Below are 144,179 nucleotides of genomic sequence, written 5' to 3' on the forward strand. Positions count from 1 at the left end.
CAGTATTAGGACCACTGATCTTTTTAATATATATTAATGACTTGGACTTAGAAACATAGAAAATTTAAGCCACAGAAGGAGGTCATTCGGCCCATCGTGTCTGTGCCGGTCAAAATAGAGCTATCCAGCTCTTGGTCCGTAACCTTGTAGGTTATGGTACTTTAGGTGCATATCCAAGTACCTTTTAAATGTGATGATGGTTTCTGCCTCTACCACTCTTTCAGGCAGCGAGTTCCAGGCCCCCACCACTCTGGGTGAAAAAAATCTTTCCTCAGCTCCCCTCTAATCCTTCTACCAATTACTTTAAAGTAATTGATCCCCTGGTTATTGACCTCTCTGCTAAGGGAAATAGATCCTTCCTGTCCACTCTATCTAGGGCCCTCTTAATTTTATGCACCTCAATTAAATCACCCCTCAGCTTCCACTGTTTCAAAGAAAACATCTCCAGCCTATCCAATCTTTCCTCATAGCTAAGGGTGTACAGGACTTGGGTATGCGGGGTATAATTTCAAAGTTTGCAAATGACATGAAACCTGGAAGTGTAGTAAGCAGAGGAGGGCAGTAATAGACTTCAGGAGGGCATAGAATGGTGAAGTGGGCAGACACATGGCAGATGAGATTTAACACAAAGAAGTGTGATGTGATACATTTTGGTAGGAAGAATGAGGAGAGGCAATATAAGCTAAATGGTATAATTTTAAAGGGGGTGCAGCAACAGAGAGACCTGGGGGTGTATGTACACAAATCTTTGAAGGTGGCAGGACAAATTGAGAAGACTGTAAAAAAAGCACATGGGATCCTGGACTCTATTAATAGAGGCATAGAGTACAAAAGCAGGGAAGTTATGCTAAACCTTTATAAAACACTGGTTAGGCCTCAGCTGGAGCATTGTGGTCAATTCTGGGCACCGCACTTTAGGAAAGATGTCAAGGTCTTAGAGAGGGTGCAGAGGAGATTTACTACAATGGTTCCAGGGATGAAAGACTTCAGTTACGTGGAGAGACTAGAGCATCTTGGGTTGTGCTCCTTAGAGCAGAGAAAATTAAGAGGAGATTTGATAGAGGTGTTCAAAATCTTGAAGGGTTTTGATAGAGTAAATGAGGAGAAACTGATTCCAGTAACTGAAGGGTCGGTAACCAGAGGACACAGATTTAAGGTGATAGGCAAAAGAACCAGAGGTGTCATGAGGAAAATGTTTTTTACACAGCGAGTTGTAATGATCTGGAATGCATTGCCTGAAAGGGTGGTGGAAGCAGATTCAGTACTAACTTTCAAAAGGGAATTGAATAAATACTTGAAGTTGAACAATTTGTAGGGCTATAGGGAAAGAGCAGGGGAGTGGGACTAATTGGATAGCTCTTCGAAAGAGGCATGACGGGCCGAATGGCCTCTTTCTGTGCTGTATCATTCTTTGATTCTATTATTCTATGCACCATTTAGGTCACTAAAATGGTGCTTTGTGGGTCATACACAAAGTTTTAATTAATGTTCCAATTAATTTGCCTTATAAATGCAAGCTCTATCATTCGCTCTTTATCCCAGCACGTGTTGCTCTTCTATCTGCTTGCAGGAGAAGGCTACACCTAATCGGTATTTTGTGGACCTAAGCTGTGACCCATGACTCCTTATGAGGAGAATGGTCTAAACATCTCTGCCTCTCTCTCCTCCTTTAAGGCGCTCTTTAAAACCTACCTCTTTGACCAAGCTTTTGGTCATCTGTCCTAATATCTCTTCGACCAAGCTTTAGGTAACCTGTCCTAATATCTCTTTATGTGGCTTGGTGTCAAATTTTGTTTGATAATCCCTCCATTTGAAGCCTTGGGGCGTTTCACTACTTTTTTTGTTTCAAGGGGTGCCTCACTGCCAGCAGGTTAACATTCTTCTCCTCTAAGTTTCCAGGAGGAGGAGGTGGGTGAGCCCAGTGTCTTGCCTTAACCTGGCTCCTCACAGCACCTTGCATCATCTGCTGCTGCAGTGCCAACCCACCAGAGGAGATACATCCACTATACACTGCTGGAGTGAATAAAACTTGGGTTAGCCAGAATTCCAATGTGTTGAGAATTCACTAAGAAATAAAGACTTGCATTTATATAACGCCTTTCACAACCCCTGGATTTCCCAAAGCGCTTTACAGCCAATGACTTACTTTTGAAGTGTAGTCATTGTTTTAATCTATAAAACGCAGCAACCAATTTGCGCACAGCAAGATCCCACAAACAGCAATGAAATAAATGACCAGATAATCTGTTTTAGGTGTTGGTTGAGAGATGACTATTGGCCAGGACACCAGGGAGAACTTCCTTGCTCTTCTTTCAATAGTGTTAGGGGTTCTTTATTTCTATCTGAGAGGGCAGACGGGACCTCAGTTTCTGTCTCATCTGAAAGACATCACCTCCGACAGTGCAGCACTCCCTCAGTACTGCACTGGAATGTCAGCCTGGATTTTGTGCTCAAATCTCTGGGGTGGGACTTGAACCCACAACCTTTTGACTTAAGAGGTGGGAGTGCTACCCACTGAGCCACGGCTGACAATAACATTGAATCGCAGGTCATGTCAAACTTGATCATGTTGCAACCGCTATCACCAGGGCTGCGATAACTTCCATTCCCTTTGTGCCGTCTGAGCAGCGAAATCATGGCTGATTTCCCCCTCCTTTATTTGCTGGTGTGAAAGTGTGTAGATTAAATTGTGTTACTTTGGTGTCACCCTGTGGTAGAAATACACAAGTACATCAAAGGGCACAAGAGGCAATCTTGACCGTCAGTCCTACACATAGTGTAGGTTCATGCCGATGGGCATGCTACAGAAGGTCCAACACGATCAAGGAACTCCAATGACATGAGAATTAGGCATAAGTAAAGTCAGTTTTTATTGCTAATTTTAAAACTGAGTTTTTGTGGCTGTTTTTCAGGTTTTATTTTTAGCATCAAATATCAGGGAAAAATTGGACTCCAAAAACTCCGGTAAATTTGGAAAAATATCTGTAAAAATCCGATTTTATTTGGGATGTTAGTGGAACTGCTCCCAGGTATTTAAATGGAGTTAAAGCTTTCCTGTCAGCAAATTAAAACAGCTCTATCAGTGACACATAACGCAGGTACTGCCCCTCTGCCCCTCACTGTCACTAGCACCATGTTTGAGGTAAAGACCGAGGTAGTGCAACAGATTCAGGGGAAGAAAAAGTAACAGGTTTTCAATGTTTTGATTGGCTAATTTTTTTAAAAAACCATTTAAGGCAGGCACTAAAGTGGGGGGGAGGGGTGGGAACAGAAGTGTCCCAAAATCCCGGGGGCCCTGCTCCACCAAAAAACATGGACCCCACCTTTTGTTGGGTAAGGATTTCAAGGGATATGGAGCTAAGGTAAATGGAGTTGAGGTGCAGGTCAGCCATAACCTAATAGAATGGTGGAACAGGCTCGAGGGGCTGAATGGCCTCCTCCTGTGTCCTGTCTGAAATCACAGGGGCCGGCGGCCTGTGCTTGTATAGGCACAACTGCGGTGCCCGTTCAAACCGTCAACTGGAACATGGGCACGGCTCCTTGCCACTTTGAAGGTGAGATAAGAGCCCCTTATAGGGCTGAGGAGAAGGTGCCAATGCCTTTTTTGAGCAGGTCCACTGTGGAGCTTATGCTAACTCTCAGCTGGGCCTACACCGGGGTGGGGGCTGGCGGGGGGGGGGGCGGTTGTTGGCCAGAATTCTTTGAGCAGCCTGGGTACACCCCCAGACAAAGCTGTCTGCTGATGTAGGGGGCAGATGGACGATTTTCTTCTCCATCCCCCAGATCAGAATTCAGATTGTTCTTTAGGTGGGGCACAATCCCAGCAGATCCAGGTTCTGCCCAAAATTGCACCCCTCCCCCCCCCCCACAAAAGATACACCCACTCTGCACCCTTATAACACACCAGAGTTTCAGGGCTAAGGTCTTTGCAGGGCCATTAGTCTAATTCTCACTGCTGCATAACTCAGAAGCCTGAACTCACCTCAAGATGGTTCTCCATCGACAGAATTTGATGCAGAAAATTGGGTCCTAAGAGGCACACACATCAGAATTGGGTCGTCAATGTACCATAGCGTTCTTTGTCAGCCTTAAGGTGTCAGCTGTGGCTCAGTGGTCGTACTCTCGCCCCTGAATCAGGAAGTCGTGGGTTCAAGTCCCACTTCAGAGACTTGTGCAGATAATCCAGGCTGACACTTCTGTGCAGTATCGAGGGAGTGCCGCACTGTCGGTGGTGCTATCTTTCAGATGAAACATTCAACCAAGGCCCGGTCTGCCCTCTCAGGTGGATGTTAAAGATCCCATGGCACTATTTGAAGAAGAGCAGGGGAGTTCAACTGTTTTGGGCACATCTTGCGAGAGGAGGGGGCATGAGGAAATGTGGCACTAGCTAGCTGTTAGCCTCCAAGCAAATATTGAGCGTGGAGTTGACATTTTGTTTGGGAGCCCAGTTGGGCCCCACATCTGTGCTCAGAGTGTCTGTATATTGTGTTCATCCCAACATACAGGGCGCTTAACAGAAATGAGGCTGGGGACAAGGAAATCCCCAGCATGGGCCATTTTTGGGCCCCAAACAGAAACTGTCAGCGAAGACTGGTGAGCATACTAACAGAAAATCCTGGGCATAATTTTGCTGACTACGTAGTAAGAATTTCAGGCAGAAGACCTTCTGTCCAACGATCCACAGTGCTCTCTTGGAGCATTTCTACTAATCCCCGAATCCTATTTGTTGACAAGAACTCTGTCTAATTCCTTCATGCAGCCCATCATTTCGTTGATGTCAAAGTAATTTCTTTGAAGATCGTAACAGAAGCAGAACGTTAACAGTCTAACGTCATAGTGAACAATGGGAAGAATGTGCTCACCATCTCATTTTCACACAATTCAGTTAAACTTTTTCACCAGATAACAATCAGAAGATTCATTTTAGACGGCATTGTATCTGAATCAAGGCATTCACAATATGCAGAGACTTGAAAAATTGGCCCTTTTGTTTCTTAGAACATCACAGATTACAGGGTAAATTTAAAATTATGAATGGATGGAACAGGATAGCTAGAAGCAAACTGTTTCGAGTAGTTGGGTCTGGAACCTTTGCATTATTAAAGTGCAAAGGAGGAACTCTGTACAAATTTTTTTGTTTCACTCAGCTTTCTCCTGAAGGCAGTGAGTTTTGTCAAGGCTCAGTTCCGGTCGAACTCACCCAGAAGGCAATTCTTCATGTGCAGGGTTAAACAGTGAGTGCCATGGGAGGGGATTCATAAACGCGCCTGGTTTATTTCCACCTGATATCAACACAGGTGCACTTTACAGCTGAAGCCACTGGATAGCAGTAAGGAACGGTTGATGTTTCTGCTGGCCAGCCCCCGGGTTATTGAAGCTGACCGTAGTGACCCTGCACTGTCGTGACTGAGAACAGACCTGGATCTTTCTGTTCTGTAGGACTCAGTACGTTCCATTAATAACAGAGCCATTGTGTAATATCTTGAATGTGACCGGCCAGCTCTGGTTGGACGTATTCTTAGAGGGTTCATCATGTGACCTCCTGCCACCAACCCCGCCTCCATGCTCCCGCCATTGGTCGCTCGCTATGTCCATCCTCACAGCACACCGCCTTCCCCCGCCAACCGGAAAGTGAACAGATTCTTTGTTACCTGATTAGATGATTCTTGTCAAACAGTCTTTGTCCAATTTTTTTTATAATTAATAAGCAAGTGTTCAAAGAAAATGAAAATTATACACAAATTCTTTTTTAATAGCTCTATGATTTTTCTCCCGCGTTGCTGGCAGAATGTCCAGGAGATTAATCATTCATTCCTGGAAACTCCGGGAGAATCTTGGAGGGATGGCGACCCTAGTGACTGTGCATTTTTTGCTTGTGTGTCTGTAAGGGAGTGCGTTTGTGTCTGTACACACAAGCGCGTGTACGAGTGCGCTTTTTAGGTGACAAGGCTGCATAGCAAGTGATGTGATTTTCAGCTTGTAAAATCGTAGTCAGTCATAATGGAAGCATGTTAATAATGTACGGAGTGATTTGTAAATAACTCGCTCTGCACCCTTGGTTAAATGTTTGGCATCATAAACATGTGCAGATTCCCGATCTGAATTCTGGCTACTCAGTGAGCGCTCTGCATCTGTCGCGCCCTATTTAACAACTAGCCATTGAATCAGCACATAACACCAACACTGTACAAACATGATTTGCTGCAGATTTCTCGGTTATACTAAATGCAGACTGCAAAGTAAAGTAAGGGATATAAAAACAGAAAATGCTGGAAACACTCAGCAGGTCAGGCAGCATCTGCGGAGAGAGAAGCAGAGTTAATGGGCAGCATTTTAGCACCCGCTATCGGGGGCGTTCCTGGCTGGGAGTCCCGAAAATCGGGAAATCCCAGAGCGGGACCGGAGCCCACCTCGAACCCGCGCACTTCCAGGTTCCCCACTGATGCGCCGGCGTGCGCGCGCAGCCCCCGCTGGTGGGAATCCCGCAGGCAATTAAAGCCAGCGGGATGCCACTTGAACGTATTTATTTTGCTTGTTCAGGTCATTAACTGACCTGATTAAGGGATTATGTGAGGAGGGGTGGGATTTTAAAACAAACTGGGACTGTTTCCCACACTGGGGGAAACACTCCCAGTTCAAATGGACCTGTTGCAGCTGTCAGCCTGTGGCAGCTGCAAAGGTCCATTTGACAGGTGGGGGGAGACCCTCACTCATTGCAGGAGGCCACTCTGTCACTTGGGACAAAGTTTGGCCTCCACCACCCTCCTCCTGACAATCAAAGTCACAACTTGCACACTTACCCCGGGGTCCAGAGATACGTACCTACCTTGTGGACCCCCTCAGATGTACATCTTCCGGATGGGGGCCGCCGTAGCTGCAGTCATGACCTCCTCGGAGGGCGAACAGCATCACCAGCCTCGCCATCCACCTCTGACACGTGGAGCTCCACAACAGTGCTGTGACACATCCACCTGTACAGCAGGAGGGAGGGCTACCGCAGAGGGAGGTGCGTCGCAGAGGGCACTACCCTCGACACAGGGTCCACAGACGGAGGCTCAGCTTCCTGGACCTCTCTGAGCAGCAGTGCACACGGAGGCTCAGAGTCACTCGACATGTAGTCGTGGACATCTGCAGCCTCCTTCATGCCTAGCTGCTCCCGGCTGGCCCAAGCACCATCTTCTTACCTGTCGCTGTCAAAGTCACCACTGCCCTCAACAACTTCTCCTCCATATCCTTCCAGGGTACAACCGGGGACATCGCCGACGTCTCTCAGCCGTCTGCACAAAAGAGCCCTGCAAATACACCTACACCCACTCTGCAGTGACACAATGGGTGTCCTCAGTTGTGGGTCTTCATAGTGATCCTCAGGAAAGGGCATTATTGCACAAACCAGACAAGATTCGCAAAGACATGGCAGTAGTGGTGCCAATATATGTGATATGAGTTGCTCAGAAATTCAATATAAGTAACAACCGTGACAAACCCTCAAACACCCTTGTGCATCCCCTTCATGCTCACGACACGTTTGCCTTACGCTGCCTGCTGCACATATGTGATGCATGCCCTGTGGCTGCAGCACGGGTAGTGGCAGGTTGAGTGAGGCTGACCGTGAAAGAGATGCGCGAGAGGGTGAGTATGAGATAGAGCCATGAGATTGTATGAGGATTGGGTTGAGTGGTAGTGGCGGGATGAGTACTGGCGAGGTGAGTGGGTGCAGGTACGATGAGGATGAGGTTTGAGTGGGTATGAGGGGTGATGTGACAGAGTAGTGTTGGCAGTGCAGAAGGAGATGTGGGGTGGGGGCGGTGATGTGGCAGACAGAGTGTAGGGGAATGAGTACTGACCTACTGAGGTCATTGGAGCGCCTCCTGCATTGTATGCAGGTGGGCGATATGTTGGTGGTGCAGGTGACCTTCACTGCCACCTCGAGCCAGGCCTTCCTGGTGGCAGAGGCAGGCCGCTTCCTCCCGCCCGCCGGGGGGGGAAGATCTCTGTCCTCCCCCTCCTCCTCACCCCATCTAATGATACCTGGAGTGAGGCATCATTAAACTGGGAGCAGCCTTCCCCCTGGGCTGCTCCATGCTGTAATTTTTTCTATTTGTTGCAGCATCTGTCAGTGGAGGACTGCCCCTTTAAATAGAGCTCCTCCAGCTGACAGATCTTACTGTGCATGCGCAGCCCGCCCGACTCGCAGATCAGCAGTGGGGAACCCGGAGGAGCAGGTAAGTGGATCCAATTGGGCTACGATCGCGCGGGGAGCTGACTGATTTCGCCGGGCGCATTACCCACGCGCCTGATAGCCCCCCCCCCCGCCGAGAACCCGCAGCCCTGGTAACATCGGGCACAATGTTTCAGGTCGACGACTTTTCATTAGAACTGGAAGAAGTTAGAGATTAAACAGTTTTAAACCATGATGTGGAGATGCCGGTGATGGACTGGGGTTGACAAATGTAAGGAATCTTACAACACCAGGTTATAGTCCAACACTTTTATTTGAAAATCACAAGCTTTCGGAGGCTTTCTCCTTCATCAGGTGAAGGAGGAAGGCTCCGAAAGCTTGTGATTTTCAAATAAAACTGTTGGACTATAACCTGGTGTTGTAAGTTTTAAACCAAGTAGAGAGCCAGGTAAAAAAGGGCAAGGGGGGGGCGGGGATAAGAACAAAGGGAGATGGTCTGTGATAGGGTGGAGGGCAGGAGTGATTAAATGACAAAAGGGATGATGGTGCAAGGCAAAAGGGGGTGGTAATGGGACAAGTTCAGTATAGAGACAAAAGATGGGTCCAGAGGAGGTGTAAATGGTTACAGCAGAATAGGAACACACAGGGCTCATGAATCTGTTTAAAGGGGCCATCACTATGATAAGGAGTGGGAGTATTTTCAAGGTGAAGTACTCTTCTGCTCCATCTTCTCCCTCAAAATTTCAATGTGGTACCAAAGCAGTTTAAAAGCCTCCCTTCTTGGTAGAATAACTACCTTTTCAGTATTCTGCTGTACCTTTATGGAAACCTGACATCTCGGGTCAGCCAGAAAGCAGTTTGGCTGCTAAACGTGGAGAGTCTATCAGCAAGAGGTTTCATGGAACCAGGAGAGAGCTTTATAACACCAGGGTGAAGTGCTGGTGGGAGCAATTTGAGGTGTTGAATTCAGAGCACTGCACAATAAACATACTGGGACAGTATTCAAGTGTGACTGAAGTGCACCTTTCCTACTGTGCTGTAACTCATTCTTAAAAAGAACCGAACTGCCAGCTTTTGGGTACGTACTTACAGCCCCTCTTTAATTGACTGCAAAATGCTAGTGATCCAACGGGATTTGGCACCACCAGGTGGTGAATGGCTGAAAAGTGTAAAAAACCTGACCACACTACTGCTGAATTAAAGCTCGAAGGACACTGGACCAGGGCGGTCACCCATAGATTTTTGGTGTTTATTAAGCGGGTTGTTCAGGAATTTCTAAAACAAATGGATCTCCTATGGCGTTGATCGGGGTGGGGGGGGGGGGGCGGGGGGAGCTGGAACGTGGCCATGATATCTCAATGCTAACCTGCACTGTGCCGTTAAGCTCTATAGAACTAAATTCAGTTCATTGTAGCTGTGTATAAACCACTGAGGTCAGGAATGTCATACGATACATTTCCCTCACTCACTGCTCACTTTTTTTTTTACTCAGCCAGTTGTTATGATCTGAAAGGGTGGTGGAAGCAGATTCAATAGTAATTTTCAAGAGGAATTGAATAAATACTCGAAGGGGAAAATTTTGCAGGGCTATGGGGAAAGAGCAGGAGTAGGCTAATTGGATAGCTCTTTCAAAGAGCTGGCACAGACACGATGGGTCGAATGGCCTCCTTCTGTGATGTATGATTCCAAGCTGCTAGATAACCAATAACTAGCACAGCGGCATGAATATATCTGCAAACAACTATTTATAAATTGCGTTTTAGCATTTCCTTTCATAGGCTAACCTTATCTTGGATGTATTGCCGTTATTTTGACCAGATATCCTTCACAGACTTGCTTCTCTTATTACAAACTCCAATGCTGTAGATGTCAAACCAGCAGAACCATTCCTGGCCCATACTCTGACCCTATTTATAAAGTGCGGTTAATATTTCCTTCCCTCAGTTCCCTGGTAAAGCCCTGTGCATCATTCAATCCGCTTTGTAAACTTCTCCCACAGTCTCTCTCCTACTTCTCAGGACCCCCAGCATATGATTCTTTATCAGCTCAAAACTCATCACTTTTTATTTACCAACTAGTTCGTTCTCCACCAGTTTTCTCCATGAACTCAAAATGCACCCAAATTAGTGTGAACACCCACAACATCTGCTGCACAAAGAATTACTGAGACAAAAAATATACGGTTCTGAAAATCTCTTTCATGCCTCTCAATCCTGATAGGCCCCATCATTTTAAATACTTCCCTGGCAACAAACCCAGAGATCCTTTCAATTATCTCATGCCCACTGCTTTTCTAACTCTTTTTACTCCATTATCATTGTTTTCTTATTATTTTGTATATTATCCCATCTCCCCCATTACCTTAAATAATTTAAAATATCTTTTTGCTTATTAACTTGATTTATCCATGTTGGTCCAGGATTTCAGGTTATTCTGCCCCCGGCACAGGTCTCAACCAAACTATATTATCCTTCAAGACAAACTTTTTGTTGTTTGCTGCTTCCATTTACACAGAACCATACCCCAGCAGGAGTGGCCCGACTGTCTCCCAGCAGGAGTGACCACTGAACCATGTCCCAGCAGGAGTGACCACTGAACCATGTCCCAGCAGGAGTGACCACTGAACCATGTCCCAGCAGGAGTGACCGTCTTTAGGAGGGGAAGAGAAAACAATTGATGCATGTTGGTGTTGAGCTGAAAGTACACACAGTGACTGTTTCACACTACATTAAAGTGTGCAGGCACAGGTGTGATCCTCCTGCAGTGTACTGGTACCAGTGACGACACTGGGATGAGTGCCAAGTTGAGTGAGCACTCTGCTGCCATTCATTCTATTTAACAAGCACTGATTGGAGAGGAGACTGTCAACACCCGGTGACTGTACTCACTGTCACCACCTGCTATTGTCAGTGATTGATTCACACGCACCCAGGATCCTGAGGATCCAGGCAATTTCAATAGAGAGATGGAAACAGTGTGTATGATAGCAGTGACTAACTTTCAGAAGATCTGACACATACTTATTCCAATCATTTATCAGGAGTCAGTACATATAAACACAGTGGCAGTGTGAGAGAAAGAACTTGCATTTATACATCATCCTGTCACATCTCAGAGATATCTCAAAATACTTCACATAAGGTGAATTACTTTGAAGATGTGATCACTGTTAAGGAGCTGAATGGAGCAGCTATTCTGCACAGAGCAAGATCCCACAGTGAAATTGATGTTTTGAGGTGCTGCTGGTTAAGAAGAGTGTTGTCCAGGACACCAGTACTCCCCGCTCTTCGAATAGTGCCAGGGGACTTGTTTTGGTGGTCCGGATGGACAATACAAGCAAATGGGATTGTGGTTTAATGGCTCATTCAAAGAATGGCACCTCCAACAATGCAGCACTCCCTCGGGACTGCTCTGGAGTGCTGGCCCACGTTAGGAGCAGTGGAGAATGAACTTACAACTTTCTGACTCAGAGGTGAGGATGCTGCCAACTGAGCCAAGCTGGCAATGTCCCCATCAGTGCCCCTGTACACCAGGCAGTCCCGATTCCACACACACCAGCCGGTGCTGATACTCCCCCTGTACCCACACACCAGGCAGTGCTGATTATCCCCTATACCCACACACACCAGGCTGTGCTGACGCCCTCCCCTATACCCACACACACCAGGCAGTGCTGATGTCCTCCCCCTGTACCCACACACACCAGGCAGTGCTGATGTCCTCCCCCTGTACCCACACACACCAGGCAGTGCTGATGTCCTCCCCCTGTACCCACACACACCAGGCAGTGCTGATGTCCTCCCCCTGTACCCACACACACCAGGCAGTGCTGATGTCCTCCCCCTGTACCCACACACACCAGGCAGTGCTGATGCCCTCCCCCTGTACCCACACACACCAGGCAGTGCTGATGCCCTCCCCCTGTACCCACACACACCAGGCAGTGCTGATGCCCTCCCCTATACCCACACACACCACGCAGTCCTGATGTCCTCCCCCTGTACCCACACACACCAGGCTGTGCTGACGCCCTCCCCTATACCCACACACACCACGCAGTTCTGATGTCCTCCCCCTGTACCCACACACACCAGGCAGTCCTGATGCTTCTTCTCCGGGATCAGTACATTGTTATTTTCTTGAAGGGAATTCTTTTCTCCCTCGATCTTTCCCCCCGAAGTTACGCACTCGGTGGATTTTCTGGAGTTGGCTATGGATGGTCTCGATGATGTTGATCTCCTCTGGGATGTGAACGTAACGCACGCTTCTGCCGGTCACGAAGAAGTTGTCCAGGTGCGAGACTCTGCCCCGCCTGTCAGTATACGTCACCTCAGAAAGCCGGACATTCATAAACGCGTCCACGTTTACGACGCGCCCAATCACTGAGCTCTCGTCTCTCAGGTCCACGGTGGTGATGTGGCCGTGAACTCCCTGGAGCAGGATGATGAGGCTATTCTCAGCAATCGTCCGCTCTTTAATGGAGTGGCTCACCGCCATGATGCTCACTCGCAGCTCCGTGCAATCAGCTGAAAGGAAGAGGACAATCTACCCCCTGCTCACACACTTCTCCTATAGAACTGCACCTGAATCTGAATGGAAAAGAGAAACAGATCATGAGAAACAGACTGAACTTGAAGATAATGGTGTTAAGCAAAACTAGCAAAAGGGCTGCTGGTTTGGTCCCGTCAACATTTTTCTACCCTCCTCAATCAAGGTACTGCCTCCTGACTTGGGTAGCGTTTCAGAGGCAGGTGGCACCTGTTCCAAATGGTCATTCTTTGTGTGTGTGTCAGCAAACTACTCGACCACACGGAGGGAGCATTGTGACTCGACAAGTATTGCCCCGCGGGATGGGTGTGACCGGTCACTCGCCCCCCCCCGCACGAAGGGCGCCGACCGGTCACTCGCCCCCCGTACGAAGGGCGCCGACCGGTCACTCGCCCCCGACCTGTACGAAGGGCACCGACTGGTCACTCGCTCCCCGTACGAAGGGCACCGACCGGTCACTCGCTCCCTGTACGAAGGGCACTGACCGGTCACTCGCTCCCTGTACGAAGGGCACTGACCGGTCACTCCTGTCCTGTACGAAGGGCACTGACCGGTCACTCCTGTCCTGTACGAAGGGCACTGACCGGTCACTCACTCCCTGTACAAAGGGCACTGACTGGTCACTCACTCCCCCTGTATGAGGGCCACTGACCGGTCACTCACTCCCCCAGTATGAAGGGCACTGACCGGTCACTCACTCCCCCTGTAAGAGGGGCACTGACCCATCACTCACTCCCCCTGTAAGAGGGGCACTGACCGGTCACTCACTCCCCCTGTAAGAGGGGCACTGACCGGTCACTCACTCCCCCTGTAAGAGGGGCACTGACCGGTCACTCACTCCCCCTGTAAGAGGGGCACTGACCGGTCACCCACTCCCCCCGTATGAAGGGCACTGACCGGTCACTCTCTCCATGTACGAAGGGCACTGACCGGTCACCCACTCCCCCCGTATGAAGGGCACTGACCGGTCACTCACTCCATGTACGAAGGGCACTGACCGGTCACTCACTCCCTGTACGAAGGGCACTGACCGGTCACTCGCCCCCGACCTGTACGAAGGGCACCGACCGGTCACTCACTCCCTGTACGAAGGGCACTGACAGGTCACTCACTCCCTGTACGAAGGGCACTGACTGGTCACTCACTCCCCCTGTATGAGGGCCACTGACCGGTCACTCCTGTCCTGTACGAAGGGCACTGATCGGTCACTCACTCCATGTACGAAGGGCACTGACCGGTCACTCACTCCCTGTACGAAGGGCACTGACCGGTCACTCACTCCCTGTACGAAGGGCACTGACCGGTCACTCACTCCCTGTACGAAGGGCACTGACCGGTCACTCACTCCCTGTACGAAGGGCACTGACCGGTCACTCACTCCCTGTACGAAGGGCACTGACCGGTCACTCACACCCTGTACGAAGGGCACTGACAGGTCACTCACTCCCTGTACGAAGGGCACTGACAGGTCACTCACTCCCTGTACGAAGGGCACTGACAGGTCACTCACTCCCCCTGCAAGAGGGCCACTGACCGGTCACTCACTCCCCCAGTATGAAGGGCACTGACCGGTCACTCACTCCCTGTACAAAGGGCATTGACCGGTCACTCACTCCCTGTACAAAGGGCACTGACCGGTCACTCACTCCCACTGTATGAAGGGCACTGACAGGTCACTCACTCCCCGTACGAAGGGCACTGACCGGTCACTCCTGTCCTGTACGAAGGGCACTGACAGGTCACTCCTGTCCTGTACGAAGGGCACTGACAGGTCACTCCTGTCCTGTACGAAGGGCACTGACAGGTCACTCACTCCCCCTGCAAGAGGGCCACTGACCGGTCACTCACTCCCTGTACAAAGGGCACTGACCAGTCACTCACTCCCTGTACAAAGGGCACTGACCGGTCACTCACTCCCTGTACAAAGGGCACTGACCGGTCACTCACTCCCTGTACAAAGGGCACTGACCGGTCACTCACTCCCTGTACAAAGGGCACTGACCGGTCACTCACTCCCACTGTATGAAGGGCACTGACAGGTCACTCACTCCCCGTACGAAGGGCACTGACCGGTCACTCCTGTCCTGTACGAAGGGCACTGACAGGTCACTCCTGTCCTGTACGAAGGGCACTGACAGGTCACTCCTGTCCTGTACGAAGGGCACTGACAGGTCACTCACTCCCCCTGCAAGAGGGCCACTGACCGGTCACTCACTCCCTGTACAAAGGGCACTGACCAGTCACTCACTCCCTGTACAAAGGGCACTGACCGGTCACTCACTCCCTGTACAAAGGGCACTGACCGGTCACTCACTCCCTGTACAAAGGGCACTGACCGGTCACTCACTCCCCCTGTATGAAGGGCACTGACCGGTCACTCACTCCCTGTACAAAGGGCACTGACCGGTCACTCACTCCCCCTGTATGAAGGGCACTGACCGGTCACTCACTCCCCCTGTATGAAGGGCACTGACCGGTCACTCACTCCCCCTGTACAAAGGGCACTGACCGGTCACTCACTCCCTGTACAAAGGGCACTGACCGGTCACTCACTCCCTGTACAAAGGGCACTGACCGGTCACTCACTCCCCCTGTATGAAGGGCACTGACAGGTCACTCATTCCCCGTACGAAGGGCACTGACCGGTCACTCCTGTCCTGTACGAAGGGCACTGATCGGTCACTCACTCCCTGTACGAAGGGCACTGACCGGTCACTCCTGTCCTGTACGAAGGGCACTGACAGGTCACTCCTGTCCTGTACGAAGGGCACTGACAGGTCACTCACTCCCCCTGCAAGAGGGCCACTGACCGGTCACTCACTCCCTGTACAAAGGGCACTGACCAGTCACTCACTCCCTGTACAAAGGGCACTGACCGGTCACTCACTCCCTGTACAAAGGGCACTGACCGGTCACTCACTCCCTGTACAAAGGGCACTGACCGGTCACTCACTCCCCCTGTATGAAGGGCACTGACCGGTCACTCACTCCCTGTACAAAGGGCACTGACCGGTCACTCACTCCCCCTGTATGAAGGGCACTGACCGGTCACTCACTCCCCCTGTATGAAGGGCACTGACCGGTCACTCACTCCCCCTGTACAAAGGGCACTGACCGGTCACTCACTCCCTGTACAAAGGGCACTGACCGGTCACTCACTCCCCCTGTATGAAGGGCACTGACAGGTCACTCATTCCCCGTACGAAGGGCACTGACCGGTCACTCCTGTCCTGTACGAAGGGCACTGATCGGTCACTCACTCCCTGTACGAAGGGCACTGACCGGTCACTCCTGTCCTGTACGAAGGGCACTGACAGGTCACTCACTCCCTGTACGAAGGGCACTGACAGGTCACTCACTCCCCCTGCAAGAGGGCCACTGACCGGTCACTCACTCCCCCAGTATGAAGGGCCCTGACCGGTCACTCACTCCCCCTCTAAGAGGGGCACTGACTGGTCACTCACTCCCCCTCTAAGAGGGGCACTGACCGGTCACCCACTCCCCCCGTATGAAGGGCACTGACCGGTCACCCACTCCCCCCATATGAAGGGCACTGACCGGTCACCCACTCCCCCCATATGAAGGGCACTGACAGGTCACTCCTGTCCTGTACGAAGGGCACTGACCGGTCACTCACCCCCCCCCCCGTACGAAGGGCACTGACCGGTCACTCCTGTCCTGTACGAAGGGCACTGATGGGTCACTCACTCCCTGTACGAAGGGCACTGACCGGTCACTCCTGTCCTGTACGAAGGGCACTGACCGGTCACTCACTCCCTGTAAGAAGGGCACTGACCGGTCACTCCTGTCCTGTACGAAGGGCACTGACCGGTCACTCACTCCCTGTACGAAGGGCACTGACAGGTCACTCACTCCCTGTACGAAGGGCACTGACAGGTCACTCACTCCCTGTACGAAGGGCACTGACAGGTCACTCACTCCCCCTGCAAGAGGGCCACTGACCGGTCACTCACTCCCCCAGTATGAAGGGCACTGACCGGTCACTCACTCCCCCTGTAAAAGGGGCACTGACCGGTCACTCACTCCCCCTGTAAAAGGGGCACTGACCGGTCACTCACTCCCCCTGTAAAAGGGGCACTGACCAGTCACTCACTCCCCCTGTAAGAGGGGCACTGACCGGTCACTTGCTCCCCCCGTAAGAGGGGCACTGACCGGTCACTCGCTCCCCCCGTAAGAGGGGCACTGACCGGTCACTCGCTCCCCCCGTAAGAGGGGCACTGACCGGTCACTCGCTCCCCCGGTAAGAGGGGCACTGACCGGTCACTCGCTCCCCCGGTAAGAGGGGCACTGACCGGTCACTCGCTCCCCCTGTAAGAGGGGCACTGACCGGTCCCTCGCTCCCCCTGTAAGAGGGGCACTGACCGGTCCCTCGCTCCCCCTGTAAGAGGGGCACTGACCGGTCACTCACCCCCACCCTTCTAGCTCAGTCAGCGAGAACTTCAATCCCAATGAAACTGGTGGTTTAACAGGGCAGAATGGGGCCGCCCCGTGGGGTGGGTGGTCGGTGGAGGCCGTGCCCAACTCCCAGGGACTAGGCCTCACCCCCGATCTCGAGTTCACGTCCACCCCAATAAACAAGCGGCAGGCCCCGGCCTACATTCCTAACTGGACACCGATTACCCAACTGCACTCCGCTGAGTAACTCACCGACAATTTAAACAGCGCCCAACACCATGCTCAGAAGGCCCCGTCTCCCTAGTAACGGCAACTTCCGTCTTGGCGGGAGGGCGGGGCCTAACTGCCACGTGATCCCCGAGGGGAGCCCCCCCCCCCCCTGTGACGTATCTGGGGTTCTGGATACCAGGAAGTGAGTGCCGCCATGTGCTGGTTGTGGGAGTTTTGCTCCTTTGCCTCACCGGGGGCAGATTCAGCCTCTGATCCTCTCCTACTTATTTGATCTTATTTGATTGGGGGCAGGGGCTGAAAGCAGGTGTGAGTTCAGGCACATTGAAGGACTCTGCTAATTCAGCATGGGGAAATGACCCATATGAAGGAAGGCTGGAATGTCTAGATTAGGTAGACCATGGGTTGATGAAGAGCAAAGCTTTCTCTACTCTGCCTGGCCTCTATAGGACACTCCATACCGGTTCTGTGTAACATTTCTATTCTTTACACACCCCATGCAGTGCTAATTAGTCGCTAATTCATAGAATCATGGAAAGGTTACAGCATAGAAGGAGGCCATTCGGCCCATTGAGTCCACGCCGGCTCTTTGCAAGAGCAATCCAGCTCGTCCCACTTCCCTGCCCTATTCCCATAGCCCTGCAATTTTTTTACTTTCAAGTACTTATCCAGTTCCCTTTTGAAGGCCATGATTGAATCTGCCTCCACCACCTTGGGCAGTGCATTCCAGATCATAACCACTCGATGCGTTAAAAAGTTTATCCTCATGTCACCTTTGGTTCTTTTGCCAATCATCTTAAATCTATGTCCTCTTGACCCTTCCGCCAATGGGAACAGTTTCTCTCTATCTAGACCCTTCATGATTTTGAATACCTCTATCAAATCTCCTCACAACCGTCTCTGTTCCAAGGAGAACAACCCCAGCTTCTCCAGTCTATCCACGTAACTAAAGTCCCTCATCCCTGGAATCATTCTAGTAAATCTCTTCTGTCCCCTCACTAAGGCCTTCACATCTTTCCTAAAGTGCGGCGCCCAGAACTGGACACAATACTCCAGTTGTGGACGAACCAGTGTTTTATAAAGGTTCATCATGACTTCCATACTTTTGTACTCGATGCCTCTATTTATAAAGCCCAGGATCTCATATGCTTTTTTAACCACTTTCTCAACCTGCCCTGCCACCTTCAATGATTCGTGCACATATACCCCCAGATCTCTCTGTTCCTGTACCCCTTTTAGAGTTGTGCCCTCTAGTTTATATTGCCTCTCCTCGTTCTTCCTACCAAAATGGATGACTTCGCATTTTTCTGCGTTAAATATCATCTGCCACATGTCCGCCCATGCCATCAGCCTGTCTATATCCTCTTGAAGTCTATCACTATCCTCCTCACTGTTTACTACCCTTCCAAGTTTAGTGTCATCTGCAAATTTTGAAATTGTGCCCTGTGCACCCAAGTCCAAGCCAATAATATATATTAAGAAAAGCAGTGGTCCCAGCACTGATCTCTGGGGAACACCATTGTAGTCCGAAAAACAACCGTTCACCACTACTCTCTGTTTCCTATACCTTAGCCAATTCTGTATCCATATTGCTATTGTCCCCTTTATTCCATGGGCCACAATCTTTTTGATAAGCCTACTGTGCGGCACTTTATCAAATGCATTTTGAAAAGTCCATATACACCACATCAACCGCATTGCCCTCATCTACCCTCTCTGTTACCTCATCAAAAAACTCTATCAGGTTAGTTAAACACGATTTGCCTTTAACAAATCTGTGCTGGCTTTCCCTAATCAATCCACACTCGTCCAAGTGACTGTTAATTCTGTCCTGGATTATCGTTTCTAAAAGTTTCCCCACCACTGAGATTAAACTGACTGGTCTATATTACTGCGTTTATCCGTACACCCTTTTTTGAACAAGGGTGTAACATTTGCAATTATCCAGTCCTCTGGCACTACCCCAGTATCTACGGATGTTTGGAAGATTATGGCTAGTACCTCCGCAATTTCCACCCTTACTTCCCTCAGCAAATAAGGATGCATCCCATTTGGACCAGGTGACTTATCTACTTTAAGTACAGCTAGCCTTTCAAGTACCTCTATCATTTTTTAGCCCATCCAGTATCTCAACTATATCTTCCTTTACTGAGACTGTGGCAGCATCTTCTTCCTTGGTAAAGACTGATGCAAAGTACTCATTTAGTACCTCGGCCATCCCCTCTGCTTCCATGAGTAGATCTCCTTTATGGTCTCTAATCGGCCCCACCCCTCCTCTTACTATCCTTTTACTGTTTACATGCCTGTAGAAGACTTTTAGATTCCCTTTTATGTTGGCCGCCAGTCTATTCTCATACTCTCTCTTTGCCCCACTTATTTCCTTTTTCACTTCCCCTCTGAACTTTCTATATTCTGCCTGGTTCTCACTTGTGTTAACAATCTGACATCTGTCATACGCCCTTTTTTTTCGGGGATTCACGGGCTTTTTGATTCTCTCCATGAAAAGGCCCGGATCAGCAGGTAAGTGCCTTTAATATACTGCTTGTGGGCCAGAAAGATCAGGAGTGTTTCCTTCAGGACCAACAAACTTACCTCTCGCGATCTCACACACAGGATCGCCTGATCCCCTCCCCCCGGTGACCAACCCTCCCTGATGTCCACTGACCCTGACCACTACCCCCCCACCCCCCACCCGATCTAAGACTTACCTGCTGGCATCCGTTCCCTGGCTGCTCTCCTGCCTGACCTACAGCCAGCCTGTCAATCTGGCTTGCCTGTCAAGCGGGAAACCTAAGGAAAAAAAATGAAAGGCGATCTTACGTCAAAATCTTAAGGACGTCCAGGAAACCTGTACTATCAGGTTTCCCATCAGGAAATCCCCCCCCCCCCCCCCGAACCCTCGCCTTCTTCCCGGCTCCCCATTAAAATTTACCTCATTGAGTCTACAGCACAGAAACTGACCATTCAGCCCAACTGGTCTATACCGGCATTTATGTTCCACATGAGCCTCCTCCCACCCCTCTTCATCTCACCCTATCAGCATATCCTTCTATTCCTTTCTCCCTCATGTGCTTATCTAGCTTCCCCTTAAATACATCAGTTTCCCTTTAAATGTATCTAACTTCTCCTTAAATACAGTGAACTAATAAGCTGCACTCAATTGAAATCTGGGCCCCAGAGGCAAAAGAATAGACCTTAAAGCCCACTGTTAATGCAACTCCTTTATATCTATCCACAGTATATAAAAATCTGGTGCACGCACACATTTCCTGTTTGGTTTTTATGTTGACATTTAACGTCGAAAATCATTATGTAATCAGTGATAATTAGCTTCCAATCCCCTATGCTCGCCATCACAAAGAATGTGTACTTCCATCTCCCTAACATCGCCCTTCTCCACCCCTGCCTCAGCCCATCTGCTGCTGAAACCCTCATCTGTGCTTTTATCACCTCCAGACTCAACTATTCCAATGCTCTCCTGGCCAGCCTCCCGTTGGCCACCGTCTGTAAACTTCAGCCTATCCGTCCCTTTGCTGCCCATATGCTATCCCGCACTAAGTCCTGCTCACCCACCACCCCTGTCATTGTTGACCTACATTGGCTCCTGGATGTCCAACTTTAAAATTCTCATCCTAAAAGGTTTGTGTCATTTAAATCCTGGATGTTCGCTAAATGTGGGCAGAAATCATTCATAAACAGCATGCTCCAGTACCGTTTCCTCATGCTTTCTGCAAATACAATTAATTGCAAACAATATCCTTTTACTATCAACTATTTATTGAATGTAAAACACAAACAATGATACTGTTCTGAGAATCTGCCCACAAACAACGAAAAGACTTAAAACATAAATATAATACATATTTTGCATCAATTGACAGTAACTTAAAACATTAAATAATCTTCAGATGCTTCTAATCCACTGTAGTTTCAATAAAACAATGGTTAACATTTTAAAACATAGATATTTCAGACTTTGATTTTCAATGGAAAATATAATACATATGTTGAGAAGTCTTATTTTGTGAGCTCCTCTCCATTGCTTCTCCATCCTTTATAGGAGGGGGAGGGACAAGTATCCCGCCTATCTGCTCAGGAATTCCTCAAAATACATGCCTGCAGGAAAGCAGTGCCTTTACATACATCAATCATGTGGAATGTGGAAAACTCTCGAGTATAGTGAGTGGTTTTTACCTGCATTTCTAGGCTCCCAGGAGACCGCAATAAACCTCATCACAGCTTAGAATAGTTACCAACTGTCCTGTTTTTGAGAGGGCAATCTGTTATTTTCTAAATTGTAAATGATATAGCAAGTCTGATTTTTAATAGAAACTCACGTTGTGCTTGGTTTTGGATTTGACGAGATAACGACCCATGTCCCAGACCAGATTCGAATTCAGATCAAGTGTGAGGGAATTTTATTTTTGGCCAATTTAAAGAATTTATATTTTACTCCTCTCCCCACCATCCACTTCTTGGGGAACAATGACTCCTTGCGTCACTAGCCCATCCGTTTATTCAACGAGCATTCACTGATTATTAATAAGATTCTGGGAGGGAGAAATGAGACAGGGATGCTCTTGTTCAGCTCTGGTGCAGGAAGTTAGTGTGTGTGGTATTAGCTGGTAGCAGCTTCGTCACACCAGAGTTTACAGGGAAAAGAAAACTTGGCTGAAATACTCAGCTTTTGGATATTCAGATAAAGAGCATTTGGAATCGAAAGAATCTCCCAGAGCACACATGGTCCTTCACTCTGCCAAACCCGTATCTTACAAGCCTTGATGGGAAACGTCAACCTGCCGTCTCTCTTCCAGGTGCCAGTCAACTTGTAACTTAAATCAAGTTTAAATCGGGATATGGTGATTTTTCAGATTCGCCACAAATTTTCCAACATAAGATGTCTCTGACGATGGAAAAAGGCACAGGGAGGGGGGGTGGGGGGGGGTCTACTGAAGAATGTGGCTGTGGAAGAATTCATGTTTCTGATTGGAAAGGTGTCTGAGAAGTGCAGCTGTACAGGTATATAAGCTTGTTAAGGATATAGAAAAAGTTAACCCAGAATATCACTTGAAATGAAATTGCAGGAGTATAACTAGGAGACATTGGTTCAAACTAGTGAAAGGTAATTTTAGGATAGATATCAGGAAATTCTTCTTCACGCAAAGAGTGATCAACATGTGGAATAAACATCTAGATCGAGTAGTGAAGGCAAAAACCCTGGAATCATTTAGCAAACAATTGGATGCTACAATGGGGGAAACATTAAGGTATCTCTGGATGGGCTGAACGGCCTTTGTCATCTGTAATTATCTTGTGATAGAGGAGAAATGGTGCCACCTTCAGGATACTCTGACATCGATATCACCCTGACCCAGCAGCCCATTTGTCAGAGTACCTGCATTAGTAAATCACCGACTCCAGAGACGGTATGTGACTGTTTCTCTTCAATACGTATCACAAATACAGCATTGACAGACACCGACCGAAACACTGGACTATACCGACCTTCGACAAACAACATTTTCATAGAATCATACAGCGCAGGAGGCCATTTGGCCCACCATGCTTCTGCCAGCTCTTTGAAAGAGCTATCTAAAGATCTTTCTTGGAACATATCTGATATTGTGTGGTTAGGTATTCAAATGGGACCAAAAACTGAAGGAGGAGCTTTTTACATATTAAATAATAACTTTTACTACTGACTTCCTTTTTTCCCAGAACTACTTTTGTCAAAGTAACTGAACTGCGCTTTGAGTTCACAGTGCCGCTCTCAAGCTATAGCTCCAGCAGCATGAACAGAGTGTGCTTTCCACCCTCAGAAAGAACATCTACAGCCAGTGGTGTACCAGAGTGCAAGCTGGGCCTTTACCACCACCAGTGATCTGCTTTCTGATTGAAGTGAATGGTACACTGGATTAAACCTGCCAAGGGATCAGGTTAATCTGAAGGGCTTCCAGTGAAAAGTATTAGCTCACAGAATTCCCAGCGGATAACAGGGCTCCTGGAGGCATTCAGTTCACATCTGTACAGGATTGCCTTGGCAAATCAGCCGGCGAGAAAGGCCTGCTCTGCTTTTCGTCAGTGCACCAACTGGATTAAACATCTGCTGCAGCACCTCGGGCAATCTGTGATGTGTAAGCAGGCACAGTAAATAGAAAATAACCATATCCTGCAATAGCTTCACTTGGCAGTGAAGAATCTTCCTGTCACACAGCCAGCTGTAGGCCTCCTCAAAGCCTGTGGCTACTGGGGGAGGGGGTGGGTGGTGGGAGAGGGTCCCCAGTCCGCTGGAGTCACCACAAGTCTGGAGGCAAAGGATGCAAGAGCTCTCAAGAAAGAGGTGGAAAGGAATCTGACAGATCAACAGAAGGCCAGATTAGTAAGAATACAAATAAGGAAACACGAAGGGTGGAAGGAGGACGTGCTATAGGACAGCGAATGTCAAGGGAAATATAGGAAAGACTATCAAGGCATTAAAACAGATCATTTCAGCAAGTGAATTAATTACAAAGTTGATAATTGCCAGTCCAAAGTCCAAAACCGGAAGTAAGAAAATTGTGTGGGATGAAGATATCGTACATCAGAGAATTTTAAAGTAATAAAGAATAACAGACTGAAAATGTACAGGGAACACAAATGCTAAACACAAATTAATACTGGCATTCAAATTGAATATAATATATCAATGACGCTGTCAGTGTTTAAGCTTATTTAAGAACATTTAACGGCAGCAATTAACAGTTGAGCTTTAGGAATTCCAGGTGCGTTGGCCCAAAATGTTGAGGCCAGCTCTGCCCTTTAACATTCACAGCAGAACCAAAGCTTTGCGTCTGTTTGATTGGATGTACAAATCTGAACTGTCCAAGTAGATTGCCAGATTATCACGCAACTGCTGGCAGGGTTTTACAGCATGACCCCGTGACCCCGCCGTCACACACCGTGACCCCGCTGTCACACACACAACCTCTATTCCACAGCATAACACAGTGACCCCAGGCTCACCCACACAACCACTGTTCCACAGCAAGACACATCATGACCCCACTGTCACACTATGGCCCCACCATAACCCACACTGCTTGCTTTTAATGACATGGCATATTTGCCAACCATCCATATCCCCTCTCACCCTAATGGCTTCCTAACCAGGCACAGGCCCAGTTTTGCCTGGGTGTGATTTGATTTTCACAGATGTACACTCAAACAAAAACATTAAAAAAGACACTTGCATCCCACACAAATCTGTCCTCAGCTCACTGATCTGCAAAAATTTACAGCTGAACCAAATCATTTCCCTCTGTCACCCCCACTTCACGTTGTGACCCTGCCCCATTGCTTTTCCAATCCCCCATCCAGGCTTTGAGGGTCACAAACGTTGGTGAATATGATCACAGTCCGGCTCATTTAATATTTACTATATGTTGTGAATTTAACTGGATTATACTGTGAGTAGGTGCACAAAACTGTACAGAGCAAGGGTTCAGCTCTTGGTACAGGAACTGGGTGAGTCGTTAACAGAAATGACTCGTTCAGAGGGTTGAAACCCAGCGACCCTGCAATGGGCGTTTTGCCAAGGTCGGTCACGTGGAAAAGACGATGACACCACAACTGCTCACTGGTAGGAGGTCACAGGTCGTCCATCATGGCCAGGAGGTCATCCCCTTTACTGCGGCTGTGCCCGGGCTGCTCCTGGACACGGAACTCTCCCATTATTCGAGTTAACTCTTCGTGCTGCTGCTGGTCCTGCAGAGGGGGACAACACACAAAATGTGACCAGCTGTCTGCTGTTTGTAATAAGAAATAAAGGAAGATCCTCGATGGCTGAGTGCGTAAATGCACTGTGCGCGGTGCGGTGTGGTTTGGAGATGGTGGGGGGGGGCGGCGGGGGGAGTTATAACCCCCAAGAGTGGGTGGTTGGGTGGCGGGTGGGTAGTTAAGATAGTTGATCTTTCAAGTGCGACCACAGGCCGGCTCCAACATGCGCACGTCCAGGTATAACAGAGACGCGTTTGGGTACGTGCGAGTAACCTACTCGCCGCAGTCGGGACCTTGATTAATTCAGGCAGGCGGCTAGTTATCGCAGCAATTATGAGACGTTAATTAGGTCTTTTTAAATTGAATTTTACTGACCTTTAAATTTAACTTCTCCAGCCTGGGTTTCCTGGTGCTTGCAAATCTCGTCAGTGAAAAGGAGGCAGGAAGGGCCGGATCCATGAGGTGAGTGCCTTTATTGCCCTGCTTGTGGGCCCGGAGGAGCAGGAGTGCTTCCTCCAGGCCCGACAAGCTCACCTGCCGCGATCGGCCGATCCCCTCCACCGATGTACGAGACGGTCCCACGGTGTCCGAGGCACCCCCCACGGTGTCCGAGGCACCCCCCACCCAGGGTTTCAGGCCCTCCCGGTAGCCGATTCCTCATCTGCCCAACGATCTCCGACTGCTTACCAACTTCCCCCCTCCCCCCCGATTCCAACCCCCAAAGATCCCAGTCTCTCCCCGACCTCCCCCATACAAACCCCAAAGACACTGATCTCTCCCCAGCTGCTTTCCCGCCTGACAGGCAGCTCGCCTGTCAAATCTGACTGGTGCTGGGTGCGAAACTCGGAAGTAAAGTTTTCTCCTTCAATTAAGTTGCAATCGCAGATTCCGACCCGCCAGCTCCACTTCCGGGTTTCATATCCAATAAACTCCCCCCCACCCCCACTCTCTTCCCGTCTCCAAGTTAAAATCCAGGCCCAGTTCGGAGGCTAGATCCCTAGACCTGTTGCTGAGCAGACCGTTCTCAGCCGGGTTGGCAGCGGGGAAGCTACACAACTGCCTTCACTGTCGGGATATGTCACAATCCAGCTGGGACCGGTGTTCCTGAGTTCCACCTAGTGTCCCCTGCTGGACAGTGAGCACGTCTGGGTGCAGCACAAGGCAGGATTGGGCTTGACTGCGAATCCCCCCATGGTCGAATAGGCTCACCTACCCACTTAGCTGAATTAGCGAAGGGCTCCTGGTGCCCACGGGCAATAAACCCTTCGATGAGTTAGCGCCTCCAGGTGAGAAAGCTGGGGAGGGAGGGAGGGGAATCTCAGATGCACACATTCTTTAATTAAAAAAATGCAGTGGCGCTGCTGCAAATAGCGAACTGACATCCTGCTCACCTTAGTGGCCTGTATGTTGATGACGTCCTCAGAAAGTTCTGGAGGCCTTATGGTTGTTGCATTGCTATAACACAGAAAAATAGGTCAAAATAACACGGCAGATTACTTGCCGTGGCTAAAAGCCTGCCTCATTCTTTAGAGGGAGTTAAACTTCCACAAACATTTCTTCCCCACTCGCCCGAGGTGAGCTCCTGTTCTCACTGTACTTGTTTAATTTTGTTGTTTTACGGTAGTGTTTCAGTACCTTACTGGCAATGTTTTACGGTAATATTGAAGCTCGGTCCTTTTTGTGTTACTGCTGCCTCCATGGGACAAAGACCTGAAGGCCTGCCTCAGATTGAGGTTGTGACGCAGCATCATGGGGAACACCTCAGACTGCCTTTTCTTAGAGACACTGTCCGTGGTGACCTTCTTGCATGGTGCAGCACCAACACAACAATTGTGTGTGTGTGTGTGTGTGTGTGTGTGTGTGTGTGTGTGTGTGTGTGTGTGTGTGGAGGGTTAAATCACTCTACGTTTTATTGTCCACATCCTCCCTCCCCCCTCCTGCCCAAGTTTTGGGTTACCCCTCACAATACATCATTTCCCAGTTGAGGAAGCAAACAGGTACGCTGCTTCTGGGCCTCTGCAGTGCTACCCTTAAGGCAGCCACTAGGAGGTGTAAGACACCAGTCCAAGCTGACTCTCAATTCCAATTTCCTTTCCTCCTGTAAGGGTGCACTGGGCCTCCCAACACCCAAAGGCATAGATGACATCTGAAAAATACATTTTGTGGGGTATTGGGTAAGGAGAAGTGGAATCCAAGCTCCAGCAATCATTTTCACCCTCCTTCCCCAGCATGCTGCCAGTCAAAACATCGGAGTGATCTAGGCTTGTCAAGAGCATTTAGTCTCACAATGGTTCAATTTGAGACTAGCAGACAGAGTAGCCACTGTTAGCAAACAGGGCAGCATAAACATTTTAACAGTTCAACATGTTGTGCTGTCCATAATTTATGTGGAACTCAAAGCTGATCTGAAAAGTGGTTAGCCACATCTATCAATGGAGCCCTGGACAATGTGGATAGCATGTGTGGTGTGTGGAAAGGAGTGCCTGTGGCTATGGTGTGTGTGGGCAGGAACGTGCGGTGTGTGGGCAGGGGTGTTTGTGTGCGCACAGATATGCATGGATATGGGTTATGTGTAGGGGTGTGCACCTGTGTGTGGTCTGGTGTACATGGATGTTGGTGTCTGCAGGGGTGTGGGTTGGTGCACTTGGATGTGTGTTTGTGGGAAGGAGTGCGCGGATGTGGGTGTGAGCGCAGGGGTGTGCGTGTGTGCGGGCTGATGCACAGGGGTGCGCGTGGGGAGTGGGAAGGAGCGCGTGGGGACGGGAGTGCGTACAGGTGTGTGTCTGTGTGTGCAGGGGGGCGCATGGACGGGGGCGCGCATGCAGGGGAGCGCGTGGACGCGCCTGCAGGGGAGCGCGTGGACGCGCCTGCAGGGGAGCGCGTGGACGTGGGCGCGCCTGCAGGGGAGCGCGTGGACGTGGGCGCGCCTGCATGGGAGCGCGTGGACGTGGGCGCGCCTGCATGGGAGCGCGTGGACGTGGGCGCGCCTGCAGGGTGAGCGCGTGGATGTGTGTGCGCCTGCAGGGGAGCGCGTGGATGTGTGTGTGTGTGTGTGTGAATCTTGTTCCTGTGAAAGAAACACAACTAGAAAAATGACGGTGTCAACTTACTCTTCCTCCTCGTCTGTGCCAAACAGATTCAGCCGAAATCCTAGCTCATTGCCGACAGCCTTCTTGACCTCTGGACCTCCCATTAACTGTGCCAGCAGGTTCAGCTCCTCCTTTGCCAGTGGGTTGGGGGCTGCATTCTCCTGCAGCAAAGGAGAGGGGGCAATGAAATGCCAAAGACACCAGAGTAAAACTGAACTGTTATGACAGCACATGTTGTGACTGTCGGGCAGAAGAGGCAATGTTAAATGGAGGAAAGGAAAGAAGGAAGGAAGGAAAAGGAAAGAGAAAAGAGACAAAGAGAAAAAGAGAGAAAAAAGGGAAGCTGTGTTCTAGCTTACTCCTGAATGTTATAAGGAGCTTTTCTGCCTCTCTCATTTACTCTTTTGCTACCTTCTTTTACATTGTAAAACTGTTTCATTCTGGTCACAGGTGTGGCCACAGGAGCAGGAAGTGGGCAGCATTCCCCATTTATGACATCACAACAGAGGCTATGCCCCACAAAATGGATGTTCCCAGCATGCCTCCAGCAGTTCAAAAGCTCAAGAGGCAATAGAGAGAAACCAGCAAGCGCAGGGATCTCTCCATTTATAGCACTTAGGATTACAAGGTCATTGAGTAAAATACACTTTCCCAATAGACAGATACAAAAGTCCTCCCTTTCTGTGGAATGAAAAAGCCTAGGCTGACACTTCAATTCAGTTCAGAGGGAGTGCTGCATTGTTGGAGGTGCCGTCTTTTGGATTTAAGGGCACCACATAACACACAAGGGTTGGGGTTCCAATTACATTCACACAAGATGCACTATCCCCTTCAACGATCTTACCTACGTCTGAATGGAACACTACCTCAATCCTGTTCTTATGGGGTTAACAGAAGCATGTGTATTAAGGGTAAATCCACTAGTCCCATACTTCCAGGCGAAGTCACACACCTAAAGAGAGCATGGGTTGGAGACAGAGTTGCAACATTGTACTGCCAATTCTCTCATCCTCGCTCCCTTTGACCATGGCTCCCTAGTGGGAGCATGTGATTCGTGAATTTACCATATAGTCTCTCCCTGTGTCTGTTACTCTCCCTCTTTCTATCGCTCTCCCCCTCCGTCCATGTCCATGTTACTTTTCCGTATCTCTCTATCTGTCGCGCCATTGTTGTTACTCTCTCCCAATCTCTGTTTCTCCCTCATAGTCTGCATTACTCATCCCCTTTCTCTCTTACTTTCTCTATGTCTCTAACTCCACTTTATGTCTTTGTTATTTTTCCTTTTCTCTGTTTCTGCTTTCCGCGTCTGTACTCTCTCCCTTTTCTGTTCCTCTCCCTGTATCGGTTACTTTCCCCTTTCTCTCACCATGTCATTACTTTCCGTTTTCTGTGTTTGTTAATCTCTCCTATGTCCCCTATTTCTACTACTCTCCCCTTTTCCAGTATCCTTGTCACTCATACCTTTCTTGGTCCTTCTCCCCTTTCTTTCTGTTAGTCACTCCCCATCTGTTACTTGCCCTCTTTCTCTGTGTCTCTTTCCCACAGGAGCTGGAATTGTGATTTTCACTGATATTAGGAAGATAGTACGGGGAGGATTAAGTGGTGCATCCTCCAGCAAAGACACAAAATCTCAGTCCTCCCCTTCTCTTGGCTGTTACTCTCTCCGTGTCTCTGTTACATCACTGTCCTGAATTCCTCTTTCTCTGTGTTTCTCTCTGCTTATTTCTGTGTTGTTGTTACTCTCTCTCTTTTTCTGTTATTCTATTACTCTCCTGATTGCTCTCTGAGCAGACAGTTATTTACACCCTTATCAGCAATGCAGTTACGACTGAACCACAGAACTTACTGGCACGATAGTAGTACAGCATACCGGTACTCCAGCGTACCGCACCTCCGAGTGGTAGGATATGGGCGTGCGCATGCAAATTCCCCATGCAGTGAACGTTTCTGATTTCAGCAACTAATAGTGCTGTCCCGAGCCCACCCGCCCGACGCTGCTGTCCCGAGCCCACCCGCCCGACGCTGCTGTCCCGAGCCCACCCACTTAACGATAGGTTGAACGGAAAACACAAGAAAAAATGGGCCAGATTTTGCTATCAGAATAATGGTGAGGCTATTGTTATTTATGCACAAATTCTACAACAGCTTCAGGTGAGAGCAGATGCGCGGTTAAACTTGGAAATCCAAAAGTTGCCGTCCAAGATGCGGCACTCCGCCGTTAGCATCGCAAAAACGGCATCTCGCTGTCTGCCTCACCAGTGAAATGCATTGAATGGCGTGAAGTTGCTGTATTTTCGCAGTAGATACGAACTAAACTTGCCACAGAAAGTTAAGTCAGTATAAACACCCTTTCAGTGTTAGTTACTCCCAGTCAACCTCTCCTGCACTGAAAATTAACTATTACCTGTGTGGAGTCGTATTTCTTCAGGTTTTAATTGTTGTTGGAGATTTTAAAAATGTAAAATTTAAAATTTAAAACTTTTTTTTACTTTTCCTTTCTGTCACTTTTTTTTAATCTCTCTCTTTATTTCTATTTCTGTACCTGATTTGACATTGAATTCACTCACTCTAATTTACACTTACTTCTCAATCCTTGCACTGTTAATTTCACAATCCTTCAATCTGATTGATTGAGGAGATACCCAGTTGCTTGCCCTGTTCACTCAGCTCCCAGATGCCCTGTGTCCCTCGATATGGCGTTATCAGCTCGCACTTTCAGCAACTTGCCACACAAAAAATTTTACAACCTAAATGTGCAAGAGCAAGTCTAACTAATGGCAGACGCCGCTAGATGCCCTGCCACAGAAACATATGGACCGATTAGTCCGTCCAGGGTACTCCCATACACTTCTGGCAGAGGACTAGGAGCAGGTGACCTTTTAAAAATATAGTTGAAGGTTAAAATAACGTTGAGATAAAAAGAAAAAAACATGAATGCTGGAAACGCACAAAAGGGTGAGTCAGCATCGGAAAGAGTAGAAATCAACATTCCAAAGGACACTGTCTGAAGCTCCTCGCCTGAAACTGTAACCCATCTTTACCTTTAAACTGCTGACTCACCTGCTGGGTGTTTGCAACATTTTCTCCTTTTATATAAAATATATATGAGACAGAAATAAAAGTTTAGTATTGGGTGAGTGGGAGTTAAAGGAAAATGGGAATAGCCAATAAAATCAAGAGGAAGCTGGAAGCAGCGCTGACCGCGGTGCGCCGGAAGCAGCGCTGACCCTTGAGCGTGAGAAACAGCACTGACCTTAGTGCGTGCAGCTGAGCTCTTCAACGTCCCCGACATGTGCGTCTCCACGGGCCGAGAAATGCTGTACCTGTGACCATTCAGACAACGCATGAGCGTCAGTAAAAATGCACACAGCGCAACATCAGCAATAATAAAAACAGTCTGGTGTCTTGGATTCAAGTCTTCAGAAGCACAACATATATAGTGAGCAGGAACCACTTGCAGCTCCATGGAGCAATGATTGCACAAGTACCATCCCCCCGCACATACAGACTGTGTAATGTGAAGGTAGGGCATTGTTCATTCTGTCTTTGTTGTTTTCTTGAATGTGTAGGAATCAATAACAAATAATATGAAATAATCAGTGTGTTTATAGCACAAAATAGATCCTGTTATTAGCTACACTAATAGTAACAGATGTGGGAGTCTGCCATCAATTTCATCCCATTTTTTCCATTAACGCACAAATAACATTTTCAGAGATGATTGTTTTTTGGTTAGAAGAACGACCCAATTTCTTATGAATAAGTCATAAACTGACTCGTGTTGCTAAATAGAACAGCGGTGACATTAGAACCTGCTCCATATATAACTTAAGCACATTTCTGGTTCCATCTAACTGCTCCCTGTGATCTGCCTCTCTACTATCATCTTACTCCTACTTCAACTAATTTTAACTGTGCTCAATTGACTTGACCAGTCCTCATAACAGTTTGATTATTCCTCTCATCGGTTATGGTTCAATGGGACCAAATACCCTCAAAGTCCCCTCTCTTCATGTATAAGACTAAACAGCGAGAGTGTTGGCAGGATATTCGCCAGTGGGAGGGCATCACAGCTAAGCCTGTGCTCACTCAACATACGCACGCACACACATACATATCATTGGATAGCAACTATGCTTGATTTTAATGTTCCTAGCCCATGGACTCTGAGGCTGATTGTAGTGCCGAGAGCGATTAGTTAATTGGTGGATATAGGCATCACCCAGTGTAGCACTGAGCCATACAGCCCAGGAATCAAACCTCGGACCCTCTGGTCTGCGTAGCTTAGAGCTACACTGCCTTTACCCACCAGGCAATCGAGAACGGCCAATGGATCATTTTCAAATAACCCTTCTTTGTTCTTTGTTCATTCCAGAGAGTTTTTAATAAGGTAGATGGAGAGAGTTGGTTCAGCTTGCACCCTGTGGGACTGGTGCCTAAAAGATCCCGAGAGGGGGGATCTGGGCTACTTACATATTGGTGCCAAGCTTAATGACTCTGTCACCAAAGAGGTCGAAGGATCCTTCTGTCAGTGCGCTTGTGTAACTGCCACAGGGTGGGAACTCTGCTCGCTTCACCTCTTCTCCATTACAGTTAAACATTCTGTGACAAGCGGAGAAAGACCAGAAGTCAGTATTTTCCTTACGTAAAAAATTACAATTAGATAGTTTCCAAACATTAAAATTCCTATTGATTTTCATTATTGAACTTTGATAGGTGTTTATATTTTTCAGATTATGCAGGAGGAGCTTTGTGTAAAGTATGATGTACCATAAAACCTGGATTTATAAATCATAAATTTTACAGCTCATGCCCGTCCACACATTCAGTGCAGCCACAATGTTATCGCAGTGGGTTGAGGGGGTAAGTTTTTTTTTTAAACACTGCGGAGATAAAAAGGAAAAGTTGCAAATGCTGGAACCACACTGCAGGTCAGTCAGCATCTGAAAAAAAACAGGCTAATGTTTTGGGTGGACAGTCTTCATTGAGACGATTCTCACAAAGGCATCTCAGCCTGGAACGTTTACCTATTTTCCTTTCAGGTACTGACGCACCTGCTGTATATTTCCAGCAATTTCAGTATTGTTAATTTGTGTGATCTGAATATCTCTCAGGGGGATTTCTTGTACATGTAGAATTACAATGTACATGTGCAAGAGTCACGTAAGCTGCGCCAACGTGGGTAAACAACTCCCTTTTACCCAGTGTGTACTGTACACTGAGACAGACCGGAGTTGTTCAGTGCCAGTGAGAAGGAATCATTCCCTTTTACCCAGTGTGTACTGTACAGGAGCTGGTAGTGACACATGGGCTGTACAGTACCCGCCTGGTTCTTCCCGTTCTCCAGGAGCTGGTACTGAGTGACACGCAGAAAGTTTGGTGAAACTGGCCTTGAAGCTGATTGGTCCCACATCATTTGTTAAAGTTCTTATTTTAAATATCATTGTATCTTAAGTTATTTAAAAATAATGTGGAGTACATCCTAATGTTTGGATGTTTTCATTTAATAGATATTTTAATAGCTGTTAGTACTGGGAATGGAACACTTTCCTATTTGGTTACACAGGGGGTGTTTTCTATGTTTACGATATATATGAAAATTGCCCCCTCCCCCCACTCCCAGACTCCCAAATCAGGTATAGCATTGATAGATACAGAGTAAAGCCCCAACAATGCAACTTCACCCCACCTCATCAGGGTGGATTTTTTCCTTTCCCAAACTAGCCCTCTTTATGGCCTTTTTAAATGAGGCTACCAAATTGTTTTCGGTAATATAATTTTTATTTTACAGGGCGGTTTTGCCCTGTGGCCTCAGACCGACAAGGAACTGGGTTAAGTCTGGCCAGATTAAATGCACGTGGGCCCCCACCAGCCATGTGAAAAAAGAGCCCTTTATCCCATCAGTGGATTCAAAGCCAGGCCATAGGAATAGAACACTTTCCCATTTCAGTGTCAGCATCAAACACTCCTAGGTCATGTACTGCATAGGATAGATATGAACAAAGCTTTTGCTGCATTGTCCCATCAAACACTTCTGGATCAATTACAGCGCAGATTAGATGCAGAGTAAAGTTCTCTCTACAGTACCTCAACAGTGAACCACATCCCAACCTCAGAAGGATGACATTTTTCCATTTCCTAAACTAACACCTCTCCGGGTGAGATTTCCAATTCAGTGTGAATTACGGGTAGTTTTGCACTATGGGCACACACCCACTAGGGACTGGAGTGAGGCAGCCCAAATTCACGTGACTCTTTGAATAACCGTTATTCACAAGGATCCACAAAGGAGACCTGCAAACATGCATCTCCTTCCACATCTCATACACTAGAAGTGCTGGAGTTTCATCAGAAGAAGGAGGAGGCAATCCACATCGACAAACCCAGTGGAAAGATGTTTTAGTCTCTTCTAGGCTGAGTATGAGCATCTTTGTTTTGCTGCTTCACAATCCTACCTGATTTTTAAAACAACTTTTGTAATGAGGATTGTGTTCGTGATATCATTTCAACTGCTATCTCATTGTTCCTATCTAGACCAGGAGTAATTATATTAAAAAATGTATAACTGCTGTGGAGAATATTGTGGCCTGCTCTTTTCCAGCTGTTATGAAGGATTTCTAAAAGGGGTCACCTTTTGGAGAACATGCCTGGCAGAGGGGATAGTTTGATGATTTTTACACACTTCCAGTACATCTATTATTTGGCCTCCAAAGCTACTTTGCCATAAAATCGGAGCTATAATAGTTGCCGATGCAGTCTGTTTGGAAGAGATTTAAAAAAACCAAGAGTGGCTACAGAGTCTTATTCTATGTACCATAACTCGGGTTCGGACATTAATAACATCAAGCACTGCTTGTTGTTGTAATGTGCCTGCTCGCATCTGGTCCTTAGCAATAAAGATCTTGGAAAAGGGCACTCTGAATTAACAGTTGTCTGAGAAGAGAATTTCCATTCGATACTCAAAACCCAGTCTTAATGACTGGCTGTGCAAATCTGATTGGAGCTTTGAGCATACAATCATTTGCCAAATGTCTAAGTATTTGACCTTTTCAGAAGATCTAGGTTAGAGTCATGAACAGAACATTTTCTGAAGGCTTGGAGTTGGTTTTTGAAGTAATAAAGAACACTTTGGTGGCAATTTTTTTTTTTGCTTTGAGCTTCAGAACCTTGGAGAACATTGATGCCTGATGAAAAGTCACAATTTTAAGATGATTAAATTTGCATCTGTCAATGGGTATCAGAGTATCAATGGGGAAATTATAGATACTTAACCATAAGGTTTAAAATTTGTTTTTACTGCCACTTAGTGATTTTGAGGTAATAAGAGAATAGTAGGTGCAACAGAGTGTATGGAGATGATTTTGGGGGGGTGGGGAGAGAGGTGGAAGAGTATGAAGAATTAAAGTGTTCCAATCCCCATTGATAACATCCCTCACCTGGATGAGTGGAAAAACTCAACATAAAGTAGAAATGTTATAAGTGTCGGTCTTTTGTTTGAACCTATATAGTTTTTGAGCTTGTACATAATAAGTTTTGGGTGTTACTGAGACACTTTTTTTAAACTTAGGAAAAGCACGGTGTCAGTTATAAAATATTAAGATTTCAGCGTTGGCATTATAGTGGAACACTCTAGGAGTACACCATATAATATACATTTCAGTTGATAGCAAGTTCCAGGATTTAACTGTTTAGGTATGATATGTTTGACAGAGATGTTTATGAACAGGGTGAGGCAGGTTCATGGAGAATTATAAACAGCTGTCATAAATTTGCCTTGTTCATTGACTTGGAACTGCTAGTATAGTTTGGCGTCATATACTCTCAAGACATTATGCAAAGATTGGTTACCACAATTTTTGCTACTGTCAGTCCAAAAATGGATTATTTGAAAATCACGGGAAAATAACAAGTCTGTTTTCTAATTATATATCTATTAAATTATTTTTGACCAAAATCTTATTGGTGCTTTTATTTATAAATTCCCATGCATATTTGGGGGATTTTAGAAGATTGAGATTTTTTTTTATTGCTCTCTTATGGAAAGCTACAGCATCTGGAGCTGGGGATAGGTGGGGTGGGGGTCTGGGCTGCACAGAAAATTGTATGTATTGTTTGTGGTTCTGCCCAATATGATAACCGTGCTGGGCAAATTATTACAGCACACAGGCAAAAAGGTTGATAAGAACATAAGAAATAGGAGCAGGAGTAGGCCATATGGCCCATTGAGCCTGCTGCGCCATTCAATCAGGTCACGGCTGATCTTCAACCTCAACTCCACTTTCCCGCTTGATCCCCATACCCCTTAATTCTCCTAGAGTCCAAAAATCTATCCATCTCAGCCTTGATTATATTCAATGACTCAGCATCCACAGCCCTCTGGGGTAGAGAATTCCAAAGATTCACAATCCTCTGCATTAAGAAAGGGGACATATCTCATCCAGGAAACTAGAGAAGTCTGACATCAGTCTAACATGAGTACCTGGTAAAATAATAGGAGCGATCAGGAGTAAACTACCTATATACAAATAATCCAATAATTAATAGTCAATGGGAACATTCTGTCTGCAAAACCTCGTTCACCAATTGGCGTTGAGTTTCTGAATCCAAGTCGCTGATGTAAATTAGAAACAGCAGGAGCAGCCTAATTACCCTTCATCCTGACATAACTCCTTTGACTAGTATTCACTGCTTCCCAAGTTTCAGCAAAATTCTTATCCATTCCCAAGGTTGACCCCGAATCCACAATGCTTATCGAAAAAAACCTTTGTGAGGAATTTTATCAAGTGGTTAAGAAGGCATATGGAATACTTTCCTTTATTAGCCGAGGCATAGAATATAAGAGCGGGGGGGTTATGCTGGAACTGTATAAAACACTGGTTAGGCCACAGCTTGAGTATTAGGTACAGTTCTGGTCACAACATTACAGGAAGGATGTAAGTGCACTAGAGAGGGTACAGAGGAGATTTACGAGGATGGTGTCCGGCCTGGAGAATTTTAACTATGAGGAAAGATTGGATAGGCTGGGGTTGTTCTCAGAGCAGGTTGAGGGGTGATTTAATTGAGGTGTACAAAATTATGAAGGGCATAGATAGAGTGGATAGGAAGGACCTTAGCAGAGAGATCAATAACCAGGGGGCATAGATTTAAAGTGATTGGTAGAAGGATTAGAGGGGAGCTGAGGAAAAAAATTTTCACCCAGAGGGTGGTGGGAGTCTGGAACTCACTGCCTGAAAGGGTGGTAGAGGCAGAAACCATCAATCATTTAAAAAAATACCTGGATGTGCACCTGAAGTGCCGTAACCGACATGGCTATGGACCAAGTGCTGGAAAGTGGAATTAGGCTGGGTGGCTCATTTTCGGCTGGCGCGGACACGATGGGCCGAATGGCCTCCTTAAATTTTTGTGCCTTAAATCTTCTATGATTCTATGAAGTCTAGGTACATCACATCGTAGGATGTGCCATAATCTACTTGGGGTCACTTCCTCAAGGAAGTCCAGGCATTTGGTGAGGCAGGATCTTCCCCCTTCTGAATCCATTTTGGCCGCTGTTTACCAAGCTATTATTGTACAGATAATCCTCAAGTTTACTCTTCTCTTCCTAACTGATTCTATTATTTTACCCAGAATTTCTTTACACAAAGAGTGATCAAAACTTGAAATGGTTTTTGGGGTAGGGTAGTGGAAACAAAAACCTTAGATTCATTTAAGAAACAATTTAGACGATATGGATGGATGGATGAGCTGAGATGGACCAGATGGCCTCTCATCTAATTTATTCGTTCATGGGATGTGGGCGTCGCTGGCGAGGCCGGCATTTAGTGCCCATCCCTAATTGCCCTTGAGAAGGTGGTGGTGAGCCGCCTTCTTGAACCGCTGCAGTCCGTGTGGTGAAGGTTCTCCCACAGTGCTGTTAGGAAGGGAGTTCCAGGATTTTGACCCAGCGACGATGAAGGAATGGCGATATATTTCCAAGTCAGGATGGTGTGTGACTTGGAGGGGGAATGTGCAGGTAGTGTTGTTCCCATGTGCCTGCTGCTCTTGTCCTTCTAGGTAGTAGTGGTCGCGGGTTTGGGAGGTGCTGTCGAAGAAGCCTTGGCGAGTTGCTGCAGTGCATCCTGTGGATGGTACACACTGCAGCCACTGTGCACCGGTAGTGAAGGGAGTGAATGTTTAGGGTGATGGATGGGGTGCTAATGAAGCGGGCTGTGTTGTCCTGGATGGTGTCGAGCTTCTTGAGTATTGTTGGAGCTGCACTCATCCAGGCAAGTGGAGAGTATTCCATCACACTCCTGACTTGTGCCTTGTAGATGGTGGAAAGGCTTTGGGGAGTCAGGAGGTGAGTCACTCGCCGCAGAATACCCAGCCTCTGACCTGCTCTTGTAGCCACAGTATTTATATGGCTGGTCCAGTTAAGTTTCTGGTCAATGGTGACCCCCAGGATGTCGATGGTGGGGGATTCGGCGATGGTAATGCCGTTGAATGTCAAGGGGAGGTGGTTAGACCCTCTCTTGTTGGAGATGGTCATTGCCTGGCACTTGTCTGGCACAAACGTTACTTGTCACTTATCAGCCCAAGCCTGGATGTTGTCCAGGTCTTGCTGCATGCGGGCTCGGACTGCTTCATTATCTGAAGGGTTGTGAATGGAACTGAACACTGTGCAATCATCAGCGAACATCCCCGTTTCTGACCTTAAGATGGAGGGAAGGTCATTGATGAAGCAGCTGAAGAGGGTTGGGCCTAGGACACTGCCCTGAGGAACTCCTGCAGCAATGCCCTGGGGCTGAGATAATTGGCCTCCAACAACCACTACCATCTTCCTTTGTGCTAGGTATGACTCCAGCCACTGGAGAGTTTTCCCCCTGATTCCCATTGACTTCAATTATACTAGGGCTCCTTGGTGCCACACTCGGTCAAATGCTGCCTTGATGTCAAGGGCAGTCACTCTCACCTCACCTCTGGAATTCAGCTCTTTTGTCCATGTTTGGACCAAGTCTGTAATGAGGTCTGGAGCCGAATGGTCCTGGCGGAACCCAAACTGAGCATTGGTGAGCAGGTTATTGGTGAGTAAGTGCTGCTTGATAGCACTGTCGACGACACCTTCTATCACTTTGCTGATGATTGAGAGTAGACTGATGGGGCGGTAATTGGCCGGATTGGATTTATCCTGCTTTTTGTGGACAGGACATACCTGGGCAATTTTCCACATTGTCGGGTAGATGCCAGTGTTGTAGCCATACTGGAACAGCTTGGCTAGAGGCGCAGCTAGTTCTGGAGCACAAGTCTTCAGCACTACAGCCGGGATGTTGTTGGGGCCCATAGCCTTTGCTGTATCCAGTGCACTCAGCCGTTTCTTGATATCACATGGAGTGAATCGAAATGGCTGAAGACTGGCTTCTGTGATGGTGGGATATCGGGAGGAGGCCGAGATGGATCATCCACTTGGCACTTCTGGCTGAAGATGGTTGCGAACGCTTCAGCCTTGTCTTTTGCACTCACGTGCTGGACTCTGCCATCATTGCGGATGGGGATGTTTGCAGAGCCTCCTCCTCCCGTTAGTTGTTTAATTGTCCACCACCATTCATGACTGGATGTGGCAGGACTGCAGAGCTTAGATCTGATCCGTTGGTTGTGGAATCGCTTAGCTCTGTCTATAGCATGTTGCTTCCGCTGTTTAGCATGCATGTAGTCCTGAGTTGTGGCTTCACCAGGTTGGCACCTCATTTTTAGGTATGCCAGGTGCTGCTCCTGGCATGCTCTTCTACACTCCTCATTGAACCAGGGTTGATCTCCTGGCTTGTTGGTAGTGGTAGAGTGAGGAATATGCCAGGCCATGAGGTTACAGATTGTGCTGGAATACAATTCTGCTGCTGCTGATGGATGCCCAGTTTGGAGCTGCTAGATCTGTTCTGAATCTATCCCACTTAGCACGGTGGTAGTGCCACACAACACGTTGGATGGCGCCCTCAGTGCGAAGACGGGACTTCATCTCCACGAGGACTGTGCGGTGGTCACTCCTACCAATACTGTCATGGACAGATGCATCTGCGACAGGTCGATTGGTGAGGACGAGGTCAAGTACGTTTTTCCCTCGTGTTGGTTCGCTCACCACCTGCCGCAGGCCCAGTCTGGCAGCTATGTCCTTCAGGACTCGGCCAGCTCGGTCAGTCGTGGTGCTACCGAGCCACACTTGGTGATGGACATTGAAGTCCCCCGCCCAGAGTACATTCTGAGCCCTTGCTACCCTCAGTGCTTCCTCCAAGTGGTGCTCAACATGGAGGAGGACTGATTCATCAGCTGAGGGAAGGCGGTAGGTGGTAATCAGCAAGAGGTTTCCTTGCCCACGTTTGACCTGATGCCATGAGAGTTCATGGGGTCCAGAGTCAATGTTGAGGACTCCCAGGGTCACTCCCTCCTGGCTGTGTATCACTGTACCGCCACCTCTGGTCGGTCTGTTCTGCCGGTGGGACAGGACATACCCAGGGATGGTGATGGATCTGTACCTGTCTTGTGATTTTGTGTCTGTTCCACAGATAGATGATTAAATAACATTCAACAAAGACTTATAGCGGGAAAATGCCATAAAACTAAATAGATCACGTGCTCATCTATAACCAGGGAAAGATGTGCGAGTACCCAAAACAGTGGAATTTGGAGAAGCAAGGAACAAGAGAACATAAACAATTAAAGCAAATAGTTTTCCTTCTTCCACAATGAAGGGAGTGTGTACAGGGAATCATGAATGGTAGAGTCACAATGGGCAGACACTTGTGGGAGCGAGACCATTTAACTTACCTGATCAGTCCAGGGACCTCTGTTCCCCAAGGAACTGGCCCAGAAATTGGCAGCACGAATCGGCCATTAGAATTCTGAACTTTATCCTTCAGAAAGATGGACACCTGCGGAGATAAATTATAACACGTTAAATAATGATAAATGATAACATGTTAAATAGTGATAAAATAACATCTGCAAGTGTACAGTGCCATCATTAGATTTCTTTCATTCTTCCTCTCCTTCGGTTGCTGATTCTTGCTGGCGTACAGTAACCACTGCCCTGAAGTACCCGACCCTCGCTCTGTCTTGCCTCACACATGAAGAATGAGTGTCAGAAGGCTATCCTACCATAGGTGCATCAATAAAAAAAGTTAGGTTAGCTGTCAAGGAGTATTTCTTTTCAGAGTGTCAACCTCTGGAACAGATCACCAAAACATGCACTAACTATGGATTCACCACAGCCCTTCAAAAGGGAGCTGGATGAGTTCCTGAGAGTCGAGCGCGTCTTAAGTTGTAGAAGGTAGGTGGTTCTAGTAATGATTGGTATTGTCAGTCACTGTGGTCTCCTGGAGCTTGTTTGATTGCCTTTGATGGGGTCGGAGAGGAATTTCCCAGAGTTTTCCCTAAATTGGTTATGGTATTTTCCTCTGTTTTTTTACCTCTCCCAAGTGATTGCGTGACTGGGGCTGGGTTGATGGTGCATGTAGGCTATAACATGTCTGGATGGAACAGGCTGGATGAACTTGCTTGTCTTTCCCTATCCTTTTTCAATATACAGTCCCCACCACTTACACTGTCCAAGCTTGTCATGGGCAGCCGCTTATATTGAGAAAATGGCACTAACCATTTGCCATTTCCACTGAAGTTAAATACAAAGGCGGTGTTTATAATACATTAAGCATGCCGGCTATAAGTGGTGGGGACTGTATATTGAAGCATGACGGGCGAAGACAAACTAGTAAACTAGTTCATGTTCCCCCTCCCCCACCACCTATCATTACTGGCAATTGCATTCAGGCATTCTACAATTCTCTTCCTAAATCTCTCCACTCTGCTATATTTTGCCCACCTTTAAAAGCCCTCTCAACACCTAACTCTTCGATTATCCCTTCGGACACTTCCCCTAACTTCTCCCGAGTCCTGCTCATTGATTGATCCCCCATGTGAAGTGGCTTGGGACGTCTCGCCATACTGAAGGTATAAACCCAAACTCAAGCTGATGTAAATTGAGTCAAAGGGACCACAAATATGGAAATGTTACATCTGTTCAGGGAAGAGGGGGGTTTTGGTGGAGAAGGATGGGCAGGTGGGTGCTCTTCAGAGGATGTGATTTAAGGCATGTCATTAGTACAGAATACATAGGAATAGGAGTAGGCCATTCAGCCCCTTGAGTTATTCTATCATGGCTAATCTGTACCTCAACTCCATTTACCCGCCTTTGTTCCATATCCCTTGATACCCTTACCTAGCAAAAATCTATCAATCTCAGTCTTGAAAATTTCAATTGACCCCCAGCATCCACAGCTGTTTGTGGGGGTATTCCAGATTTCCACTACCCTTAGTGGAAAAAGTGCTTCATGATTTCGCTCCTGAGTGGTTTGGCTCTAATTTTAAGATTATGCCCCCTTGTTCTGAATTCCCCCACCAGATTAAATAGTTCCTCTGTATCTACACTATCGAATCCTTTTGTCATTTAAAACACCTTGATTAGATCACCCCTCAACCATCTAAACTGAAGGAAATACAAGCCAAATTTATGCAACCTATCCTCATAATTTAACCCTTTAAGCCCTGGTATCATTCGGATGAATCTGCGTTGTGTCCCTTCCAGGGTAAATATATCCTTCCTGAGGGGTGGTGCTCAAAACTGAATACAGTACTCCAGATGGGGTCTGACCGAGGCTCTGGACATGGAACTTTACTCTCCATCTAACTGGAGGTATATTTGACAGTCGTGATTTGTGCTGGCAAAAGGGCAAAAAATTGAATGGTTATATTTCCTTCACTTCAAAAGAGAAACATATTTTAACTTGAACCAAAAGTAGACTCTCTGGGGTAATTTTATTTTTGGGCGATATTGAATGAGCTGTTCATTATACAAGCCCGCCTGATCTTCATTTCTATTGACTCAATCAAAAGGAAAATCAAGCGTAGTGTATAATGGGTGGCCAATTCGATATCGTCCATTTTATACCATCGCCCAAAGCTAAAATGACTCCCTTTTTCTCCTTATGGACATTGTTCCCTTATACTTGCAAGGACCCAAAAAACAGACAAGAAGTTGTCACCTACACATTGTTTAGACAGTAAACCCTTTTGCAATACAACTGTGAAGCTGCAGTCTCAGAAGATTCCATCTGGCTGTGTACATGGTGTATCTCGTGAGCAGCATAGAACACACTGACCCAAGAGCGATTCAGGGTACACTTACTCGGATATGGAGGTCCTGAAAGAAAACGAGTAGGGTTTGCCTGATCAGCTGGAACTCCCCCGCAGGTAGGCAGCTGTACGTCTGTCAATCAGAGAAAGGCAAGATGTCATTCATTAAATTCCAACTTAACAAATCACAAACACACAATCTGTGTCAGGTGAAGACACAATTGGACTTGACTGTGACGCCTTTCACACGGCCAACACTTAGTTTGGGTTCACACATCGAAGAGCAAGTTGTGGAGTGCAGCCAACGCCAATGGACCTGTACCCAAGTCTTCAAGGAAGGGGAGAGCAAAAAATTATAATTTTTGTTTTTAAAACATCAGCAGTTTATCTTTAAATTTATAGATTTGCACACAGACATCTCACAATGTAAAGGAAAGCACGGCCCGGCCATCTCCTCATCTCCACCCCCTCCCCCACTTAAGATTGCAATTCATATAAAATAAAGGCTTCTTCCCTTTTCAAACCACTATATATTCTTGTCTTATAAATTTGAGATCAGTTCAGCTGACAATAACCTCAAATTGTCATAGGTGACAATTCACACTATGAGGAGGGTCAACGTGTCACCATCAGTATCAATCTCAGTAACTCCTCCCAATCAGACTCTCACACTGTCAGGTTTAGTAACTCCTCCCAGTCAGACTCTCACACTGTCAGGTTCAAGTACCTTGTTCCAGCCATATTCTCTTGCAGTGTCTGACCATCTCTGATCAATTCTCTCCCACCATCTGCCTCAGTAACTCCTGCTAGTTAGTTCACTGAATGATGCCTGCAGCCCACTGTTACATGCCTTTCTTGTTCAAGACTGAATTGCCCTGTCCAACATTTGCCTTAGTTATACCGAGACTTAGCACCGAGTGAAGAAAACACCCACCTCGATCAGCTGTCGGAATGTCTCATCTACCTGGTTAAGAATGCTCGGAGAGTCACGTATAAATTCCTTGACTGCGTCCATATGATTGAATGTGACCAATAAAATGTCTTTAGGCCGTGGACAGAGCAACACTTGGTACTTGAATGCCATCGTCATCAGGTCATAGAGCTGGGAGATATATGGAAACAAAGTATAGATACCTAATGGGTTAAATAAACAATATTCTTTTCCGCAACCAAGAATCACCTTAGAATTTTTCCCTCTCTTCTCTCTCTCTCTGCCCCCTCACTTCAAGACTTCCTCTCTTCACTTTTCTCTTCCCTTGAGAGAGTCGCCCTAGGACTTTGATTCCTCCCCCATACCTAGCTTGGTGAGAGGAAGTAACCTGCTCCAAGTGCTCTGCCCGTTCACTCTGAACCAGCTGCCGAGAGATGCCCAAACGTATGCAAGCAGTGACGGTCCTCCCGATGGTTTTTGCTTGTTCTTTGTGGGAAACCAGCTAGCTTTGGCTATAAGTGGCTGTTCCCACTTTAGCACTTTAAATCTGTGTCCTCTGGTTACCGACCCTTCTGCCACAGTTGAGAAGAATGGCTGTTCTCAGATCAGGGATAGTAGTTGTGACCACAAACTACATTTGTATTCATATTATTTTCTGAATAAAACTAGAATGTGTATTTACGTTTTTTGTAATCAAAATGCTCAAACAATTAAACAGTACAATTACACTGGAGTGATTCATTCACCTTGTCCATGCTAGCCTGATTCAGTCTCATAATGGAGGCATGAGCCAGTCGATCGAACACGGTTCTTAGGGCTTTCTTGGAATACAGTTCCTGAGATTTGAACAGCTCCTCCATGAACTTCTTATTAAACATGGTACTGATGATGTCATTCATTACTGAGAAAAAGTAGAGAGATATAATTTAATTAATAATTCATAAGTAATTATGGGTAAAGATACTGCCAAACGTTGAAACCGAACAACATGGACCATAACATCCCAGGTTCAAATCCTAGTCTGTCCTGATGCTAGCTGATCTAGGCTGGGGTGACAGTAGGGAGTGTGCCAATTATAATTAACCTGATTACTATCCTTTGACTTGATGGAAAGTGTGTGTGCATGCGTGTGTATAGGATCAAGTTCAGCTATGATGCTCACATAATCAAAAAGCCTGCCAAGGCTCAAAGTCTAAGCTCATACTGGAGGGGAACTATGCATCTACTTGAGAGTCAGTGCCTTTAGCAAAGGAGAGGAATAAATTAGAGGAACTAATTAAAAAAACAACAGAACATGGTGCGGAGGTGCAGCGTGGTGGTACTGTGTGTTGGAGCTCCAATGAGTTGTGCCGCGGTGAGACAGGACACAGATTCATGCTCATCATTCCTCGCCTGTCAACAATGGGCTGAGCTGTTAACCTTGCAGGTCATGGAGAGTGAGAGGAGATAAAAAGGAAAGTGCTATGTCCATGGGTTGTACACCTCGTACCAACCATGTTAGGGAACAGGCCAAGCAGAGGGTTGAGAGTAGGTTACCTGCCCAGGGAATATGAGCAACATAAGGAGTAACAGATAAAAAGAAACCAGCAAATCTGCTTTCAAACACGTGAAGCACCAGGGTTCTGTGTTTATACACATACGCCGATGGCTTTTCTGTGATAACACAAGACAGACAAAGGTGAATTTTCCTCACAGTCAACACTTGTTTCAGGAGATTTCCAAACGTTTATCATGAGTTCCACACTTTGTTTCAGTTTCTTTAGCCCCACACAACGCACCATTTTATTGGGTAGTACACACGAGTTTTCAAATTCATCTGTGTGCACACAGATTCTTTGGGCCATGCTACATTTAAGTCACTTATAGCGACTGCTGTGCTGTGTTCAACCTTGGGGAGGCACCTGTGGGACCTGGGGGTCAAGTGGACACAACCACGTGCATGAATTCAAAAAACGCATCTGCTTAGCCTTTTTGTCCCTACCATTATGGGGAGGAGAAGTGAAACAGTTTGGCAACAAAAGCAAAATACTGCGAGTGCTAAAAATCTGAAATTAAAATAGAAAAAACAAACTCAGCAGATCAGGCAGCATCTGTGGCGAGAGAAACAGAGTTAATGTTTCAGGTCGATGACCTTTCATCAGATCTGGAAGATGTTAGAGATGTAGAGATGAACAGTTTTTAAGCAAGTACACAGGCACGGAAAAGAGGGCCAGGAAAAGAAAGGAGAGGTCTTTTCTTTTAATTCATTCATGGGATGTGGGCATCGTTGGCGAGGCCGGCATTTATTGCCCATCCCTAATTGCCGTTGAGAAGGTGGCGGTGAGCCGCCTTCTTGAACCGCTGCAGTCCGTGTGGTGAAGGTACTCCTGCAGTGTTGTTAGGTAGGGAGTTCCAGGATTTTGACCCAGCGACGATGAAGGAATGGCGATATATTTCCAAGTCAGGGTGGTGTGTGACTTGGAGGGGAACCTGCAGGTGCTGGTGTTCTCATGTGCCTGCTGCCCTTGTCCTTCTCGGTGGTAGAGGTCACGGGTTTGGGAGGTGCTGTCGAAGAAGCCTTGGCGAGTTGCTGCAGTGCATCTTGTAGATGCAGCCACGGTGCGCCAGTGGCAGAGAGTGTGAACGTTTAAGGTGGTGGATGGGGTGCCAATCAAGCAGGCTGCTTTGTCCTGGATGGTGTTGAGTTTCTTGAGTGTTGTTGGAGCTGCACTCATCCAGGCAAGTGGAGAGTATTCCATCACACTCCTGACTTATGCCTTCTAGATGGTGGAAATACTTTAGGGAGTCAGGAGGTGAATCACTCGCCGCAGAATACCCAGCCTCTGACCTGCTCTTGTAGCCACAGTATGTGTGTGGCTGGTCCAGTTAAGTTTCTGGTCAATGGTGATCCCCAGGATGTTGATGGTGGGGGATTCAGCGATGGTAATACCGTTGAATGTCAAGGGGAGGTGGTTAGACTCTCTCTTGTTGGAGATGGTCATTACCTGGTACTTGTCCAGCACGAATGTTACTTGCCACTTATCAGCCCAAGCCCGGGTGTTGTCTAAGTCTTGCTGCATACGGGCATGGACTGCTTCATTATCTGAGGGGTTGCAAATGGAACTGAACATTGTGCAATCATCAGCGAACATCCCCACTTCTGACCTTATGATGGAGGGGAGGTCATTAATAAAGCAGCTGAAGATGGTTGGGTCAAGGACACTGCCCTGAGGAACTCCTGCAGCAATGTCCTGGGGCTGAGATGATTGGCCTCCAACAACCACTACCATCTTCCTTTGTGCTAGGTATGACTCCAGCCACTGGAGAGTTTTCCCCCTGATTCCCATTGACTTCAATTTTACTAGGGCTCCTTGATGCCACACTCGGTCAAATGCTGCTTTGATATCAAGGGCATCAAGGGTTATAGGGTGGAGGGCAGCAGTGATTAGATGACAAAAGTGATGATGGTGCAAGGCAAAAGGAGCTCATGATAAAAGTATAGAGACTAAAGATGGGTCTGGAGGATCCTGCAGCCATCCTACAATGCCAGCACCTGCTGTCCAAGAGAAAATGGGAGCAGTAATTAAGCACTAAAATTGTTAAACTCAATGTTAAGACCAGAAGACTGTAAAGTGCCTAGTAGAAAGAAGATATGTTGTTCCTCGAGCATCATTGGAACAGTGCACACAGAGAGGTCAGAGCGGGATGAAGAATTAAAGTGGCAAGTCACCAGAAGCCAGCGTCACACTTGCGGACTGCACGGAGATGTTCAGCAAAGCGATCACCCAATCTGCATTTTGTCTCCTCAATGTGGAGACCGCATTGTGAGCAGCGATGGATACGGAAAAACTGGGAGAAGGAACCAGGACAGCTCTGAAATAAAGTAAGTCTATGCTGCTGAAGAGGAAGACATGTGTTTGGGTGGCGCTTGGCGCATTGAACGTGGATCTCAGGAAGCGGCAAGAGCAGTGGTTAGAGGGACGCTGACTATCACGGAAATATCTGTGATCGTAGGTGGATCTGAAACATGATGCATGGAACTTAAATTGGAATTCACGTGGAATAAGTCAGAACCAAAGACAATTGGTGAGAAAAGAGATGTGGCTGTGAAAATGAATCTGCCGGAACTTATTCTCACATTGAATAACTTCTCTTTTAACGCTGCTTACTTCCTTCAAATAAAAGGTGTCACCATGGGAGCCCGTAAAGGTCATAGCTATGCCTGCCATATTGTGGGATACATGAAACGTTTTTTTCTAGTCCTACTCAGATTCTCTCTCTGGCCTCTTTTTCCGGTACAATGTGTCGGTGTCACTTCCTGCTCGCGACCTGCACTGGAAAATTTCATCAACTTTGCTTCTAACTTCCAAACTTCCACCCCCTCCCAGACCTTCATGTGGTCCATCTCCGATTCTTCCATTCCCTTCCTTGACTTCTCTATCTCCATTTGTGGGGATAGGCTGTCCACCAATGTCTACTACAAGCCCACTGACACCCACAACCACCTTGATTATACTTTCTCCCATCTCGCCTCTTGTAAGAACTCTATTCCATTGTGCCAGTTTCTCCAACTCCATTGCATCTGTTCCACACCAGAGCTTCCGAAGTATCTTCCTTTTTCCTCAGCCGAGGATTCCCCTCTACCATGGTTGACAGGTCCCTCCACTTGTCTGTCCCAGTTCCTGCACTTCCACCCTCACCCCTTCCCCTCCCTCCCAGAACCATGATAGGGTCCCCTTTTCCTCACCTTCCACCCCGCTAGCCTCCACATTCAACAGATCACCATACGCCATTTTGTTGTGTTATGCCACCACCAAATACATCTCCCTCTACACTCCCCTTTCAGCATTCTGAAGGGACGTTCCTTCCATGACACCCTGGTCCACACTTCCAGCACACCCCCCCCCACCCCCGCAACACCTGCCCCACTTCTCCCGGCACCTTCCAATGCAAGCGCTGGAGATACAGCGCCTGCTGTTTCACATCCTGCATTCCCACCATCCAGGGCCCAGACAAGTGCCAGGCAATGACCATCTCCAACAAGAGAGAGTCTAACCACCTCCCCTTGAGATTCAATGGCATTACCATCACCAAATCCCCCACCATCAACCTCCTGGGGGTTACCATTGACCAGAAACTTAACTGGACCAGTCACATAAATACTGTGGCTACAAGAGCAGGTCAGAGGCTGGGTATTCTGCAGCGAGTGACTCACCTCCTGACTCCCCAAAGCCTTTCCACCATCTACAAGGCACAAGTCAGGAGTGTGTTGGAATACTCTCCACTTGCCTGGATGAGTGCAGCTCCAACAACACTCAAGAAGCTCAACACCATTCAGGACAAAGCAGCCACTTGATTGGCACCCCATCCACCACCCAAAACATTCACTCCCTTCACCACCGGCGCACTGTGGCTGCAGTGTGCACCATCCACAGGATGCACTGCAGCAACTCGCCAAGGCTTCTTCGACAGCACCTCCCAAACCTGCGACCTCTACCGCCTACAAGGACAAAGGCAGCAGGCACATGGGAACAACACCACCTGCACGTTCCCCTCCAAGTCACACACCATCCTGACTTGGAAATATATCGCTGTTCCTTTATTGTCGCTGGGTCAAAATCCTGGAACTCCCTTCCTAACAGCACTGTGGGAGAACCTTCACCACACAGACTGCAGCGGTTCAAGAAGGCAGCTCACCACACCTTCTCAAGGGCAATTAGGGATGGGCAATAAATGCTGGCCTCGCCAGCGACACCCACATCCCATGAACGAGTAAATAAAAAACGCTCCTTCCAGATGAAACAGCGCTTTACTTGTACTTCTCCCAAATTAGTATACTGTATTCGCTGTTCACAATGCGGTCTCCTCTACACTGAGGAGACCAAACAGAGATTGGGTGATCGCTTTGCTGAACACCTCTATTCAGTCTGCAAGTGTGACCATGAACTTCCAGTCGCTTGCCACTTTAATTCTCCGTCCCACTCCCACTCTGACCTCTCTGTCCTCAGTCTCCTACACTGTTCCAATAAAGATCGACGCAAGTTCGAGGAACAGCACCTCATCTTTTCACTAGGCACTTCACATCCTTCCGGTCTTAACACTGGGTTTAACGACTTTAGGTCTTAACTGCTGCTCCCATTTTCTCGGACAGCAGGTGCTGGTAATGGAGGACGGCAGCACCAGAGCCACTGGGGGTGGAGGTGGTGTTGGCTAGCGCTTGGGGTGGGGAACCCCTATCGGTACACAACCGGTGGGGTGATCCGCAACCCTGGGGTCTACATGCCTTTCTTCTGCCAAATTCCCGGGTCATGGGAGCCTTCTCCTATTTTCCAAGCTTCCCTTCCCCTCTGCTATTCTGCTGTAACCATTTACACCTGCTCTGGACCCATCTTTTGTCTCTATACCTTTCTCATTATCACCTCCTTTTGCTTTGCACCATCATCACTTTTATCATCTAACCACTCCTGCCTCCACCCTATCACAGGCCTCTCCCCTTAGTTCTTTTCTTGTAGGGGAAGCTATACTATGGTTGGGACTAAAACACAGTTGATTTTTCTCCCTTTTCTGCTGAAGGCATCGACAGTGGTACGGTTACATAGACAGCGCACACCTTGCAGTACCATGCCCAAGTAATCACTATTGATAGGGAATGTCATCAGGCTATTCCAGCATAATAGGCATTGCAGTCGAGAATAATCTTGTTGCCATCAAACAACCACACACGCACACTTCACATCAGGACTCATTGGATGAATGATTTTCCCCTCTCTACCAGACCAACTGCCATCAGTGACTGAGATCAGTGAACTCCACACAGATTGGGGAATGAACCTGGGACCTTCTCAGTGGATTAACTCAATGAGCCATTGGGGAGAGAAAGTAGGAGAGAGAGAGCAGGCAGGAGCTTTACTCTGCATCTAACTGTGCAATAACCTGACCTGCAAGTGCTCGTTTATGACACTAGGTCCAAAAGATAAAAAGCTCCATATCCTGAAAATAAGAAAACCAAAGGAAGAATAAGTATACAGTTAGAACAGTGCACTGTGCAACTCATAGCTCAAGATGAGCACACCAGAGTACAATAAGTTTAAAAAAAACAAATTGTTAAATGGAGTTGGACTCTCACACCTCAAGTGTTTTGTTAGGGTGTTCAGTGGTCAGTGGGAATGCATGATTCAGATGACCTCATGTTTCAGTGCCTGTGACGATGCGCCGTATTAACAACAGCCAAGACTGATCCCATAGCAGCAAAACGCATTCTGACTTTTAAATTAACAAAAAATCATTCTTGTGATATGGGCATCGCTGGCAAGGCCGGCATTTATTGCTCATCCCTAGTTTCCCTTGAGAAGGTGGTGGTGGGCTGCCTTCTTGAACCGCTGCAGTTTGTATGGTGAAGTTACTCGCACGGCGCTGTTAGGGAGCTCCAGGATTTTAAGCCAGCAACAATGAAGGAACGGCAATATATATCCAGGTCAGGATCGTGTGCGACTTGGAGGGGAATGTGCAGGTGGTGTTGTTCCCGTGCATCCACTGCCCTTGTCCTTCTAGGTGGTAGAGGTCGCGGGTTTGGGAGATTCTGTTGAAGAAGCCTTGGCGAGTTGCTGCAGTGTATTCTGTGGGTTGGATACACTGCGGACCCAGTGCGCCGGTGGTGGAGGGAGTGGATGTTTAAGATGGTGGATGGGTTACCAATCAAGCAGACCATTTTGTCCTGGATGGTGTCGAGCTTCTTGTGTGTCGTTGCAGCTGTACCCATCCAGGCAAGTGGAGAGTATTCCATCACACTCCTGACTTGTTCATTGTAGATGGTGGAGAGGCTTTGGGGAGTCAGGGAGTGAGCCACTCGCCGCAGAATACCCAGCCTCGGACCTGGTCTAGTAGCCACAGCAAGTATATGGCTGGTCCAGTTGACTTTCTGGTTAATGGTGACCCCCCAGGATGTTGATGGTGGAAGATTCGGCGACTGTAATGTCAAGGGGAGGTGGTGAGACTCTCTCTTTCCAGTATGTCTTTGGGGTATCCTCAAATTATTGGGTTGGTTCTTTCAATCAAGGCACAAAGTGTGAGATAATACAAAAGGAATTTCTTTTCCATGGTTTTATAGTTGACAACATTGTGCAAGTCCTGGAAAAGAAATTATCAGTAAAATGTCATTCCACTAATGTTCCCTCACCAACAAATGTGCAGATGCATAGAGCTTTATAAAGAACAAATTAACTTGTTGCTTACTGCTTGTATAGTTAAGATGGTACCTTTTAAAATGATTACCATGATTGGATTGTTTGTAGGATCAGTGATGTTAACTTTGGTATTTTAATGCATCAAGGACTGGGGCACAGAAGCGTGTGCCGATATAATGAGAGCCATGCAGCAACAAGGATTCTGATTGAGCACACCATTAGTGAAACAACGGTTCTGCTGTCTGGATAGCTTGGGAGGAGTCCTTCAGTACAGCCCAGAGCGAGTGTCAAGATTCATAATCGTTTGCTGCATGCTCCACAATCTTGCTCTACAAAGAGGAGTTGACTTGGAGCTGCCTGAGGAGGAAGATATGGAGCAAGAAGATGAAGAAGGGGATGAGGATCCAGAGGATGCAGACGAAGAGCATGGCCCAGCAGTACCGCAAGTTGCCAGAACTGTAAGGCAGGAAATTATTGAGGAGAGATTCTCCTGAACCATCTCTCCCCTGCCCAGAATACTAACACTCTCCCTCTTTCCAGTTGACCCAGACGTGACACCCAACATATCAATGCCCTCAAACAGAACAGCCTCATGGGTGTTCCTGGTACATCACGAAGGTTATGAAGACCAGCAGCTATACCAAAACATTTTACTTCACTACTCCTAAAGACTCCAGTCTTGATTTGTCAAATGATTACATGACTGATGCCTATCTACAAATCACCCTTGTGCAAAGCCCTACTGCCTGTCTTGTGTGCTCGATTACCAACTCTAGTGCTTCTATGAGGTGGCTCCTCCATGGCTACAGCTTAGGAGGTGAAAGGCTGCTGAACTTCCGCTGAGGGCACTTGAGATGGCCATGGTGGGCAATCTCAAGGAGCTCTGGCCTTGAGGACCTGGCTGCAGACTCCTGGGACTCTGCTTTGGAACTGACAGTCTGGCCCAGCTGGCTGTCTGGCATCATCAAGGGCACTGGTTGAAAGACTGATGGGGGAGCAGGCATGCTGTCATCCTGAGAGAGGACAGCAGGTGCCTCCCCCATGGAGCCAGGACCACTCTCAGGGGGCTGAGCCTCAGCACTCCCACTGCCCTGCGCGGGAACAGGGTGCAGGTGTGCTGGAAGGTTCTCGAAGCCCTGATCCATGCACTCCTTCAGGCTTTGTAAGCCAGAGGAGATGCTGGAGCTCAAAGCCAAAATAGCAGCAATCTGAGCTTCTATCGAAGCTATGAGAGTGGTCACCACTGTAGTGTCCATAGAGCTGACCCACTCCCTCCATTTTGACTGCATGGTCTCGATGCCATGCACGAAGACAGCACAAAGGTTGGAGCTGGACTCCTCCATGCTCTTAGACGTTGTGTGCATGCAATCTGGCAGGCAGCCCATGGCACTTAGAAGGTCCCTGTGGATTGCCCTCAGTCGTCTTATGTATGGTGGGCCCTTGATGTCTTCATCTTTACCCTGTGCAGCAAGGCTAGGATGTGAGCTCTCCCTCCGCCAAGCTGCTTCCTGGGTGCATCTCCATGTGTAGACCCCTCTATCCTACCCTCTGAACTACGAGCGAGTCTCTGAGCAAGTGTAAGGTCAAGTGATGCTTCCTGTTCTGCAGTGCTGCCCTCTTCTTCTTCTTCTTCTGCTCCCCGAGCGCTATGTGGAGCTTCTGGGCCTGAAATGGAAGAAAGGGACAAGAGTTAGCATTTAGTGGTAGGGATAAGCACAGACAGATGAGTGGCTTCTGAAAGCAGCAGCAATTTATCGTGCATTGTGTGTGAGGGTCAGATTTAAGCGAGAAGGGAAGGAGGGGAAGGTGGTTTAAAAACCTGCAGGACTTGTCCTCTAGCTTCGCCAGACGCCATGCTCCTGACACACCCCCTGCCCACGATGTCCTGCTCTTCAAGTGGGGACAACACATGGATGAACAATGGCCCTCCTCCTGTGGCTGCCTGCTCCCTGTTATTGTGTGCGATCTCGCCCTGCAAGAAAGAAGCAAGTGTGTCAGTGTTGGAGTAGCGAGAAGTTTTTAAGGATGTGAATGTCAGGGTAGAATAGTTTTGCTGGTGTGTGAAAGATGGCAGAGGTGTGAGGAGATGAAGGAAGTAATAGCGAGGAGATTGGTAGGTACAGAGTGCTGTAGTAGGAGCAGAAGGAGGTGGAGTGAAGTGTGCTGCACTGATTGGAGGAAAGTGCTGTTAATCTGAGGAGGGAAGGGTTTTGAGTGCTGGGGCAAGAGGTAGCGCAAGGCTAAGCAGAAAGAGGTATGAGTGAGGAGACTTACCTAAGCTATCTATGTGAGGTCATTGAATTTCTTTCTGCAATTCCTTGGTGGGGGAGGGGGGCGGGGGTGACATTTCTGGCACTGACCCATTCCGCCACCTCTGCCCACTCATGCTAGGCAGCATATCTTGGTGTCTTCCTGCAGGCCTAGTGGAAAGAAGATGTCCCTTCACTTGCCAACCTCCTCCACCAAAAGCTCTAACGCAGTGTCAGAAAAACGGCGGGTTCTTGCAGCTTCTATTGTCCACAATCGTCAGTTATAGTTGCCTGCAGCCAAAATGCACCTCCTCTTTAAGAGGTCCAGGCTGCCTTTAAATGGTGTCAACAACACGCAACATTGATGCCGTCCATTAGGCGAGCTGTCAATGAAGAGTCAGAGTAGCGCTGGTAGCCCACCTATTTTATTTTAATTAATCAGGGGGACAAATTTGGAGCCTCAGTTGAGTCCATATGATCAGTATTTCTACTTGGCCTTTGTTATTTTTGACCTCCTCATTCAGTCACTGTGGTCTTAGGTAATACGATGTTTCTCCTTGTCCTCAAATGTTTAGGTTCTTTCCACATTCATTGCCTAAATTATTTTTTCAATGTTACTTTCTAGTCTGTGTCTCACTGAATCCATCCTGGAGTTCCACTCACGACTGTAAAGTTTCCCATGTTAAGGGCTGATCTTGGTTGTTTTTTCAGGATTTAGCCTTTAATGCAATGTCAAGTCTAACTGTGCATCTGAGCCCAAATGTTTGCCCACTGACCAGTTCTGGCAAAACATCAAACACAAATGCCACTATTACACTGAGGGTGTGGCACTGATAGTGGGCACGCAAGTCCTGATCTTCGGAGAACTGACGGCATTGGAGACCAAAATTATTGTGGGCCTTGCAAGCTGCCATTAGATCTCCACTTAAAAGTCGACCCTCCAAAGTCCTCCTCACTAACATCTGGGGACTTGTGCCAAAATTGGGAGAGGTGTCCCACAGACTAGTCAAGCAACAGCCTGACATAGCCATACTCACAGAATCATACCTTTCAGCCAATGTCCAAGACTCTTCCATCACCATCCCTGGGTATGTCCTGTCCCACCGGCAGGACAGACCGACCAGAGGTGGCGATACGGTGATATACAGTCAGGAGGGAGTGGCCCTGGGAGTCCTCAACATTGACTCTGGACCCCATGACATCTTATGGCATCAAGTCAAACATGGGCAAGGAAACCTCCTGCTGATTACAACCTACCGCCTCCCTCAGCTGATGAATCAGTCCTCCTCCATGTTGAGCACCACTTGGAGGAAGCACTGAGGTTAGCAAGGGCACAGAATGTACTCTGGGTGGGGGACTTCAATGTTCATCACCAAGAGTGGCTCGGTAGCACCATAACTGACCGAGCTGGCCGAGTCCTGAAGGACATAGCTGCCAGACTGGGCCTGCGGCAGGTGGCGAATGAACCAACACAAGGGAAAAACTTACTTGACCTCATCCTCACCAATCTACCTGTTGCAGATGCATCTGTCCATGACAGTATTGGTAGGAGTGACCACCGCACAGTCCTTGTGGAGACCAAGTCCCATCTTCGCACCGAGGACACCATCCAACATGTTGTGTGGCACTACCACAGTGCTAAATGGGATAGATTCGGAACAGATCTAGCAGCTCAAAACTGGGCATCCATGAGGTGCTGTGGGCCATCAGCAGATTTGTATTCCAGCACAATCTGTAACCTCATGGCCCGGCATATTCCTCACTCTACCATTACCAACAAGCCGGGGATCAACCTTGGTTCAATGAGGACTGTAGAACAGCATGCCAGGAGCAGCACCAGGCATACCTAAAAATGAGGTATCAACCTGGTTAAGCTACAACACAGGACTACATGCATGCTAAACAGCAGAAGCAACGTGCTATAGACAGAGCTAAGCGATTCCACAACCAATGGATCAGATCGAAGATCTGCAGTCCCTCCAAATCCAGTCATGAATGGTGGTGGACAGTTAAACAACTAACAGGAGGAGGAGGCTCTGTAAACATTCCCATCCTCAATGATGGCGGAGTCCAGCACGAGTGCAAAAGACAAGGCTGAAGCATTTGCAACCATCTTCAGCCAGAAGTGCCGAGTGGATGATCAATCTCGGCCTCCTCCCGATATCCCCACCATCACAGAAGCCAGTCTTCAGCCAATGCGATTCACTCCACGTGATATCATGAAATGGCTGAGTGCACTGGATACAACAAAGGCTAGGGCCCCGACAACATCCCGGTTGTAGTGCTGATGACTTGTGCTCCAGAACTAGCCCCTCCTCTAGCCAAACTGTTCCAGTACAGCTACAACACTGGCATCTACCGGATAATGTGGAAAATTGCCCAGGTATGTCCTGTCCATAAAAAACAGAACAAATCCAATCCGGCCAATTACCGCCCCATCAGTCTACTTTCAATCATCAGCAAGGTGATGGAAGGTGTCGTCGACAGTGCTATCAAGCGGCACCTACTCACCAATAACTTGCTCACCGATGTTCAGTTTGGGTTCCGCCAGGACCACTCGGCTCCAGACCTCATTACAGACTTGGTCCAAACATGGACAAAAGAGCTGAATTCCAGAGGTGAGGTGAGAGTGACTGCCCTTGACATCAAGGCAGCATTTGACCGAGTGTGGCACCAAGGAGCTCTAGTAAAATTGAAGTCAATGGGAATCAGGGGGGAAACTCTCCAGTGGCTGGAATCATACCTAGCACAAAGGAAGATGGTAGTAGTTGTTGGAGGCCAATCATCTCAGCCCCAGGACACTGCTGCAGGAGTTCCTCAGGGCAGTGTCCTGGGCCCAACCATCTTCAGCTGCTTCAACAATGACCTTCCCTCCATCATAAAGTCAGAAATGGGGATGTTTGCTGATGATTGCACAGTGTTCAGTTCCATTCGCAACCCCTCAGATAATGAAGCAGTCCGTGCCCGCATGCAGCAAGACCTGGACAACATCTAGGCTTGGGCTGTTAAGTGGCAAGTCACATTCGCGCCGGACAAGTGCCAGGCAATGACATCTCCAACAAGAGAGAATCTAACCGCCTCCCCTTGACATGCAACGGCATTACCATCGCCGAATCCCCCACCATCAACATCCTGGGGGTTACCATTGACCAGAAACTTAACTGGACCAGTCACATAAATACTGTGGCTACAAGAGCAGGTCAGAGGCTGGGTATTCTGCGGTGAGTGACTCACCTCCTGACTCCCCAAAGCCTTTCCACCATCTACAAGGCACAAGTCAGGACTGTGATGGAATACTCTTCACTTGCCTGGATGAGTGCAGCTCCAACAACACTCAAGAAGCTCGACACCATCCAGGATAAAGCAGACGGCTTGATTGGTACCCCATCCACCACCCGAAACATTCACTCCCTTCACCACTGGCGCACTGTGGCTGCAGTGTGTACCATCCACAGGATGCACTGCAGCAACTCGCCAAGGCTTCTTCGACAGCACCTCACAAACCCGCGACCTCTACCACCTAGAAGGACAAGGGCAGCAAGCATATGGGAACAACACCACCTGCACGTTCCCCTCCAAGTCACACACCATCCCGACTTGGAAATATATCGCCGTTCCTTCATCGTCGCTGGGTCAAAATCCTGGAACTCCCTACCTAACAGCACTGTGGGAGAAACTTCACCACACGGACTGCAGCAGTTCAAGAAGGCGGCTCACCACTACCTTCTCAAGGGCAATTAGGGATGGGCAATAAATGTTGGCCTTGCCAGCGACGCCCACATCCCATGAACGAATAATTAAAAAAAAACCTGTGCAGCTGAATGTGACAAAAGTAGCAATGTTGTTTTGTTAGCTTGGTACCTAAATATATTTACTGTGATCCACATTAGAAATGGATTCTGTTCTCTTAATTTTGAAGTGGCAAACCAATGCAAATTTGTCAACGGCAGCCAAAAGGCTTTCTTTGATCCAGTATCTGACTGGCGACAATGTGCTTGAAATGCAAATGAAGATTGCAGGATTTCAGGCACAGATAAAAATTCTGATAAAGTTATTGTATGCTGCCCCTAAGCATTATATAGCAGCGTTTAACAGCACTGAATTCAAAAAAATCAATTTTAGGAATCGGAATGTGCTTGGCAAAAGAGGTCTTTTCCATTCAGTGTATGTACAATATTGACTTGTATTTAAGTGTTGCCTAGTTCCTATACATCTACGTATTCTTTAATGTGTAAATACGATGGTGTTTTTGCCTGCAACAGATTTTGCCCTGGGTATGACTTTTTTCTGCTTGCACAGACATGTTGCAGTAGACAGCTTATTCCACTGGTATTAATTGTTGGTTCTTAGATCTGAACCATTTTAGCTTCTGCAAGAACTGGTAAAAGGGCCACCTCTGGTTTGTGAGGGACCAGGTCTACTCAACGGAAATGCTACAAAACTGTGCATTACCAGTCTCCAGCCTCCAAAAGGCCTTGAACAGAAGTGATGGCACCAGCTAAAGTAGACATGAGAAAGCAGTGCAGCAAATTTGCTGATCTGTTTCAAGGCTAAGGAGATCCAATATAGTGCCTATTCATGTATTCTGCTTCACCTGTTGTGTTAAGATGCAGTCACTGATTACCTTTACAAAGTTGTGTGTATTGTCACACCTCCCTTCTATTTGGAATCATGGAATCTTACAGCACAAAAGCAGGTAATTCGGCCCATCGTGCCTGTGCCAACTCTTTGAAAGTTATTCAATTGGTCCCACTCTCCCACTCCTTCCCCATAGCCCTGCAAATTTTTCCTTTTCAAATATATATCCCATTCCCTTTTGAAGATGTTGCCTAGTTCCAATATATTTACATATTATTTAATATGTAAATATTATTTGTTTAGCCTGCAACATATTTTGCATTTGTCCCATGTTTGACCACTATCTCTGATACTCCCTCCCAGGATTGTCACACATCACAAATTCCTGCAACATCTCTTTCCCAGCCGGCACAACTCTCTATCTGCTCACTTTGAACTCCTTGTTGAAAGCAGTGGGCAATAACTGCTGTGTTATTCCTATCATTACTGATTTCTAACATTTCCCCTTACATCCATGCTTTTGATTGCTGTTCTATATTTCAACAGTGCTACTCCTTCTTCCAGATTTATAGCTGTGCAATGTGCTCCAGTCTACTTCTGTTAATTCTGTAAATTTGTTTTCTGCTTGAAAAATATCCCAAGAATGAATTTTTAAAAAGGCAATTGGAGGCAGCAGCACCTGGTAGCTCAAGGAAAAAGTGGTCTTCTATTCTGGGATGGGCAGGCCAAGTGCCCAGTCCACTGGTACAGGCCCGACCACTCAGTCCCCCTACATACAGATCGGCAAAAGAATTATCTATTTTCCGGCCTGTATAGATGTTCGCCATCCATTGAGAAAGGTCTGGCATCCAGAAAGCGAATCATGATCACAAACAACTTTAGAAAGAATGTCAAGGCGTTGGAGAGGGTGCAGGGGAGATTTACTAGAATGGTGCCAGGGATAAGGGACTTCAGTGACGTGGAGAGACTGGAGAATCTAGGATTGTTCTCCTTACAGCAGAGAAGGGGATTTAATAGGAGTGTTCAAAATTATAAGGGGTTTTGGTGGAGTAAATAGGGAGAAACTGTTTCCACTGGCAGGAGGGTCGGTAACCAGAGGACACAGATTTAAGATAATTGGCAAAACAGTCAGGGGGGAGATGAGAAGAAATGTTTTTACTCAATGAGCTGTTATAATCTGAATTCACTGCCTGAAAGGGCAGTGGAAGCAGATTCAATAGTGACTTTCAAAAGGGAATTGGATAAATACTTAAAAAGGAAAAATTTGCAGGGCTATGGGGAAAGAGCAGGGGAGTGGGACTAATTGGAAAGCTCTTTCAAAGAGCCGGTACAGGCACAGTGGGCTGAACGGTCTTGTGTGCTGTAAGATTCGATGATTCTAACTTCAGGCGCAAAAGTTTCAAATGCACAGATGTCTGTGCTCAAATGTCTGGTAATAGAAATGACAGCATCAGTAGCTTTGACTATACTACAGAGAGCCTTACTGTTGACCCAAACCACTACTGTGAACAAGCTATTTGACCATAGTGAGCATCACAGCAGAGGTTATCATGTCCCCACCAAAAACCCACACACATGCACCTCCACGTGCTCGACAGAACAGTCAGGGTCAGCCATCCAGGCTGATTTTTCCCATTCCTACCTCAAATGGCACGGAGGCCAATTGGAGCACTCATGAAGCCGTCCTGGCTGAGATCAACTGGCTCAGTGCAAACCAGAGACTAGGCGGTATGCACACCAACTGCGCTAACAAAGGGAAACTCCATTACAAGAAGATTTTAAAGGGTACTGTGAATAAAATAATACTTTCAATGAGGGTGTGAAAATGTCACCATTTTCCATTGACAGAAGCAGTTTACTCCTAGTTAAGCTATAATAGCTGTTACTCTTGCACGGACAGAGACACCGCAAAAGGAATTGCTATCTTCTGACAAATCAGTGCAGCCCTCTTGCCTTATGTGCTTGCAAGGAAAATTATTGGGGCAACAAGTTAAATTATTACAGCATTTATATTAGACAATGGCTCCAGGCAGAGAAGCAGCCTCCTCAGTGTCTGTAAATTGGCCAGAATCTCTTGGGGATGTGGATTGTGCCCCAGCAGTGTGAAATTGAAACCTGAAAATGAAATGATCTTGACCTGAACTCATCACATTTGGACTACGTTACACTTGTCACAATACATCACTCAGCCATGATTAAGATAAGATGTTTCACTAGGTTACTAATTCCTTGCATGAAGTCTGTCCATAATGCGGATAATTATGGACAGCATGAGGCTGTCCATAATTATCCGCATTTTCACAAAGCTAAATGTGTCCCTGCAGAGGAGGGAAAAATGACTAGTCTATTTAGACATAAATTATATCAGTTTTACAATATTTTTACAGTACGCTTTTGGGGAGGGAGAAGAAAGGAAAAGATTCTATAAAGACAACCATTATAGGTTTCATTCCACAAACTGTTATTTGCCCACTGAAGGAAGCCACCTTCACATGGGAACGGGACAGAGAGCAGCACGATCTGAAAGTACCGAAATACTACCAGGCATCCGCAACATGCTTTGTAAAGAAGTACACGAGGGGCATCTAGCAGTGGCACTTCAGTAGTGCAAACTCCACTCTTTAAATTTAGGCTTGAAGCTTTGGTGAGGGGTTGCAGGAGCTCAAAAATGGAAGTTTAAAAGTAATTTTTCCCTCCCACTCTCATCTCTGATGAGACTAGATGGATCAGAAATCCCACCGGTTTATAATCCATTCCCTCGAATTTTGCATTTATAATTTCAGTGTACAGGTGTACACAAACAGCAGGACTGGCTCCTTATCTAAAGGATCTAATGCACATTTTCACTGGGCTAGCATCACATATTCTGGTTTTCTTCATGAATCTCCAAGCACCAGGAAGTCTGCCTTTCTCCGAAAGATGCACCTTCACCAATCGGATGAGCATGATACTGTGTTTCAGGAGCCCATTTCTCGATGACGAAGTGCTGTTGTTACATGAAACCACTGTGAGTCTCAGCATTGCATCTCAGAGACCAGTGGACCTCACCAAAATGTAACTGCACCCATCTCACAACTGATGAGGGACAGACAGATGACCATGGACTCCCCTGTGCAGTAGCTCACTGGCGTGATTAGTGCATTAGTTCTATTCTACTTTCAAAGCCGAACGATAAAGGGATTTGCTTTCTCATGACCATCAGCCTTGTCCTCTCGCACTGAAACAAAGAGAAAGTCCAGGGCTGAGGCGGGGGTGGGGTAATATTTTTTCTGTGATGCTATGTGCCTATTTGTAAGGACACGTGAGGTAGAGCAGCACAGTGTGCAACTACACAGCTAAATGGAACAAAGTACAATACCTCGTTTTCGGTCTGCCTCTGGCCAATCATCTACAAGATGCACAAGAAAAGAAAGTGACAATGCTTTTTTAAAAAGTAATTACAATTATTTACAACCTACAGTATCCTGGTGATTTATATTTCACAGATTATTAGGGCAGGAAGCAATGTGCAACGAGATATTTTTGCAATATAGATTAGTACTCGTTTTCTCTACCCACCCCAAAATCCCTTTTTGCTAAATTTTGTCCCCTCTCCTTCGGCCTCACTGAGTCCATGCATTGCTCTTTGGCTCATGGCATCACCAATACCTTCTATAACCAGCCGTTAGGACAAGGGCAAGAGTACTGGGGTAAATTGAGCAATGCAGGATAATGCAGTGCTGCAACTAAAATTTCAGTAGCTTTAGGCATCATCCAGTGTTCCTTCTTGGCTACTCCTGACTGCACCTTGTCCTCCAGCTTTAAGTACCATCCACCGTTCCTTCATGGAACTGCTCCGACCGGTTTTGCCGCCGTTGCGGCTCCTCAGGGAGTTGCAGACAAGCAGGTAACGTTCGCAACCCCTCAGATTACGAAGCAGTCCGTGCCCGTATGCAGCAAGACCTGGACAACATCCAGGCTTGGACTGATAAGTGGCAAATAATATTCGTGCCAGACAAGTGCCAGGCAATGACCATCTCCCCATGATATTCAACGGCATTACCATCGCCGAATCCCCCACCATCAACATCCTGGGGGGTCACCATTGACCAAAAACTTAACTGGACCAGTCACACAAATACTGTGGCCACAAGAGCAGGTCAGAGGCTGGGTATTCTGCGACAAGTGACTCACCTCCTGACTCCTCAAAGCCTTTCCACTATCTACAAGGCGCAAGTCAGGAGTGTGATGGAATACTCTCCACTTGCCTGGATGAGTGCAGCTCCAACAACACTCAAGAAGCTCGACACCATTCAGGACAAAGCAGCCCGCTTGATTGGCATCCCATCCACCACCCTAAACATTGACTCCCTTCACCACCGGTGCACCATGGCTGCAGTGTGTACCATCCACAGGATGCACTGCAGCAACTCACCAAGGCTTCTTTGACAACACCTCCCAAACCCGCGACCTGTACCACCTAGAAGGACAAGGGCAGCAGGCACAAGTGAACAACACCACCTGCACGTTCCCCTCCAAGTCACACACCATCCCGACTTGGAAATATATCGCCGTTCCTTCATCGTCACTGGGTCAAAATCCTGGAACTCCCTACCTAACAGCACTGTGGCAGAACCTTCACCACATGGACTGCAGTGGTTCAAGAAGGTGGCTCACCGCCACCTTCTCAAGGGCAATTAGGGATGGGCAATAAATGCTGGCCTTGCCAACGACACCCACATCCCATGAACGAATAATAAAAAAAATCAGTAAAAGCACATGAAATTGTCACAGTTAAGTCAATTTGAACTGTGAAAAACACAAGCAGTACAATTCTAGATTTTGTCCTTGCAAATTTGTATTGTGTTTGGAGAATATGAACTGTGTAATACAAAGGTGAAGTATTGGTGTTCCAATCCTATCCTGCACAAAGTCCCAATCGTCCATTACGCCTATCCTCACCAACCTCCCTTGGCTCCCTAACCCCAATACATTGAATTCAAAAATCCTCATCCTTATTTATAAATCCCCCCACCTTTTCTCTGCAGTTTCCTCCAATCATATGTCTTAAATTGCACCCTCCTTTCTTTGAGGTGAATTAAAATGTATTAAATGTATTGGCTGATCTCTTGCCCCATAGGTACTGGTGCAAATACATCCAGTGACAACATTGCCTGAAAAACAAAGGAAGGATTGTGGTTTCTGGATAATCAATTTTTAAAAGTGCTTAATAAAGATAGAAAAAGTCAAGTGAATGTGCTTTAAAGGGTAAAAAGCAACCAAATGGGTACCAAGAAGAAGCAGGTAAAACCAGAGCAAATGGGAGGTTGTTCGTCAGCTTGTGTTGTGGCTAACAGGAAAAAAGGGGACCCATTTAACTGGGAAACTTTAAGCAAAGAGTGGCGACACCACCTTTATTTAGTGTTATGTTAGTCTCAATATGCTTTAGAAGGAGTGACTCTGAAGGCTTTACACATTAATGTAGTTTGTACAAAAAACAAAATACAGCAGGTGCGCGAAATCTGAAACAGAAAATGCTGGGGACACTTGACAGGTCAGGCAGCATCCATCAAGAAAACAGGAGTCAGGTGACGTTTCAGGTGTAAACCCTTCCTCAGAACTGGAACATATTCCAGAAGAACAGCATTTAAGAAGGAACAGAACAAGGGAAAGTGGAGGGAAAAAAAGAGGAAATACATAGAATGACTTGTAAAGTACGGTGTGGATCAGGAAATGGTAAAAAGGCAGAAGTGATAATGCGCAGGAGAGATAACGAGAGCAATAAAAGACATATATGGGACACGGCGTGCGAGATGAGCTAAAGGGGGAACAGTAAGTGGAATGGGAAGCATTTAAAACTGGCAAAGTGGAGCAGGCTCCAGTGGCCCAGGAGTCTAGTGAAAGAAAAGTAATAGGTTGACACCGAGGGTACAGAAGGTGCAAGGGGTATTTTCTCGACAGATGCTGCCTGACCTGCTGAGTATCTCCAGCGTTTCCTGTTTTGTTTTTAATGTTGTTTGAAATGCTGAATTTGTCACCTCAATTGCTCCCACCCACGACGACAGACCTGTAATGACCAGTACTTCACCCCGATGTTACACACAAATTGCGGGGGGGGGGGGGGGGCGGGGGAAAGAGAGGGGAAGAAAGAGCAAAATATAGATATTGCTTCACTGGAAGCAAGACTTTGTTTAATAAAGACAGGAGGTTTTACAGTTATTGATTGTTGAAGTTCAAAATGTTCTCACAATTAAACCCACGCTTGAAAAGGCAGAATCTGTAATTGTGCTTTGAGGTTTTCACAGTTCAAATGGACAGAGTGCCAACATTTCACATGCTTATCATTATCCTAGTGACAGCCCTGAGGAATTCACAGTTCTTCATGCCCAACTTGCCCTCCTCCCCCACCCCACTGCATGCCCTTTCGTTCTCCACTCGGGTTTTTCAGCTTTTGCTCAGGACTGTGGTGCACCTCTCCACTTTTCCATGGAGAGTTCATTCCTACAGGCCTACAATATTTAACTGCTAGGCCTTCATCAACCAACTCTGGGTTTGTGCAAGCCCCGCTCGCTTTTGAAAGGTCAATCTGATTGCCAACACCGCTTAAGCAGACAACTGCCGAGGGACTGTGGAACAGCGGGATCTAGCTATTCATTTACCTCTTGTTGCTGTAAGGTTCTCCTGTTGCCTCTCCTGTCCTGAAGGCAGGACCTTGTACCGTGTACACCTCCACAGCCAGTGGATCGCTTGTGCCTCACCCAAGTGGCGTTCATAACGTGAGCCAGGTATTTGACCAGGAGAGGGCAGAGGATGCAGCCAAGCTTGATCCTGTCTTTAAGGCATTCGCACCCATAACACTTCCAAGTAGGGTCAGTGACTAGCTCAGCTGTGATGTCCCAATGAACCACATGTGATGACTTGGGCCACTGGCACCAGCACAACCATTTCCCCAACACAAGTCTGAAGCCTGGAGGAGGAGCAAGAGGAGAAAACCAGCAGGGGAAAACCCAACTAAAATAACACTGTAGCCTGACTGTTCCAGGATCGGTTTTAGAGGTGAAATCAGGTGGCTCGTTTGACACTTTTGGCACATTGAACTATTCTGATGTTGCTGTCATAGTTTCTCAGGCCACTATGGATAGAAATGGCAACTAAAGTGCAATGGAAAATGATGCTGTACAAGGTATGGTAAACAGAGGTTACTTTCATCAACAGACTGACTCGTGTTTGCTTGTGATTGTATCATCTGGTGTATCTCAGTCACAAGTGAATGTATATCACATCCTTTAAAATTGTATCCTCTGCTTAATAATTTTTTGTTTAATAGTTGCCTTCTTTTAGCTTTAAAAACACGTTGCTTTAACGGGGTGGAATAAGCCTTTGGCTTAGTGGTAGCATTTCCACAGCTGAGACAGAAGGTGCAGGGTTTGAAGTTTGCTCCAGACAGTTGATATTCACGTGCGGATACAACCCCCGCCCCACCCAAACCCACCACTCCATCCCACCCCTACAGTTAATCAGCCTGCGAATCGTTCCATTACTTCACATTGCTCTCCAAGGAGAAGAGTACGAAGATATGTATTGATGGTGACTTTATTGGGATTAATTCTAAAACCTACAGCCAAGAGGGTCCGGGTCAGCTTCTAGGCTGCTACCAGTGCTGTTAGGAGGCAGCCACCAAGAGATGCCAGTGTCCGACCAGATCCAAGTTATTCTTCTCATCGCCCCCACTCCCCCCACTCACTGGGGGATGCTTCTGCAGTGTCTGTTCCCACTCAGTGCTGCTGTGCTACCCCTTTGGAACGCCTTCCATCTCATTTCCACTCTCAGGGTCAGCCGCACCGAGACTGCAAGCTACAACTGGAAATGCCGGAAGTCATAAATAAAAACAGAACATGCTGGGAACACACATCTGAGCCCTCCCATCCCCTCGCCCAGCGCCCACAGACATGCACTCTCCACCACAAGCTAATGGATAGCAATCAGGAGCAGGAGCCTGGGATGATTTTCTTCCCCCTAACTCAGGGGCACTGAAGCCAATTGGAGCAGTCCTACCAGCTAACACCAGGATCAAACATACAGCCTTTACCAAATAAACCACTGGGAAAGGCATGCAAATCCATTTCCAAATGGCACCATGCTGGGTAAACCTGGAGTCCATAGATACAGCAACAGGAACCGTTACAGACATTTTCCCAATGCAGAAACTGATGCAATCTGAGATGCATTAACTCCATTGCACATATCAGTGTAATGTTTTGGAGTACCTTTACACAGCAATACTTGTCCTTTAAAAAAAGAGAAAGACCCCCCCCCCACCATATTCGTATTGATTTAACCTACTTTGGTGCATTTTACTCAGATAAATTCAGCTCCATTTGTTCAATGGGCTGCAATCTGTTTGGCTCTTTCAGATCATAAATACCGGCCCTGACACTTCCACAACTGCTAACAGCACCAAAGACAGACAGATTGCAAATTCAGTGCAATAGTGGGAGCTGGGTGGATACTGTGGATGGGGAAGGGGGTGAGGCGAGTGGGCACATACTGCAGACCCGGGGGAGGATGTCCATCTCAGAGCCCCCGGTCCCACCTACTGCCCCAGCCCGCGGGCCCGGTACCTTTCTTGGCCTTGTCGTTCGGGATGTTCTGGGCCCGGAGACGCTGGTCGAGGATGTAGAGCATCTCCCCGCCCAGGTTAATGAAGAGCAGAGGCAGCGTCCGCAGCGACATGTCCGGCCCGGGGGTGCTGCGGCCTCGGTCCCCGGTCCCCGGCCCCCGTTGCCTTGACGCTCCTGTTGCCAGGGTCAGTGACGTACTTCCCGCATCACCAATCAGCGTCACTCTCACTGGCGGGTGGAATTAAAGGGAATGGGAAGTTCATCTATTTATTTTTAGCCGACCATAAATCTCACCTTGATTATTTTGCCAATTCTAAGCTCAGGCGGGCCAGGTCTTGAGTCTGGATGTTTGTAAAACTCTGCTGCTCGTATCCTGGCTCCAACGCCTCGATTTTAAAATTCTCATCGTATCTTCCAATCCCTCCATGGCCTCGCCCCTCCCTATCCCTGTGACCTCCTCCAGCCCTACAACCCCCCGAGAACTCTGCACTCCTCCAACTCTGGCCTCTTGCGCATCCCCCACTTCCTTCGCCCCACCATTGGCGGCCATTATTGCAGCATCAGCGTTGTCTATTTTTATACGTTGTCTTCCTCTCTCTGCCCTGAAGACACTGATTCCTGTTGGGGTACGGTCCCACCAGTGGACAATATTTATGATTGTGATCCACACAATGAGTATCAGGAGGCTGTTCAACCATGAAGAGCGAGCAAACCTTTCATTACTCATTGACCACAAAGCAGGGGGGGTCCCAGGGATGCATACTGATCGGGAGTGATGGATCAGTAAGAGCGAACTTGCGTTTATATAGCATGTTCCACTTCCTTAGGACATCCCAAAACGCTTCCAAAGCACAGCCAATATGGGGAAACGTGGCAGCCAATTAGCGCACAGCTAAGTCCTACAAACAGCAACAAGATAATGACCAGATAATCTGTTTTGATGGTGTTGGTTGAGGGATAAATTATGGCCAGGACACCGGGGAGAACTCCCCTGTTGTTCTTTGAACTAGTGCCCCCGCATCTTTCACGACCGCCTGCGGGAGTTGATGGGGCCTCGGTAAAACGTCTCACCTGAAGCGTCAGCCTAGATTATGTGCTCAAGTCCAGGAGTCGGGGCTGAACCTACGACCCTCTGACTCACAGGCAAGAGCATTACTACTGAGCCAAGGCTGATACCCACAGGGTGCATTTTAAACTATTAAGTGTATGTAAGCCATTACTGTAACTGCCACCGCTCCTCCCCACCCCCATACACTGACCCCGTGCCAGACTCTCGGACTAATCAGGAATACACAGACACTTAAGATGACCACTAAATCCCCTTTATTGTGTAATCATCTCTAACTTTGCTTTTTCCTAAGTTGAATTGCATCTAATTTATTACTGTTGCATTCGCAAAGTGTCGCACAAGTGTGAAATGTTTAAAACAATCAAATAAAGCTAGCAGTTCATGATACCTAGAGCTCGGTGTTTAAACATTACAAAAGCTTTCCAATGAAGAAAAGCTTACTACACAGAAATATTCCAGGCAAAGCGCAGGGCAGCTGAATCAGGGCACACATCAGTCTTGACGAGAAGAAGTATTTCTTCCATGTAGCTGTCTGTAACAAATAAAGAAAAATAGTACTATCAAAAAGTGTTATAGTTTTCCTGATTTTCTCCCCTCCTCTTCTGAAGGAACTGATTCATGCTAGATTGTCTCTCCTTGTGTGATCTATCTGCGGGAGTGCCCACAGAGTGGGGGCATCACATCCAAGCTCACTCCTCACTCAATATCCTCATGCCTGCAGGTTCCAGCAGGACTCACTGGATATCAGTCAGGCTGAGGATCTCTGCTGGTATTTTATTCTGCTCCGGACATTAATTGCAGCCCTCAAACTGCAGCCCCTAACAAGCAAAGACTGTGGAGGGAAGCTGGGACCTACTGGTCAATGACTTAGGACCTGGGGAGCTGAGAATCTATTGGGGTAGAAATTGGGCCTCATTACACAATAAGGGCTAATTTCAGGCACCAATGTCCCGCGCCCAAAGGACACCTGAAAGACGGTTAGGCGATTTTTTAGATGTCCCTGGCAGCTCCCTTACATATGTAAATGACAGTATCGCCAAAATTCGATCTCGCAGAGAAGGAGCAGGAGCAGGAGCAAGAGCAAGAACAGGAGCAGGAGCAGGAGCAAGAGCAAGAACAGGAGCAGGAGCAAGAGCAAGAACAGGAGCAAGAGCAAGAGCAGGAGCAGGAACAGGAGCAGGAGCAAGAGCAGGAACAGGAGCAGGAGCAAGAGCAGGAACAGGAGCAGGAGCAAGAGCAAGAACAGGAGCAAGAGCAAGAGCAGGAGCAGGAACAGGAGCAGGAGCAAGAGCAGGAACAGGAGCAGGAGCAGGAACAGGAGCAGGAACAAGAGCAGGAGCAGGAACAGGAGCAAGAGCAGGAGTAGGAACAGGAGCAGGAGCAGGAACAGGAGCAGGAGCAGGAACAGGAGCAGGAACAAGAGCAGGAGCAGGAACAGGAGCAAGAGCAGGAGTAGGAACAGGAGCAAGAGCAGGAACAGGAACAGGAGCAGGAACAGGAACAGGAGCAGGAACAGGAGCGGGAACCGGGCGTGCTCCACTCGGGTTTCTTAAGCGGTCGCTGGGCGACTGCCACCAAAGGGTAAAAGTTTTAAAAAAATACAAAAAAATCATTGCTGTGGAGCGAGGAGGAGCAGGAGTGCTCCCCCAACTAATTGCCCCTTCCACTACTGCCCCCCCTCCCTCACTCCTGTTGTTGCTCCACACTCCATCCTGGGACTGTCTTCAAATGGGCAAGATGCATGTGGAAACGAGACAGTTGCCAGCAGCTCACTCAATTAATATTAATGAGGTCCAAGGCCTAGTTTTGACCTGGGTTCAGGCCTCCTGGTTCGGAAGAGCGTTGTGCCCTCATTGCTGCCTTCATGCTGGAATGTGAACTTCTACACCCCCCCCCCCACCCACCCCACCATCGAGTTAGTGAAGGGAAAATTAGCCAGGGTTCCTGGGCCTGATGGCTGTACACTGTCCCTTGATCGAAGCCCGTGTGTGAGGATTCACTGTACAATTGAGCAGTTGCTAGTGCAGCATTTGATGGTTCACGGATAATGGCCATTTGGACATGGTAGCAAAGGGTTGCTGCCGTTTGTCGACCCTCATATCCCATTGAAGAAGTCCGTACCTTCGTGAGAGGAGGGAGTGAGGGTTGGCGGCAGTGCGGGGGAGACGAGAACCAGAAAGGAACAAAATGCCATGAGACCGCATGGCGAGGAGAGGATCGTACTCAGCTTTCACCCGGTGGGGAGGCTCCACAGTTGAACAGCTTGATGACCACACTGTTTAGGGTCACTTTTTAAGAATGGCAACATGGACAAAGACCAGGAAGACCCTAGCCAACCATTCACCAGCAAGGTGTCAAAGCGTCGCCAGTGTTGCTCACATCCCGAGAATTAGGAACATAAGAAATAGGAGCAGGAGTAGGCTATACGGCCCCTCGAGCCTGCTCCGACATTCAATAAGATCATGGCTGATCTTCAACCTCAACTCCACTTTCCTGCCCGATCCCCATATCCCTTGATTCCCCTTGAGTCCAAAAATCTATCGATCTCAGCCTTGAATCTACTCAACGACTGAGCATCCACAGCCCTCTGGGGTAAAGAATTCCAAATATTCACGACCCTCTGAGTGAAGAAATTCCTCCTCATCTCAGTCTTAAATGGCCGACCCCTTATCCTGAGACTATGCCCCCTAGTTCTAGACTCTCCAGCCAGGGGAAACAGCCTCTCCGCCTCTACCCTGTCAAGCCTCCTCAGAATCTTGTATATTTCAATGAGATCACCTCTCATTCTTCTAAACTCCAGAGAGTATAGGCCCATTCTACTTAATCTCTCCTCATAGGACAACCCTCTCGTCCCAGGATTAAAACCAAGGAAGGGAAAAAATAGGAGGGAATTTTACTTTAACAAAGGAGGCACCTTTTCTTCATCGTCCCTGTACTTTCATTTGTGTCTCCGTATCTCACGTGCCATTCGACAGGTTTCAAACAGGCCACAGCAGCTCACCATCATCACGTCTTCACAGACCGTTCCCTGTACAATGGAGAACGGAAGGGTTTTAGTTGACTCGTCATGTCCAACCATTGCACAGCAGCAATCAACAAAGCAAAGAGAATACTGAACTATATGATCAAAGTGGTAGAGTATTGATCAGAGGTCATGCTCAGACTGTATAGCCCTCTGGTTAACCTACGCTATGTCCAGTTCCGGTCAGTGAGATGAGAGGGAGGCATTCAAACATTGGAGACAGAGAACGTTCAGAGAACAGACACCAGACTGATCTCTAGGGGGGAGTTTTAACTCCCGGGCGGGAGAGCGGCCTAATGAATTGGTGGTGAGGGGGGGGGGGCAGTCATAATTGGCACTTTCCCAACTGTTAGTGCGCTGACCATACCTGATTTTACAGAATCCTCTTGCATAGTGTGGGCAAGCTCTCACCCATACTGTGCTTGGTGATGGGAGTTTGCCACAATGGGGTGTGAAATCACACGTAAGATGCCCCAAAATGAATTCTGGCTAAATTTAAAGGGAACTGGGGTCAGAAATGTTGCTAGCCTTTACAAAGTGCTATATTTTTAATGTTTCTTTCAGCCTTTGTTACCCTTCAGCGTTAGGTAACAAAAATGGCTGGAACAACAACAATATTAACAACTTATAGAGCACCTTTAACATAGGAAAACATTGAAAAGCGCTTGACAGAGGCATAAGGAAAAGAATTGGTGCTGAGCCAAAAGAGGAGATATTTGGGGAGGTCAAAGAGCTGGGTTTAAAGGAGGAGGGGGGGGAGGGGTTTGAGCATGAGAATTTTAAATTTAAGGCATTGGGAGACCTGGAACCTATGTAGGACATCAAAGCCAGGGGCGATGGATGAGTAGGACTCTGGGTGCTGGATAGGATATGGGCAGCAGAGTTTTGAATAAGCTGAAGTGTATGGAAGGTGGAGGATGGAAGGCTGGCCAGGACATCATTGGAATATTGTGGGGGGGAAAAAAAAAATTGGATAAGGCCTGTTTTTGGGCGCGGGTAGCGTGATGTGCTATTATCCCGCGCCCAATGGTCCCTCCGTATTTACGCCTGTGCTAACTCCTATGCCAGGATGGCATCCGGCGCACGTCATGCTGGAAACGTGCGTGCGCATCCGAGACGCCATCTCGGATGTCAGAGAGGCTGTGTAGCGCTAAAACAATAGGCGCTACACGGCTCAATTTAGCGCCCATCAAGTCTGGAGGTAATTCTGAGGGTTTCGGGGGCAGATGAGCAGCAGAGGTGAGTGATTTTACGGAGGTGGAAGTAGGCAGTCATTGTGATGGAAAGGATATGGGGTTGGAAATTAAGTCCTGTGAAATAGGATATTGTGGTTGTGAACAGTTTGGTTCAGCCTGAAACAGTGGCTGGGGAAGGGGATGAAATCAGTGGCGAGGATATGGAGTCTGTGATGGGAGTCAAAGACAATGGTTTTCGTCTTCCCAATGTTTAGCTGGAGGAAATTGTGACTCATGCAAGACTGGATGCCAGACAAGTGATCTGAAAGCACAGAGGTAGTGGAGGGTTTAGAGAGATGATAAAGAAGTGGAGTTGGGTGTCATTAGTGTACACATGGGAGTTGACCTCATGTCTATGGTTGATGTTGCCAAGGGCAGCATGTAGATGAGGAAGAGGAACTGGCAAAGATGGATCCTTGGGGCACACCCAAGGCGATGATATGGGGGCGGGAAGAGAAGCTGTTGGTAGAGATGTTATGGTTATGATTGGAATGGAGAAACTGGAACCAAATGAGGGCAGTTCTACAAACTGGACAATGGGAGATACTGTCGTTAGGGCCGTTTTGGTGCTGTGGGAGGGGCTGAAACCTGATTGGTGGAATTCAAGCAAGGATTTGTGGGAGAAATGGGCATGAATCTGGGAGGTGACAACACACTGGAGGATGTTGGAAAGGAAAGGGAGGTTGAAGATTAACCGAGGGGTTGCAAAGACAGAGTGGTCGAGGGTAGATTTTTTGAGGAGAGGGGACGATTGCAGTTTTGAAAGGGAGGGGGATAGTGCCTGAGGAGAGGAAACCAATTACAATATCAGCTAGCATAGGGAACAGGAAGAAATTGGGTGGGCAGCTATTTAATGGGAATGGGGTTGAGTAAATAGGAGGTGGGTCTCATAAACGAAATGAGGGAATGGAGAAGATGGGAGAAAAACTAGATGGAGATGGAGGTTCAGGGCCAAGGTAGGGGAAGACCTTATGGAGGGTTGGTTTGGAGGGCTAGAAGATGCAGAGGTAGCTGAATCTTGGTGTCAGAGAAGTCCATGAGCTCCCTGCACTTTGAGAGTGGAGGTTGCGGGGGAAAGGATTTAAGGAGGCAGTTGGTGATGGAGAAAAGAAGCCGGGGGTTATCTTTGCTCTCCGGGGTGATTCTGGAGTAATGAGCATTTCTGGCAGAGCAGAAAGAGGCCCGGTAGAGCTTGATGTGGTCCAGCCAGAACTGGTAATAGATGGATAAGCCAATTTTGCACCAGATGCTCTAAAGTCTGTGCCCTATGAACTTGATGGAGTGGATATGGAATCTTTACCGGGGAAATGATCGAGATAGGAGGCAGTGAAGATTTTGCTGGGGACATAAGAACATAGAACATAAGAAATAGGAGCAGGAGTAGGCGATATGGTCCCTCGAGCCTGCTCCGCCATTCAATAAGATCATGGCTGATCTTCGACCTCAACTCCACATTCCCGCCCGATCCCCGTATCCCTTGATTCCCCTAGAGTCCAAAAATCCATCAATCTCAGCCTTGAATATACACAACGAATCAGCATCCACAGCCCTCTGGGGTAAAGAATTCCAAAGATTCACAACTCTCTCAGTGAAGAAATTCCTCCTCATCTCAGTCTTAAATGGCCGACCCCTTCTCCTGCGACTGTGCCCCCTAGTTCTAGACTCACCAGCCGGGGAAACAACCTCTCAGCATCTACCCTGTCAAGCCCCCTCAGAATCTTATATGTTTCAATGAGATCACCTCTCATTCTTCTAAACTCCAGAGAGTATAGGTCCATTCTACTCAATCTCTCCTCATAGGACAACCCTCTCATCCCAGGAATCAATCTAGTGAACCTTTGTTGCACCACCTCTAAGGCAAGTATATCCTTCCTTAGGTAAGGAGACCAAAACTGTACATAGTACTCCACCAAAGGTCTCACCAAAGCACTGTACAACTGTAGAAAGACTTCCTTATTCTTGTACTCCTACCCCCTTGCAATAAAGGCAAACATGCCATTTGCCTTCCTAATTGCTTGCTGTACCTGAATGCTAACGTTTTGTGTTTCTTGAACAAGGACATCCACATCACTCTGAACACCAATATTTAGCAGTTTCTCACCATTTGAAAAATATTCTGTTTTTCTATTCTTCCTCCATGCTAATATATTATCCCCAACCCCATGAGCCCTTACCTTGTGTAACAACCTTTTATGTGGCACCTTATCGAATGCCTTTTGAAAATCCACATATACAACATCCACTGGTTCCCCTTTATCTACCCTGCTAGTTACATCCTCAAAAAACTCAAATAAATTTGTCAAACACGATTTCCCTTTCATAAAACCATGTTGACTCTGCCTAATCATATTATGATTTTCTAAGTGCCCTGTTACCACTTCCTTAATAATGGATTCCAGCATTTTCCCGATGACCGGTGTCAGGCTAACTGGCCTGTAGTTCCCTGTTTTCTCTCTTCCTCCTTTCTTGAATAGTGGGGTTACATTTGCTACCTTCCAATCCGCTGGGACCATTCCAGAATCTAGGGAATTTTGGAAGATCACAACCAATGCATCCACTATCTCTGCAGCCACCTCTTTTAGAACCCTAGGCTGTAAGCCATCAGGTCCAGGGGATTTGTTGGCTTTTAGTCCCATTAGTTTGTCCAGTACTTTTTCTCTAGTGATATTAATTGTTTTAAGTTCCTCATTCTCATTAGACCCTTGGTTCTTCACTATTTCTGGTATGTTTTTGTGCCTTCTACTGTGAAGAGAGATTCAAAATATTTGTTTAACGTCTCTGCCATTTCCTTATTCCTCATTATAATTTCTCCTGTCTCAGCCTCTAAGGGACCCACGTTTACTTTCGCTGCTGTCTTCCTTTTCACATACTTGTAGAAGCTCTCACAACCTGTTTTTATGTTTCTTGCTGGTTTACTTTCATTGTAATGAAAGGTGGAGGTGTTGGTGTGTTTGAGAAAATCAACAGCTGCAGAGGTATTGCGATGATTGGAGCGCCAAAGGCCAGACAGTTGGGAGTTTAAAAGTAGTAAGCCAGTTAGCAGAGAGTTTCTTCCAGGGGTAATGTAGAAGGAAATACGACGCAAAAAGGTTAGGTGGTTATGGATGGTGAAGGATGTAAGGAAGTGTTTGGAGATGGTCTTGAAACTGTGGAAGTAGAGAGGCCACGGGAGGTGGCGAGGTACAATAAGTGTGGAAGTAGGAAAATGACTCAATAGTGTAATACACCAACCCTTTATTTAACAGCTGGTGAAGTGGAAATGATGCAGAGTGAGGTGGCAGCAAGAGGGTTGCTCCACACTCCAGAGCACCCTCCCCATAGTACACAGTACAGTATTGCATCATGCATGAAGGCAACAGAGGAAGTAGTGCTACCAGTCGTGCCAGCCCTATGGGACATGTTAGCTGCAGGTGTCCTTGCAGTAGGCAACCGTGGCTGCAGTATGTACTATCTGCAGGATGCAGTTCAGCAAGGCTTCTTTGGAAGCACCTCCCAAACCCACGGCCTCCACCGCCGAGAAGGTCAAGGACAGCAGGCTCATGGGGACACCATCGCCTCCAAGTTCCCCTCCAAGTCAAACACCATCCCGACTTGGACTTGTATCGCCATTCCTTCATCGTTGCCAGGTTAAAATCCTAGAACTCCCGACCTAGCATCACTGTGGAAGCACCTTCACCACACCGATTGGAGTGGTTCAAGATGAAGGCCCACCACCACCTTCCCAAGGACAACTAGGGATGGGCAATAAATGCCAGCCTTGCCAGCGATGTCCATAGCCCGAGAATGAATAATAAAAAAGGTGGCATTGCATCTAGCTGTCTGCTGTCCCGGAGTCTGTGTAGGTAGTTCTGCACAGTCATTACCAGGCACACGTACCTCTACTTGTGAATGTGCAAGGTGGGGGGAGGGGGGGCTACCACCAGTGCAGGTGGGCACAATCGGCCTCTCGTGCACCCTAAACGGTCTGCCATCCCTCCATTGCATCTTCTCTTCTTCCTCCAAAGAAACCATAAAGGGAGATTCCCATCCCCCCAAACAATGGGAGTGCCAGAACAGCTGGTGCAAAGGCTCCAAACCGACTAAATGGAGATGGGAGAAGAAACCTTTGTCCCAATAGTCCGCGATGGATTCAAACACAGGTTGTGGAGGTGAAAGAACAATGCGTTGACCCACGAGCTAATAAATATCTTAAGTGGCCTTGGTAATGGAAGGATCATAGAGGGGGAAAAGGATTGGGGAAAGGTGACAGTAGATCATCCACCTACCTGGATGTGGTACGAAAGTCGGATATGAGTTCTCAGTGCAGCCATACCTCCAGGTATCATGCCCAAACAGCAATTCTCTCCATAACTACTGGCCAAGTAGCATCCCATACACATTGGGCAGAAGAGACCAAAACAGCCTGTGAAAATGAACATTACTTTTAATGTACTTTATTTTGCTCTCTAGACTCATGCACTATCACACAGTAATATAGCGGTAATGTCATTGAACTAGTAATCTAGAGAATGTGAGTTCAAATCCCACCGTGGCAGTTTGAGGATTTGAATTCAGTTTTAAAAATCTGGAAATTAAAAAAGGTGGTATCAGTAAAAGTGACCTTGAAGCTGTCGTAAAAACCGAATTGATTCACTAATGTCCTTTAGGGAAGGAAACCTGCCGTCCTTACCCGGTCTGGCCGATATGTGACTCCAGTCCCAACACCAACGTAGTTGACTCTTAACTGCCTTTTGAAGTGGCCGAGCAAATTCAGTTGTATTAAAACCACTAGATCTCACGGACTGCAGGGGTTCAAGATGGCAGCTCACCGCCACCTTCTCAGGGCAACTAGGGATGGCCATTAAATGCCGGCCTTGCCAATGATGACCAATTTAGTGAATAAAAAAAATAATTCTAGTGCAACAAGGCCTTTCAAACCTTTGCCAGTGACGCTACACTCTGGTACCAGCCACTGGAAGGTACACCAGATCAGCCAGGGTAATGGTAGCGGTTGTTGGTGGCCAATCATCTCAGCCCCAGGACATTGCTGCAGGAGTTCCTCAAGGTAGTGTCCTAGGCCCAACCATCTTCAGCTGCTTCGTCAATGACCTTCCCTCCATCATAAGGTCAGAAATGGGGATGTTCGCTGATGATTGCACAGTGTTCAGTTCCATTTGCAACCCCTCAGATAATGAAGCAGTCCATGCCCGCATGCAGCAAGACCTGGACAACATCCAGGCTTGGGCTCATAAGTGGCAAGTAACATTTGCGCCAGACAAGTGCCAGGCAATGACCATCTCCAACAAGAGAGGGTCTAACCACCTCCCCTTGACATTTAACGGCATTACCATCACCGAATCCCCCACCATCAACATCCTGGGGGTCACCATTGACCAGAAGCTTAACTGGACCAGCCATATAAATACTGTGGCTACAAGAGCAGGTCAGAGGCTGGGTATTCTGTGGCGAGTGACTCACCTCCTGACTCCACAAAGCCTTTTCACCATCTACAAGGCACAAGTCAGGAGTTTGATGGAATACTCTCCACTTGCCTGGATGAGTGCAGCTCCAACAGCACTCAAGAAGCTCGACACCATCCAGGACAAAGCAGCCTACTTGATTGGCACCCCATCCACCACCCTAAACATTCACTCCCTTCACCACCGGCACGCAGTGGTTGCAGTGTGTACCATCTACAGGATGCACTGCAGCAACTCGCCAAGGCTTCTTCGACAGCACCTCCCAAACCCGCGACCTGTACCACCTAGAAGGACAAGAGCAGCAGGTACATGGGAACAACACCACCTGCACGTTCCCCTCCAAGTCACACACCATCCCGACTTGGAAATATATCGCCGTTCCTTCATCGTCGCTGGGTGGAAATCCTGGAACTCCCTTCCTAACAGCACTGTGGGAGAACCTTCACCACATGGACTGCAGCGGTTCAAGAAGGCGGCTCACCACCACCTTCTCAAGGGCAATTAGGGATGGGCAATAAATGCCGGCCTCGCCAGCGACTTCCACATCCCATGAACAAATAAAAGAAAAATGGGGAATGGCTTCTTTCTAATCTTTGTTCCCCTCGGGAATGCATGGGATGAGCCACATGATCTGATAAAGTGGCTTGCAAGCCATTTTACTGGGTTTGTAAATCAAGTATCACAATATGACACTATATGCCACATTTCAGTTTCCCACTATTTTTATAAATGCTAACTTGAGTAAAATATTTGTAACCAACATTGTAAAACCATGTAGCAGCCTAAAAGTTACAGTGTCTGGTCCTATGAAATCTTTCCACAGCAACAGAACCTGTGTAATGAGAAGGCATAGTGCGGCTAACAGTTTCTTTTTTTATTATTCGTTCATGGGATGTGGACGTCGCTGGCGAGGCCAACATTTATTGCCCATCCCAAATTTCCCTTGAGAAGGTGGTGGTGAGCCGCCTTCTTGAACTGCTGCAGTCCGTGTGGTGAAGGTTCTCCCACAGTGCAGTTAGGAAGGGAGTTCCAGGATTTTGACCCAGCGACGATGAAGGAACGGCGATATATTTCCAAGTTGGGATGGTGTGTGACTTGGAGGGGAACGTGCAGGTGGTGTTGTTCCCATGTGCCTACTGCTCTTGTCCTTCCAGGTGGTAGAGGTCGTGGGTTTGGGAGGTGCAGTCGAAGAAGCCTTGGCGAGTTGCTGCAGTGCATCCTGTGGATGGTGCACACTGCAGCCACGGTGCGCCAGTGGTGAAGGGAGTGAATGTTTAGGGTGGTGGATGGGGTGCCAATCAAATGGGCTGCTTTGTCCTGGATGGTCTCGAGCTTCTTGAATTTTGTTGCAGCTGCGCTCATCCAGGCAAGTGGAGAGTATTCCATCACAGTCCTGACTTGTGCCTTGTAGATGGTGGAAAGGCTTTGGGGAGTCAGGAGGTGAGTCACTCGCTGCAGAATACCCAGCCTCTGACCTGCACTTGTAGCTATACTATTCATGTGGCTGATCCAGTTAAGTTTCTGGTCAATGGTGACCCCCAGGATGTTGATGGTGGGGGATCCGGCGATGGTAATGCCGTTGAATGTCAAGGGGAGGTGGTTAGACTCTTGCTTGTTGGGAGAGCAACAGCCTGACATAGCCATACTCACAGAATCATACCTTTCAGCCAATGTCCCAGACTCTTTCATCACCATCCCTATGTCCTGTCCCACTGGCAGGACAGACCCACCAGAGGTGGCGGTACAGTGATATATAGTCAGGAGGGAGTGGCCCTGGGAGTCCTCAACATTGACTCCGGACCCCATGAAATCTCATGGCATCAGGTCAAACATGGGCAAGGAAACCTCCTGCTGATTACCACCTACCGCCCTCCCTCAGCTGATGAATCAGTCCTCCTCCATGTTGAGCACCACTTGGAGGAAGCACTGAGTGTAGCAAGGGCACAGAATGTACTCTGGGTGGGGGACTTCAATGTCCATCACCAAGAGTGGCTAGTCTGTGGGACAGCTCTCCCAAATGCAACAATTTCAAACCCGCCCCTAACCCGTCCATTTCCGGTTTTCACGGGGGCGGGACGGGGGGTGGGCGACCAACCTGCTCTCAGGAGGCGCGTTGGTCACTAAAATGTTTCAAGGGGACTGCCGGCCTCCATTTTTTCAGGTTTTGTGATTTTAGCCTCTGGGGGCCAGGTATTCCCAGGCCTTCTCTTTCACATCGCGTGACAGGAAGCGAGAAGGCCCGAAATTGGAGGTTAGTGCCTTTATAGCACAGCTTAAAGCCCAAGAGGAACAGGGATGCTTCCTCCAGGCCCAACAAGCCTACTTGCAATGACCCCCCCAACGATCACGACCCTCCCCCACAACGATCGCGACCCCCCTCTAACGATCGTGACCCCAGATCCTGACCCCCACCTCGGTGACTAACCCCCCCCTCCCAGTGACTGACCCCCGATCCCCCTCCCGATGACTGACCCCTGATGACTAACTCCCTCCCCAATGACTAACTCCCTCCCCAATGACTGACCCTCAATGACTGACCCCCGATGACTAACTCCCCTCCCCCCACCGGATGCCCCCCCATCCCCCCCGCAATCCATCCAATCTAAGACTTACCTGAACACTTACCTCTTCCTTGCTCTTCTCCCAACCGACTGGGACCAGCCCATCAATCATCGGGGGTCAGTCACGGGGTGGGGGGGGGGCGGGGTTAGTCACCGAGGGGCGGGGTCAGGATCTGGGGTCACGATCGTTGGAGGGGGGTCGCAATCATTGCGGGGGGGAAGTCGTGATCGTTGGAAGGGGCGTCGGCAGGAAACCGTAAAAAAAATACTCCTTACGTCAAAATCGTTCCCCCCCACTTTCACAGCTCCAGGCTAAAATTACCCTCCTGGAGTATTGTGTTCAATTCTGGGCACCACACTTTAGGATGATGTAATACTGATTCTGTGCAGCTGTTCATTGAGGAGTTTCTCTTCATCATTAGAAGTGAAAGTTTGCAAATAGCTTACTTGTTTTTTTATTGAAAGTGGAGAATGGAGTAATAATGGAAAGATCTAAAAACAAACCTTGGTGTGGTTTCATTTGTCGTCCGTGTCATTGCCGGGAAATTAAGCAACTTCTTGCATTGTCAGCACCAGCCATCCCCAGATCAGATACTATTCAGCACATAATAAGAAGTACAGGAAATGCTCTGCCTCTGCCTTCCTTGTTCCCACCCTCATTATATGCACCCATCATCAACTATTCCGAGTTTACATTACCATTTCCCAACCGAGCAGCTCTTGTTGTAGTTCTAAGTGAGATTGCCAAATTTAACGCTATTTGAAACTGGATTACAGCTGCTTTGTATCGTGAGACCACACCCATTAGGAACTATATTGAGAGTGGCCCCCAATCTCAGTCTAACACAAACAAGGAGACCGAAGAACTCTCCAACACATACCCCAACCATTTCAAAAAATAGTGTGGGCAAAAGTTTCTGCTCATCAAAGTCAGGAAATGGGGAATGGACTCTGGTACAACACTGTTAGATACAGGGCAGGGGGGAACCTTAAGGGAAGTTTGGCTTGGTGGGCTAGGGGAAGGGAGGGAAGCGGCAGAGGCGGCTGAACTGATGGTGTCAATCTTAGTGACAAAGAAGTCCATGAGCTCCTCACACTTGTTGGAGGTAAGGGTGGAGGAGGCAGGCGAGAGGGGTTTCAGAAGACGGTTTGTAGTGGAGAAAAGAAGCCGGGGGTTGTCTTTGCATTCCAGGATGATCCTGGAACAGTGAGCAGTTTAGGCAGAGGAGAGCAGGACCAGATCTGGTGATGAAACCAGATGTCCGCCATAAACATTCAAGTCTGCATCCCTTGGACTTAAGGGAGTGGAGATGAGGGCCGTACCGTGGGAATGACCAGGGTGAGAGAGAGTAATGGTTTTAATGGGGACAAGGGCATCAAAGGTGGAGGTGAGGGTATGATTAAACAAATTGGTAGCTGCAGAAATGTCGTGGTGAATAGAAAGCCAAAGGCTAGACAGTTGGGAATTTGAAAGTGCCGTTGAAAGGGGGAGAGCTTTTTCCAGGGACGTGGGGTTGGGAGGGGGATGGGGAATCATAGAATCATAGAAAATTTACGGCATAGAAGGAGGCCATTCGGCTCATCATGTCCATGCCGGCGAAAATGAGCCTCCCAGCCTAATCCCACTTTCCAGCACTTGGTCCATAGCCCTGTAGGTTACGGCACTTCAAGTGCACATCCCAGTACTTTTTAAATGTGATGAGGGTTTCTGCCTCTACCACCCTTTCAGGCAGTGAGTTCCAGACCCCCACCACCCTCTGGGTGAAAATTTCTTTCCTCAGCTCCCCTCTAATCCTTCTACCAATCACTTTAAATCTATGCCCCCTGATCACTGACCCCTCTGCTAAGGGAAATAGATCCTTCCTAACCACTCTATCGAGGCCCCTCATAATTTTGTACACCTCAATCAAATCACCCCTCAGCCTCCTCTGTTCCAAAGAGAACAATCCCAGCCTATCCAATCTTTCCTCATAGCTAAAATTCTCCAGTCCTGGCAACATCCTCGTAAATCTCCTCTGTACCCTCTCTAGTGGAATCACATCTTTCCTATAATGTGAGTGGATGTGAGTGGGGAGGGATACAAGGAAGTGATCAGAGGTGGCTCTATCCATGATTGACAGGATGGGAGTAGAGAGGCCACGTGAGATGGGGAGGTCGAGGGGGTGGCCATGAATATGGGTAGTGGAGTTTATATGAAGGGAGAGATTAAGGGAGGATTGGAGGCAGTGAACTCAGAGGAGAGAGAGCACGATGAGTTAAGAAGGAGGTTGAAATCACCGAGGATGAGACGTCGCTCAGTGCAGAGGCTGAGGGAGGAAAGCAGTGAAGATATTTCGGTGAGAAACTTGGTGTGATGCTTGGGTGGGTGGTCAAGAATGAGGATTTTAAAGGAGAGGTGAGAGGGGTAGAACAAGGTGAGATTCCTCAAATGAGAGAAGGTGCCAGAAGAGTAGGGGGACAGTCCAAAGTGTGATTTGGTGATAAGGGCCAAACCACCACTGCGGCGATCTGGGTGGAGCAAGTGGTGGAAGGTATAGCTGGGCGGGGAGGCTTCATTATGGTGGAAACCAGGTTTCTGTCAAGGCCATGATGTTGACGCAATCATCCACAAGAAGCTCATGGATGGCAAGGGCCTTGTTCACAAGTGAACGGACATTCTGGAGGGAGTTGCGGAGAGGGGCGGTGATAGCTGATCCACTGTCAGAGTCCACGGGGTCAGCACTGGGAGGGGTGAATGGGATGGGAAGGAGATTGACAAGATTAGCCCCCAGCAGGCACGCTGAGCGAGAAGGTCAGTGAGAGAGTAGGATGGGGCAGTTGGGGTTGCTGCACCTAAGGATGCAGTGACGAGTGCCTCGTTGGGCCCTTCGGAGGATGCCATGAGAGGTACAGAGGGAAGCTAAAGACTTATATAAGAGGGAGTCAAGCCTGGGACGACGGCAGGAAAGTAGGAAAGTTGAGGAGCGGTGAGGGGTTGGAGTAAGGATTTGGGGGTTAAGGTTAGGCGGGAATTCTGTAGATTCCATGTCCCCTTTAGGATTGAATCACACTTTAGATGGATTTTCTTTCTGTTTAATCAAAGTTGTCTTAAAGGGGAAAGAAAGTCTTGGTGCGGTACTCTTTATTCAAAACCTCCACCTTATTTTTTGTTTGGAAATCTGCTATGATTAGAATATGCTTTGACAGTTGGGTACACGACATGTCCAGCTGTGAGGGCATTTCTCTGTAACCTCTTCCAGTCTTACAATCCTCCGAGAAGTCTGCCTTCCTCCAACTCTGGCCTCTTGGGCATCTCCGAATTCCTTCGCTTCACAATTGACTGCTATGCCTTCAGCTGTCTAGGCCTTAAGGTATGGAATTCCCGCCCCAAATCTTTCTGTCTCACCACCTCTCTCTCCTCCTTTAAGACGCTACATAAAACCTGTCTCTTTGACTAAGTGTTTGGTCACTTGTACTAATGTCTCGTTCTTTGGCTCAGTGTCAATTTTTGTCTGATTACACTTCTGTGACGTGCCTTGGGACGTTTTATCGGGTTAAAGACAATATATAAATGCAAGTTGTTGCTGTTGTTGTTCCATAGAGTTAGGGGTTTCTGGCTCTGTGTATAGGCTGAGCTGAATCTGTGGCTACCTATGAATTGCTGGAGTCTCTCTGGGATGCCTTTCGGTCAGTGATGCCATGGGGATCTCCAATGAGATTTAAAAAGTGTCTTTAAAAAACCTCAAAACATATTTTTGCCATTTTTTTCTTTTGAATAGATATTTGGGGCTTAGTTTGAACATAAAGTCCATCCTTGGGACTACCCTTCTCCTTTGGAAAGAATTTCCCTGAACCTTTACTCTCTTCCCTGATTATAAGTTAATTGAAAGGGTGACTCATTATGGTGACTTGAACTCAACTGTCAGTAACCAGAGGACACAGATTTAAGGTAATTGGCAAAAGAGCCAGAGACGAGATGTGGAGAATTTTTTTTACACAGAGAATAGTTATGATCTGGAATGCACTGCCTGAAAGGACGGTGGAGACAGATTCAAAAATAACTTTCAAAAGGGACTTGTATAAATACTTGAAGGGAAAAAATTTTCAGGGCTATGGGAAAGAGCTGGGAAAGGGGAGTGGGATGAATTGGATAGCTCTTTCAAAGAGCTGGCACCGGCATGATGGGCCGAATGGCCTCCTTCTCTGCTGTACCATACTGTGATACTATGATACCATGAATTACATAATGAAGAATTCAATGATGAGTGCACTTACAGATGGGCATATCGTCACAAACATTGCATATTCCTGTGCTCCACTCCCCAGAACCAGGATTCATCACAACCCCAGGCTGCTGAATAACCACAGTGGCCGAGGTCATGTTTGAGATTAGTGGCACAGATACGTCTGGACAGAAGATAAGAGATACAGGTGGGCTGCAAAAACAAACCAAATTATTATGATGAGCAAGCGTGTTGATTCCACAATAAAAAAAGAGGATGTAACCCCACACGTGGCTGAACTCACCACAGACCAGAATATCCCAGGTTTAACCAATTGAACTACGCTGAGGTAAGTGATCTCAGCTAGGACAGCAGTTGGGCCGCTCCAAATCCCCCTGGGCTTGGAAGGGAACTAATCAGCCTTGGTTCCCGCTCCTGATTGCTATCCGCTTGGCTCTCCCGGGCGTATGCACACTTGGCTGCTGTGTGAAGCTAGGGTCAGGCTCGGCTGTGATATTTCAGGCTTGAATACCTCACCAACGCTTACTGTTTGGGCTCACACATGCAACGTGACCGCTTGGGGGAGTTACCAGAGGGCAGCCGGCAACAGTTGTCAGTCATGGCTCAATGGGTAGCACCCTAGCCTCTGAGTCAGAAGGTTGTGGGTTCATAGTCGCACTCCAGAGACTTGAGCCCAAAATCTATGTTGACACTTCATTGTGGTGCTGAGGGAGTGCTACAATATCGGAGGTGCTGTTTTTCAGATGAGACGTTAAACTGAGGCCCTTTCTGCCCTCTCAGGTAGATGTAAAAAATCCATGGCACTATTTCAAAGATGAGCAGGGGAATTCTCTCTAGTGTCCTGGCCAATATTTATCCCTCAACTAACATCACTGAAACAGATTATCTGATCATTATCACATTGCTGTATGTGGGACCTTGGTGTGTGCAAACTGGCTGCTGCGTTTCCTACATTAGAACAATGACTACATTTCACAAGTACTCCATTCGCCTTAAAGTGCTTTGGGATGTCCTGAAGTTGTAAAAGGCGTGAAATAAATACAATTTTTTTTTAATCAGAGGAACTGTATTTTACCAAGAGCCAATGGGGTAATTTTGATTTTGTACGATAGTGTAAAATTGGTGAAAGCGAGTCGGCAGCCCATTTTACATTCCGATCTTTATTTCCAATGCCTTCAGTGGAAATGAAAATCGGGAAAGATGTAAATGAAGGAGAGAGGGAGGGCTACCGATTCGCATTCACCTGTTTTACACGATTGCACAAAGTCAGGATCTGCCCCAGTGCCTTCGGGACAGGAGGGGAGAAGACTTGAAAAAGAAAATTAAAAACGAACAGGCGGGTTTGACAATTATACACAGGTCCTGGTGGGACACCTTCTTGGTCTAATAATACTTGGTGACACAGTGTGGCAAGATTCTCGTTTGAACCAGAGAGTTCTCCCCAACACCCCACATGGTTGGGTCCTGAGCTCACCTGAAGCATCTCTCACCCACATACTGAATGTAAACTCCTGAAGGTGAGGCTTCCCCTCCAGAAGCACATAAAGGCACGATGAGCTCCCAAACTCACCTGGAACATCTGTGGAAACAGCGAGTTGACGACAAATGTTTCCCAAGGTGTCAGCCTTGGCTCAGTTGGTAGCACTCTTACCTGAGTCAGAAGGTTGTGTGTTCAAACCAAACTCCTGAGTCTTGAGCACAGAACCCAGGCTGATACTTGAGTACAATACTTTTATCAATGTTATTCCTCCTTTTCTTTACTATTCATTCATAGGATGTGGGCTTCTTTGTCTATACCTTATCCAGTATTCTTATCCAGCTCTCGGGTCAGATTTCTGTGTCTTTTTCTGGGTCAGCATTTGCTCTTCTATCCGTCATTCCATCCTCTCTTCCTCATAGGTCACCCCTTCTCCACTGCCTGAGCATTCAGTATTCTATGCTCATTTGCATTGTAATAGATAAGGGTTAACTGATTCTACCCCAAACTACAGCTACAGCTTTCCACTCCCTTTCCATCATGTATCTAGCGCAAGTGCAGTATGCATGGTCCCATTGCTGGCCTCCCTACTGATCACATCTCTATTGTATCCTACAACGTTTCCCTAGATGACAACAGTGACTACACTTGCCAGGTCAGGTGCAGCACGGGTTCGATACAGAGTAAAACTCCCTCCACCCTGTCCCATCAAACACTCCCAAAGCAGGTATAGTTAGATAGTGTTTCCTCAGCGGGAGGGTCAAGAACCAGAGGACATAGATTTAAGGTGATTGGCAAAAGAACCAAAGGTGACATGAGGAAAAACTTCTTTACGCAGTGAGTGGTTATGATCTGGAATGCACTGCCCGAGGGGGTGCTGGAGGCAGATTCAATCATGGCCTTCAAAAGGGAACTGGATAAGTACTTGAAAGGAAAAAATTTTCAGGGCTACGGGGATAGGGCGGGGGAGTGGGACTAGCTGGATTGCTCTTGCATAGAGCCGGCGTGGACTCGATGGGCCGAATGACCTCCTTCTGTGCTGTAATCTTTCTAAGATTCTATGATTTGGAGTGTTAAATTGTTTGCTGCTTCATGCTGTGGTTTTGTACCCACGAGGAACTGTGTTGCATAAGATCCCTCACTGTCAGTCCAACGAGATTTAAAATCAGTTCCCAATTGTGCAAAGATTATATATAACCCACTGCACTCTTGCCTTTGAGTCTGTAGTTTCAAGTCTCATTCAGACATATAATCTAGACTGACACTTCAGTGCAGTACTGATGGAGTGCTGCATTGTTAAGAACATAAGAACACAAAAAATAGGAGCAGGAGCAGGCCACGTGGCCCCTCGAGTCTGCGCCGCCATTCAATAAGAGCATGGCTGATCTTCGACCTCAACTCCACTTTCCTGCCCGATCCCCATATCCCTATGAGGTTGGAGGTACCGTCCTTCAATGAGTCCTTAAACTTTTAGCCCTGCCTCACTCTTCTGATGGTTCAGATGAATGCTAAAATACTATTTGAAGAAGAGCAGGGAGTCCTCCCGGTCCTGATCAACATTCTTCCCTCAGTCAACACTTCCAAAAACATCGGTTAACTGTTAAGTTATTTCATTATTGCTTGTGATACCTTGTTGTGGGCAAAATGGCTGTCACGTTCACTAACGTAACAATGGACTGTATGTCAAAGTAAACACTTCAAAGGCTAGAATTCCATGGATAGATGGAGAAATAAAAGCAAAAATTGGGCCTGAAAAGAAATATATGATAAATACATAAAGGATAATAGAGAATAAAACTATAAGAAACATAAAAAGTTTAGAAGGGAAGCAAAAAGGATTTTTAAGATAAGAGGGATCATTAAAGAGGATTGGTGGGAAACATAAAGGGAAATAGCAAAGGCTTTTAGAAGTACATAAGAAGTAAAAAGATAATTAGAGAAGGGATGGGACCATTTAGAGATGAAGATGCCATCTTGCACTGAGATAACGGTGGCGATGGTTAGTAAGGATATTGCATCAGTTTTTATAGAGCAAGGCGAGAGATGGACAGTAGAATTACTGAGGAGGATGGGAAAGAGTCATCACTGGAGATAAATATTCAAAAGGGAAACTGTATTAAAAATGTTAATAGGAATAAAAGTAGAAAAGTTGCGAGGCCCAGATGGTTTGCATCACTGAAGGAAGTTAGGGAGGAGATAGCGGAGGCATTAACAGAATTTTCCAAATATCTAAAGACAAATTGACACTTGGGGGGGTTAAATTCGATAACCCCCGAATCCGGGCACGGAGGTCGCGGTGCGCGATTAACCCTCGCCCGGCGGTTCCGACGTAGGCAGCACCTAAGATTCGTGCTGCCGGCTCATTTCCATGATTTCCACGTGCAGCCAGCTGCTGAGTAGGGCCGATATGGGGCGTGGCCAGCACCAGTTAAAGGCCGCCTGCACCTCTTAAAGGGGAGGTGCACTGTCAGTGCAAGCAGCGGAGGACGATAAGTGGAATGACTGGACGGCAGGGGATCGTGCACCAAGGTTCTCTGACGACGCACTGGAGGCCTTGGTGGAGGGAGTGGATGGACGGAGAGCCATCCTGTACCCGCAGGGGGGGGCAGGAGACCCTCCAGACACCAGCTGCGGAGGCATTGGGAGGAAGTGGTCCTGGAGGTGAATGCCAGGAGCATTGCATCACGCACGTGGATGCAGTGCAGGATAAAGTTCAATGATTTGACACGGGTGGTCAAGGTGAGTGAATGCAAGTGTCAAGTGGCACATCCTACGAACTGCAGCACTGCTCCATAGACGACACCCCCCCTCACCCACCCACCCACCATCAAATGCTGTCCATCTGTATGCAACGCTGCACTTCAAATGCTACATCTCACCCTCACTTAGTACCACTCTTGCAATCCACACACTCACCACTCACAGATCACACACACTGGCAGCTATGCAGCCATGACAGGCACATCACCCAGATATCTTGCAGGACATTCACTGACACACTTCCCTCTGTCTTGCAGCCGGAAGCCGGAAAGATCTGATGAAATACAGGCCGCCTAGAGGTCCTCACCTCCGTAGAGGAGACCGTACTACGGATCATTGGGTGAGCCATTGCTGCGGCCGTGGCCACTGGCAGTGCTGGAGCTATCGATGATGGGTCGCTGCATACCTAATCCTCCTTCTTGCTTCCTACGTCTCCCGCATCCCACAATCCTTTCTGGGGCTATATGTGCACAAATCATTGAAAGTGACTGGGCAGGTTGAGAAAGCGGTTAAAAAAGCATATGGAATATTGGGCTTTATAAATAGAGATGTAGAGTACAAAAGCAAGGAAGTCATGATGAACCTTTATAAAACACTGGATCGACCACAACTGGAGTATTGTGTCCAGTTCTGGGCACCGCACTTTAGGAAAGATGCGAAGGCCTTAGAGAGGGTGTAGAAGAGATTTACTAGAATGATCCCAGGGATGAGGGACATTAGATATGTGGATAGACTGGAGAAGCTAGGGTTGTTCTCCTTGGAACAGAGAAGGCTGAAAGGAGATTTGATCGAGGTATTTAAAATCATGAAGGGTCTAGACAGAGTAGATAGAGAGAAACTGTTCCAAATGGCAGAAGGGTCAAGAACCAGAGGACATAGTTTTAAGGCGATTGGCAAAAGAACCAAAGGTGACATGAGGAAAAACTTTTCATACAGTGAGTGGTTTGGATCTGGAATGCACTGCCCGAGGGGGTGATGGAGGCAGATTCAATCATGGCCTTCAAAAGAGAACTGGATAAGTACTTGAAAGGTACGAGGATAGGGCAAGGGAGCGGGACTAGCTGGATTGCACTTGGATAGAGCTGGCACGGACCCGATGGGCCAAATGGCCTTCTTCTGTGCTGTAACCTTTCTATGATTCTATGATTCTATGATTAGGAAGAATTTCTTTACTTAGACAGATAAATGCTTGGAATAATCTGCCAGGTGAGATGGTAGAGGCAAAAACATTAGGGACATATAGGATACTATAATAGGAGTGTTAGTGTACTAGAGGGAGGAGAAGCTTCAGTGAGAAAGCTAGGGTATCAGAGGGAAGTGTTTGATAGGAGAGTTAGGGTCATAGAGGGAGGAGTTTGATAGGAGAGTTAGGGTCATAGAGGGAGGAGTTTGATAACAGAGTTAGGGTCATAGAGGGAGGGGTTTGATAGGAGAGTTAGGGTCATAGAAGGAAGAGTTTGATAAAAGAGTTAGGGTCCTAGAGGGAAGAGTTTGATAGGAGAGTTAGGGTCCTAGAGGGGAGAGTTTGATAAAAGAGTTAGGGTCATAGAGGGAAGAGTTTGATAAAAGAGTTAGGGTCCTAGAGGGAAGAGTTTGATAGGAGAGTTAGGGTCATAGAAGGAAGAGTTTGATAAAAGAGTTAGGGTCCTAGAGGGAAGAGTTTGATAGGAGAGTTAGGGTCCTAGAGGGGAGAGTTTGATAAAAGAGTTAGGGTCATAGAGGGAAGAGTTTGATAAAAGAGTTAGGGTCCTAGAGGGAAGAGTTTGATAGGAGAGTTAGGGTCCTAGAGGGAAGAGTTTGATAAAAGATGTGGAGATGCCGGTGATGGACTGGGGTTGACAATTGTAAACAATTTTACAACACCAAGTTATAGTCCAGCAATTTTATTTTAAATTCACAAGCTTTCGGAGGTTACCTCCTTCCTCAGGTGAACGATGTGGAATCATTTCCACATCGTTCACCTGAGGAAGGAGGTAACCTCCGAAAGCTTGTGAATTTAAAATAAAATTGCTGGACTATAACTTGGTGTTGTAAAATTGTTTACATTTCATAAAAGAGTTAGGGTCCTAGAGGGGCATGCTTCAGTGGGAGAGCTGCAGGACAAGCTTCAAAGGGCCGAATGTCCTTTACTCATTCTTGATTTTTATCATATTCTTATGCTGTGTTGGTAGGTGCGCAGAGGAGAAAATGAGAAAGATTCTAACACCACTATCAAGGAAATAGCTAGACCTACCCTATGAGGTTGGGGGGAGGGGGGCCGTCACCATGGTACCATGAGCTTGAAAGCAAAAGAACAAATAAGTATAGAAACCAACATGCAGTTTGATAACAGAAAAAGAGAAGTTGTGGGGAAACGCTAAAAATAGTCAATGGCTCATTCTCATTTATAAACGAAACACAGGACACCTGCAAGAAAAGGAACAAAGAAGTGCTCATTTGATAGAGGGAAGCAGCTAAAACATGAGGTAAATTGTAAACACACTGCGGTAAGAGTCAAATGCAAATTGCAAGTAAGGTAGAAGGGAGGGTGAGTTTTTAATCTAACTCAATGTACATCAAGCTCTCATACCCACATTCCACATCCTCCCACTCAGTCCCCTTTTCCCTGAAACTCAAGGGAGGTGCAGAAACAAAACAGATACAAATGAAGCAACAACTTGTCCAATCCAAATATCACCCCCTCTCAAATAAAACAGCTTAACGTCAGGAGCCCAGGCAAGGGGAAGAGAAAGAAACTCTCTCACCATAATAAGATGATGGAACTAAGATAAAGAATCCCAACAAAGGAGATAAAAACCCACAGAATATGAGCGACTTTCACAATGTTCTGAGACATTTGCAGTGTGAATCACATTCAAACAGCGTTTACATTATCACATAACACAGACTCATAGAGTCATAGAGTCATAGAGTCATAGAGTTATACAGCACGGATAGAGGCCCTTCGGCCCATCGTGTCCGCGCCGGCCATCAGCCCTGTCTACTCTAATCCCATATTCCAGCATTTGGTCCGTAGCCTTGTATGCTATGGCATTTCAAGTGCTCATCCAAATGCTTCTTGAATGTTGTGAGGGTTCCTGCCTCCACAACCCTTTCAGGCAGTGAGTTCCAGACTCCAACCACCCTCTGGGTGAAAAAGTTCTTTCTCAAATCCCCTCTAAACCTCCCGCCTTTTACCTTGAATCTATGTCCCCTTGTTATAGAACCCTCAACGAAGGGAAAAAGCTCCTTAGTATCCATCCTATCTGCGCCCCTCATAATTTTGTACACCTCAATCATGTCCCCCCTCAGCCTCCTCTGCTCCAAGGAAAACAAACCCAATCTTCCCAGTCTCTCTTCATAGCTGAAGCGCTCCAGCCCTGGTAACATCCTGGTGAATCTCCTCTGCACCCTCTCTAAAGCGATCACATCCTTCCTGTAGTGTGGCGACCAGAACTGCACACAGTACTCCAGCTGTGGCCTAACCAGTGTTTTATACAGCTCCATCATAACCTCCTTGCTCTTATATTCTATGCCTCGGCTAATAAAGGCAAGTATCCCATATGCCTTCTTTACCACCTTATCTACCTGTTCCGCCGCCTTCAGGGATCTGTGAACTTGCACACCAAGATCCCTCTGACCCTCTGTCTTGCCTAGGGTCCTCCCATTCATTGTGTATTCCCTTGCCTTGTTAGTCCCTCCAAAGTGCATCACCTCGCACTTTTCCGGGTTAAATTCCATTTGCCACTGTTCCGTCCATCTGACCAACCCATCTATATCGTCCTGCAGACTGAGGCTATCCTCCTCGCTATTTACCACCCTACCAATCTTTGTATCATCAGCGAACTTACTGATCATACCTTTTACATTCATATCCAAGTCATTAATGTAGACCACAAACAGCAAGGGACCCAGCACCGATCCCTGTGGTACCCCACTGGCCACAGGCTTCCAGTCACAAAAACAACCTTCGACCATCACCCTCTGCCTTCTGCCACTAAGCCAGTTTTGTATCCAAAGTGCCAAGGCACCCTGGATTCCATGGGCTCGTACCTTCTTGACCAGTCTCCTGTGGGGGACTTTATCGAAGGCCTTACTGAAATCCATGTATACCACATCCACTGTGTTACCCTCATCCACACGCCTAGTCACCCCCTCAAAAAATTCAATCAAATTAGTCAGACATGATCTTCCCTTGACAAAGCCATGTTGACTATCCCTGATTAATCCTTGCTTCTCCAAGTGGAGACTAATTTTGTCCTTCAGAATTTTTTCCAATAATTTTCCTACCACTGATGTTAGGCTCACTGGCCTGTAGTTCCCCGGTTTTTCCCTACTCCCCTTCTTGAATAATGGTATTACATTAGCGGTTCTCCAGTCCTCTGGCACATCCCCTGTGGCCAGAGAGGTTCTGAATATATGTGTCAGAGCCCCCGCAATCTCCTCCTTTGCCTCACACAGTAGCCTGGGATACATTTCGTCCGGGCCTGGGGATTTATCCATTTTTAGGCCTGCTAAAACCACCAATACCTCCTCCCGCTCGATGTTAATACGTTCGAGTATATCACAGTCCCCCTGCCGTATTTCTATGTCTACATCGTCCTTCTCCATAGTGAAAACAGATGCAAAAAATTCATTTAGAACCCCTCCTACATCTGCCGGCTCCACACACAGATTGCCATTTTTGTCCCTAATGGGCCCTATTTTTTCCCTAGTCATCCTCTTACCCTTAATATACTTATAAAACATCTTCGGATTTTCCTTTATTTTGCTCGCCAGTGTTATTTCATGGCCCCTCCTTGATCTCCTAATTTCTTTTTTAAGTATCCCCCTGCACTTTTTGTACTCCTCTCGGGCTTCCTCCGTCTTTAGCCTTTTGTATCTGCCAAAAGCCCTCCTTTTTTTCCTAATCCATTCTCGTATATCCCCTGACATCCAAGGTTCCCTGGAGTTCTTGGAACCACCCTTGACCTTTACGGGAACATGTTGCCATTGTATGGTCTCAATCTCCCTTCTGAAAGACTCCCATTGCTCCGATGCGGATTTTCCTACAAGCAGCTGATCCCAGTCCATTTTGGCCAGATCCTGCCTTATCCTATTAAAATCGGCCTTCCCCCAATTTAGAACCTTTATTTCCGGCCCCTCCCTGTCGTTTTCCATGACCACCTTAAATCGCTAGAACAATACAAATCAGAGTGTACAATAAGCTACATATAGGGCCCAAGGATCATAATGTAGCACATGGCCATGGTTATAAAGAGTAGACAAAATATGTTGGAAAGTTGTGATACGGCGATGCCAAGTTTGAGTTTTAAAAGCCTGTATATTGTAAGAGGAAGGTAAGACTGAGGGAGGGAAGCGAACAAATCAATTAGAGTAAGAGACAGTGAGATGAGTCCTGATAGTGAGATGAATCTTGAATGGGGAATGCAGGGAGGAGGAACAGCACATAGGATAACTTATTTGCAGCTTAGGAGCAACAAGAGAGGAGAACCCGGAAGACCATCATAGTATTGATAAAATTGAGAAAGGTGGGAGGGGTTTTGATCGAGAGAAAGACTAGTGGAGATGAAAACCCTGGAATCATTTAAGAACCAATTGGATGATAGAACGGGAGGACTCTAGGGCCTTTCTGGACAGTTGAGTTAAGAATGGCCTACATCATCCTCATTACCTCATAGTCTTGTGAAAATGCAGGCGCATAATTGTGATGAATATCCAGTGATTCAACAAGGTGACAAACCACAGCAAGTAAAATCACTACCATTTTTTAATAAACTGACAACACTTTAGCTAACCATGAAATCTGAATGAATTAGATTTCAAATGAGAAAGTCAACATTACATAGAATTACATAGAATTTTTCAGCGCAGAAACAGGCCATTCGGCCCGACTGGTCTATGCCGGTGTACATACTGCACATAAGACTCCTCTCACTCTACTTCATCTGATCCTATCAGCATGTCCTTCTATTCCTTTCTCCCTCATGTACTTATCCAGCTTCCCCTGAAACACATCGATGTTATTCACCTCAACTACCCCATGTGGTGGTGAGTTCCACATTCTAACCACTCTCTGGGTAAAGAAGTTTCTCCTGAATTCCAAATTGGATTTATTAGTGACTATCTTATATTTATGACCCCTGATTTTGGATTCTCCACAAGTGAAAACATCTTCTTAACATCTACCCTATAAAGCCCCTTCATAATGTTAAAGACCTCTATCGGGTCACCTTTCAGCCTTCTCTTTTCATTGTGGCTGTGAGATTGGATCTCTGACACGGTGAGTTCCGCAAGCACCAAATGGGAAAGGACACTGGAGACATTAAGGTGCGCGTTTATAGAGACCCAGCTGCAGGCCGTGCCTGTCTCTCCTTTCCGAGCAGAGCAGTGAAAACCAATAAGGAGGAAAAGGAAATAATAGCTTAAATTTTTTTGAAAGGACAACTGGTGAATTGATGCTGAGTGAATTGATATTGGCTGGAACAGCATTTGGGGCATTGGAACACCAGAATTGGCCTCAGTGCCCCTAGACTCGGGAGGGGAAGTCAGCCAGAATCCCTGTTACAGATCACTATTCCAGTGCTCCCGGCTGGAAAGTCTGACCAGTGCGAATGTCATGTGAGGACAAGACCAGGCTTGGCTGTGAAGCCTCCACGGTTAAATTGCCTACTCACATATGATGAATTTCCACTGGACTGGAGGGTTGTTGGTACCTTTGGAACTTTATTCCAACATAAGCAACATCCCTCAGGACAGGAGGGGTGAAAACTGAGGGGTAATAAATTAAACAGCAACCTTAGATGTCACTGTTTCGAGGGTTTACAAACAGTGCGCTAGAAGTGAACCAACTCACAAGTTCTTTAAGTGCAAAACAAAGTTAATCTAAGCAAATAAATAAATCAAGGGAGAGAGAAGAGTCACGCGCTTCTTTCATTAGATGTAATGACTTACCCTCTGCAGCTGCCGATAGTTCTGTTAGTGCAAACTTTTTGATGAGACTGTTTCAAGTAGGGAAAGGAGGAAGTGAGAATGTGCAGAGGTGTGGTAGAACCCGCACTGTTGCAGTATCACATCGAAACACTACAACTCATCTTTACCCCATCACTGCTGAACTGCTAAAATACACTGAGCATTCAGATTTACTTCTGAATAATAGTGTAACAGAAGTAGTGATGAGTAATGGTGTAATGATGCAACAGAATTTGTGCTGAAGAATAGTGTAACAGAAGTAGTGCTGAATAATAGTGTAACAGGATTACAGTTGAACAATAGTGTAACTGAATTAGTGCTGAATAATAGTGTAACTGGATTACTGCTGAATTCTAGTGGAAAAAAATTAGTGCTGAATAATAGTGCAACACAATTACTGCTGAATAATAGTGTAATGCAATTACTGCTGAATAATAGTGTTAAAGGATTACCATTGAATAATAGTGTAACAGGATTACGGCTGAATTATGCACTTGGAACAGGAGTCACAGTTTTTTAAAACACAATTAAACCACAAATCACTGCAAAAACAAAATATTAGTAAAATACTAAATACGAACACATTAAAAAGCGCATTTGTTTTCCAACAGGTTGTACCATCTACTGCAAGCTGGCCCACAGGCAACCTCAAGTACAGGGGCTGCACTTCCAGTGGCAGTCAAAGTCACAGCCACCCTTAGCTTCTATGCATCTGGGTCCTTCTAGGCTGCTACAGGGGACATCTGCAATATCAATCAATCAGCAGGGCATAGATGTGTCAAGAATGCCACTGATGATTTGTTCACCAGGGCAAAAACACTGTTGGGAGTAGTTTATAGGCCCTCTAATAGTCGCAATACTGTTGGACGGAGTATTAATCATGAAATAATAGGAGCTTGTAACAAAGGAAATGCAGTCATCATGGGGGACTTTAATCTGTGTATAGACTGGGCAAATCCAATTGGCAAAGGTAGTTTGGAAGATGAGTTCATGGAATGTCTTTGAGGCTGTTTCCTAGAGCAATACGTCATGAAACCAACCAGGGAACAGGCTATTTTAGATCTTGTATTATGTAATGAGATAGAGTTAATTAGTAATCTCACAGTAAAAGATCCTCTGGGAAAGAGTGATCATAATATGATAGAATTTCACATTGAGTTTGAAAGTAACATACTTAAGTCAGAAACTAGAGTTTTGAACTTATATAAAGCCAATTACATAGATGATGTGGAAAACTATAAGCTTTGACTGACTAAATTGACTTTCTAATACACTTAAACCTTAAAGCTGACCATATTAATGTAGAAATACTGAACCATAAAAGAAGCAAAGCATGATGGAATAAGTTGACCATGTTAGCTGACCAGCTGAATACAATAGAATGCTTATGTTCGGTTCCCAGCAAAGACACACAGAAGAGCTATTGTCTGCTTATGAGATAACTGTCTGACTAGCAGAAATGAATGACTATATAGCCTTGAGACTGAGTACAAAACTGATAATAAAAACACTTTCTTAGGGGAAAGCCACTTTCCCCTAGACATTGTCTCGTGATGTTGAACAGGCATCGGAACCAAAAAGGTTGGGGTCCCTATTTTTGATTGACTAACCACTTGACCAATGAGAGTGTACATGTACGCCCATATTCTATGATGGACAGACATTACTAATTGAACCGTATAAAAGTTAACCATTTCATCTGCTCAGCGAAGATGTGGTTCCAACCATTGCTTGGACACAGCTTCCAACTTGTACAAGTTTCTTAATAAATTCTTACTTGTCTGAATTAAGTATTTGGAGTTAATGCATTGTGCATAATAGGTAATTAAGTTTTCGACAGTTTCTTGGAGGTCCCACCGAGATCGCTTGTGATCTCCGGTCAGTACGGACACAGTTGTCTGTGCAAGCTCAGACACACAGCGATTGAAAGGTGTATGCATTAACTGACGTGACTAATTCTTCTGTTTGCCTTTAGGAATTGGAAGGCGATCATAGGAAATGTGTTTCGTATAGACAAGGAAAGAAAAAGGGGACAGAGTGTGACGCGCGACAGATTACTCAATATTGTCAGCTGCGGTGTTGTAGTAACGGGCTGAGAGAGAGCAATAATGGAGTAGATCTGTGAATACCGGTGATACTAGGAGTGAAGTTGAGGTTGCTGTATGGGACCGATAGACTGTCACCTCCTAGTGGAGAGGCGCCAGGAAAAGAGGTAACCAGTTACAGACTTGTTTTTTTTAAAAAAAATTTTTAGTGTAAAGTTATAATTTGGATAAGCGCAGACTAGATGTTGCGTAATTCGGAAAAGTGCGAAATTTGCAAGTCTGTCGTGGCGACAAACGCAGACTGGTGTGGATGTTGTGGATTCTGAAAAAGTGCGAAATTCTGGTTTACCTGAATTAAGTGTTTAGGTAGAAACACTGATAGTGCTCAAGTGAAGGAGCACTTTTTAAAAAAAATCTTGCGTAAGTCAGCTGATTCAACTAAGTGCAGACGTTTCTCTCACGCACCTAGTCTGAGCTGGTTAAGTGCGTGAAGAGAACACATGACGTCTTGTCCAATCAGCTGAATTATCAAGTATAGAATTGTGATAGTTAAGATAGGCCTTGATTGTTATGTAATTATAGTGTGGAGGATTGTATAAACTATTGTATAAACTATAAACCATGGGCGCCAACGCTAGCAAAATCCCTCCAAAGGGAACACCTGCTGCTTACATGTACAGAAACTTTGGGAGAGAAACAACTGACGAGTTGATAGTCCTGGTCCAAATGGACCAGGACTAAGAAATATCCCTTTCCCAAAGACGGTACATTTAATATGGATAGAATTAAATGACTAGAAAAATGTTTAAAAGACAGAGACCCAGAAAAGAAAGGGTCCTTTTGTTTTGGTGTACTGTCTCTTTAAAAAAAAGCCTGTCCTGATTGTGAGGTTTTTTTTGGTGTTGTGGGCCACGCCCCCTTCTTACTGCGTCTGACGTGTTTTCTTCCTTTGTGTGATGTATTTGTTTTGTCTTGTGTTTAATTCTGAGATTGCTGAATTAAAATTGGAGTTATTGAGGTTAAGTGACCTATTAAATTCTGGTTCTTATAAAATGTGAGCATGTTAGATTCCAGACAGAGGATCTTCTAAAGAAAATTGGCATTTTGAATTTTTATCTTGTGATTGGCTGTGGTTTAAAAAGAGGTTAAAAAAAAATTAACGGAACAGATAAAAAAAAACTATCTGGTATCACCGTGATAGGAAAAGTCGGAAAGCTGGAACATTACAATCATACCCACTAAAAGTATGTGAAAAAAAAAATGAATTGGAAAGCTATAGTTGTGTATGACGAGCAAATTATAAAACTTACGAAGACTAACTATAAACTAAAATGTACGATGGAAGATGTTATTTCCCGGTATGAATTTTTTCTAAACCAAAGAATTTATGTGAGAATTACGTATGCTGAGAACGCTGCGTGAATCTGATATCTGACTCCGTAGGTTTGTTAGAAAAGTTTAACCTTTCCAAGGACACCGACATCTGTTTTCAATTCACCAAGACAAAATGAGGTTTAATTGTAAAGAAAAGATAAAGTGCAGATTTAAAGAATTACAAGTTACATTTGCAGGATGATCTCTAGTTATAAATTAAACTGATCTTCGAAGCATTTTGTGCTATTCAAGCACTCGAGGAGAAAAATTTACTTGTAATTTAAGGGGATGATCAAATTATATTTTAAAATAAAAGAAGTCCAGTCTAAATGGTTCCTATTGAATGCTGTGTATCAAGAATTCTTTTCGGGAGGGAAGAAAATTTTACATTGACAAGTCCTGTCAGTCCAACAATACTGCTCTCAAGTTGGGATAATTGTGAAATGATAGAAGTGACTTGGGCACAATGTAGTGGGATATTTTGGGAAATGAAAAGCGGTTCAAGAAGAAATTACGTAAAATAAACAAATTTTGGGATATTGGAGCTGACTGTAAATATTGTATCGAACAGTAACATTGATTTGGCAACATTAGATCAAAAGGTCAGAGATTTAGGGTCTCGCATTAAAGATATATTTAAAAATAAATGAAAACACAGATAAGGAATTGTCTGAGGATCAAATGCTGACCATACATTTGCAAAGGATAGCTACAGTGCTAGAAACACATGCCCAAACCATTAATAAATTAATAAAAGAGGAATATAACGTATCTTAGCAGGCGGCTGCTAATGACATCTGCAGTACATATGGTAACTGGATTGTGGAACAGACACGAGAGAACCTAGCCCAGATACAGGCAGGGGAAGTACCCTTATGAATAACGAATCAACAAACTGAGGGTGAACCTGACCTGTGGGCATGATGGAGGTGGTACCTCCGACCGGCTGTTACCAAACAAGAACATCACCCCTTGCCAATTCAGGGCAATGGTGCGGGTGTACCCCACTCAAGTGGAGTGTAAACCTGACGGAGGAGGGCTCCTAGGGTTGGTACTAGTAATACTGGTGATGGCACCCGAAACCCAGGGACGAGAGGTGTAACAAGTACAGAATATTGGGGTAGTGAAGGACGGAATGCACAAATCCCATCACAATATGTTACCATATGCTGAAAAAAATTTTTTTAAAGGGAATTTGGCTGAAACAAAATTAAAGGGATGTGTTACTAAACATGCTGTCACTGTATGTCCACATAGTGTTGGACACAGCCCAGAACACAGTGTGGGTTTAACAATACCGGTACCATGGAAGCCCTAGAGGCGGATCTAAAACCCACTCAAGTGGCATATGCCAGAGGGGGCGAATATTGTGTTACAACTAATTTGAAAACGTTTAAATATGCCAATCTAACTTGTGATATTTTAAGTCCAGAGTTCTGCTCCATTCCTGAAGTCCTGGTTCGGATTGGACCCGAGGAACTGGTAGAGATACACCGGCATAACCTCACCACCTTACAAGTTTCTGAGGATGTCAAAAAAGGACTTAAAAGAATATCAGGACACATTTGGGTATCTGACACCCCTGTTGCCTAAATACTTGAAAGCATTGCGAATGGAGATACGCCTCTCCCAGAAGGTTTATTATAACCTACAACAGGACAATAAAAACATTAAGCATGACATTGACCAAATTAAAGTCACCACTTGGTGGGATGACCTCTGGAATTTGGGACTGAATATACAGATCCATCCTTGGATTAGATTAATGTCACATGTATTAGTCGTAGTGCAGTTTCTTGTAATGTCCTTCTTGATTTTCATTGCATGTAATAAATGTAAGCAGAGGATGAAGGGTTTGGCAAAGGTAGTAAAACAGAGCCTGGGTGAGAATGTCCCCATTGTCTCTGTGATTTCAACTAAGAAAACATCTTAATGGTACCGGGAGTAGCACCCGCTGGGGTAAGGTGCATGTAAAAGGGAAGACAATCATAGTTTGATAGGATTATCAGATGCTCTGCCTCTCTTCCACCCAGACTGGTGGCCAACACGAAGGGAACCTGGTTAAGATGAGGTACAGCATCTAACGGGATATTGTAGGGATAAAATTTGGATTAAGGGATATAAAGGGGTGGGTCCCAATCTCGAGTTCAAAGGTCAGGCCTAGTAGTTGATTAATTAACCCATAAATCCCCATACAAGGACCCCGGCGGAGGCATACAAAAAAAAACTGACTGATTAATTAAACTGTTATAAGAGACTGTTGCAGCATGACATGTCCTAAACTTTTAAATCATATGAGAATAATTGGCTCGGCATGCCTGATCGTGTGGGTGGAAACTGGCATAAAACCTGCTACAACCCCTGCTGCAAGCAGACTCAATCGTGTTTCAAGGGAACTGCATGTCAATATTTTTTATACATGTCATATATGTATGCAAGCGTCAAGGTATCTCTAGTTGCTGGGTGTGCTCACATATCCCAATTCAATCCAAGGGAGGCATTCCACTCAGACCATTCCCCATAACTTCCCAAGAAATAGCAGAGTGGGTAATAAATCAAATTGAAATTAATGGGAACAGAATGCGAGATAGTGGCTGGATGAGTGCGAGAACAAATAAGACAATGTTTGTGAGAAAGCAATGGAAGGAGTACACAATCACAACAAAATGTGAAACCAGATTTCGGGGGTGGTACCAACCTAATTACAATCAGACCCATAAACCTCCTTTTCTAGTCCTTACAAATACACCAAGAACTAATGGAGCAATATGTTTGAGTAAGAATTCAGTAGGGGGTGATGTAATAGGATGGAGTAATTGCACTCAGTATATAAATATGACAGTAACCAGCATCAGTAGTGCCATCAGATGGAAGCCTTGCACAGGTGGCCAAATTTACAAAGATAGAATAAACATAAATAATTTCCCTGCAATTACTGCATATAATGAAACCTACTTTATTTGTGGCCACAAGGCATACCCATGGTTGCCTCAAAGATGAACCGGATCATGTTACTTGGGATATGTGATCCCATATATCCGACACTCATCATCCCTGCCTCAATATCCTGCTGGGCAACGAGTAAAGAGGGTAATTACTGAGGCTGACAGATTCTGGGCCATTGCTTTCCCTAGGTGGGGAGTGAGCATGGCCACCAGAGAAATTATTAAATTAGCCAATATCTGGGAAATAGTTGCTAATGATACGGCAGAAGCCTTAAAGGAAATAAGCGCCGAAATGATAGCCATTCGTACGGTCACCTTACAAAACCGTATGGCCCTTGATTACCTGTTGGCAGAGAAAGGAGGAACATGCGCACTAATTGGATCTAAATGTTGTACCTACATACCTGTTAGTTCAGAGAATATTACTGATTTGGCCGATCACATCCAAAGGGAAGTTGAGAAATTCAAGCAGCCCTCTTCATTCACTCTTTGGGGCTGGGCAACAGGATGGCTGGGTTCTATTGGGACTCCTCTAGTTCATGGACTAGTCATATTTGTTGTTATAATTCTTATAGCCTATTGCTTTGTCAAATGCTGCTGTGTTATGATGTCCAATCTGGATACACATATAGCGCCCACAAATTTGATGGTGCAAGTAGGGGTGACACAGGATGAGGTGCAGGAGTTTGAACGTCTGGGTGGAATAATGCTCTATTAGAGTATTGTCCTTTTATATATATATATATATATATAAAGAGGACAAAAGGGGGGAATGTGGAAAACCATAAAGAAATGCCTGACCAAATTAACTTTCTAATACACCTAAACCATAAAGCTGACCATATTAATGTAGAAATACTGAACAGTTACTTGACCATAAAAGAAGCAAAGCATGATAGATAAGTTGACCATGTTAGCTGACCAGCTGAATATAATAGAAAGCTTATGTTATTCGTTCTCACCAAAGACACACAGAAGAGCTATTGTCTGCTTATGAGATAACTGTCTGACTGATTGAAATGAATGACCATATAGCCTTGAGACTGAGTACAGAACTGATAATAAAGACAAGTTTCTTAGGGGAAAGGCACTTTCCCAGAAATTGTCTCGTGATGTTGAACAGGCATGGGAAACTAGAGGGTGGGTTCCCTATTTTTGATTGACTAACCACTTGAACCAATAAGAATGTACATGTATGCCCATATTCTATGATGGACAGACATTACTAATTGAACTGTATAAAAGTTAACTGTTTCCTCTGCTCAGTGAAGAGGTGGTTCTAACCATTGTCTTAGAACACAGCTTCCACTTGTACAAGTTTCTTAATAAATTCTTACTTGTCTGAAAATAAGTGTTTGGAGTTAATGCATTGTGTATAATAGGTAATTAAGTTTTCGACAGTTCATAGTCTTTGTTGTATCCAGTGCACTCAGCCGTTTCTTGATATCATGTGGAGTGATGCGAATTGGCTGAAGACTGGCTTCTGTGATGGTGGGGATATCGGGAGGAGGCCGAGATGGATCATGCACTCGGCACTTTTGGCTGAAGACGGTTGCAAACGCTTCGGCCTTGTCTTTTGCACTCAGGTGCTGGACTCTGCCATCGTTGAGTATGGGGATGTTCAAAGAGCCACCTTCTCCTGTTAGTTGTTTAATTGTCCACCACCATTTACGACTGGATGTGGCAGGACTGCAGAGCTTTGATCTGATCCGTTGGTTGTGGAATCGCTTAGCTTTCTCCATAGCATGTTGCTTCCGCTGTTTAGCATGCATGTAGTCCTGTGTTGTAGCTTCGCCAGTTTGGCACCTCATTTTTAGGTACGCCTGGTGCTGCTCCTGGCATACTCTCCTACACTCCTCATTGAACCAGGGTTGATCCCCTGGCTTGTTGGTAATGGTAGAGTGAGGAATATGCCGGGCCATGAGGTTACAGATTGTGCTGGACTACAATTCTGCTGTTGCTGATGGCCCACAGCGCCTCTAGATGCCCAGTTTTGAGCTGCTAGATTTGTTCTGAATCTATCCCGGTTAGCACAGTGGTAGTGCCACACAACACGTTGGATGGTGTCCTCAGTGTGATGAGGGGACTTGGTCTCCACAAGGACTGTGCGGTGGTCACTCCTACCAAATACTGTCATGGACAGATGCAGCTGCGACAGGTTGATTGGTGAGGACGAGGTCAAGTTGGTTTTTCCCTTGTGTTGGTTCACTCATCAACTGCTGCAGGCCCAGTCTGGCAGCTATGTCCTTCAGGACTCGGCCAGCTCGGTCAGTAGTGGTGCTACTGAGCCACTCTTGGTGATGGACATTGTCCCAGAGTACATTCTGTGCTCTTGCTACCCTCAGTGCTTCCTCCAAGTGGTGTTCAACATGGAGGAGGACTGATTCATCAGCTGAGGGAGGGCAGTAGGTGATAATCAGCAGGAGGCTTCCTTTCCTTACCCATGTTTGACCTGATGCCATGAGATTTCATGGGGTCCGGAGTCAATGTTGAGGACTCCCAGGGCCACTCCCTCCTGACTATATATCACTGTACCGCCACTTCTGGTGGGTCTGTCCTGCCGGTGGGACAGGACGCACCCAGGGATGGTGATGGAAGAGTCTGGAACGTTAGCTGAAAGGTATGATTCTGTGAGTATGGCTATGTCAGGCTGTTGCTTGACTAATCTGTGGGACAGCTCTCCCAATTTTGGCACAAGCCCCCAGATGTTAGTGAGGAGGACTTTGCGGGGTCGACTGGGCTTGATTTGCCTTTGTCGTGTCCAGTGCCTAGTGGTCCGATGCCAGGTGGTCCATCCGGTTTTATTCTTATTGGGACTTTCTGTAGTGAGATTGTACAACTGAGTGGCTAGCTCGGCCATTTCAGAGGGCGATTAAGACTCAACCACATTGCTGTGGGTCTGGAGTCACATATAGGCCAGGCCGGGTAAGGACGGCAGGTTTCCTTTCCTAAAGGACATTAGTGTACCTTGACTTGACACCAGGGGAATCAAGGGTTATGGGAACGGGCGGGAAAGTGGTGTGGAGGTCGAAGATCAGCCATGATCTGATTGAATGGCGGAGCAGGCTCGAGACGCCGTATCGCCCACTCCTGCTCCTATTTCTTATGTTCTTATGTTCTTATGCAAAAACCTTCATCACTTTCCCCAGGGAAAAACAGCAGCAGAATGAAATAAATTTTGAGGCAATCCTCTGTGTCTGGATTATTTGAAGGGGAAGGCAGACTTGAAGCACGGCCCCTCAGAGACAAAGACTACCATCAGAAGCCAAAGCTAATGTCACCCTTGTGAGAAAGTGAATGCAGACACAACAATGATATCCATGCATCTACCAGGTTGATCATGTAACAAACTATTGGCATCAGACCCCTGGATGAGTCAGGAGACATTGTCTAGCACAGCTCGACCGGAGTCTTCAAAATCATACTATCTGCTTCCTGCTCTACATCAATTTTGACCATTCCGAGAGGCCTATCTCTGGAAGAGGTGGGGAATGAGGCCCATTTCAGGCAGCATTCAGGGCAACAGTCACAACAACCCTGAGGATTGGGTCACGGAACTTTGAGGTCAGGAAGAGTAGTATCCCAAGCTCTCATAGAGGAGATGTTCACATAAGTGACAGAACCGCCTGTCTCGTGAACAGACCTGCCCACATGTGCATTACGCGATACATCAAAACAATGGCATCAACATTGTCCTGTACACAGCCTCAATGACCATGGAAGCCCATCCTTTCACCTGCTGCTACCTTACTCAGCAGTAACAGGGTGCAGTGGCCTAGTGCCTATGGTGGTGGACTAGGAGCCCAGAAGATCATGAGTTCATAATCCCATCATTGCAAATTGGGAAATTGAATTCAATAAATCAGATCATTTGTGGGCTGGCACCACATGAAATAACCATGAAAGTTGCTACAATTTTGTAAAAACTGGTTCACTAATGTCCGTCAAGGGAGTGACTTAACACCTTTGCCTATTCTAGAACACATGACTCTATTCCCACACTACGTGGTTTACTCTTAATGATCTCAGGGCAACTGGGGATGGGCAATAAATACTGCCCACATCCCAAGAACAAATTAAAAATCAAACAGAAAGAAACTCTGTGGTCGAAGTTGAAATAAAGTATAACTGTTTTATTAATGGGTGTACAGTGTGTGTCTTCAAGAATCTATTCTATTGCTCCTTCTAGGTGTTTCCAAGGACTAAATAAGGTGTTGGTCTCTTGCAATTGCATAGAATTACATCGACTTTTACAGCACAGAAACAGGCCATTTGGAGCAACAGGTCTATGTCTCTGAGGAGAAATGAAAAAGGAAATAAGAGGAGTAAAAGGGTGTATGAAAATAGATTAGCGGTGTAAGGGGTTTCTTTTTATTACTGTTTCTCGGGCTTATAATAGGTCAGCCAGTTATGTTTTCCTGAGCTGCCCTGCCCGCAGTGCGGTTGCGAATCGCTTACCCCTTCCTGATTCTGAGCTGAGGACTTATCGAGTGGTAACAAAGACAGACAAACAGACCAGTGGATTGGTACAAGGAAAACCAATGTTTATTAATAAGAAAACTAAAACTACAAGGTAAACAGTATAATACAGAAGATAAAGAAATCGCTATGGATGTAATACAGTCTTACACTTATCGGGTTGAAAGAAACAGACACATCGAGGGAAAATTCTAAAATCACAAGTTTAGCAATATCCCTTCACCCCCAACCTTACACTTATGCTAGGTTGTCTTGTGGCAGCCAGAAAATTAATGCTCACCGGTGAAAACAGATGAAAAGGCCTGGCCCCTGTGTCTGCTGCTGCCGTCGACATGTGGTTGTGAGGTTTACTGGATGGCTTCCTTCTTAGTTGCTAGCTGACAGACAGGATAGGGCCAAGAGGCGAAGAGAGCAGCTACCACTCAGAAATATACTGGGCAGCTTCAGTTATACCCTCTTGGTAACAGGTTTTTTCATACCTTATCAGCTTGCTTCATTGTTTGATTTAAGCACGAAACGTAAGACAAAGGACCCCATCTCTGGCCCATTTACATTAATGGCCGTTTCCTGTATCGATCTGTATGCTAACTGCTTTACCATTGTTCCGAATGTACCTTGATGGTTCACCTTTTGTCCTGCGATCACTTCCTGCTCGAATTTTGATGTGTTGACCGGCCATGTTGATAGCTTGCCTCAGGGCTAGAATGCAGCTGCATTGTTTAAAGAAACCTGTCTAGACACGAAAACCTGCCAAGTTGTTGAAAAATGCAATTTCAAATCTGCCGGTCCTTGGCCATGTGTCTGACTGCAGCCATTTTGAGAGACCTTGGATTTTTTAAAACAGTCACACCAGGGTTTCTTTAATAACTCCAATAAATCTTCGGGGTGGGGGGAACATGTGAAATTTTGCGAATCCCTTCAGCGGGTAACATAAAAGGGAGCCCAAAAGTCTTTTATAAACATATAAATAGTAAACGGGTAGTCAAAGGAAGGATGGGGCCAATTAGGGACGAAAAAGGAGATCCTCTTGTGGAGGCAGAGGGTATGGCTGAGGAACTAAATGAATACTTTGCATCAGTATTGACTAAAGAAGAAGATACTGCTAATGTCACAGTAAAGGAGAAGGTCGTAGAGAAATTGGATAGAATATAAATAGGTAAAGAGGAGGTACTTAAAAGATTGGCAGCGCTCAAGGTAGAAAAGCCACCTGGTCCAGATGGTGTGCATCCTAGGTTGCTGAGGGAAATAAGGGTGGAGATAACGGAGGCTCTGGCCACAATCTTCCAATCCTCCTTAGATATGGGAGCAATGCCAGAGGACTAGAGGATTGCAAATGTTACACCCCTGTTCAAAAAAGGGGAGAGGGATAAACCCGGCAACTACAGGCCACTCAGCCTAACATCACTGGTGGGGAAACTTTTAGACGCAATAATCCAGTGCTTAGGACACTGGAACTGAGGCTTCTCTTGCAGATGTTTGTGGATTATTAATTGGCACTTGGAAAAATATGGGTTAATAAATGACAGCCAGCGCAGATTTGTTAATTGCAAATCATGTTTGACTAACTTCATTGATTTCTTTGGTGAAGTAATGGAGAGGGTTGATGAAGGCTGTGCGGTTGATGTTATAAATATGGACTTTCAAAAGGTGTTTGATTCAATAATAACTTTCAAAAGGGAATTGGATAAATCCACCCACCTTACTTCATCTCACCCTATCAACATATCAGATTAAGTGTGGCCTTCTACCCCCTTGTGCCAGGCCAGGAGATGGCTCTGCCATGTCCATTGTTGTGGGGTCTGCCTGGTTCAGCTTGCATTCTGGCACATCTAAAGGCTCTCTCCATCCCATCCACTAGCATGTTCAAGCTGGAAGATAGAGTTCAATGGCTCAACATCAATTGTCTAAGCTTTCACAAGAAATGTTCTTAATGTGCTTGGGGCACTGGCACTGAGGCTTCTCTGCAGATGTTTGTGGATTTTAAAAATTCATTCTCAGGATGTAAGTGTTGCTGGTAAAACTGGCATTTATTGCCTATTCCCAGGTGCCATGAGTTTGATACAGCTGAGTGGCTTGCCAGGCCACTTCAGAGGACAGTTAAGAATCAACTATGTTGATGTGGGACTGGAGTCACATAGAGGTCAGCAATATTTGTTACCTAAAAGACATTAGTGAACTAGTTGTATTTTATTGCAGTCAGCTAGTTTTATTTCCAGATTTTTTTTAAACTGAACTCAAATTCTCAAATTTCCATGGTGGGATTCGATCTCATATTCTCTGAATTATTAGTCCAGGACTCTAGATTACTAGTCCTATAACATCACCACCACATGACCATACCTGCCATGTGTTCTACAGTGGGCTGCACTACTGATAGGCATTTTCCTTATCTGAGCAAGGATGTCCTTGCCACGGAGGGAATGCAACAAAGGTGTACCAGACTGATTCCTGGAATGGCAGGACTGATGTATGAGGAGAGATTGGGTCAACTAGGCCTATATTCACTAGAGTTTAGAAGAATGAGAGGTGATCTCATTGAAACATATAAAATTCTAACAGGACTAGACAGACTAGATGCAGGGAGGATGTTCCCGATGGCTGGGGAGTCCAGAACCAGGGGTCACAGTCTCAGGATACGGGGAATGCCATTTAGAACCGAGATGAGGAGACATTTCTTCACTCAGAGGGTGGTGAACCTGTGGAATTCTCTACCACAGAAGGCAGTGGAGGCCAAGTCATTAGATGTATTCAAGAACGAGATAGATATATTTCTTAATGCTAAAGGGATCAAGGGATATGGGGAAAAAGCTGGAACAGGGTACTGAATTAGACGATCAGCCATTATCACTTTGAATAGCGGAGCAGGCCCGAAGGGCCGAATGGCCTACTCTTGCTCCCATTTTCTATGTTTCTATGTACAGATGCAGCTGGTCCTCTCATCTGTAGTTGTGCCCATACCTTGCAGGGTGCTTTGGACAGTCTCAAATGACACCATAAGATGATCATGCTCAGATAGCAACCTTATAACAACCAGCACCAAAGCGCTTTGGGATGTCCTGAGACCGTGAAAGACATTATAGAAATGCAAGCTCGATTGTTCGTTTGTTCTTTCTTTCTTTTATGTGCAGGCCCTGTGAGGTCAGAAACCGTAGGCTTTGCAGCTGATGCGAGTTGTCCCACTAACCAACAGGCTCTTGTTCCTCCACTACGATCGCCACTTCCTCCTTCTCACTTGTACTCAGTGCTTCACCTGATGCTCTCTCCTCAAATTCATTCACCTAATTCCACTGGGATAGATGTTCCTGTGTTGGTGTGTATGATCGATAGAGTGATGCTGGCTCCTTCAAGGCAACTGCGAGCTTTGCCTGGTTCCTGGGAACACCTATAAAAACGGAAGATTATTTGCATGGAAATGTATTGTTTGCCTTGCTATTGCAACTGAATGTATGCTTGCCTAGAAAATGATGTGATTGAGTGAGTGAGTGAGAAAGAACATAAGAAGGATGGTAATAGCACCCAGTGGGTGAATGATTCCACTCCCTCCAAGTGCAAGGACTTCCAATATGGCCTCCTCAAAGGGTTTATAGTTGCAGAGTTCTGCTCCAAATCTGGTCTGCTCCCTTCTGTCAAACGCTACCTTGTTCAGCATGTAGAGAAGTACTGCTGAAATATTGGTCCTGAGGCTGGTAACTGGTCCAGCACCTAAGTTCTTGCCTTGTTTCCTGGCATGAAAACAGAAAATGCTAAAAACACTCAGCAGGTCAGGCAGCAACTGTGGAGAGAGATAAAGTTAACGTTTCAGGCCGATGCCCTTTCATCAGAACTGGAAGGTTTTGGAGATGAACAGCTTTTAAGCCTGAGAAAGGAGTGGGGGGGGGTGCAGGGGGGGCACAGGGAAAGATCAAAGGGAGAAGGTCTGCGATAGTGTGGAGGGCAGGAGTGATTAAATGACAAAAGTAATGATGGTGCAAGGCAAAAGGAGGTGATAATGGTACAAGTATAGAAACAAAAGATAGATCCAGAGGAGGTGTAAATGGTTACAACAGAATAGCAGGGGGTGGGGGAGGGAAGCATGGAAAATCCGGCAAAGCGGAGAGGGTCACCATGGCTCTGGATTGTGATGGAAGTGAAGCAGCTGGACCCCAAGGGTGCAGGCCATCCCACCGGCCGTGTACTGATAGGGGATCACCACCCAGAGCACCAGCCCTGTACTTGTTTCCTGGTGCCTTCCAGGGGTGGGTGTGTGTTGGGTGCAGAACTGTTCGATGCAAGTGACCTAAATTAAGACGCTCTGAGGCTTTGGCCACACTCTGCCTATCGAGCACCTGGACAATGGTGGGGTGGCAGGAGTTTCAGGGCCCTGTAATTCAGTATCCCTACTTTGTTTTTTTTGTTGTAGATTTGGTGCCAGTGTCTCTGGGTATTTCAGACCAAATTAATATGTTGCATTACCCTTGCCAGACACTGTTGACCACTCTCCTGTGAGGAGGGAGTGCTGAAATGCCAGAACATTGCTCCTTCCTCTCACCTCTGTGGCTGCATCCATGAATCTGGAGGCTCTGTCTTGACGGAGCTCTGTTGTAATTGTAGATTTCTCCACAAAGTTTGCCTGCAAAAAAGGCCCTGCCTTTTAAATAGCTGCTGCAGCCCTTTAAGCAGACGTTGCATTCCCGAATCAGCGAGCTCCCTGTAACTGGCAGATTCTCCAACAAGAGCGTGGCTTAAATGGCTAATGAGGCAGGAAGTAGGAAGTTAGCGCTGGAACAGCCAGCCGCAACTCAGACTGGCGCGAAGCCCGTTGCACACTGTTTCTGCTGTTGGAACGTGGCCCACAGCAATGACACCCCATTGTTTCTATCCTAGGTCTGTTTCCTTACTTGTGAGATCATTCAGAAACACAGCAACATTTATCAGTAGTTTCCAGGAGTAGTTTAATGATGATTTGGTAGCTCTGTAAGGGTCCAGTATTATCTACAGTGAATGGGAGAGAGGGGTCGGAATCATACACATTTTTTTATTTCAGAAATTCTTAAAATGGATTTTCGGTCCCTTCACTTTAACCAGTTTCCAAGCAGATTTCTGTCACAAACTCTGAAGGGTATTTGTTGTGTTCAGTTTGGTCTCTCTCCCATCTATCAGGTGTGATCAGCACCATTCGTCAAATTTTTAACATTTCTCCACTCTCCGACTCTCTCTGATCTCTATTCACTGAATTTATATCAAGTGTCCTTGGCAGAATTTCCCAGCACAAACATCACGTTCTGTCTTCAATAATAGAACTATCCCCCACTCTTACTGGATCATCAAAGGGGCCATCCATTGCACTGATACACAACATACCACTACTGGATTAATCAAAGACAATACGCTAGGATCTCTCGAAATAAAGATACTGTTAGAAGCACTGGTTAAACAATGAGAATCACTTTCTGCAGTAGATGCCTGACAACATAGGAACAGGAGTAGGCCATTCAGCCCCTTGAGCCTGTTCTGCCATTCGATGAGCTCATGGCTGATCTATATCCTGACTCTATCTACCCGCCTTGGCACCATATTGCTTAATATTCTTGGCTAGTAAAAATCTGACGATCTCAGATTTAAAATTATTGATTAAGCTGGCATCTACTGCTTTTAGTGGGAGAAAGTTCCACACTGTATGAAGAAGTGTTTCCTAACTTCTCTCCTGAATGGCCTGGCTCTGATTTAAGGTCCGAGACTCCCTCACCAGCAGAAAAAGTTTCTCTATCTACCCTATCAATCCCTTTCAAAATCCTAAAAATCTCAATCAAGTCGCCCCTTAACCTTCTATATTCCGGGGACTACAAGACTAGTTCATGTAATCTCTCCTCATAATGTTGGAGCCCTGGTAACATTCTGGTGAATCTGCGCTGCACTCCTTCTAAGGCCAATATATCCTTTCTAAGGTGCGGTGTTCAGAACTGAACACAATACTACAGATGTGGTCTAACCAGGGCTTTGTATAGGTGTAGCAAAATTTCCTTCCCTTTATATTCTAGCCCTCTAGTAATAAAAACCATTAGACTTTTTGATTATTTTTGTATCTGACTACTACATTTTAGTGATCTGTGTACATGGGAGGAAAAGCTTCAGTGAGAGAGCTGGGGTAATAGAAGGGAGAGTTTTACAGGGGAATTATGGCCATAGAGGGGCAAGCTTCAGTGGGAGAGTTGCAGGACAAGCTCCAATGGGCCGAATGTCCATTTTTCATTCTTGACTTTTAATATATTCTTGTACTGTACTGATCGGAGTGCAGAGGAGCTAATAAGAAGGACCTGTAGGGTAATCCTTATTTCCTGTGATCATTGGAACTGGACGATTAGTCAAGCAAAGAAAGTCATCCTCACTCACGGTAGTTTTATTAATCAAAAGTAATCATTTAATAATGTTATAATTCAAAAGAGCATTCGTGAAGCAAAATCAAACCATACATAGGATTTTCCTCTATTAAATCCAGTTATACACTTAATAATTCGCAATGTTATTATGTAATGACTTAACAATTCATACATACATCAGGCAAATCACTAGATACATATAACCTCAAACCAAGGATTTTGCTCACCAAGGCCTGAAGGCTGATCAGCTCTTCAGTTCACGAGGCCGTCTTCTTCTTCTGTGATGTTCGACTGCAGTGTGGTGAAGATACTGAACTTCGCTCAAGGTCTTCTTTTAATATTGATTTTACCAATAAGACATAGGATTGGGGAGGGTCATTCTTTTTGTCCAGTCGCTCCCTGTTGCTATGCCTCAATCATTAACATACTTCAATGAAGTATGTTTAGGCTTTCATCATGTGACTGGAGTCCCTTTGATGTAGAAAAGACCATGTGCTCGAACCATGGAATGTAGAAGACCCCTTTACTATCTCTGTTTGTGGTCTTTCATGTAGAGATAGCCCTTTCATTTCTATGCACAGACATTCTTAATGGCCCTGAACTCTCCAATTCTGATTGCTTCAGTGGCTTCAAATCCATTCCTCACACCATTTGATCATATGCTGAATGCAATACTATTTGATTTATAAATCCTAGTTCCTTCAACAGGTTACCAGATAGGAATGGGTACGGTAGCATAGTGGTTATGTTACTGGGCTAGTAATCCAGAGGCCTGGACTAAAATCCAGAGTTATGAGTTCAAATCTTGCCACGACAGCTGGTGAATTTAAATTCAATTAATCAATTAAAATTCAATTAATTAAATTAAAAAAATCTGGAATTAAAATACTAGTATCAGTAATGATGGCCATGAAACTACCGGATTGTCGTAAAAACCCATCTGGTTCACGAATGTCCTTTAGGGAAGGAAACCTGCCGTCCTTACCCGGTCTGGCCTATATGTGACTCCAGACCCACAGCAATGTGGTTGATTCTTAATTGCCCTCTGAAATGGCCGAGCAAGCCACTCAGTTGTAAAATCTCGCTACGAAAAGTCATAATAAGAATAAAACCGGACGGACCACGAGGCACCGGACACGACAATGGCAAAACACCAAGCCCAGTCGACCCTGCAAGGTCCTCCTTACTAACATCTGGGGACTTGTGCCAAAATTGGGAGAGCTGTCCCACAGACGAGTCAAGCAACAGCCTGACATAGCCACACTTACAGAATCATATCTTTCAGCCAACATCCCAGACTCTTCCATCACCATCCCTGGGTATGTCCTGTTCCACCGGCAGGACAGACCCACTCAGAGGTGGCGGTACAGTGATATATAGTCAGGAGGGAGTGGCCCTGGGAGTCCTCAACATTGACTCTGGACCCCATGAAATCTCATGGCATCAGGTCAAACATGGGTAAGGGAAGGAAGCCTCCTGCTTATAATCACCTACTGTCCTCCCTCAGCTGATGAATCAGTCCTCCTCCATGTTGAACACCACTTGGAGGAAGCACTGAGGGTAGCAAGGGCACATGAATGTACTCTGGGTGGGGGACTTCAATGTCCATCACCAAGAGTGGCTCGGTAGCACCACTGCTGGCCGAGTCCTGAAGGACATAACTGCTCGACTGGGCCTGCGGCAGGTGGTGAGCGAACCAACACGAGGGAAAAACTTACTTGACCTTGTCCTCACCAATCTACCTGTCGCAAATGCATCTGTCCATGACAGTATTGGTAGGAGTGACCACTGCACAGTCCTCGTGGAGATGAAGTCCCGTCTTCGCACTGAGGACACCATCCAACGTGTTGTGTGGCACCACCACCGTGCTAAATGGGATAGATTCAGAACGGATCTAGCAGCTCAAAACTGGGCATCCATGAGGTAGTGTGGGCCATCAGCAGCAGAATTGTATTCCAGCACAATCTCTAACCTCATGGCCCGGCATATTCCTCACTCTACCATTACCAACAAGCCAGGGGATCAACCCTGGTTCAAAGAGGAGTGTAGAAGAGCATGCCAGGAGCAGCACCAGGTGTACCTAAAAATGAGGTGCCAACCTGGTGAAGCTACAACTCAGGACTACATGCATGCTAAACAGCAGAAGCAACATGCTATAGACAGAGCTAAGCGATTCCACAACCAACGAATCAGATCAAAGCTCTGCAGTCCTGCCATATCCAGTCGTGAATGGTGGTGGACAATTAAACAACTAACGGGAGGAGGAGGCTCTGCAAACATCCCCATTCTCAATGATGGCGGAGTCCAGCACGGAGTGCAAAAGACAAGGCTGAAGCGTTTGCAAACATCTTCAGCCAGAAGTGCCAAGTGGATGATCCATCTCAGCCTCCTCCCGATATCCCCACCATCACGGAAGCCAGTCTTCGGCCAATTCGATTCACTCCACGTGATATCATGAAACGGCTCAGTGCACTGGATACAGCAAAGGATATGGGCCCCGACAACATCCCAGCTGTAGTGCTGAAGTCTTGTGCTCCAGAACTAGTCTGCGCCTCTAGCCAAGCTGTTCGAGTACGGCTACAACACTGGCATCTACCCGACAATGTGGAAAATTGCCCAGGTATGTCCTGCCCACAAAAAGCAGGACAAATCCAATCCGGCCAATTACCGCCCCATCAGTCTACTCTCAATCATCAGCAAAGTGATGGAAGGTGTCGTCGACAGTGCTATCAAGCGGCACTTACTCACCAATAACCTGCTCACCGATGCTCAGTTTGGGTTCCGCCAGGACCACTCGGCTCCAGACCTCATTACAGCCTTGGTCCAAACATGGACAAAAGAGCTGAATTCCAGAGGTGAGGTGAGAGTGACTGCCCTTGACATCAAGGCAGCATTTGACCGAGTGTGGCACCAAGGAGCCCTAGTAAAATTGAAGTCAATGGGAATCAGGGGGAAAACTCTCCAGTGGCTGGAGTCATACCTAGCACAAAGGAAGATGGTAGTGGTTGTTGGAGGCCAATCATCTCAGCCCCAGGGCATTGCTGCAGGAGTTCCTCAGGGCAGTGTCCTAGGCCCAACCATCTTCAGCTGCTTCATCAATGACCTTCCCTCCATCATAAGGTCAGAAACGGGGATGTTCGCTGATGACTGCACAGTGTTCAGTTCCATTCGCAACCCCTCAGATAATGAAGCAGTCCAAGCCCGCATGCAGCAAGACCTGGACAACATCCAGGCTTGGGCTCATAAGTGGCAAGTAACATTCGCGCCAGATAAGTGCCAGGCAATGACCATCTCCAACAAGAGAGAGTCTAACCACCTCCCCTTGACATTCAACGGCATTACCATCGCCGAATCCCCCACCATCAACATCCTGGGGGTCACCATTGACCAGAAACTGAACTGGACCAGCCATATAAATACTGTGGCTACGAGAGTAGGTCAGAGGCTGGGTATTCTGCGGCGAGTGACTCACCTCCTGACTCCCCAAAGCCTTTCCACCATCTACAAGGCACAAGTCAGGAGTGTGATGGAATACTCTCCACTTGCCTGGATGAGTGCAGCTCCAACAACACTCAAGAAGCTCGACACCATCTAAGATAAAGCAGCCCGCTTGATTGGCACCCCATCCACCACCCTAAACATTCACTCCCTTCACCACCGGCGCACTGTGGCTGCAGTGTGCACCATCCACAGGATGCACTGCAGCAACTCGCCAAGGCTTCTTCGACAGCACCTCCCAAACCTGCGACCTCTACCACCTAAAAGGACAAGAGCAGCAGGTGCATGGGAACAACACCACCTGCACGTTCCCCTCCAAGTCACACACCATCCCGACTTGGAAATATATCGCTGTTCCTTCATTGTCGCTGGGTCAAAATCCTGGAACTCCCTTCCTAACAGCACTGTGGGAGAACCTTCACCACACGGACTGCAGCGGTTCAAGAAGGCGGCTCACCACCACCTTCTCAAGGGCAATTAGGGATGGGCAATAAATGCCGGCCTCGCCAGCGACGCCCACATCCCGTGAACGAATAAAAAAAAAAATCAGAGGCCCATGCCTTATCACGTCTATCACTGCTTTCCCAATCCGAAGCCTTTGATGTATGCCCTTGCTGCCTTCTCTTACATTACCCCTTGCTGTGTTAAAAAGCTTGTGCTTCTAAAAGCCTATGGGCGTTAAATTGGGCGGTGTAGCGCCCGTTGTTTTGGCGCTACGCGGCCTCCTGAAGTGCCAAGATGGCGTCTTGGCTGCGCACGCACGTTTCCAGCGTGACATGCGCCGAACGCTATCTTGGTATAGGAGTTGGAGCAGGCGTGTATAAGGAACGCCGGAAGCATGTAAAATAGGGAGAAAATGGATATAATCAGTGTGCAATGCTGATTTAAAGTGATAGACATCATTTTGGGACATTAACTCAACGTCCAGTCTTAACCCCGACCATCTGAGCGTGCCTGGAGGATCCCCACCAGTGCTATTTAAAGGGACCATGCCGGATTTACAGGTTAGTGGCTGGATTATTGCTTCTGGCTGTTGAGACATTTGTACCTGTTTTTGGAGGTCTCCTATACTTGAATACTAGCACTATGGGACATAGCCTAACATTTCGAGCCAGGACATGCAGGAGTGAAGTTAGGAAACGCTTCTACATACAAAGGGTGGGAGAAGTTTGGCACGCTCTTCTGCAAACGGCACTTCATGCTCGCTCACTTGTGAATGTTAAATCTGAGATTGATAGATTTCTGTGAACCAAGGGTATTAAGGGATAAGGCGGGTATATGGAGTTAGGTCACAGGTTCACCATGATCTCATTGAAAGGTGGAACAGACTTGAGGGCTAAATGCCACTGCCACTTGCTGCCTCCTGATATGCTCCACCTTCTCCTGCAAGAAACTTGGACATATGTCTGGGTGATGTGCCTGTCATGGTTGAATAGCTGCCAGTGTGTGTGGCCTGTGAGTTGTGGGTGGGCGGCTTGCAACAGTGGTAATGTGTAAGGGTGAGAGGAAGCATCTGATTGGAAGAGTTGAGTACTGATGGAAAGAGTTTATTGGTATGTGGTTGATGGAGGTGTAGCGCATGGAGCAGTTGGTAGGAGACGCCACTTGACAGTTGACCTCACTCACCTTGACCACTCATGTCAAAGCATTGAACTTCTTCCTGCACTGCATCCATGTTCATGATGCTGTGCGCCTGGCATTGACTTCGTCCCCTGCCTGTTGGGTATATGTCTGGAGGGCCTCTTGTCACCCCCCCTCCCCCCCAGGTATATAGGATGTCCCTCCTTCTGTCCACCTCTTGCACCAAGGTGTCTAGTGCATCAGCAGAAAACCTTGGTGCATGCACTCTCGCAGGCCTGGTACCAACTCAGATCGGCAGATTGGTGAGGTCTGGCATGTAGATTGGAAGATGTGGGATTTAGTAGTGTATAACTTTTATTCAATGTTTTAACATAGCTCATCAGTTTGTAAACATTGGAACAGGAGCTACATCTGTGTTTTACGTGTGTGATGTCTGATCTCCATTCAGACTCCGTGCAGACAGCAGACTGTTATTTTCAGCAAATAACAGGACCCAGCTACCTTTAAGAGATTTCTAACAGACAGCCTGCCTTTAAGAGATTGGAGTTTCCCCTTGCTTGTGGAAAGTGAGAATTGCATGGAATCCTCATTGAATGCTGATTTCCAATGCAGATTGCAGGTAAGTCCTCAAACCTGACGAAAGTCTCGTCCTGTTTGTGCAGGGGCCATTGGGCACGGGGTCATAGCGGATCGTGCTACCCTCGCCCAAAAACAGGCCCTATCCAATTTTTCTCCCCATGTGTTTTGAAAGCCTGATAACCCTTTAAACTCAATATTATCCATCTAGCTTACTTATTTAAGAATCTAGATATCTATTCACAGTACAATGTATTCGATCTCGAAACATATATTTCTCCAATGCCATCAATGTCATTGAGTGAAAACAAGATTTTCAAGAACACAGTTCACCACATTACTGTGTTTGCAGGTTTTCAAATGTCTTTGTTTAAAAGGGGTACAGTTAACCCTTTCCTTCAAATGTCTTTGTTAAAGGGGTTTGAACCCCACAATCCCTCCTCAAGTGGGTCTGTTGAATCTTCTCACTGATCCCCTTCATACCCTGAGCATTGACCTTGGTTGGTAGGTTTTTATCATTGATTCCCATTTAGGACGGGTTTGCTGTGACATATGCAAGAAGAATATTTCTTTCCATGTTTTCTGATTAAATATCGCAATAAACATAAGCAAATTATCACAACGAACACTAGTATACATTGTATATATATTAAAGTCACATAATTATTCTGATCCAAGGGTGTTGTACCACATTATACATTGTTTCCCACCACTCATGGTCTCCTAGGTTTTGTACCTTTTGTTCTATAAGTGCATTAGCTTTGTTTCATTTTAACCAGGTGGTGAAGTGAGATTGATGCCATCTCCACTACATTGTGTGGTCGTATTGGCATAAGAGTATTCCCCAACCTGAGTAATTTCCATGGGGGTGAGAAAGAAAGGAGAATAAGTGATAGGGCAGATGGTGTTACCATGCCTCAATGTAACGTTACTGCTGGTTATACAGTACTGACCTTGGGTTTGATAGGCCACATGGGTACCAACCCACCTATTGATAACTTTCACCAGGCATTCAGGATCCTCACACCCCAAGGTAAACCCATAGGTAGACATATTCCACTGGAGTATGTCACATCGACAAATCCATCTCCCCAACACCAGCAACAACACTGGCATCTACCCGACAATGTGGAAAATTGCCCAGGTATGTCCTGTCCACAAAAAGCAGGACAAATCCAATCCGGTCAATTGCCGCCCCATCAGTCTACTCTCAATCATCAGCAAAGTGATGGAAGGTGTCGTCGAAAGTGCTATCAAGCGGCACTTACTCACCAATAACCTGCTCACCGATGCTCAGTTTGGGTTCTGCCAGGATCACTCGGCTCCAGACCTCATTACAGCCTTGGTGCAAACATGGACAAAAGAGCTGAATTCCAGAGGTGAGATGAGAGCAGCATCAAGGCAGCATTTGACCAAGTGTGGCACCAAGGAGCCCTAGTAAAATTGAAGTCAATGGGAATCAGGGGGAAAAATCTCCAGTGGCTGGAGTCATACCTAGCACAAAGGAAGATGGTAGTGGTTGTTGGAGGTCAATCATCTCAGATCCAGGACATTGCTGCAGGATTTCCCAGGGCATTGTCCTAGGCCCAACCTTCTTCAGCTGCTTCATCAATGACCTTCCCTCCATCATAAGGTCAGAAATGGGAATGTTCGCTGATGATTGCACAGTGTTCAGTTCCATTCGCAACCCCTCAGATAAACAACATCCAGGCTTGAGCTGATAAGTGGCAAGTAACATTCGTGCTAGACAAGTGCCAGGCAATGACCATCTCCAACAAGAGAGAGTCCAACCACCTCCCCTTGACATTCAATGGCATTACCATCGCCGAATCCCCCACCATCAATATCCTGGGGGTCACCATCGACCAGAAACTTAACTGGACCAGCTGGGTATTCTGCGGCGAGTGACTCACCTCCTGACTCCCCAAAGCCTTTCCACCTTCTGTAAGGCGCAAGTCAGGAGTGTGATGGAATACTCTCCATTTGCCTGGATGAGTGCAGCTCCAACAATACTCAAGAAGCTCGACACCATCCAGGACAAAGCAGCCCGCTTGATTGGCACCCCATCCACCACCCTAAACATTCACTCCCTTCACCACAGGCGCACTGTGGCTGCAGTGTGTATCATCTACAGGATGCACTGCAGCAACTCGCCAAGGCTTCTTCGACAGCACTCCCAAACCCACGACCTCTACCACCTAGAAGGACAAGGGCAGCAGGTACATGGGAACAACACCACCTGCACATTCCCCTCCAATTCACATACCATCCCGATTTGGAAATATATCGCCGTTCCTTCATCGTCGCTGGGTCAAAATCCTGGAACTCCCTACCTAACAGCACCGTGGGAGAACCTTCACCACATGGACTGCAGCGGTTCAAGAAGGCGGCTCACCACCTCCTTCTCTAAGGGCAATTAGGGATGGGAAATAAATGCTGGCCTTGCCAGCGACGACCACATCCCATTAACGAATAAAAAAAAGCCAGAACAAGTCAGGTTCACCCCATTCCATTCTTCCTCATGTACCCTTACTAGATGTTTAAGGAAGATGGTGAGTTCTTTAAAGGTATCTCCCTCAAGCTTCTTCACTGACTCTACACTAAATACTTCCCTTGGATTGTCCCGTATTTGAGGCAGTGCTGTCAACAGTGGGAGAACCATTTCTCCTGTTGTGGTATTACATGGTTTTCAAACCAGATACATCATTCCATATCTTCTAGCCTTACATAGGTCTTAGTCTGCTTTATACCCATAAATGTTTTATCAGTAACTCATTTTGGGATCTTGTTATTCTCTATATTGTTCAATCCTTGTTGTTTCTGATTTAATGCAAAACCACCATACATGCTACATGTAATAGTCTTTGGATACATTCTGATCCTTATATTCCCGATTACTTCCATTGATTATGTCATTTACTTCGACCATTATTTGCTCCATGCCTTTTGTTACTTTGGCTATCGATACTGTACCATTGAGTTTCATATATCAGATCTCTATCCCCCTTATTCATGCCTTGTAAAATACCCTTCAGTTGTTTCCGCATTGATTCATCATGTTCCCACATTGATTCAATATCTAATCTATTCCCTGCTGAAGTGTCTGCAGTAGCCCTGATATCTATCCACTCGGTTACACCCCTTTTATGTGTTTTATGGCCTGGTGTGTGAGGTTAGGGGGGCCACGCTTGATCTAAATCCCGACCCGCATTTCGTTGGTGAAAGTCATGTAATATCTCCTGCAGCATAGCACTATGTAATTTACTGTGGGTCTGATGACATAGCCCTGATAGAAAGGTTAGCTCTGAAAGGAATATCAACACCAGTACTAACTCATAACGAAGATCATTATGAACTCCTTGCTGAGTTCGGATAATGACAATCTTACATTATTATATAACCACTCACAAAATTCAACAGTCACCAGACCGTTTCCAGGTCCTGGATTTAGGATTGGACAGGGTGGCTCCCTAGCCTTGGTCCCAATTTCATTGTTAGCTCAAAGGAGCCCAAACCTGAATTTGAAAATCCAAACTTCTATGTCTCTCTTTAAGAACATAAGAACATAAGAAATAAGAGCAGGATTAGGCCATACGGCCCCTTGAGCTTGTTGCACCATTCAATAAGATCATGGCTGACCTCAACTCCACTTTCCCACCCATCCCCATAACTCTTGATTTACTTAGCGTCCAAAAATCTGTCGATCTCAGTCTTAAATATACTCCACGACTGAGGATCCACATCCCTCTGGGGTAGAGAATTCCAAAGATTCACAATCCTCTGAATGAACAAATTTTTCTTCATCTCGGTCCTAAATGGCCGACCCCTTATCTTGAGTCTATGACCCCTAGTTGTAGACTCTCCAGCCAGGGGGAACAGCCTCTCAGCATCTACCCTCTCAAGCCCTCTAAGAATTTTATATGTTTCAATGAGATCACCTCTCATTCTTCTAAACTCCAGAGAATATAGGCCCATTCTACTCAATCTTTCTTCATAGGACAACCATCTCATCCCAGGAATCAATCTAGTGATCCTTTCTTGCACCCCCTCTAAGGTAAGTATATCCTTTCTTAGATAAGGAGACCAAAACTGTACACAGTACTCCAGGTGAGGTCTTACCAGAGCCCTTTATAATTGCAGCAAGACCTTACTTTTACACTCCAAGCCACTTGCAATAAAGGCTAACATACCATTTGCCTTCCTAATTGCTTGTTGTACCTGCATATTAAGTTTCTGTGATTCGTGTACAAGGACACCTAAATCCCTCTGACTACCAACATTTCTTAGTCTCTCACTTTTAAAAAAATATTCTGCTTTTCTATTCTTCCTACCAAAGTGGATAATTTCACATTTCCCCACATTATATTCCATCTGCCACCTTCTCGCACACTCACTTAACCTGTGTATATCGCTTTGCAGACTCTTTGCATCCTCCTCACAGCTTACTTTCCCACCTAGCTTTGTATCATCAGCAAACTTGGATACATTACACTCGGTCCCCTCATCTAAGTCATTGATATACATTGTAAACAGCTGAGGCCCAAGCACAGATCCTTGCGGCACCCCACTAGTTACAGCCTGCCAACCCGAAAATGACCCGTTTATTCCTACTCTCTGTTTTCTGTCCGTTAACCAATCCTCAATCCATGCTAATATATTACCCCCAATCCCATGAGCCCTATTCTTGTGTAACAACCTTTTATGTGGCACCTTATCGAATGCCTTTTGACAATCCAAGTATATTACATCCACTGGTTTCCCCTTATCTACTCTGCTAGTTCCATCCTCAAAAAACTCTAATAGATTTGTCAAATGCGATTTCCCTTTCATAAAATCATGTTGACTCTGCCTATTCATATAATGATTTTCTAAGTTACTGGTCCTTAATAATAGATTCTAGCATTTTCCCTACTACTGATGTCAGGCTAACTGGCCTATAGTTCCCTGTTTTCGCTCTCCCTCCTTTCTTGAATAGTGGGGTCACATTTGCTACCTTCCAATCCATGGGAACTGTTCTAGAATCTAGGGAATTCTGGAAGATCAAAACCAATGCATCCACTATCTCTGCAGCCCCTCTTTTAAAACCCCAGCATGTAGGCCATCAGGTCCAGGGAATTTGTCGGCTTTTAGTCCCATTAATTTCTCTAGTACTTCCTCTTTCCCAATCTTAATTACTTTAAGTTCCTCACTCTCATGGCTCCCTAAGGGTTTTTTGTGTCCTCTACTGTGAAGACAGATACAAAATATTTGTTCAACGTCTCTACCATTTCCTTATTCCCCATTATAATTTCGCCTGTCTCTGCCTCTAAGGGATCTATATTTACTTTTGCTAATCTCTTTCTTTTTACATACTTGTAGAAGCTCTTACAAGCTGTTTTTATATTTCTTACTAGTTAACTTTCATATTCAATTTTCTTTCTCTTTATCAATTTCTTGGCCATCCTTTGTAGGTTTCTAAAACCCTCCCAATCCTTGGGCTTACTACTCTTTTTGGCAACATTGTAAGCCTCTTCTTTTAATCTAATACTATCCTTGACTTCTCTAGTTAGTCATGGTTGGATCACTTTTCCCGTGGAGTGTTTGTTCCTCAAGGGAATATATATTCATTGAGAATTATGAATTATTTCTTTAAATGTTCACCATTGCTTATCTACCATCATATCTTTTAATCAATTTCCCAATCTATTTTAGCCAACTTGCCCCTCATACCTATGTAATTGGCTTTGTTTAAATTTAAGACTCTAGTTTCGGACTTATCTACATCACTCTTAAACTCAATATGAAATTCTATCATATTATGATCACTCTTACCCAGAGGATCCTTAACTATAAGATTACTAATTAACCCTGTCTCAGTACACAATACTAGATCTAAAATGGCCTGTTCCCTGGTTGGTTCTTTGACATATTATTCTAGGAAACTGTCTCAAATGCATTCCATGAACCCGTCCTCTAAACTACTTTTGCCAATTTGGTTTGCCCAGTCTATATGAAGATTAAAGTCCCCCATGATTATTACATTACCCTTGTTAGCTGCTCCTCTAATTTCCAGATTTATAGTCTGTCCAACACTATAACTACTGATAGGGAGCCTGTAAACTACTCCCACCAATGTTTCCTGCCCCTTGTTATTTCTTAGCTCCACCCATACTGATTCTACATCCTGATTTTCTGAGCTAAGATCCTTTCTCACTATTGTCTTTATCTCGTCCTTCATTATCAGGGCTACTCGCACCCACCCCTCACCCTTTCCATTTTGCCTGTCTTTTCTAAAAGTCAAGTGCCCTGGAATATTTAACCAACCTTGGTCAACCTGCAACCACATCTCAGTAATGGCTACTGGATCAAACCCATTTATCTCTATTTGTGCCATTAATTCATCTATTTTGTTACAAATACTTAGTGCATTTAGAGACAGCGCCTTTAATTTTAACGTTTTACTATTTTTCCCTGATGTGACCTTAGTCACTAATGCCCTATTACCTTTGTTAAACTCAATCCCTTCCTGACACACTCTGCTTGTTTTTACCCAAATCACTACTCTACTCTACAGCCTTGACTTTCTTCTTTAGACTTATAAATTTACCCTTACCTGAACCCTCCCCCCCTTATTAGTTTAAAGCCCTAATTAATTGTCTTATCAATTTCAATTTCATAAACAATTTTTAACCAGGCTTGGTGATTTTACAGTACTGCTTGTAATTACTTTTGAAGGTAACTCCTATACTTCCCCTCCTTAAGCACTCTGTCTCGGAAAATAACAAATAACCTTGAATTGAGACAATGTTTTAGGCCAAATGTCACCATATTGTAACATTTGATATCTGCCTATATCTGCAGATAAGGTCTTAAATTCCTAACACCACCTGATTGCTTCCTGCACCAACACTTTTGCGGTCCTGAAAACCATATTTCACTATTTTTAAAAGAAAAGAAACACAAGAAATCCATTGTGGCTCTTCTTGAGAGCCCAAGGGGTTAATTTGTCAATTCATGATTTCCTTCTGTCACCTTGGGGAAATAGCCACTTAATTTAAGAAACTTTAAAAAATGTTGTTTTTGACTAAAGCACTGCGATAACAGCACTAAATAATCTATTTTAAAGAATAATCTCTTTAAAACAAAAGTGCTTTAAAGAAATTCAAATTGATCTTTTTCCAAAAAGTCTTTTATAACAGTGATAACATGTATAAGATCTTAATACAATTAAATTCTGGATAATACATTCCAGCTTCTCTGACTTCCAATTTCAAAACATGAGCCATGAAGGCACAAAAGATTTATCAATTTTATCCATGCTTAGTAATTGAAAATCTGTTAAAAACAGAAGAAATCAATAATATTTCCTTCTATTAACTTTAAACATTCTATGAGACAATTCTGCAGTACAATCTAACTACTCCAGATCGTTACCAAGAGATAGCAGAGATCCTTTAACCTTTCTTTATTTCTGCTTCATGGTCACTTTGGTTTGGCCACAATCAATCGCAAGATCAAGGGTCAATTTGCTATCAGCTATCACATTTCAGTATACCACAAAACATGATGAAACAAATAGAGTTACTTCAAAATGTCCCAATATTTTAAACAATTTTACAACACCAAGTTATAGTCCAACAATTTTATTTGAAATTCACAAGCTTTCGGAGGCTTCCTCCTTCCTCAGGTGAATGTTGTGGAAATGAAATCCTCGAATCCTTCGCATTTATAAATCACAGTACAATGCCTGGTGATTACAGAAAGTCTTTCCAACTGCCCGTTGCCACGACAATCACAGTGTGCAGACAGAGAGGTGTTACCTAAAAGGCCACCGAATATACAAACCACCAAAAAAAAACAGAGAGAGAGAGGCCAGTCCATCACCGGCATCTCCACACCAATATTTTAACACATCAATTCACGCTCACCAATACGCAACACAACATAAACTTCAAATCATTCGACATTTTCTTCAAATCATTAAAACAAAAGACAGACAAAATGGAAAAGGGGTGGTGGGGAGGGGGGTGGGAGGTAGCCCTGATAATAAAGGATGAGATAAGGACAGTGGTGAGAAAGGATCTTGGTTCAGAAGAACAGGAGGTAGAATCAGTATGGGTGGAGATAAGAAATAACAAGTGGCAGAAAACATTGGTGGGAGTAGTTTATAGGCCCCCGAACAGTAGCAATACTGTTGGACAGCGTATTAATCAAGAAATAAGAGGAACTTGTAACAATGGTAATGCAATAATCATGGGCGACTTTAATCTGCATATAGACTGGGCAAATCAAATTGGGAAAAGTAATTTGGAGGACGAGTTCATGGAATGCATTGGAGACAGTTTCCTAGAACAGTACGTCGGGGAACCAACCAGGGAACAGGTTATTTTAGATCTTGTCTTGTGTAAAGGGACAGGGTTAATTAGTAATCTCATAGTAAGGGATGTTCTGTGGATTCCTGCTCCCACCCCTGCCATTCCGCCAGTGCCCTTGCTGTTGCCTGTCAGCCAGTCAGGCCAGACTGCTGCAGCCCAGGCTGAGATGGTGCAGAATGCAGCCGAGCCCTCCCGGCCCAGAGCTGTTCGAGGTCATCCTCGAAGGCTATCTGCAATCTCCTCATTGAAGGTCAGCAGCCTTCCACCACCCATGCTCCAGCTACTGGGGATGCATCTTGTAGGAGCACTAGGAAAGGTAAAGGCACAACAACGACAGGCGCTAAGAGAATGCACAAGGGTGAACAGTTTCATTTTGTTTGCTTTATTGCATATCTTAATTGATAAATTTGGATTTGCATTTACATTTGGTGGTGGTTTTCATTTCTGCGATGAGCTGAGGGAAGAAGCAATGTGTAATCATAAGGAGGACAATTTGATGGTCATGTGGGAGCAGAAAGTTAAGGAGTGAGGGACTGTTGGTGAATGGGGAGGTGTCCTTGAGGTTACTGGTAACTCTCATTCACAATCTGATCACGCAGAGCCCCGGCTGACAGGGCCTGCCTACCTTGTTGCCTCCCTGCCTCTTCGTCCACTTCCTGCTGAACTTCCTCCTTCTCCTCCACTTCCTCTTCCACCTTGTCCTCCTCTTCCTCTGCCTTTTGCTCAGATTCTCGCTGGATAGGCAGTAGCAAGGGCTGTTCCCTCATAATGGCCAGGTTGTGCAGCGTGCAGCATACGACGACAAATCTTGATACCTGCTTTGCTGAGCACTGCAGGGCTCCTCCAGAGCGGTCCATGCAGTGGAAGCGTTGCTTGAGGATGCCATTGGTGTGCTCGATGATGTTCCGTGTGGCTGCATGGCTCTTGTTGTACGCCTGCTGTGTACATGTCCGTGCATTGAGGACCGGAGTCATGAGCCACTTGGAGATCGTAGAATCATAGAAAAGTTACAGCACGGAAGAATGCCATTCGGCCCATCGAGTCCGTGCCGGCTCTATGCAACAGCAATCCAGCTAGTCCCACTCTCCCGCCCTATCCCCATAGACCTGCAATTTTTTTCCTTTCATGTACTTATCCAGTTCCCTTTTGAAGGCCATGATTGAATCTGCCTCCACCACCTCCTCAGGCAGTGCATTCCAGATCCTAACCACTCGCTGTGTAAAAAAGTTTTTCCTCATGTCGCCTTTGGTTCTTTTGCCAATCACCTTAAATCTATGTCCTCTGGATCTTGACCCTTCTGCCAATGGGAACAGTTTCTCTCTATCTATTCTGTCTAGACCCTTCATGATTTTGAATATCTCTATCAAATTTCCTCTCAACCTTTTCTGTTCCAGGAAGAACAACCCCCAGCTTCTCCAGTCTATCCACGTAACTAAAGTTCCTCATCCCTGGAATCATTCTAGTAAATCGCTTCTGGACCCACTCTGAGGCCTTCACACCTTTCCTAAAGTGCGGTGCCCAGAAATGGACACAATACCCCAGTTGTGGCCGAACCAGCGTTTTATAAAGGTCCATCATGACTTCCTTGCGTTTGTACTCTATGCCTCTATTTATAAAGCCCAGGATCCCGTATGCTTTTTTAACCGTTTTCTGAACCTGCCCTGCCACCTTCAACAATTTATGTACGTATACCCCCATATCTCTCTGTTCCTGTACCCCCTTTAGAATTGTGTCCTTTACTTTATATTGCCTCTCCTCATTCTTGCTACCGAAATGTATCACCTCGCATTTTTCTGTGTTAAATTTCACCTGCCACGTGTCCACCCGTTCCACCAACCTGTCTATATCTTCTTGAAGTCTGTCACCATCCTCCTCACTGTTCACTGTTCACTACATTCCCTCTTTTGTGAACCTCAGCCGTCGGATGCACTGGTCATCGCTGAAGTAGAGGTAGGAAAATTTGTCCCTGAATGCCCTCGTTGGATATGGCCTTCTGCTGAGTGCCCTGCGCCTTCTCTTCCTCCTCCCTCTTCTTGCAGCTCGTCTTGTTCTGCGTGGCCTCTCTGCATGCTCCCAGGCATGTTCAATTCCCAGAGGAAGCCCTAGCAGGCCACCGAAGTCTGGAAGCAACCTTAATCAGCAGACTATTTTAAAAGCCACTAACAATACTGCAAGACCAGCCAGACTACTTTCTACATAATATTGCTACTTTCTCCAAGTATAGGAAACTTCCAATAACATGTACAATCGTACGAGCAGAATAACGAATCCAGCAACTAACCTGTAACTCCTGCATGCTCTCTTCGAATAGTACGTGTTCAGCTGTGTGCGGTGAGGAGTGGCTGGAGCGGGGAGTTCGAAAGTGGCGCCGGCTACTTCGTATAAGCCTTGCACGTTAATTTATGCATAATCTCCTTACTTTACAAGCTGCCGGCGTGCGTGAGGTGTGCATGCGCAAACGCCTTTACCAAGATGGCGTCCTGCGCACCTCATGTCGGAAGAGTGCACGCACATCTCAGACGCCATTTTCTGTGCTTAGGAGTCCTTGTAGCACCTACACAACAGGCTTTATGCGGCCCAATTTAGCCCCCTATGTTTTTAAAAGCTTGACAACCCATTAAGCTCACTGTTATCCATCTAGCTTATTTATATAATAATCTAGATATCTATCCGCAGTATAATGTCTTTGACCCCAAACTCATACCTCTCCAATGCCATCAGTGTCATTGGGGGAGAAACAGGATTTACAAGAACATGGTTTACTACATTACTGTGTTTACAGATTTTCGAATGTCTTTTTTTAAAAGGGGCACAGTTAACTCTTTCCTGAAACTCAAGGGAGATGCAGAAACAAAACAGATACAAATGAAGCAACAACTTGTCCAATCCAAATATCACCCCCTCTTAAATAAAACAGCTTAAGGTCAGGAGCCCAGGCAAGGGGAAGAGAAAGAAACCCTCTCACCATAATAAGATGATGGAACTTAGATAAAGAATCCCAACAAAGGAGATAAAAACCCACAGAATATGAGCTACTTTCACAATGTTCTGAGACATTTGCAGTGTGAATCACATTCAAACAGCGTTTACATTATCACATAACACAGACTCGCTAGAACAATACAAATCAGAGTGTACAATAAGCTACATATAGGGCCCAAGGACCATAATGTAGCACATGGCCATGGTTATAAAGAGTAGACAAAGTATGTTGGAAAGTTGTGATACGGCGATGCCAAGTTTGAGTTTTAAAAGCCTGTATATTGTAAGAGGAAGGAAAGACTGAGGGAGGGAAGCGAACAAATCAATTAGAGTAAGAGACAGTGAGATGAGTCCTGATAGTGAGATGAATCTTGAATGGGGAATGCAAGGAGGAGGAACAGCACATAGGATAACTTATTTGCAGCTTAGGAGCAACATGAGAGGAGAACCCGGAAGACCATCATAGTATTGATAAAATTGAGAAAGGTGGGAAGGGTTTTGATCGAGAGAAAGAAAGAGGTTAGAGGTAGAGACAAATCACCAATCAGTTGACAAACTTATTCCTCTATCTTGTCCAGGATTGCAAGAAAGATACTGGATCAGATTCCCCAGATACGGAATCAGTAGTCAAGTCTTAGAATTGAGTCATAGAGGGGAAAAGAAGTATTTGGCAGCAAAGAGGAAACCGAGCCTGTTGGAGGCAGCTTTAGCAATGGACGAGATAGGGGAATTCCATTTGAACTCAAAGGAAATAGCGAAGCCAAGAATATTAACAGGTAAAGAAGGACTAAGGGTGGATCCATCAAAGTAAGAGGTGGTTAGACTTCCGAGAGACGCATTAGTCCATGAACTGTTTGAAATAGTTAACAATGCAGTTAAAAGAAACCTAGGAGTCATGGCAGACTTAACGCTCAGCATATCCAAACAGTATACAGCAACAACCAACAAAGCCAATTGAATGTTGAACTACACAGCCAAACAGTAGAACACAAATTGGAGGAAGCAGGCTTGAGGGACTGAATGGCCTTCTCCTGTTCCTATGTTCCTATGTACAATGCTATGGTCAGACCGCACCTTGAGTATTGTATCCAATTCTGGTCACTGAAACAAACACAATGAAGAAATTCAAGCCCTGGATGCAGTGCAGAAAAGAGCTGCAAGGCTGATCCGAGTGTTAAAGAAAAGACTGGAGAAACTTGGGCGTTTGAGCCCTTGAAAAGGATGCACCTGAGAGGTAAGTAAGAGAGTAAACTTTAAGGAAAATGTAAATCCACAAAATTACTTTAAACTAAATCTTGAGAGTAGGGCAAAGGGACACGGGTTCAGACTAGTAAAAAGCAAATTTAGGGCTGATATCTGGAAATTATCCATCATACAAACAGTGGTCAACATGTGGAATGGACTTCCAGATAGACTAGTGGAGACGAAAACCCTGGAATCATTTAAGAACCAACTGGATGATACAATGGGAGGACTTCACGACCTTTCTGGATGGTTGAATTAAGAATGGCCTACATCATCCTCAATTATCTTATGGACTTGTGAAAGTGCAGGAGCAGAATTGCGGTGAATATCTGGTGATTTTAAAAGGTGACAAACTACAGCAAGAAACCATAAAGTGGCACGAGAGCAGCACCTGAGAGAGACCATAAACAGCACAAGAGTGGGACCTGAGAGAGACCATAAACAGCATGAGAGTGGGACCTGAGAGAGACCATAAACAGCATGAGAGTGGGACCTGAGAGAGACCATAAACAGCACAAGAGTGGGACCTGAGAGAGACCGTAAACAGCACAAGAGTGGGACCTGAGAGAGACCATAAACAGCATGAGAGTGGGACCTGAGGGAGACCATAAACAGCATGAGAGTGGGACCTGAGGGAGACCATAAACAGCACAAGAGTGGGACCTGAGGGAGACCATAAACAGCACGAGAGTGGGACCTGAGGGAGACCATAAACAGCACGAGAGTGGGACCTGAGAGAGACCATAAACAGCATGAGAGTGGGACCTGAGGGAGACCATAAACAGCATGAGAGTGGGACCTGAGGGAGACCATAAACAGCACAAGAGTGGGACCTGAGGGAGACGATAAACAGCATGAGAGTGGGACCTGAGAGAGACGATAAACAGCACGAGAGTGGGACCTGAGGGAGACCATAAACAGCACAAGAGTGGGACCTGAGAGAGACCATAAACAGCACGAGAGTGGGACCTGAGAGAGACCATAAACAGCACAAGAGTGGGACCTGAGGGAGACGATAAACAGCACGAGAGTGGGACCTGAGAGAGACCATAAACAGCACGAGAGTGGGACCTGAGAGGGACCATAAACAGCACAAGAGTGGGACCTGAGGGAGACGATAAACAGCACGAGAGTGGGACCTGAGAGAGACCATAAACAGCACGAGAGTGGGACCTGAGAGAGACCATAAACAGCATGAGAGTGGGACCTGAGAGAGACCATAAACAGCATGAGAGTGGGACCTGAGAGAGACCATAAACAGCACAAGAGTGGGACCTGAGAGAGACCATAAACAGCACAAGAGTGGGACCTGAGAGAGACCATAAACAGCATGAGAGTGGGACCTGAGGGAGACCATAAACAGCACGAGAGTGGGACCTGAGAGAGACCATAAACAGCACAAGAGTGGGACCTGAGGGAGACCATAAACAGCACGAGAGTGGGACCTGAGGGAGACCATAAACAGCACAAGAGTGGGACCTGAGGGAGACCATAAACAGCATGAGAGTGGGACCTGAGGGAGACCATAAACAGCATGAGAGCAGCACCTGAGGGAGACGATAAACAGCATGAGAGTGGGACCTGAGGGAGACCATAAACAGCATGAGAGCAGCACCTGAGGGAGACGATAAACAGCATGAGAGTGGGACCTGAGGGAGACGATAAACAGCACGAGAGTGGGACCTGAAGGAGACCATAAACAGCACGAGAGTGGGACCTGAGAGAGACCATAAACAGCAAGAGAGTGGGACCTGAGGGAGACGATAAACAGCATGAGAGTGGGACCTGAGAGAGACCATAAACAGCACGAGAGTGGGACCTGAGGGAGACGATAAACAGCATGAGCGTGGGACCTGAGAGAGACCATAAACAGCACAAGAGTGGGACCTGAGAGAGACCATAAACAGCACGAGAGTGGGACCTGAGGGAGACGATAAACAGCATGAGAGTGGGACCTGAGAGAGACCATAAACAGCACGAGAGTGGGACCTGAGGGAGACGATAAACAGCATGAGAGTGGGACCTGAGAGAGACCATAAACAGCACAAGAGTGGGACCTGAGAGAGACCATAAACAGCACGAGAGTGGGACCTGAGAGGGACCATAAACAGCACAAGAGTGGGACCTGAGGGAGATGATAAACAGCACGAGAGTGGGACCTGAGAGAGACCATAAACAGCACGAGAGTGGGACCTGAGAGAGACCATAAACAGCATGAGAGTGGGACCTGAGAGAGACCATAAACAGCATGAGAGTGGGACCTGAGAGAGACCATAAACAGCACAAGAGTGGGACCTGAGAGAGACCATAAACAGCACAAGAGTGGGACCTGAGAGAGACCATAAACAGCATGAGAGTGGGACCTGAGGGAGACCATAAACAGCACGAGAGTGGGACCTGAGAGAGACCATAAACAGCACAAGAGTGGGACCTGAGGGAGACCATAAACAGCACGAGAGTGGGACCTGAGGGAGACCATAAACAGCACAAGAGTGGGACCTGAGGGAGACCATAAACAGCATGAGAGTGGGACCTGAGAGAGACCATAAACAGCACAAGAGTGGGACCTGAGAGAGACCATAAACAGCACGAGAGTGGGACCTGAGGGAGACGATAAACAGCATGAGAGTGGGACCTGAGAGAGACCATAAACAGCACGAGAGTGGGACCTGAGGGAGACGATAAACAGCATGAGAGTGGGACCTGAGAGAGACCATAAACAGCACAAGAGTGGGACCTGAGAGACACCATAAACAGCACGAGAGTGGGACCTGAGAGGGACCATAAACAGCACGAGAGTGGGACCTGAGGGAGACGATAAACAGCACGAGAGTGGGACCTGAGAGAGACCATAAACAGCACGAGAGTGGGACCTGAGAGAGACCATAAACAGCATGAGAGTGGGACCTGAGAGAGACCATAAACAGCATGAGAGTGGGACCTGAGAGAGACCATAAACAGCACAAGAGTGGGACCTGAGAGAGACCATAAACAGCACAAGAGTGGGACCTGAGAGAGACCATAAACAGCATGAGAGTGGGACCTGAGGGAGACCATAAACAGCACGAGAGTGGGACCTGAGAGAGACCATAAACAGCACAAGAGTGGGACCTGAGGGAGACCATAAACAGCACGAGAGTGGGACCTGAGGGAGACCATAAACAGCACATGAGTGGGACCTGAGGGAGACCATAAACAGCATGAGAGTGGGACCTGAGAGAGACCATAAACAGCATGAGAGTGGGACCTGAGGGAGACCATAAACAGCATGAGAGCAGCACCTGAGGGAGACGATAAACAGCATGAGAGTGGGACCTGAGGGAGACCATAAACAGCATGAGAGCAGCACCTGAGGGAGACGATAAACAGCATGAGAGTGGGACCTGAGGGAGACGATAAACAGCACGAGAGTGGGACCTGAAGGAGACCATAAACAGCACGAGAGTGGGACCTGAGAGAGACCATAAACAGCACGAGAGTGGGACCTGAGAGAGACCATAAACAGCAAGAGAGTGGGACCTGAGGGAGACGATAAACAGCATGAGAGTGGGACCTGAGAGAGACCATAAACAGCACAAGAGTGGGACCTGAGGGAGACCATAAACAGCACGAGAGTGGGACCTGAGGGAGACGATAAACAGCATGAGAGTGGGACCTGAGAGAGACCATAAACAGCACGAGAGTGGGACCTGAGGGAGACGATAAACAGCATGAGAGTGGGACCTGAGAGAGACCATAAACAGCACAAGAGTGGGACCTGAGGGAGACCATAAACAGCACGAGAGTGGGACCTGAGGGAGACCATAAACAGCACGAGAGTGGGACCTAAGGGAGACCATAAACAGCACGAGAGTGGGACCTGAGAGAGACCATAAACAGCACGAGAGTGGGACCTGAGAGAGACCATAAACAGCATGAGAGTGGGACCTGAGAGAGACGATAAACAGCACGAGAGTGGGACCTGAGAGAGACCATAAACAGCATGAGAGTGGGACCTGAGAGAGACCATAAACAGCACGAGAGTGGGACCTGAGGGAGACCATAAACAGCACGAGAGTGGGACCTGAGGGAGACCATAAACAGCACGAGAGTGGGACCTGAGAGGGACCATAAACAGCACGAGAGTGGGACCTGAGAGAGACCATAAACAGCACGAGAGTGGGACCTGAGAGAGACCATAAACAGCACAAGAGTGGGACCTGAGGGAGACCATAAACAGCACAAGAGTGGGACCTGAGGGAGACCATAAACAGCACGAGAGTGGGACCTGAGAGGGACCATAAACAGCACGAGAGTGGGACCTGAGAGAGACCATAAACAGCACGAGAGTGGGACCTGAGAGAGACGATAAACAGCACGAGAGTGGGACCTGAGAGAGACCATAAACAGCATGAGAGTGGGACCTGAGAGAGACCATAAACAGCACGAGAGTGGGACCTGAGAGAGACGATAAACAGCACAAGAGTGGGACCTGAGGGAGACCATAAACAGCACGAGAGTGGGACCTGAGAGAGACCATAAACAGCATGAGAGTGGGACCTGAGGGAGACCATAAACAGCATGAGAGTGGGACCTGAGGGAGACCATAAACAGCATGAGAGTGGGACCTGAGGGAGACCATAAATAGCACGAGAGTGGGACCTGAGGGAGACGATAACCAGCACGAGAGTGGGACCTGAGAGAGACGACAAACAGCACGAGAGTGGGGAGTCTGAAACAGACAGAAAAATCAAAACATGACGTCACACCACAATGAGGAGCGGTGGGGGTAAATTACAGATAAGTATTTAGTTGATTGGTTAGTGTCTTTGGTGGTCAGTGTTAAGTTGATTTCGGTATTTAGTTGATTGGTTAGTGATTTTAGTAGTGGTTAGTGTTTTTATAGTGGTTACACTTTTAGTGGTAGCTATACAGTTAAATAGCCTTAAAGCTGAACAAACAGTTTAAATAACTGTTAGCAAACGTGGCAGGACAGCTGGGGCCCATCGTATGCACATCCTGTGCCATGTGAGAACTCCAGAACACTTTGTGTGTCCTGGAAAATGACATGTGCAGGAAGTGCCGGCAACTGCTCGAGCTCGAGCTCAGAGTTTCTGAGCTTGAGGGGCGGCTGGCGTCACTATAGTGCATACAGGAAGCTGAGAGTTTCGTGGCTAGCACGTTGCAGGAGGTGGTCACCCCGCAGCTATAGAGAGCTCAGGAGGTGAGGGTGTGCGCGACCACCTGACAGACTAGGGGAACAGGTAGGCAGTGCTGGAATCCCCTGGGTGTGTGGCACTCACAAACCAGTGTTCAGTGTTGAATACCAGTGAGGGTATTGACTTCTCGGGGGAGTGCAGTCAGCAGTGAATGCACAGCCCTGTGGGAGACTCGGCTGCACAGGGGAGCAAAAGGAAGTGTGGAAATGCAGTTGTTATAGGGGATTCGATAGTCAGAAGGATAGACAGGTGTTTCTGCAACTGCAGACGTGAGTTCCAAATGGTGTGTTGCCTCCCTGGTGCCAGGGTAAAGGACAACACTGAGGGGGTGCAGAACATTTTGAGGGGGGAAGGGGAACAGCCAGATGTCGTGATCCGTGTGGAAACCAATGACGTGGGGAGGCAAAGGATCCAGGTCCTGTAATCAGAGTTTCAGGAGCTAGGAATGAAGTTATGAAGCAAAATCTCAAAGGTAGTAATCTCTGGATTAATCCCAGTGCCACGCGGTATTGAGTATAGAAATTGTAGGATAAGACAGGTTAATGCATGGCTGGAGAAGTGGTGCAGGAGGGTGGGCTTCAGATTCCAGGGGCATTGGGACCAGTTCTGGGGCAGGAGGGACCTGTACAAGATGGACGGGTTGCACCTCAACAGAGCTGGGAGCAAGGTCCTCACGGTGAGGTTAACTAGTGCTGTGGGGGAGGGTTTCAACTAATTTGGCAGGGGGATGGGCACCAGGATAAAACATTAGAGAGGAGAAACAAGGTGTACAGAGGACTGGGAGAGACAAATAGTCCTAGAATAAAGAATAGTTCAGAAATAGGAGGGATCAAACAAGGGGCAAATGCAGTCTAAGATGAGTTTGGAGTGCATGTGCATAAATGCATGGAGCATGGTAAATAAGGTTGGTGAGCTGCAGGCTCAAGTAGCCACATGGGTCTATGATATAGTGGCAATAACAGAGACCTGGCTCAAAGGAGGGAAGGAATGGGGACTTAATATTCCTGGCTACAAAGTATTCAGGAAAGAAAGGGAAGGAAAGAAAGAAGGGGTCTGGCAGTATTGATCAAAGAAACTATTACAGCACTGGAAATGGATGATGTAGTTGAGGGGTCAAAGACAGAATCTATTTGGTTAGAATTAAAGAACAATAGAGCAGCTATTACGCTACTGGGTGTATACTATAGGCCACCAAATAATGGGAAGGAGTTGGAGGAGCAAATTTGCAGGCAAATTATGGAAAGATGCAAGAACTATAGAGCAGTGATAATGGGGGACGTCAATTATGCCAATATAGACTGGGATAGTAACCGTGTAAAGGGCAAAGAGGGAGAGGAATTCCTGAAATGTGTACAACTGAACTTTCTTAATGAGTGTGTTTCAAGCCCAATGAGGAAGGAGAGAATGCTGGATCTAGTTCTGGGAAATTAAGTGAGGCAAATGGAGCATTTTTCAATGGGGGAGCATTTGGGGAACAGTGATCATAATATCATTCGGTTTAGAATAGTTATGGAGAAGGACAAGGAACAATCAAAGGTAAAAATACTTAACTGGAGGAGGGCTAATTTCAGTGAATTAGAAAGGGATCTTGCCCTGGTGGATTGGAATCAAATTTGGTAGGCAAAACAGTAATTGAACAATGGGAGGCCTTCAAGGAGGAGATGGTTCAGGTATAGAATAGACACATTCCCATGTGGGGGAAAGGAAGGATATCCAAAGCTAGAGCTCCCTTGATGAATAAAGATATAGAGATTAGAATGAAACAGAAAAAGGAGGCTTATGACAAATGTAAAGTGCATGATACAGTGACGAACCAGGCTGAATACAGAAAGTACAGAGGAGATCTAAAAAAGGGAATAAGAGGGGCAAAGAGAGAGAATAAGAATAGATTAGCAGCTAACATAAAAGGGAACGTAAAAGTCTTTTATAAATATATAAATAGTAAAAAGGCAGTCAAATGAAGGGTGGGGCCAATTCAGGATAAAAAAGGAAATCTTCTTGTGGAGGCAGAGGATATGTCTGAGGTATTAAATGAATAATTCGCACCGGTCTTCACTAGAGAAGGGGATGCTGCCAATGTAGCAGTAAAGGAGGAGGTAGTAGTGATATTGGATAGGATAAAAATAGATAAAGAGGAGGTACTTAAAAAGATTGCAGGGCTCAAAGCAGAAAAGTCACCGGTCCAGGTGGGATGCATCCAATGTTACTGAGGGAGTAAGGGTAGAAATTGTAGCGGCTCTGGCCACAATCTTCCAATTCTCCTTAGATATGGGGGTGGTGCCAGAGGACTGGAGGATTGCAAATGTTACACCCCTGTTCAAAAAAGGGGAGAGGGATAAACTCGGCAATTACAGGCCAGTCAGCCTAACATTGGTTGTGGGGAAACTTTTAGAGACAATAATCCAGGACAAAATTAATTGGCTCTTGGAAAAGTATGGGCTAAAAAATGAAATCCAGCACAGATCTGTTAAAGAAAAATCGTATTTAACTAAATTGATTGAGTTCTTTGATGAAATAATGGAAAGGGTTGATGAGGATAGTGCGGTTAATGTTGTGTATATGGACTTTCAAAAGGCATTTGATAAAGTACCAAATAATAGACTTGTTAGCAAAATTAAAGCAAATGGGATTAAAGGGGCAGTTTCTGTGTGGATAGAAAATTGGCTAAAGGACAGAAAGCAGAGAGTAGTGGTGAACGGTTGTTTTTCAGACTGGAGGGAAGAATACAGTGGTGTTCCCTAGGGGTCGATATTAGGACTTTTTTGATATATATTATTTCTTTCTGATATATATTAATGACCTGGACTTGGATATAGAGGGTATAATTTCAAAGTTTGCAATTGACACAAAACTCGGAAACGTAGTAAACAATGTGGAGGATAGTAACAGATTTCAGGAGGACAGAGACAGACTGGTGAAATGGGCAGACACGTGGCAGATGAAATTTAACACAAAGAAGTGTGAAGTGGTACATTTTGGTAAGAAGAATGAGGAGAGGCAAAATAAACTAAATGGTACAATTTTAAAGGGAGTGCAGGAACAGAGAGAGATGGGGGTGTATCTACACAAATCTTTGAAGGTGGCAGGACAAGTTGAGAAAGCTGTTCAAAAATCATATGGGATCCTCGGCTTTATTAATAGATGCATAGAGTACAAAAGCAAGGAATTATGCTAAACCTTTATAAAGCACTGGTTAGGCCTCAGCTGGAGTATTGTGTTCAATTCTGGGCACCACACTTTAGGAAGGATGGCAAGGCCTAAGAGAGGGTGCAGAAGAAGTTTACGAGAATGGTATCAGGGATGAAAGACTTCGGTTATGTGGAGATACTGGAGAAACTGGGGTTGTTCACCTTGGAGCAGAGAAGGTTAAGAAGAGACGTGATAGAGGTGTTCAAAATCATGAAGTAAATAAGGAGAAACTGTTTCCAGTGGCAGAAGGGTCGGTAACCAGAGGACACAGATTTAAGGTGATTGGCAAAAGAACCTGAGGCAACACGAGGAAACATTTGTTTACGCAGCGAGTTGTAATGATCTGGAATGCACTGCTTGAAATGAATAAAATTACAGGGCTATAAGGAAAGAGAAGGGGAGTGGGACGAATTGGATAGCTCTTTCAAAGAACCGGCCAAGACTCGATGGGCTGAATGGCCTCTTTCTGTGATGTAACATACCATGATACCATAAGTAAAATCACTATCATTTCTTAATAAATTGACAACACTTCCATTAACCACGAAACAGTAATGAATTGGATTTCAAATGAGAAAGTCAGCATTACATAGAATTACATAGAATTTTACAGCACAGAAACAGGCCATTTGGCTCAACAGGTATGTGTCAGTGTTGATACTCCATCAGCCTACTCTCAATCATCAGCAAAGTGATGGAAGGTGTCGTCCTCAGTGCTATCAAGCGGCACTTACTCACCAATAACCTGCTCACCGAAGCTCAGTTTGGGTTCCGCCAGGACCACTCGGCTCCAGACCTCATTACAGCCTTGGTCCAAACATGGACAAAAGAGCTGAATTCCAGAGGTGAGGTGAGAGTGACTGCCCTTGACATCAAGGCAGCATTTGACCGAGTGTGGCACCAAGGAGCCCTCGTAAAATTGAAGTCAATGGGAATCAGGTGGAAAACTCTCCAGTGGCTGGAGTCATACCTAGCACAAAAGAAGATGGTAGTAGTTGTTGGAGGCCAATCATCTCAGCCCCAGGACATTGCTGAGGGAGTTCCTCAGGGCAGTATCCTAGGCCCAACCATCTTCAGCTGCTTCATCAATGACCTTCCCTCCATCATAAGGTCAGAAATGGGGATGTTCGCTGATGTTTGCACAGTGTTCAGTTCCATTCGCAACCCCTCAGATAATGAAGCAGTCTGTGCCCGCACGCAGCAAGACCTGGACAACATCCAGGCTTGGGCTCATAAGTGGCAAGTAACATTCGCGCCAGACAAGTGCCAGGTAATGACTATCTCCAACAAGAGAGAGTCTAACCACCTCCCCTTGACATTCAACGGCATTACCATCGTCTAATACCCAACAATCAACATCCTGGGGGTCACCATTGACCAGAAACTTAACTGGACTGGCCACATCAATACTGTGGCCACAAGAGCAGGTCAGAGGCTGGATATTCTGCAGCGAGTGACTCACCTCCTGACTCCCCAAAGCCTTTCCACCATCTACAAGGCACAAGTCAGGAGTGTGATGGAATACTCTCCACTTGCTTGGATGAGTGCAGCTCCAACAACACTCAAGATGCTCGACACCATCCAGGACAAAGCCGCCTGCTTGATTGGCACCCCATCCACCACCCTAAACATTCACTCCCTTCACCACTGGCGCACTGTGGCTGCAGTGTGTACCATCCACAGGATGCACTGCAGCAACTCACCAAGGCTTCTTCGACAGCACCTCCCAACCCGCGACCTCTACCACCTAGAAGGACAAGAGCAGCAGGCACATGGGAACAACACCACCTGCACGTTCCCCTCCAAGTCACACACCATTCCGACTTGGAAATATATCGCCGTTCCTTCATCGTCGTTGGGTCAAAATCCTGGAACTCCCTTCCTAACAGCACTGTGGGAGAACCTTCACCACACGGACTGCAGCGGTTCAAGAAGGCGGCTCACCACCACCTTCTCAAGGGCAATTAGGGATGGGCAATAAATGCTGTCCTCGCCAGTGATGCCCACATCCCATGAACGAATAAAAAAATACTCCACAGGAGTCTCCTCCCACCCGACTGAACTCACCCTATCAGCATATCCTTCTATTCCTTTCTCCCTCATGTACTTATCCAGCTTCCCCTGAAACACATCGATGTTATTCACCTCAACTACCCCATGTGGTGGTGAGTTCCACATTCTAACCACTCTCTGGGTAAAGAAGTTTCTCCTGAATTCCAAATTGGATTTATTAGTGACTATCTTATATTTATGACCCCTGATTTTGGATTCTCCACAAGTGGAAACATCTTCTTAACATCTACCCTATAAAACCCCTTCATAATGTTAAAGACATCCATCGGGTCACCTTTCAGCCTTCTCTTTTCATTGTGGCTGTGAGATTGGATCTCTGACACGGTGAGTTCCGCAAGCACCAAATGGGAAAGGACACTGGAGACATTAAGGTGCGCGTTTATAGAGACCCAGCTACAGGCCGTGCCTGTCTCTCCTTTCCGAGCAGAGCAGTGAAAACCAATAAGGAGGAAAAGGAAATAATACCTTAAATTTTTTTTGAAAGGACAACTGGTGAATTGATGCTGAGTGAATTGATATTGGCTGGAACAGCATTTGGGGCATTGGAACACCAGAATTGGCCTGAGAATCCCTACGTGGTCAGTTTTCGGTAAAATATTAAAATGTCTACGTGGCAAAGAAGCAGAATGCAAAATGGTTAGAAAGGGTTAATTAGTTAGTAACTGAGATTGATACAGGTGGCCTGGCCCTCCTGCTGGGCCATATGTTTGCGTAGTCAGCAGGTTTGCATGGTCTTAGCAATGTAGAGTCTTTGATGTGATTCAAGGACTGGTCTGAATGTCTCCATGTTTATGGCAGATCAATATAGGTAACGAGCTTAGCCAAAGTTGAAAGACATTCCAGGTTGGGAGATAAGGAACAGAAGGAACAGGAAAGAATATTCCAAGTTGGAAGGTGAGGAAGTTATCCCCTTTGATGTCTAACAGCAACATGGTCAGCACATGATTATTTATGATTGGCCGGAAATAATGTAACCTCGCATGGCAACCTGTGCCCGGCTTATGATTGGTGTTGACCCTCGTTAAGTATGTTCCAACCCTATTGATTTGTATAAAAACGTGTGGATTTCTGTATGTTTTTGTTCTTGCTCTGCCAGCATAGAGGGACTCTATCAGGAGTCCAAATCAATGCTGCAGACTAAGAACCCTGCTATTAAAGTTGTGATGAACTTTAAAATGTACTCGACTTCAGTTTTTACTGAACCAGACTGAGGGGAAAGAATCCGGATCGTCAGGCCTCAGTGCCCCTAGACTAGGGAGGGGAAGTCAGCCAGAATCCCTGTTACAGATCACTATTCCAGTGCTCCCGGCTGGAATGTCTGACCAGTGCGGATGTCATGTGAGGACAAGACCAGGCTTGGGTGTGAAGCCTCCACGGTTAAATTGCCTACTCACATATGATGAATTTCCACTGGACTGGAGGGTTGTTGGTACCTTTGGAACTTTATTCCAACATAAGCAACATCCCTCAGGACAGTAGATTAAATGTAAATTAAACCGCAACCTTAGATGTCACTGGTTTGAGGGTTTACAGAATGGAATGGGAGGACACATGGCAGATGAAATTTAACACAGACAAGTGCGAAGTGATACATTTTGGCAGGAAGAACGAGGAGAGACAATATAAACTAAAAGATACA

The 144,179-nt window shown here is 46.4% G+C and overlaps 3 protein-coding genes across 5 annotated transcripts; all 3 read right to left on the minus strand.

Annotated features, from left to right (window-relative positions):
* Positions 1–11,196: 11,196 nt before the first annotated feature.
* On the minus strand, positions 11,197–17,505 carry LOC137342791 (U7 snRNA-associated Sm-like protein LSm10). Its single transcript, XM_068006975.1, has 2 exons — positions 17,396–17,505; positions 11,197–12,768 (listed from the first exon to the last, which is right to left on the minus strand). Exon 2 carries the CDS (start codon positions 12,674–12,676, stop codon positions 12,311–12,313), a length of 366 nt encoding a protein of 121 aa, XP_067863076.1. The 5' UTR covers positions 12,677–12,768; positions 17,396–17,505; the 3' UTR covers positions 11,197–12,310.
* Positions 17,506–20,085: 2,580 nt separating this feature from the next.
* Positions 20,086–68,078, minus strand: oscp1b (organic solute carrier partner 1b). 3 transcript variants are annotated; one of them, XM_068006403.1, is made up of 11 exons: positions 67,889–68,078; positions 45,046–45,200; positions 44,303–44,470; positions 43,421–43,501; positions 41,008–41,111; positions 32,689–32,817; positions 31,469–31,538; positions 28,237–28,376; positions 26,518–26,581; positions 24,988–25,114; positions 20,086–20,161 (listed from the first exon to the last, which is right to left on the minus strand). In XM_068006403.1, the coding sequence occupies exons 1-10, from the start codon at positions 67,998–68,000 to the stop codon at positions 24,998–25,000; spliced, it is 1,140 nt and encodes a 379-aa protein (XP_067862504.1). In that variant the 5' UTR covers positions 68,001–68,078; the 3' UTR covers positions 20,086–20,161; positions 24,988–24,997. The 3 variants fall into 3 exon arrangements, with proteins under 3 accessions (XP_067862504.1, XP_067862505.1, XP_067862502.1); XM_068006404.1 differs by lacking the exon at positions 20,086–20,161 and adding an exon at positions 21,009–21,099; XM_068006401.1 differs by lacking the exon at positions 20,086–20,161 and having other exon boundaries at positions 24,066–25,114.
* Positions 68,079–69,194: 1,116 nt separating this feature from the next.
* Positions 69,195–96,725, minus strand: LOC137342500 (PLAC8-like protein 1). Its single transcript, XM_068006405.1, has 5 exons — positions 96,628–96,725; positions 85,489–85,649; positions 77,480–77,616; positions 71,872–71,985; positions 69,195–69,489 (listed from the first exon to the last, which is right to left on the minus strand). Exons 2-4 carry the CDS (start codon positions 85,592–85,594, stop codon positions 71,896–71,898), a joined length of 333 nt encoding a protein of 110 aa, XP_067862506.1. The 5' UTR covers positions 85,595–85,649; positions 96,628–96,725; the 3' UTR covers positions 69,195–69,489; positions 71,872–71,895.
* Positions 96,726–144,179: the final 47,454 nt, after the last annotated feature.

The sequence above is a fragment of the Heptranchias perlo genome, chromosome 26 (assembly GCF_035084215.1).
Source record: "Heptranchias perlo isolate sHepPer1 chromosome 26, sHepPer1.hap1, whole genome shotgun sequence".
In the NCBI taxonomy this organism is placed as follows: Eukaryota; Metazoa; Chordata; class Chondrichthyes; order Hexanchiformes; family Hexanchidae; genus Heptranchias; species Heptranchias perlo.

Excerpts from the sequence above, each read along its gene's own strand:
- LOC137342791 (XM_068006975.1), bottom strand. The coding sequence starts at position 12,676 with ATGGCGGTGAGCCACTCCATTAAAGAGCGGACGATTGCTGAGAATAGC.
- oscp1b (XM_068006403.1), bottom strand. The coding sequence starts at position 68,000 with ATGTCGCTGCGGACGCTGCCTCTGCTCTTCATTAACCTGGGCGGGGAG. Across the intron at positions 43,502-44,302 it reads CATTCCGACAGCTGATCGAG|ACGTACAGCTGCCTACCTGC; the intron begins GTGGGTGTTTTC and ends TCTGATTGACAG. Across the intron at positions 28,377-31,468 it reads GCTCAGCTGCACGCACTAAG|GAGAATGCAGCCCCCAACCC; the intron begins GTCAGTGCTGTT and ends CCTTTGCTGCAG.
- LOC137342500 (XM_068006405.1), bottom strand. The coding sequence starts at position 85,594 with ATGACCTCGGCCACTGTGGTTATTCAGCAGCCTGGGGTTGTGATGAAT. Across the intron at positions 77,617-85,488 it reads TTGTGACGATATGCCCATCT|GCTGTTTTGGTCTCTTCTGC; the intron begins GTAAGTGCACTC and ends TCATTTTCACAG. Across the intron at positions 71,986-77,479 it reads GACTTTCGTACCACATCCAG|GGAACGGTCTGTGAAGACGT; the intron begins GTAGGTGGATGA and ends TCCATTGTACAG.